The sequence below is a fragment of the Sus scrofa genome, chromosome 2, assembly GCF_000003025.6.
Source record: "Sus scrofa isolate TJ Tabasco breed Duroc chromosome 2, Sscrofa11.1, whole genome shotgun sequence".
In the NCBI taxonomy this organism is placed as follows: Eukaryota; Metazoa; Chordata; class Mammalia; order Artiodactyla; family Suidae; genus Sus; species Sus scrofa.
In genome coordinates, this window is record NC_010444.4 from 13,747,420 (window position 1) to 13,891,598 (window position 144,179).

Sequence of the window (144,179 nt, forward strand, 5' to 3'; positions counted from 1 at the left end):
CTCCGTTCCACTTTTTTCCACTCTACCTGGAATGCTTCTGAGATGCTGTCATGTTTACTCCCCTTTCACTGTGGTGGTGGGTGACTTTTATCTTCCCGGCTCCAATATTCTTGGCAACAGTCTGACCTTTTCCTTGACCTCATTAATCAGTTATCTGTGTAAACAGTCATATCAATATTGATGGTTAACTGATGAAACGTGTGGTCTGTCTGGTGGGGACTGATGGCAATACCACTCATGCATCCACTGCAAGGATTGCTCACCCTCCTCTGGGTTAAACGGCAACTCTCTGCTCTTACTCTCCTTAGTGCTCATGATTGTCCTATGCTCTTAGCTGTATGTGTCTTCTGTCTCTCTCTCTCTCTCTCTCTCACACACACACTCCTGACCTCAAAATCCTAGGAGAAAATAACATTAGCAATAACAACAACAACAATTCCTAGATAGCCATAGTAACAAAAAGAGACAAACGTTTTCCATAAAGACATCCCTGGTAGTTTGCTTCATTTACTGAGTTGGTTTCACGGATTTATTCCATAAAATGTGTATTAAGAAACCGATCAGGTCAAGAAACTAAGGATCCAAGGGAGCGGATCTGCTCACCACTCATGTCCTTCCCACCTGCCCACCCCATACATGCAAATACCATGACAGAGACTTACTTTAGAATTTCATTCTGGGAGTTCCCGTCATGGCTCAGTGGTTATTGAATCCGACTAGGAACCATGAGGTTGTAGGTTCAATCCCTAGCCTCGCTCAGTGGATTACGGAGTTGGCGTTGCCATGAGCTGTGGTGTAGGTCGCAGACACGGCTTGGATCTGGCGTTGCTGTGACTCTGGCGTAGGCTGGTGGCTACAACTCTGATTAGACTCCTAGCCCGGGAACCTCCACATGCCATGGGTGCGGTACTAAAAAAGACAGAAAGACACACACACACACACACGCACAAAAAAAAAAAAAAAAAAAAGAAAATACAATTTCATTCTGTGTGTTTATTTCCAATAGTGCTATTTTGATGTTGTTATAGGCAACTGTTCCTGTTGGTAAGCTTGGTAAAATCATGGATGCTGCTTTACTCTTCTTCCCTTTCCGTTAAGACTTTTTTTCTACAGCAGTTTTAGGTTCACAGAAAAATTGAGAGGCAGCCGCAGAGATTTCCCATATTCCCCCCTGCCCCAAAGCTCACACCTACATAGCTTCTCCTCATGTCAATATCATCCAAAAGAGTGGTACATGTGTTACAACTGATAAACCTACATTGCCTCATCATAGTTACCCAAAGTCCATGGTTTATGTCACTGTTCACTCTTGGTGTTGTACACGCTATGAGTTTAGACAAATGTGTAATGATGTGTATCCATCGTTATGGTATCATACACATATGTTCTAAAAACCCTCTGCGCCCCACCTATTCACCCCTCCTACGACCTCAAACTATAGCAACCACTGATCTAAAAAGATGTTTTCACAGTTTGTCCTTCAGAGAATACCACATAGAAGTAATTATACAGTGCCAGCTTTTACAACTGTCTTCTTTCACTTAGTAATATGCATTTAAGGTTCCCCAATGTCTTTTCATGGCATGATAGCTTATCTCTTTGTAGCACTGAAAGTATTCCACTCTCTGGTTGTACCCACGGTTTACTGACCCATTCACCTATGGAAGGACATTTTTGTTAACTTCCAAGTTTGGGCAGTTATAAATTAAGATGCTATAAATGTTTGGTGTAGGTTTTTGTGGACATAAGTTTTCAACTCCTTTGGGTAAATACCAAGGGTATTGCTGGATTATATGGTAAGAATATGTTTAATTTTGTAAGAAACCTCCAGACTTACTTGCAAAGTGGCTCTAGCCGTTTGCATTCCCACAGCAATGAATGAGAGTTCTCGCTGTTTCCACATCTTCATCAGCATTAGGCACTATCAGCTTTCTGGATTTTGGTCATTCTAATAGGAGTGTAGTGGTATCTCGTTTTCATTTGCATTTGCCCTGATGACACATGTGTAACATCTTTCCATATGCTTATTTTCCATCTGTATATCTCATTCAATGACTGCTTTACTTTTCGACCAGGAACAGCAGAGCTGGATTGCAGTTTTTTACTTTCAACTAATGTGAGAGTGCTGTGTTTAGACTTCTCGTCTGTTTTTCCACCTTTTCCATTTGTCAATCTATTTATCCAACAAATACTTATTGAACCACTACAATATTTTAAGAATAAGCTAGATGTTGGGAATCCAGTTTTGAGAAGATTACTTTCCTCACCTTCATGCTTCTGCACTGGTGGGGATATGCATCTCTCCTGGTGGAGAGATGAATCACACCATAAGTAGGGAGAAAGCAAAGAGGGAAATTAGCCGTCAGCCCGAAACAAGGATGTTACAGTGCTTCCTGTGTGGTTAGACATCTCTCTGACTATTCTTAGGCAGGGCGTGTTCTTTAATTCCTTTGTGCCTGACGTGGTAACATCAGTGGACTTACAAACAAGTCTCAGAAGCAAGCACCATCGGAATCTCCTGGCAAGTTTATTTTTCAGTCCCACGAGGTGTTTTCACTATATTGCCCACATTTGAGAACTTACCTATTGAAAGAAGTAGCATTGGTTTATGATGTGAACAGGATCCCTATTTCAGAAATACTAAATCCAGGTAAAACATCTCTCCAGAATGCTTTGATGTGCTGAATTTTAAGAATTCGAGCCTAATCTAGAAGATTTTTTTTTTCCACATCACCTTTAGAGCTTCTTTTACCTCCTTATTTCTCAAACTATAGATCAGGGGGTTTAACATGGGAATCACAACGCCATAAAATACGGAGGCCACCTTCATATTCTCCTGGGAATTATGCGAATGAGACTGTAAGTACATGTAAGAAAGGGGCCCATAGAAAACGGTGACTGCTGTCAGGTGGGAGGCACACGTGGAGAAGGCTTTTTTCCTCCCTGCAGCAGAAGAGATCTTCAGGATGGCAGGGATGATATTCACGTAGGAAAAGATGACAACCAACACAGTGAACAGTAAATTAAATCCCACAAAGACAACAAGTAGCATGACGTTGATGTCAATGCTGGAGCATGAAAGGGCGAGAATTGGAGGAACATCACAGAAAAAGTGATTGATGGTATTACCCTTGCAGAAGAACAGCGAAAAGGTAAAACCCGTGTGCACAGACGCATTCATTGAGCCCATGACATACGAACCAGCTACCAACCAGAGGCAGGCTCTTCGAGACATGACTATGGGATAGTGAAGTGGGCTACAGATGGCCACATAGCGGTCCACGGCCATCGCAGCCAGGAGGTAACAGTCACTGGTGGCAAATGTTACATAAACCAGTAACTGCATGACACAACCCTTGAAGGATATTGCTTTGTTTTCTACTATGAAGTTCTGTAGCATCTTGGGAGTGATAGCCGTGGTATAACAGAGATCAACAAAGGCCAAATGTTGTAGGAAAAAGTACATGGGTGTCTGAAGTCTGGAGTCTGTCTTGATGAGTAGGATGACTCCAATATTACCCACCAGGGAGGTCACATAGATGAGTAGAAATACAGGGAAGAGGACATAGCGAAACTTGTGTTGGGCCCCAAATCCCAGAAGAAAGAATTCCGTTATTTCACTGCTATTCCCTTGTGTCATAAGTACGTGGAGTCTAGAAGGAACCAGGAGGAGGACTAGGAAAAAAGGGAAATCTATGTGACTTGGTGAATAAAAAAGGCTCTTACATTTCATGTCCCTTTTTCAAAAAGTGGGTTTTCATGGCAAACACTCACAAAAAGGTTTATTTCTTTCCAAATAGTTCTTTGCATTTCCTTGATAAGAAACCACCACATCGACAGAGGTAAGGGAGCCACAGATTCATTAGCAAAATAAAGAAAATTTCATGGAAGGGGATTGACTTCTAATATGTCTGATTCTAAAAAATATATTAACCCATTTCCACCACCATAAACAGATATCTGTGCTTTTATAAAGTAATATACACAAATAATTAGGTACCTTTTCAGCAACCTATAGTTTTTGCGTCAGCCATTTATTATTTTCATCCTAGTTCGGTCTTGAAATTAGTAGCATAAATTAGGAAAAGAAACTTTCTGAGATATGTTTATCGTCTACATATGTTTGAAGGCTTCAGAAAATTTGTACTACTATCCTGAGCATGGAATTGCCATCTAGTTGACATTCGTCACAACACATACAGCGACATTCGTTACACACACACACACTCACTACCTATATGTGGTGTCATTTGTATTCTGAATTGGTTGATTTGTGAGAGTTATATTCTTCTTCATTGGCACATGTTAGAAACGATGTAATGAAAGAAACTTACTCATAGCAGAAGAATCCACATACTCAGTGCATCATCAGAGGATTCTTTATCCTGATATAGGTAACTCTAAGCAGAGCGATGTACATGCAAACACGAGATGGTCAGTGAGAATGTGCCTTTCGTGGTAGGAATGTAGCAGACTAGGCTTGTCGTTGACTGGACTTCTCTGGTTCTCTAAAACACCTTGAGAAGTAAGCAGAGTCAAATACCTTTGTTGTAAGGGAATATGAAGCTGTTCCCTTTAATTTAACATTTGGTGAGGGCGTGGGGACCTAAGTTTAAGCGCAAGTTCCTTCCTCAGGTTAATTTGTGATTAAAATAGCTGAAATGCAGCCCTTTGAGGGAGGCTGGATGCAAGCATCCACTGGGTATTATAAGCACTTCCAAGAGGAAGCTAGACTTGGTCCAGGGTCCACATAATGTAGAATGATGGGTAATTATTATTATCCCAGTTACCATATCAACTTGACCTTAATCCTTCTGAATTCAAATGAAGTGATAGGACACCATGGGGGCTCTTTTCAAGAGTAGAAGAAATGAGTACAAACCTCACCACCCACCTGGGACCCAGAAAACGAACGTTAAGGGTGGGTTGTTTCAGTATGAAATTTCTTGCTTCGTTTATGATGAAGGTATTTGCGAATCAAATGAAAACTCTGAAGAAAATGGCCAGCTCCCAAGCCACTTGAACACATTTAACTCATGTTGAGTCTCAGAGCTTCTGAAGCCTCTTTTAGGCTCAGCATTGGACAGTGGAAAGGAGAGTGGCAGGTCTGCATTGACTTCTTGTCCTACCAGACATTAGAGACAAAGGATGTAACTACCTTCAGCCTGAGTTCCTTCCTTTGTAACTTGGGTCCCAAAACTACTTAGAAGTTAGTGGTGTTCTGAAACACTGTTTCTAATAGCAAAATTTGGAAATACCATTAAGGAGATCATAGCACATTCATCTCATGGATCAATACACAGTCTAGAAAGAATTTTAAAGTTTTTAAGCTTATGCATTTCTGCACTTGCTTTTTCATTTTAAAAGTGGGAATTGACGATGTTTGTTGTTTTCAAAATAGAGCACCATTTACATTTTATGGAATCATTGGTCAGTTAAGGCTTATGTTTGGCTTTTTTTGGGGGGTGGGTTGTTTCCTGTCTTCCTTTTCTGTTTCTCCATTTTTTTTTTTTTGCCTGCCTTTCTGTACACTACTTGAGATTTTTTTTAACATTCCCATTTTGATTTATTTATAGTGTTTTCACTGCATATCTCTGAATAGCTTTCCCAGTGGCTACTCGAGGTTTACATCATATATGCACAGCTAGTGTTACATTTGACCAGTTTGAGTGAAATGTGGGTACACTGAGAACCACATTAGATGGGTTAAACTCTTTGCTTGTACGGTCAAACAACTTAGAAAGCTCAAGGGGAAGAAAGTCATTGTATTTATCCGTATTTTTTCTCTTGCTCCCTCTTCTTTCTTAATGTTTTAAAAATGTTAATTACAAGTAAGAATGTGGCAGAGTGGAGAGAAAGACATGATGAAATTATTTATTCTGTGGAGCAGTAATGGATGTCAATGCAATGATATATGTATGTTTCAAGTACAACAATGAAGATACATACTATGCAGACATTAACCCACAGAATGAACGAGTGGCCGTATATATATATTTGTTGCTTTTTAGGGCTGCACCCGAGGCATATGGTGGTTCTAAGGCTAGGGGTCCAATTGGAGCTCTAACCACCGGCCTGCACCACAGCAATAGCTATGCTGGATCCCAGCCGCATCTGCGACCTATACCACAGCTCATGGCAAAGCTGCATCCTTAACCCACTGAGCGAGGCCAGGGATCAAACCCACGTTCTCCTGGATGTTAGTCGGGTTCATTAAACACTGAGCCACGATGCGAACTCCAAGAGTGGCTATATTAATATATCGAGTGGATTTCACAGCAAGGAAAAGTACCAAGGACAACGAGAGATACCATGGAATGATGAAAGGGTTAAACTACCAAGAAGAAATTTCAGTCCTTAAGGTGTGAGCACCACACAGGAGAGCTACAACTCATACACGAAGCAAAAACTGTTAGAGCTGAAGGGAGAAACAGACAAATACGTAATAATAACTGGCGTCTTCAACACTCCTCTCTGAAGGCGTGATAGAACAATTAGGCAGGAAATCACAAGGATAGAGAAAAACTCAACAACATCCTCAGCCAACATGATCCAACAGACATCAGGTGAACAGTCTCTCTAAGAAGAAAAGAATATGTATATATATTTCCAGCTCCAGTAAAGTATTTATCAAATTAGACCATATATTAAGACATGAAAATTCTTTTATCAAATTCAAAGAATTGAAATCATATAGTGTGTTTTCCCCAAAGACAATGGAATCAAACTAGAGATCAATAACCAAAATAGAGATCAATAGGAGAGGGAAAATAGAAAACTCTCTAAAACTGGGTATAAGAACAACACATCTCCAAATAATCCATGGGTCAGAGAGGAAGTCTCGAGGGAAATAGAAAAAACATTAAGCTGAGTGAAAATGCAAATACACCAAAATTTATGGAATGCAATCAAAGTGGTGTTGAGAATACCACCCTAAAATTCTTACCATAGAAATAGAAAAAACTCGAACCAAATATCGAGCCCCTACGTGAAAGCAGAAAGAGACCAAATCAAACCCTGAGCATGTAGAAGGAAGACACTAATAAAGCTTAGAGCAGAAATCAATCAAATTGAAAAGAGGAAAACAACAGAAAGGCTGTGAAAGGCTTTGAAAGACCAATATAGTGGATGCATTTTTAGGAGGTCTGACACTGAAAAAAAAGAGAGGATACAAATTATAAAATAAGGAATGAATGAAACAGAGGTATCACTTCAGACCCAGTAGACATCCAGAAGATAACAACAGATCACCAGGAACACTGCCCACAGAAATTGGGCGGCTTAGACAAAATGAGTACATTCCTAGAAAAGTACAAACCCACATAACTTATCTAACATGAAATGGATGCTCTACACCCATTAGGATTGAATTAATAATTAAAAGTTTCCTTCAAAAATCACTGGAGAACTTACCAAGTATTTAAAGAAGAATTAACACTAAATCCACACATTTTCTTCTGGAACACAGATTTGGAACGAATACTTCCTGACTTGCTTTATGAATCTAGTATTACTTGATAACATAACTAGATAAAGACGTACAAAGAAAGAAAAGTACAAACGCAGAATCTTTCATGAACATAGTTTGAAAAATGTTCAACAAAATATTAGCAAATATAATTAATACACACAAACATGTAGAATTTATATAATACCATTACATATGATTTATAGTCATATGTATACACACACACACATGTATGTATGTTACCTATGTCCAAATGGCATTTATTATAGGGATGACAGGCTGGTTTGAAAGCAAGTTATATAATGTATCACATTTATAGTCTAAAGGAGAAAAATCACAGTATCACATAAATTGATAACCAAAGGTGTCTGACCAAATCCAACACCTATTTATGATAACAAATCTCAGAAATCTAGAAATAGGCAGGAACATTCTCCACTTGATGAAAAACATCCACAACAACTTACAGCTTACATCACGCTTAAAGGTCAGAGAATGCCCACCCCGTAAGTGTTGAGTACAAGGCAAAGATCCACTCACCAACAATTCCATTTAGCAGTGTTCTGCAAGTTCTAGTTAGGGAAATAAGGGGAGAAAAGGAATCAAAGTTATGCAGATCACAGAGGAAGAAACGAAACTGTTCTACTTGCAGATGACATGACAGCCTGTGCAGAAGATACGTAGGAATCTATCAAAATATTCCTCAATTAGTAAGGAGTTCATCGGGAAAGTTGCAGAATATTAAATGGTCACATGAAAATGAATTGCATTTCTGCACCAGCAATGGGCACGTGGTTACTGAACTGAAAACACAGTATCATTTGCAATCACTCCAAAAATGAAACACTTGAGGGCATGTCTAACATGACTTGTATACGATTTGCATGCTGCAAAGTTACAAAACGATGACGAACGAAATCAAAGAAAAGTGAAACAGACAGACATACCATGTTAATGGATTAGAAGACTCAATACAATGTAATGTTAGTTCTCGAATTGATGTAAAGGTTTAAGGCAGTTTCTATCAAAATTCTACACGATGTTTTAAAGACACAGATATGATTATTCTAAAGTTTATAGGGAAAGACAAAGTAGTTAGTCCAAGGAACTCTGAAAAAGAAGAAAATGGGATGCACCACTTCACCTAATGCCAAGATGTGTCCTGTAGTTAGAGTAATCCACACTGTTATATTGTGGAGAGAGACACAAAGATGGATCATAACAGAGAACTGAGAAATAGATCCACACCAGCAAAGCCCCCGGGATTTTGATAAAGATGGAAAAGCAGTTCAGTGGAAGACGGGGAGTCTTTTCGATAAATGGCACCAGAGCAATTGGATATCCAATGAGGAAGACATGAAGCTCAACCTGAGTATACCACGCCTTAGACAAAAATTGAAAAACAAGGTAGAAATTGGTTAAAGGATATGGACAGACAATTCCCCAAAGAGGGCTCTATGCTTGGGAAACAAACACATGACAAGACGTCCAACTTCATGAGGCATTAGGGAAATGCACATGAAGGATACAATGAGAGAAAGAGAACACTACATAGCCATCAGAACGGATGAAATTCAAAAACACTCAGCGACAATATCAAACGCCTGTAAGGATGCAAAGTGTGTGAGTCTCTCACAGTGTGGCTGGTGGGAAGGGAAGATGGTCCAGTCATTCTGGAGAACAGATTGGCAGTTTCCCTAGAAAACTAAACATACACTTAGCATACCACTCAGGACTTAGCATAGCGCTCAGCAGTGAAGAATAACAGACTACTGATACTCTTAACAATTTTGATGGAACTCAAGGGCATTATGTTGGGTGAAAAAGAGCCAAGCTTGAAAGGTCACATACGTTTGTTTCCTTTTATCTAACATCCTCAAAATGACCAAGTAACAGAGATGGAGAACAGATTGGTGAATGCCGGGGATCAGGGTGGTAGGGGGAGGGAGTGGTGTGACTACAAGGGGCAGTACAAGGAAGATCTGTGTGGACTCTGACATCTGCGACAGAGTAGGTCTGTACCGTGATCACAGTGGTGTTTATATGGATCTACACATGTGATAAAATGACACACAGGAGTTCCCATTGCGGCTCAGTGGGAATGAACCCTACTAGGATCTACAGGATGGGGTTTGATCCCTGGCCTGCCTCAGTGGGTTAAGGATCCAGCGTTGCCATGAGCTGTGGTGTAGGTCACAGATGTGGCTCAGATCTGGTGTTGCCGTGGCTGGCAGCTACAGCTCTGATTTGACCTCTAGCCTGGGAACTTCTGTTTGCAGAAGTGCGGCCCTAAAAAGAGAAGCAAACAACCAAGCAAAGAACACATACAGAGTCACACACACCAACATACAAATCCTGCTTTGATGTCATAATATATTCATGCAAGATATATTCATTAAGGGAAAACGGAGTGAAAGATACAGGGGTCTCTCTGTAGTGCCTTGCAACTTCCTGGGAATGTATATATTTTAAAAAGGAAGCTAAAAACAAGAGGAATAGGAAAATATAAAGCCTGCTTTGCAGTGATGTGAGGCTCAAGCGAGCTAATTTATGTCCCTCTGCCTGCGGAAGACCGGGTATTGAATTAGCGCTTCTCAAAAGTCCATAATAACACATGGGAGCAACACATTAAAGGCACAAAATATTGATTGATCGATGAACTCATTCAATTATTTGTCCATGCATGTCTTTTCCCTGCACACACACAGCCCCACCGAGTTCCCTCACTCCACTTCCATTACATCACCACTGATGAACGGATTCCTCCCGGTCTTGGGGCAAAGGGCCGCAGAATTCCAACCCTTTCAGCTGCCACTCCCTGTACACACTGCAGGGACACATGGCTGATGCTGAAAAACGGGATTTACTTTGTTTTACTTACACCAGTGCTGCCTCCAGATCCTCTTTCTGCAACAAGTCGAGGCTGACTGCTCCCCAGGACTCTCTGTGTGGTTCCTCCCAGTCAGGGAGTCTGTAGCTGGGGCCTGAGGGATCAGTAATGGATCCCTTGAGAAACTGGGTTCCCAGGGCCTGTGATGGAACTGGAAAAACATAACACTCATTAGTTACTCCCTGTTGAATAAAATTCAGGTTTGCAGAGGGGACAAAATGTATTTTTGTTTTACTGCCTTTAGGGACTTCTTGGTTTCTCTGTTAAGGACAGCCCTGGTATTGACAAATTTCCTTCCTTCCCTCCCTTCCTCTCTGTTTTTCTGTCTTCCCTGTCTTCCCTCTTTCCTCCCTACCTCCCTTCCTTCCTCTCTTCATCCATCCTGACTCCTTGCCTTCCTTCTTGTCTTTCTTTTTTTTTTTCTCTTTTTATTGCTCCTCCTGTGGCATATGGACAGCATATGCTAGGGGTTGAATCAGAGTTGCAGCTGCCAGCCTGTGCCACAGCCACAGCCACACCAGTGACTGTGGTCACTAGTCTGTGACCTACACCGCAGCTACAGCGACACTGGATCCTTAACCCGCTGAGCGAGGCCAGGGATGGAACCTGAGTCCTCATGGGTTTTAGTCAGGTTCTTAACCCACTGAGTCACAGTGGATACTCTCTGCCTCCCTTTTTGCAGGGCAGGTGTCTAACAAACCATCCGTGTGGTTAAAAACTCAGAAGTATCAACATCTCCCCCTCTATCCCTTGCTTCCCAATTTCTAGTTTCCTTCCCCGGGGAATTTCACTGTTACAAGTCCTATCCCCTAGAGTAGCCTGGCATTGCATCTACAAACACTCTAATGTTATAGTCTTTCTTCCTCACCCATATAAATGACAGTGTATCACACACATTTTTTTTTTCTGGAGCTTCCATTTACCTTATTCTTTCTGGGTGATCTACATGGAAAGAGAAATCTTATGCTTTATGGGTTGCATGGTATTTTATTGAACAGCTGCATTGCCTCTTATGTGTAAGGAAAGTGTCTTCCGTTTTGGTGGACATTTATACGGTTTTGATCATTATTACTGAAAATAATCTTATGATAAATAGACTAGTGTGCATAAGTGTGAAGACATCTATAGGATTAAAAGATATTTAGGAGAGAAACCTCCTGGTCAAAGGGTGCAAACACAGTAGACATTGCCCAACTGTCCTTTGGAACAAGGCTCTGTCAATTTCAGTTGTTTCTGGCAAATCCAGAGTGATTATTCTGCAAATACTCTCTAACACACTGTGAAGAAAATACTTTTAAATTTTTGTCATTGCGATAGGAAAAAGACATATATTTTAGTTTTATTTGCTTTCTCCTATAAACCAGATTGAGCATCTTTTCCTATGTCCAAGAGCCACTCATATTTCTTTTTCTGAGATTTCCCTGTTTACATATGTTGCCCTCTGAAAAATATTTTGTTTGCTTTTATATTAAAATCTTGTGTCAAAAACTCTCCCTTCCTTATAAAATTTGCAAATATTTATTTCTCAATGTTAATTATTTACCTTGTTAACTGTGTATTTTGACAGGCAAACACTTTTCATTTTCGTGCTAGAAATTTGTTTTGTACTTTGTGTTATACTTATAAAGACCTTCTTTACCTCAAAGATTTAAAAATAATTATCTACTTTTTATTTTTTTGTCTTTCTACGGTCACACCTAGGGCATATGGTCGCTCCCAGGCTAGGGGTCAAATCTGAGCCGTAGCCTCTGGCCTACTCTACAGCCACTGAAACGAGGGATCTGAGCTGTCTCTAACCTACACCACAGTTCAGGGCAATGCTGGATCCTTAACCCACTGAGTGAGGCCAGGGATAGAACCTGAGTCCTCATGGGTATTAGTCGGTTTCTTTACCACTGAGCCACAACAGGAACTCCATCTATTTTTGTAAAAAATGGAACCTCAGGTTTAACATTTACTTATTTATTGGTTACACTGTAGAGTTATTTTAGACATCAGCTTTAAATATACATGCATATTTTAACCCAGGTGGAATTTTTATTCTTTAGTCTACTCCTGAATAAGACAAGTTACTGATAGATTTTTCACTTCCATCTGAAGAGCTTTTTCCTAAATTTCCAGGTATTCTATCCAGAAGTTTAATAATAGTGCATTTAGAGACATATAAAAATTCCTGCTGCTACCTTATCACAAACATATTTTGGGGGTGAATCCAAATGTCCTATTGATATTTTTAGTGAGGTGTAATTGATATATAACCTTATTTTAGTTTCAGGTCTGCAACACAATCGTTTGATTTGTGTATATTGCAAAAGGATGACCATCGTAATTCGAAATAACATCTGTCACCATATACATAGTCGTAACTGTTTTTCCTGGAATAAGAACTTTAGGATTTACTCTCCTAGCAGATTTTGTCTATGCAATACAGTATTATTAACTATAGATGCCATGCTGTCCATTATATGCCCATTATTTATTTATTTTCTGACTGTCAGTTTGTACTTTGTCCTTTTTGGCTCCCTTCACCCATTTCACCCTCCCTCCACCCCTTGCCTCTGGCAACCAAGAACCTGTTGCCTCTGCCTATGAGTTTGGCGGGTTTTGTTTGTTTGTTTATTTCAGATTTCACATATAAGTGAGATCATGTGGTATCTGTCTTTATCTGACTTCTTTTACTTGGGCATACTGCCCCCCACACCCCAAATCTACCCATGTTGTTGCAATCGGCAAGGTTTCATTCTCTTTTAGGGCTGAATAATGTTCACATTTTCTTTATCCCTTCATCCCTTGATGGACACTTGGTTTGTTTCCACATCTTAGCTATTGTAAATAATGCTGCGATGAATATGGGGGTGCAGAGATCCTTTTGAGTTAGTGTTTTCATTTTCTTCAGATCAATACCCATATGTGGAATGCTGGGTCACATGGTAATTCTATTTTTAATGTTGAAAATCCCTATACTGTTTTTCACTATGGCGATACCATTTTACATTCCCACCAACAACGCAGAAAGAGTCTCAATTTTTCTACATTCTCATTGAAACTTAGCTTTTTTTTAATAATAGGTATACTAAATAGTACAATATCTTATTGTCGTTTTGATTTTTCTTTCCCTGATGATTCGTGACATTTAGCATCTTTTTATGTACATTTTAGCCAACTGTCTCTCTTTGGAAAAATGTCTTTTCAAATCTTTGGCCCATTTTTAATTTGGTTTGTTAGTTTTTTGCCATTGAGCACAGGAGTTTCTTGAATATTCTGGACATTAGCATTTTATGAAATGTGAAACACACACATTCTTTTGCTCATACCATCTCTCATCAGGTTCTACTACAAGAGACTGCACATAGTTCCCTGTGCTGTACAGTAGGACCCCAGGCTTATCCATGCAAAATGCAATAATTTGCATCTACCAACCCCAAGCTCCCCGCCCATCCCACTTCCTTCCTCCTTCCTCAGTCATCCTCATGTCAGCTCTCCCTGTCTGTGATTTGTTTCTGTTTTATAGATAGGTTCATCTGTGCATACTTTAGATTCCACACATAAATGACATCAAGTGGTATTTGTCTTTCTCCTTCTGACTTCACTCAGTATGGGAATCTCTAGTTGCATTCATGTAGCTGCAAGTGGCCCTGTTTCATTCTTTTTTATGACTGAGTAGTATTCCACTGCGTATAGGTAGCACATCTTCTTAATCCGTTCATCTTCCAATGGTTGTTTCCATGTCTTGGCTATTGTGAATAGCGCTGCTCTGAACACAGGGGTGCATGTATCTTTTTGAATTGTAGTTCTGTCTGAAGACATGCCCAGGAGTGGGATGGCTGAATCATACGGTAGTTCTATATTCAGTTTTCTGAGGAAGCTCTATACTGTTTTCCATAGTGGTTGTATCAATTTACATGCCCACCAACAGTATGGGAGAGTTCTCTTTTCTCCACACGCTCTCCAGCATTCGTTCTCTGTAGACTTATTCATGATGGCCATTCTGACCCGTGTGAGGGGTTACCTCACTGCTATTTTGATATGCATTTCTCTGCTTATAATAGGATGTATTAACGATTCTCAGAAATGCTTATAGGTTTCACCATAGAGAGGTTATGCCTATTTTGTTCTGTTGCCCACAGAATATTTTATGCTTTTGGATGCTATTTTAGTGGTATTAAAACTCATTTCTATTTTTTATAATGTTATAGACATAAGAATGATTTTTTCTACTTATGGCAGTTTGTTGCTTTTCTAATTTCTCATTTATTTCTAGCCACATGATTGGCCCTATTGTTTATAGCAGTTAATTCTCCTGGGTATGTCCTGAAAAAAGTCATCTTCTCTTCAAATAATTAGTTTTACTTCCTTTTGCCTCGTTCCTTTTTTTTTTTTTTTTTTTGGACTGCCTTCTGTAATGTAAGTGCTTTCGATCAGTAGCTCCAGAATAATTTTAAGAACAATTTTGACCGAGGCCATCTTTTACTTGTTTCTGAGATTAAATGGATGCTGTCAGTGTTTTCGTATAAATAGGATCAAGTCTTTGGGCTGAAATATTTTAAATTTTGTTTAAACACTGGAATTAAGAATAAATGTTTAACCTGAGGAATAGTTTTTAAGTATCTTTGGATATGATTTAATGATTTATCTTTTAACAATTAAAACATACATCATTATATGAATAGATTTTTCTATTATCAAACTATTCTGTGCTCCTATAATACAACTAACCTGATTATGGTGTATTATTCTTCACTATGCTGCTGAGGTTTTTTTTCTTTGTGTGTGTTTATATTTTTACCACGTATTTATATATTAATCTTTGCGTGTGGCAGTGGAGTATAGTTTTTGAGCTGTCTTTGATGCTTAGTTTATAAAACTTATGTTGAAACATTTGTTTTTTTCCCATGGTCACCAACAGGTCAAGCTTTATTGATATTGTCTATTTCTTAATATTTGTTTAGAACTCTAGGGCTTGGTGCTTTTTGGCAAAACCGTTGCACTTTCACAACTTTATTTCTCCTATATTACCTGTTGTTTAACTTTTCCTGTGGTAACTTCTTGCAGTCAGTATTCCCTTAGGAAAACCAGTCATTCCATCAGACTTGCTAATACATTTGGATATTGTTATTGTTTAGTATTCTCTCATTTACAAATTTTTTTGTTCCCCAGTATTATTTTTCTTGATCAATCAGCAAGTGATTTATCCATTTTATTGTGATGTTACCTTTCGCCCCAGAAAATGAGTTCTTGATTTTACTATTTCTGTTACTTAATAGATTTTAAATATTAATTTAAAAAATAATGATTACTCTCTTATCCTTACCTCATATTATTTTCTCATGCCTTAAAATGTATGCTTACATAATTTGTTATAATTATTCCCTATTTACTAACACTAGTATTAATAGAGCTATAAAATTTTATTTGAAAACCCTCTGTAGTTTATAGAGGATTATGTAATGGTTTGCAAATTATTGTTTTATAGATATGTAGCAATATTGTTTTTATTTCGTCTTCACCCTAGGCTTTGTTTCAATGAGAATTTTCAGTTTTAAGTGGACGAATTTAGTGTTTACGTTCAAGCTTTATTATTAAATTCCAGCTCTACGATTTTGAAGCAGAGAATATGTTACGTACTCTTCCTGACTTTTGCATTAATTGCATTTTTATAATAATCCCATGGACACATGAATAGGAAAGAAGAAAGGATGGAAGGAAGAAAAGGAAAAAAAGAAAGAAAGGAAAAATGGAAGAAAGAGAAAAGGAAGTTAGTTTCCTGGTTCCAAGTTAATATGAAGATAAAATTCAGTTCCCCCAATATATCAGCCTGTCATGTGTCTAACACAATGTCAACAGTCACAAAACGCCAGTAAGAAACATGTTTCTCCCTGGACCTCCCATGCCCAAAAGGCGATGGGAAGAAGGCTAACAGCTCCCTCTTGTAAGGGACGGAGACTTTTTCTTGCCAATGACATAGCTTTCCTACCTTTTTCCTTCCCCCTCTTGAGCATTGCTTACTGAAACATCTCTGCTTTGTGACAGAGATATTCTAGAGGGAGTACCTGGGTCCCTGGTCCATACCTGGAAACCTTCAGCAAAACCCAAAGCCCATACCCCGTAAAAAGACCCACCCCAGGCCTTCTTCCTGAGCTGTCCACAGCTTCTGTGGCGTGTGTTGCAGAAGCCCAATTTTGACTCCTAAGCTTTGCCTCCAGGTGTGTTTGGTTGGTGGGCCTTAAGAATATAGAGTTTCTCAACACAAATTTGTTCTCATTGACCATGTCAAGTAGCTCTTCTGCAATCACGTTTTAAACATTTGTTCTTAACTGGGTCTATCATGGACAGGAAGAAATAAATTTGTGACAATTATGTGTTTTCTTTGTCCCCCTACCTTCTATTTTTCTACTTTATGAATATTAAGTTGCTCTTATTTAACACATGATTTTCCCAAGAACATTTCTGCCCCTGTCCAATTCCTCTGTGTAAGGCATTTATAGGCACTGCATTTAAGAACGTGTCTGTAAGGAGACACATGAAGATAGTGAAACTTAAGATCTGTCCTCAGAACCGTATGGTATTGGCACAGAAACAGAACTACAGATCAGTGGAACAGGAGAGAAAGCCCAGAATTAAACCCACACGTCTATAGCCAACTCTTCTATGGCAAAGGAGGCAAGAATATACAATGGAGAAAAGCCAGCCCCTTCAACAAGTGGTGCTGGGAAAACTGGACAGCCACATGGAAAAGAAGGAAATTAGAACACTCCCTAACACCATACACAAAAATAAACTCCAAATAGATTAAAGACCTAGATATAAGACCAGACACTAGCAAACTCTTAGAGGAAAACACAGGCCAAACACTCTCCGACATAAATGACAGCAACCTCTTCTCAGATCCACATCTTAGAATAAGGACAGTAAAAACAAAAATAAACAAATGGGACTCAATGAAACTTCAAAGTTTCTGCACAGCAAAGGAAACCCTAAACAAAATGAAAAGACAACACACAGAATGGGAGAAAATATTTGCAAATAAATCAACTGACAAGAAATTCATCTCCAAAATTTACAAACATGTCTTACAGCTCAATATCAAAACACCAAACAACCCCATCCAAAAATGGGCAGAAGATCTAAACAGACAATTCTCCAAAGAAGACATAGGGATGGCCAAAAACACATGAAAAGATAGTCAACATCACTCATCATCAGAGAAATGCAAATCAAAACCCCTCTGAGGTACCAGCTTACACCAGCCAGAAGGGCCATCATCCAAAAGTCTACAAACAATAAGTGCTGGAGAGGCTGTGGAGAAAAAGGAACCCTAGTACACTGTTGGTGGGATTGCAAATTGGTGCAACCACTGTGGAAATCAGTATGGAGATGCCTCAGAAAACTAAACATAGAACAACGATTTGATCCAGCAATCCCACTCCTGGGCATCTATCCAGAGAATACCACGACTCGAAAAGACACATGTACTCCAATGTTCACTGCAGCACCATTTGCCATAACCAAGACATGGAAACAACCTAAATGTCCATCGAGAGAGGAGTGGATCAAGAAGATGTGGTACATATGCACAATGGAATATTACTCAGCCATTAAAAAGAATGAAATACTGGCATTTTTAGCAACATGGATGGACCTTGAAAATTTCATGGTAAGTGAAGTCAGCCATACAATGAGACACCAACATCAAATGCTATCACTTACATGTGGAATCTGAAAAAGGACACAATGAACTTCTTTGCAGAGCAGATACTGACTCATAGACTTTGAAAAACTTATGGTTTCCAAATGAGACAGGCTGGGGGCTTGCAGGGGATCCACTGGGGGTTTGGGAAGAAAATGCTATAAAATTGGGTCGTGATGATCATTGTACAACTATAAATGTAATATATATATATATATATATATATGTATATATATATAAAGATTTGTCTCTGTCTCCTGAGACAGTTCAGCTAAAGATAAAAGTAAAGATTTCTTCCCCTGCAGGAAAGGACTTTATGACCTACCAGATTGAAAACAGGATTTCTCTCTGCAGAGGGTAGTATGGACATGTCGCCAGGAGTCCTAAAAAAAAATTAGAGTTTCCTAATTTGGGGATTCATCTCCTGTAATGCATTCCTGTAATGGGCTGGTACTATCTGAATTTTCTTGGTATTTTTCAGGTTATGTTTGGCTCTAAATCATAGTATTTCTGCCTCAGTCCACAGTTTGGAACTTCTGGAAATGTTGAGAAAGCCTGGAAACTTCCATCCTGTCAGTCATCTCATTCACAGCTTCTTATGGTTCAACTGAAGAATGAGATTGAGAGAAGAAAGACCACATGGGATCTCAGCCTTTTTGTTAACATGTCTGTCGACAGAACAGGCATACGCTTTAATTTTATTTTCTCCCAAGTGGACAGAACACTCGTGTTCAAGTCCAGGCAGGACTTCTTGTGTTTGGCCTGGTTTCTTCCATCTTTCTCCACTCTTGGAGATTGAGGGAAATAAAGCATCAATTCTGGATTAGTGAGGCTGCTCTGAAGCACCACATTCGGCATTGAATTTGACCCTTCAAGAAGGCACAGGTGGAGAGTCAAGTTATATTTAAAATACAACTTTACCAATGGTACACTGATATGCTCGCTATCTGCCAGATGCCTGTGTCAGGTTCCTAGTTGGTTAGAGCTCGTGTACGGAGGGGAGAGGTATTGATCCGTAATGCCTGAATGTACATGTATGAGGATTCATTCAACTGTTCCTTTCTTCCTCTTGCTTTGGGCACATTTTCTCCAAAGATATGGAGAATTTCTGTAACTCATTCTTCATAACACGAAAATAGCTTAGCTATAGAGTAAAAGCAAGAGTAATGATATCTCTCAAGGGAAAACAGAAAAGATTTTTGCCCTGGTGAGTCTTTATGCTATGGTTGTTGGAGGTACTTTCCAACGCTGACCATCCATTTTTCTTTATTTTTATTTTCTATTTTAAAGGCAAGTATATTTGGGAAATACTCATGCCTCAGAATGGACAAAAGAAATATCAAAGCTCTTTTAAGATGCTTTCTCTCCAAGAAATATGTGAATTAGAAAGTTATGTATTTCATCCTTTCAGATGTTTTTATTACCTTTCACGAGGTTTTCATATAGCTAAGAAATTACACTTTACATCGTTTTCGTTGTTTGTATCTCACATGTATTTGACACACCTTCTGCTGTTGAGAAATGAGAGAGAAATTTTGGCTTGCTTGTTGAACATGCTGAGTTAGTAGTTGGTATCCAAGCTAGAAACACTTCTTTCCAACCCCTTTCAGAGCTTCTCTCACATCTTGGTTTCTCAGGCTGTAGATGAGGGGGTTGAACATGGGGATCACAATCCCATAAAACACGGAAGCCAGTTTTTCTTGCTCTTGAGACTCTAGGGTGCGGTGGTGCAGATACATGTAGGACAGAGTCCCATAGAAAAGGGTGACTGCTGTCAGGTGGGAGGCACACGTGGAGAAGGCTTTTCTCCTCCCTGCAGCAGAAGAGATCTTCAGGATGGCAGCCAGGATAAATACGTAGGAAAAGATGACGACCGACACAGTGCACGTCAAGTTAAACCCCACAAAGGCTGCTAGAAGCATGATGTTGAAGTAAATACTGGAGCACGAGAGGGCAAGAATTGGGGGTGCATCACAGAAAACGTGGTTAATTTCATTGGATTTGCAAAAGTTCAGTTGGAAAGTAAAACTTGTGTTTACAGAAGCATTTAGGAAGCCCATGAAGTATGAACCAATTAAGAGTTGAATGCAGACTCTCTGGGACATGACTGTTGGATAGCGGAGTGGGTTACAGATGGCCACATAGCGGTCCACCGCCATTGCGGCCAGGATGTAGCAATCACTTGTTGCAAAAGCACCGTAGGTTAGCAACTGCACCATGCAGCCTATGAATGAGATAGAGTGTTCTGTCCCCACAAAGTTTTGCAACATCTTGGGAGTGATAGCAGTAGCATAGCAGAGATCAACAAAAGCCAAGTTTTGGAGGAAAAAGTACATGGGGGTGTGAAGGGAAGCTTCAGTCTTGATGAGCAGGATCATGCCAATGTTACCCACCAGGATGACCACATAGATCACCAGAAACACTATGAAGAGGACAAGCCAAGACTTGTGTTGACCAGCAAATCCCAGGAGAATGAATTCCTTCACTTCGGTGCCATTGTTTTGTTCCATGGGTGGCAAAGATGAAGTATCAGCTGAAAAGCTGCCGAAAAAGAGAAGCAGAGAAAGCTAAGACCACTGGGAGCATCCACCTAATTGTGCAGTTGGAAATGGTATATTTAAGTCCATAGTTAATTTTGAGAATATTTTCCATGACATATCTTGCTTGGACTTTAAAGGCTGACCCTCCACCTGGCTGAGATTATTTCTTCTATAGTTTGGGGAAGTTGCCATGGCCCAGTAGCTGTGTTCTCAGCATGCAAACTGATGGTACAGTTAAGAAAGGTATCAATTTGGGGATTATATAAGTACATTTTGGGGGGCCACACCTGTGGCACATTGATGTTTCTGGGTCAGTGATCCAATCTGCGTCCTTGCAGTGACCTGAACTCCTGCAGTGACAAGGCCAGATTCTTAACCTTCTGGGCCCAAAGGGAACCCCTATAAGAACATTCTTTTCGTTAAGTATGCTTTCCTTGGTCCTGCCTACATTTTAATTGGAAATCCCAGTGTGCCTGAATACTCATCATTCTGTTTGAAATTCTGACATGGCCACGGGGTCCTGTATGATCTCGTTCCCACCTATGTCCGTATTTTCCCTTTATTTTTTCCCCTTCCTAGGCCCTTCTTCTCTGCCATGATGGTTTCTTGCATGGAATCGTAGAGCTGCTTATGGAAGTGTTTATCAAAGTATTTATGGTAAAAGATGATTTTCTTTATAAATGTTCTCATCTGCTGTGGCCCAGTATTTTTGTATAAGCAAAGAAAAGGTCTTGGTAGGGTAAAATGTGTGATAATTCAAATGCTCAATCTCGCTTTAAGTAGTTATCTCATCATGGACGAGAAACAGAGAATCCAAGGACTGATGCTGGTCCATGGGCCACACACTGAGTAGCACTGCTCTCTGGTGTCCATGCATCGTAATTTACTGATGAGCCTTCCTGGTGATGGACAGCCGATTGCCTACAACTTGCCTCCACTACAAACAACTCAGTGTGAAATCTTTCTAGGGTCTATTGCTAGGAACAGAATTTTTCAGTCTGAGGCTCTGCACATATTTAATTTGACCAAGTTCTTCCAGATCACTTTCCACAATGGATACCTCAGCCCAAACTCCTCGTATTTGCGCGTGTGGATTTCCACGTCTGCACCTCCTACTAAAGACTGGTATTTTGCTAATGTTTTTTTGGTCAGGAAAATGTGTAAAAGCGATGTCTTATTTTTATTTGTTTTCTCCCATTTAAGTACGAGTAACTTTGATCATTACTTAATGTTCTCCTGAGAATTTGGGGATTTTATTGTTTTGCAAATTGCTTGCTAAATTTTTTTGTGAATGTTTCTTTTTTCTTTTTTACTTTTTTTCTTTTTAGGAACACACCTGCAGCATATGGAAGTTCCCATGTTACGGGTCGAATCAGAGCTACAGCTGCCAGATTATGCCATAGCCACAATAATCCAGGATCTGAGCCATCCGAACCACAAGTCATGACAACATTGGATCCTTAACCCGCTGTGTGTGGCCAGGGATTGAACCCGCAACCTCATGGTTACTAGTCGGATTCATTTCCACTGCACCACAACAGGAATTTCGTTTCTATTGAGTTGAGTTTACATGTTCATTATTTATCCAAGATTTGAATCTGTGGTCATTTGACAAAGATTTTCTTTCATTCTGTCATTTATTATTTTGTCTATAATATCCTCCATGGGAGAGAAATCCTTAAATGTAAAATAATAATTTATCATTTTCTTGCCTTATGGTTTGTTCTTTTGAAAAATTAAATGAATGAAGGCCATCTCTTTCCTAGTTGATGTCCTCAGGAGAGTAAAGAACAATAATCATAATTTTTTTCAATTTTTTATATATAATGATTTAAAAAATTTTTTCATTATAGCTGGTTTACAGTGTTATGCCAGTTTTATACTGTAGAGCCATCTTTAATAAGTCCACAAATAACAAATGCTGGAGGGGGTGTGGAGAAAAGGGAACCCTCCTGCACTGTTGGTGGGAATGGAAGCTGGTACAACCACTCTGGAGAACAGTATGGAGGTACCTTAGAGAACTAAGGTACAACTACCATGTGACCCAGCAATCCCACTCTTGGGCATATATCCGAACAAAACTTTCCTTGAAAAAGACACATGAACCCGCATGTTCACTGCAGCACTATTCACAATAGCCAAGACATGGAAACAACCCAAATGGCCATCTACAGGATGACTGGATTATAAGATGTGGTGCATATACACAATGGAATACAACTCAGCCATAAAAAAGAACAAAATAATGCCATTTGCAGCAACATGGAAGGAACCTGAGACTCTTGTGCTGAGTGAAGTAAGTCAGAAAGAGAAAGACAAATACCTTATGATATCGCTTATACCTGGAATCTAATATATGGCACAAGGGAACATGTCCACAGACAAGAAGATCATGGACTAGGAGAACAATTCTTTTCAATTTGAAATGTGCTATTGGCATATGGTAGCTGCTGCATTATGATATATTATATCACACAAATAATTTTGTTTTGGCTGTGCCCATGTCAATGTGGGGTTCCCAGGCCACAGATCAAATACGTGCCATTGAAGTGACCCTGAGCCACAGCAGTGGCAACACTGGATCTTTTACTGTGAGGCCACCAGGGGACTCCTCATACAGAATTTAATATACATTATTTGTGTTTTCCCAATATTTACTTTTTTAAAAAGAAAGCAGAACTAGGACCTACGGTATAGCACAGGGTAGGCTACTCAGCCCTTTGTAATAATCTACATGGGAAAAGAATCTGAGAAGGAATGCATGTAGGTATATGTATAACTGATTCACTTTGCTCTAAACCTGGAACTAGGACAACTTTCTAAGTCAACTCTACTCCAACAAACTTTATTTTTAACGAAGATCAGCCTGCTTTAGACAAACAAACAAACAAGCAAAGAAGCAAAGAAGAAAGCAGACTAACAGAACAGAAAGTGATTGCAGTCTCTGTGCCTGGCTTCCGTGTTTGGGTGGGGTCTGCAAAACACTTAAATCTTGTAAAGAACTGTGTGCTTTGACTCGTTATTTAAACATTTACACACAAAACTAGACCCAATTATGTTACAGGAAAGTTCTACCAAACTTTTGTGAAACTGATAATTCTAATACAGCACAATATGTTCCTGCAAGTTAGGGAAAGTTTGAGAAAAGAAAATTTGAATCAATTTCACTTCTGGATGTATGTGTAAAGAATAAATATTCACGAGTCAGATCCACCTATACCTTAAACAAATGATTGCCAGAGGTCTCAGAAAAGGCTCCAGTGAATAGCTATTTCCTCCTTCCCCAGGACGTGAACGAGTTGAGAAATAAAAGAAATGTATATAGGAGCCCATTATGTCACCTCCAGACACCTGGGAGAAGACTTTCTTGGTCAGGTTACTTGTGCCCAGTCAACAACCTGAGGAGACAGGCTTATCCACCCAGTGTTGGTGGCAGTGACTGGGTCATGCCTGTTGCAAGTTGTGGTGAAGCACCTCTGAGATGCAGGGGGGACAAGGGCCCAGCAGCCTGGCTGCTCCTGAGGGGGTGGAGCAGGGCATGCCAGGTGGTTCCTAGATTTACTGATCAGATATGCTGCTGCACCCTTCTGGGAAGACTGAGTGGCTAGAAAGGGAACAGGATGGCCATGATTCCACAAAATGAGCCCCTTTTGCACGAAAGAAATATCAGAAGTAGGGAAAGAAGTATTTTCCATCAGCCATCAAGGCCATCAGCATATCAACATGATAGGCCCCCCATATTAACTTATAAGCACAATGTAATTTCAGTGAAATGCTTGGGAGGATTTTATGTCCATCTGTACCAACGTGCAAAATTTATATAGAAGAAAAAAGAACTAAAGACTGCTAAGAGAATTTCAATGGACAAAAAGGGAGAACGTGTCCTATCAGCTATCAGAACTTACTCTAAAGCAATAATAATAAGGCCAGTGTGGTACTAGTGTGAGGGCAGACAAACAGATCAATGGAGATAAAAGATATCATAAACAGGCCCACAAGTCTTCAGAAGCGTGAGGTATGAAAACAGTAGTGTGTGCATCAGTACAAAAGACCCAATAAACGGTGGTGCTATAATGTTTATACATATAAAAAATTGTACGGTATTCCTACATTACATTTTACTATTCCAAATGGATTAAGGATTAAACTGTAAAGGTGTGAGAATAAAACAGCAGAATATCTATGACCTAGCTATGCACTGAAAAATTTAATAAAGATAGAAGTGTACAGAAAGCGAAACACTGAAAATTCAACTATATCTAAATTAAAAACACCAGCGTTATGTAAAAGAAAAGACAGATGAAAACTACTATATTTAGAATGGATAAACAAGGAGGTATTTATACCACAGGGATCTATTTCCAATCTCCTGGGATGGACCATCATGGAAAAGAATTTTAAAAAGTACACACACACACACACACACAAACACACATATAACTGAGTTATTTTGCTATACAGGAGAAATTGGGACAACACTGTAAATCAACTGTACTTTAATAGAAAAATAAAAGACTAGAAACGGACCTGAAATTTACTCAGGTCAATCGGTTTCTGACACATATAAACAATTAGTACCCAGTACATTTAAGTAATTTCCAAAAACGGCTCCAAGTGGAAAATTCGCAAAAGATATAATCAGGATAGTTAGAGGAGGAAAAACGCAGTCAATAGAAATATGGATATACATGTAGAGCATGAGGAATGCAGTCTATTAATGATGCATTGAAAGATAATTTTATACTTCTCAGTATAAAAATACATATTTTAAGTGGGAATGTGGATTCATACATTCCTGATGCAAAGGTAAATTAGAACAGTCATGGAGATAAATTTGGAAATGTTGATAAACTTTGGTCCAAAGTTTTTGTTAAAGGAATATATTCAAGATAAATTTTTGTCCATGTAAAAAAGGATATATATATATCCACATATATACACATGTCAGTATATGTATGAATATGTGTACCTATAATATACACACAGAAGAAGGGCCACAGCAGCATCTTTGAACGTAGGAAAAAAGAAACTATTACATAAGTAAGTATGAATTCAGTCAACTGGTGCTACATTCCCTATGTAGGTAACTTTCTGAAATCGAATGCTGAGTAATAGAAAGCAATGGAGGAAGTTAGATAGTGGCTGCACGGGCGGTTGTTACATAATTTGGACATTTTTATGCCCCTTAAATATTGTGCAAGGAGAGAATTTCTCACCCCCGCACATCAGCAGAGGTCCTTACTATGATGTCAGCAACACCAGGAAGAACTGCAGAGCCACGGACGTGATGGTCACGGTGGGATAAGACGTGCTTTAGTGGTGGGGAGCATAGCAAAGCAAACCCGTGGCTGACATGGACCATCCGGCTCTTGCAAATTTCTTCAGAAATAAACCGAGTGGGATGAGTTTGTGGTGCAAGAACAAGGACCACTTCTCTTCTTCCGACATTTAGTCGGGCCTAAAGGCCAATGAGAATGTGTATGTGGCCTCCTCAGGTACAATTACAGTGCAACATATTAGAAAAGGAGGTTTCTGTCCAGTGGGTGAAAGCACTGGTCAGAGGAACCTAGCACTGCTCATGAGTCCATTTAAACTAGAATCTGGATGAGTTAATGACATTTGCTGTGTTAATTTAATCATTCTGAATGCAAATAAAATGCATGATGTGGTAGTTTTCATGACGTATGTAAAAACTAGTACAAAGGACTCATGACACACATACAACGACCAATACACAAACACAAGACAAGAACCCATGTATTTTGAACGTGCTTAATCTAGCCTGAATCCTGGAGCTTCTGAAGTTTCATTTATATTGAGCACAATGCATCTGATAGGACCTGGGTGACAAATGCTGTCAGCCCCAGCCCTTGCCTCAGTTCTACCTTATATAAAATGGGGATTGCAGAATCACTTGGAACGTAATAATGCTCCTTGTGACACTGTGTATAATAGCAAAAGTGTGGAAATGGAGTTAAATAAGTCGGAATAGTTTCATATTATGCGTCAATACACAGTCCAAAGAGAATGAGAAAACTGTATACTCCTATGGAAAGGTGGTGCTATCACAGTGTCAAATGAACAAAGCAAATTGCTGAATAATATCTACAGTGTAGATCCTCTTAATATAAAGTTTTTTTTCCCTTTAAAACTCTCTATTTCTCATTGTCTTTATTTATCCATGAAAAAGCCTTGAAAGGGTTCACACCAAAAGTTTAATGGTTATCCTTGTGCATGGGAATTAGGAGAGAAACTTTATTTAAAAAATTATTTTGAACTTAACTTCTTGCATACAGGTGATATCTGCACATAGTTAAATGAAACTAGTTAAGCTCACAATGCAAAAATTTAGCAATCCTTTCCCTCTCACCAATTCCACTCCTAAGGAGAAGGTTTGCAACCCTTTCAGCTTAATGTTTGTTATTGTTGTTGTTATTATTATTATTATTTATGGCTGCACCCACTGCATATGGAAGTTCCTGGGCCAGAGATTGAGTCCAAGCCACAATTGTGACTTAGGGCACAGCTGTGGCAATGCCAGATCCTTTAACCCACTGCCCTGGGCAGGGATTGAACCCTCACCTTCCCAGAGACATGAGGCATTGTAGTCACATGCTCAACACACTGTGCCACAGTGCGAACTCCTAGAGAGAAAGTTCTTGGAAATTTTAAACTTCATCACCTTTTCATTGTAAAAGAACTTTAACTGTTTTAAGAAGGAAGAGGAAGGGCAAGAAGTCACATCTGCCTTGTAATGATGTGACTTAAAGTGACATGATTGATGTAAACACCCCAGCACAGAGGCAGCACTGAAAGGGCACTCAAATCGGGTCATGAGGACACATGCACATACCACACTAAAGCCTTCTGCTGCTCACTGCTCCCCACTCCTTCAGTTAATCATTCAATCGTGTGCTCATTCATATCCTCCTCAGACAACACGCAGCCCAGTTCGGTTCCTCACTCCATTTCCATTGCGTCACCAGGGATGAAGGGATTACTCCTGGTCTCGGGGCGAAACTTTCGTTCTGACCCCTGTGCTCCACTGTTACCAGCACACACTGGGATGATAACATGGCTGCTTTGGGAAACAGGCTTTGCTTTCTCTTACTTACACCCGAGCTGCTCCCAGATTTTCTTTCTGCACCTGGCACAGGATGATTGGCCACCAGGCTCTCTGTGTGTTTCCTCCTACCTGGGGAGTTTAAAGCTGGAGCCTAAGGGATAGATCCCTGCTCCCTTGAGAACCTGAGCTTTCAGGGGCTGTGATGGAGTCGGAATAAGCAAGGTTCAGTAGGTATTTTCAGCTAAAGAGCATTTAAGCCTTCTCTAGAGAAGGTGCGTTTCATCATGCTATTGTCATTAGGGACGTTTTGCGTGTGTGTGTGTTGCTTTGCTGTAGAACAATGTCTTTAGAAATTTTTCTTGTTAAAAATCAGGTTGAATAACTTTTACAATGTCTCAGAATTTGTGTTCGGTTCTAGAAAACTGACCTTTTCACCACAACAAGCAAAAATCAGGGACATCTGGAAAAAAGAATTTCAAAGCGAATCAAATTTAAATCCATAGTCCTTAATATGTCAAATAGATTTACTACTATTTGAATAAGTTTATATTACCACTTTGAATTTTTTTTTAATTTGCAGAAAAAAAATGACTCTTGATCCCTCTTTCTTTCTTTTCTAATAATGTTTCTACTTCAAAAATCAGCCCTGGATACAGCCACCCTTTCTTCCAGTGGCACTTTACACCTTCACAATATTTCAGATAACAAATTGTGGTAGGAGAGATTCTGAGTAGTGTTTGGCTGTGAAGCTGCTCGCATTAAACCTTTAGTTAATGAGGAGAAAGCTAGAGCCAGTGAGTTTGTAGTTTCTGGCCTGAAGGAGGGTTACTGCCCAAGTCCAGTGAACTGACATTCATTGGCAGCCTGCAACCCAGAATGGGGCTCCCACCAGACTCCAGCCATGTCTCAGACTTCTAACTTCCAAAACTGTGAGAAAGAGACGTCTGCAGTTTAGAAGCCACTCAGTCTGTGTACACTCTAACAGAGCTTCACTGACTAACACATCTGGAAAGCACTATACATACACTTACATGTTTACATTGGCCAAAGGAGACACATTATAACCCGCCAAAGGAAGATAACACAGCCACAGAAATGCAGATCTGAGCCACATCTGGGACCTGTGCCACAACTTCTGGCAAAGGCGGGTCCTTAACCCACTGAGTGAGGCCAGAGATTGAACCCCCATTCCCATGGGTACTAGTTGGGTTCTTAACCGATTGAGCCTCCACAGGAACTCTTTGTCTCCCTTTTTGGAGGAGAGGTGTCTGACAAACCATCCATGGGGTTAAAAACCAGATGTACCAGCGTGCATAGAGTAAAAAAAATCTCTCTCTATCTATCCCTTGTTTCCAAGTTTCTAGTTTCCTTCCCCCCAGAATTTCACTGCTACAACTTCCGTATTTCCCTAGATTAGCCTGGCATTGCATGGATACATTCTGATGTTAATGTCTTTCTTCCTCACCCATATAAGTGACAGTGTATCACTCTCATTTTTTCCCTGCAGCTTGGATTTATTTATCTTAATATTTCTGGGTGATCTATAGGAATCATCTCACTCTTTATTGGTTCTATGGTATTTTATTGAACAGCTGCATTGCTTCATGTGTTTAATCAAACTCTCTTCCCTATTGGACAGTCATATGGTTTTCGATCTTTATTAATAAAAAGACTCGTATAATAAATAGACTAGTGTGCTTACGTGTGACTATATCTCTAGGATTAAAAGATATTTAGAAGAACCTATAGGTCAAAGGGTACAAACACAGTTGACACTGTCCAAGTGTCCTTTGGAACAAGGCTCTGTAAATTTAAATTTCTTCTAGCAGATCTAGAGTGATTATTTCCTCTCTAACACAATGTGAAGAAAATTGTTTAAAATTTTGTCATTGTGATAAGGAAAAAACTATTCTAGTTTTATTTGCTTCTTCCTATAAAGGAAATTGAACATCTTTTCCTATGTCCAAGAACCACTGGTATTTCTTTTTCTGTGAATTGCCTGTTTAAATATGTTGTCCTCTGAAAAATATTTTGTTTGCTTTGATAGTAATATCTTGAGTGAAAAACCTTTTCTTATAAAATTTGCACATATTTATTTCTCAATATTAATTATTTACATTGTTACTTGTATTTTTAACTCAATGAAGTTTATTACATTTACGGTTGTACAATGATCACCACAACCCATTTCATAGCATTTCCATCTCAAATCCCCTTCTCACCCTCCCACCCCCAACCTGTCTCCTTTGGAAACCATAAGTTTTTCAAACTCGGTGAATCAGTATGTGTTCTGCAAAGAAATTCACTGTGTCCTTTTTTTAGATTCCACACGTAAGTGATAGATAGCATATGATGTTGGTGTCTGTCTGACTAACTTCACTTAGCATGATAATTTCTAGGTCCATCCATGTTGCTGCAAATGCCATTCCTTCTTTCCTTTTATTGGCTGAGTAATATTCCATTGTGTACATGTACCACCTCTTCTTTATCCACTCCTCTGTCAATGGGCATACAGGTTGTTTCCATGTCTTGCCTGTTGCATGTAATACTGCAATGAAACATAGGAGTACATGTATCTTTTCGAGTCATGGATTTCTCTGGATAAATGTCCAGGAGTGGGACTGCTGGATCAAATGGTAGTTCTATGTTTTGCTTTCTGAGGAATCTCCACACTGTTTTCCACAGTGGTTGCACCAATGTATATTCCCACTAACAGTGCAATAGGGTTCCCTTTTCTCCACACCTGCTCCAGCATTTAAGGTTTATAGACATTTTGATGATGGCCATTGTGGCAGGTGGAAGGTGGAAGCTCATAGTAGTTTTGATTTGCATTTCTCTAATAATGAGTAATGTTGAACAGATATAAATTGTCTGTTTATATCTTCTGCCCATTTTTTTTTTGATGGGGTTGTTTGTTTTTTTGGTATTGAGCTGCAGGAGGTGTTTATAAATTTTGGAGATGAATCCCTTGTCAGTCACTTCATTTGCAAATATCTTCTCCCATTGTGTGGGCTCTCTTTTCATTTTTTTTAGGTTTTCCTTTGCTGTTCAAAGTCTTTTAAGTTTAATGAGGTCCCATTTGTTTATTTTTGTTTTTAACATCATTTCTCTAGGTGGTAGATCTGAGAAGATATTGCTGTAGTTTTATGTTGAAGAGTGTTTGGCCTATGTTTTCCTCCAAGAGGTTTATAGTATCCAGTTATATATTTAGGTCTTCAATCCATTTGGAGTCTATTTCTGTGTAGGGGTGTTAGGAAGTGTGGTAATTTCATTCTTTTACATGGCAGCTGTCTAGTTTTCCCAGCACCACTTATTGAAGGGGCTGTTTTCTCTCCTTTGTATATTCTTGCCTCCTTTGTCATAGATTAGTTGACTGTAGGTGCATGGCTTTAATTCTGGGCTCTCTATCCTGTTCCACTGATCTATATTTCTGTTCCTGTGTGAGTACCATACAGTTTTGACGACTGTAGCTTTGTAGGATAATCTGAAGACAGGGAGACTGATTCCTCCAGCTCCATTTTTCGTTCTCAGAATAGCTTTGGCTATTCGGGGTCTTTTGGGCTTCCATACAAACTTTAACATATTTTGTTCTAGTTCAGTGAAAAATGTCCTTGGTAATTTGATAGCGATCATACTGAATCTGCAGATTGCTTTGGGTAGTACAGCCATTTTGATAATTCTGATTATTACAATCAAAGAGCATGGATAGTACTGATTATTCCAACCAAAGATCATGGTGTGTCATCTTTGATTTCTTTCATCAGCATCTTATAGTTTTCAGAAATTAGGTCTTTTGTCTCCTAGGGTCGGTTTATTCCTGAGTATTTTATTTTTTTCGATGTGATGGTAAATGGATTTGTTCCCCTAATTTCTCTGAGTATGTTTATTTTACATTCAAGTTTATGCAATAATTGGAGAAGAACATATGGGGAACCTCTTCGTAGGCAATTTAGAGAACTTGCTTAAATGCACAGAAAATAACATCAATTTTAACATTTACTATATACAAAAATGGGGTTTTCTAGTCTTTAAGAATGTATGTGAAATGTATCTGAAATAACACTACACTCAGTTAAGTCAATAAATACTTCTTAATGTTCTACATAATCTCAATAAAGCCCTTTTCATGGGTAGTATGGGATGTATTTCTCAAACTAAATTCTAGGGAATATCAGTTCTATGAGATGTGACTATGTTTACTGCATTCTAAGAAATTAAATGTAGAAGGAAGTAGCATTGGGTTAAAGACTGCATGTGTTCCTTCTTTCAAAAATACTAAATAGTGGTCAAACATCTCTACTGCATTATTTGGTGTGCTGAATTTTAACAATTTGGGTCCAATCTAGAAGAATTTCTTTTCCATATCACTTTTAGAGCTTCTTTTACCTCCTTATTTCTCAAACTATAGATCAGGGGGTTTAACATGGGAATCACAACGCCATAAAATACGGAGGCCACCTTCATATTCTCCTGGGAATTATGAGAATGAGACTGTAAGTACATGTAAGAAAGGGGCCCATAGAAAATGGTGACTGTGGTCAGATGGGAGCCACACGTGGAGAAGGCTTTTCTCCTCCCTGTGCAGAAGAGATCTTCAGGATGGCAGGGATGATATTCACGTAGGAAAAGATGACAACCAACACAGTGAACAGTAAATTAAATCCCACAAAGACAACAAGTAGCATGACGTTGATGTCAATGCTGGAGCATGAAAGGGCGAGAACTGGAGGAACATCACAGAAAAAGTGATTGATGGTATTACCCTTGCAGAAGAACAGCGAAAAGGTAAAACCCGTGTGCACAGAAGCATTCACTGAGCCCATGACATACGAACCAGCTACCAACCAGAGGCAGGCTCTTCGAGACATGACTATGGGATAGTGAAGTGGGTTACAGATGGCCACATAGCGGTCCACGGCCATCGCAGCCAGGAGGTAACAGTCACTGGTGGCAAATGTTGCATAAACCAGTAACTGCATGACACAACCCTTGAAGGATATTGCTTTGTTTTCTACTATGAAGTTCTGTAGCATCTTGGGAGTGATAGCCGTGGTATAACAGAGATCAACAAAGGCCAAATGTTGTAGGAAAAAGTACATGGGTGTCTGAAGTCTGGAGTCTGTCTTGATGAGTAGGATGACTCCAATATTACCCACCAGGGAGGTCACATAGATGACTAGAAATACAGGGAAGAGGACATAGCGAAACTTGTGTTGGGCCCCAAATCCCAGAAGAAAGAATTCCGTTATCTCAGTGCTATTCCCTTGTGTCATGAGTACTTGGAGTCTAGAAGGAACCAGGAGGGGGACTAGGAAAAAAGGGAAATCTATGTGACCTGGTGAATAAAAAAGGCTCTTACATTTCATGTCCCTTTTTCAAAAAGTGGGTTTTCATGGCAAACACTCATAAAAAGGTTTATTTCTTTCCAAATAGTTCTTTGCATTTCCTTGATAAGAAACCACCACATGGACAGAGGTAAGGGAGCCATAGAGTCATTCGCAAAATAAAGAAGATTTCATGGAAGGGGACTGACTTCTAATATGTCTGATTCTAAAAAATATATTAACCCATTTCCACCACCATAAACAGATATCTGTGCTTTTATAAAGTAATATACACAAATAATTAAGTACCTTTTCAGCAACCTATAGTTTTTGCGTCAGCCATTTATTACTTTCATCCTAGTTCGGTCTTGAAATTAGTAGCATAAAGTAGGAAAAGAAACTTTCTGAGATATCTTTATGGTCTACATATGTTTGAAGGCTTCAGAATGTTTGTACTACTATCCTGAGCATGGAATTGCCATCTAGTTGACATTCGTCACAACACATACAGCGACATTCGTTACCCACACACACACACACACACACACACTCACTACCTATATGTGGTGTCATTTGTATTCTGAATTGGTTGATTTGTGAGAGTTATATTCTTCTTCATTGGCACATGTTAGAAACGATGTAATGAAAGAAACTTACTCATAGCAGAAGAATCCACATACTCAGTGCATCATCAGAGGATTCTTTATCCTGATATAGGTAACTCTAAGCAGAGCGATGTACATGCAAACACGAGATGGTCAGTGAGAATGTGCCTTTCGTGGTAGGAATGTAGCAGACTAGGCTTGTCGTTGACTGGACTTCTCTGGTTCTCTAAAACACCTTGAGAAGTAAGCAGAGTCAAATACCTTTGTTGTAAGGGAATATGAAGCTGTTCCCTTTAATTTAACATTTGGTGAGGGCGTGGGGACCTAAGTTTAAGTGCAAGTTCCTTCCTCAGGTTAATTTGTGATTAAAATAGCTGAAATGCAGCCCTTTGAGGGAGGCTGGATGCAAGCATCCACTGGGTATTATAAGCACTTCCAAGAGGAAGCTAGACTTGGTCCAGGGTCCACATAATGTAGAATGATGGGTAATTATTATTATCCCAGTTACCATATCAACTTGACCTTAATCCTTCTGAATTCAAATGAAGTGATAGGACACCATGGGGGCTCTTTTCAAGAGTGGAAGAAATGAGTACAAACCTCACCACCCACCTGGGACCCAGAAAACGAACGTTAAGGGTGGGTTGTCTCAGTATGAAATTTCTTGCTTCGTTTATGATGAAGGTATTTGCAAATCAAATGAAAACTCTGAAGAAAATGGCCAGCTCCCAAGCCACTTGAACACATTTAACTCATGTTGAGTCTCAGAGCTTCTGAAGCCTCTTTTAGGCTCAGCATTGGACAGTGGAAAGGAGAGTGGCAGGTCTGCACTGACTTCTTGTCCTACCAGACATTAGAGACAAAGGATGTAACTACCTTCAGCCTGAGTTCCTTCCTTTGTAACTTGGGTCCTGAAACTACTTAGAAGTTAGTGGTGTTCTGAAACACTGTTTATAATAGCAAAATTTGGAAATACCATTAAGGAGATCATAGCACATTCATCTCATGGATCAATACACAGTCTAGAAAGAATTTTAAAGGTTTTAAGCTTATGCATTTCTGCACTTCCTTTTTCATTTTAAAAGTGGGAATTGATGATGTTTGTTGTTTTCAAAATAGAGCACCATTTACATTTTATGGAATCATTGGTCAGTTAAGGCTTATGTTTGGCTTTTTTGGGGGGTGGGTTGTTTCCTGTCTTCCTTTTCTCTTTCTCCATTTTTTTTTTTTGCCTGCCTTTCTGTACACTACTTGAGATTTTTTTTAACATTCCCATTTTGATTTATTTATAGTGTTTTCACTGCATATCTCTGAATAGCTTTCCCAGTGGCTACTCGAGGTTTACATCATATATGCACAGCTGGTGTTACATTTGACCAGTTTGAGTGAAATGTGGGTACACTGAGAACCACATTAGTTGGGTTAAACTCTTTGCTTGTACGGTCAAACAACTTAGAAAGCTCAAGGGGAAGAAAGTCATTGTATTTTTCCGTATTTTTTTCTTTTCTTGCTCCCTCTTTCTCAATGTTTTAAAAATGTTAATTACAAGTAAGAATGTGGCAGAGTGGAGAGAAAGATGTGATGAAATTATTTATTCTGTGGAGCAGCAATGCATGTCAATGCAATGATATATGTATGTTTCAAGTACAACAATGAAGATACATACTATGCAGACATTAACCCACAGAATGAACGAGGGGCTATAATATATTTTTGTTCCTTTTTCGGGCTGCACCCGAGGCATATGGTGGTTCCAAGGCTAGAGGTCCAATTGGAGCTCTAACCACCGGCCTGCACCACAGCAATAGCTATGCTGGATCCCAGCCACATCTGCGACCTATACCACAGCTCATGGCAATGCTGCATCCTTAACCCACTGAGTGAGGCCAGGGATCAAACCCACATTCTCCTGGATGTTAGTCGGGTTCATTAAACACTGAGCCATGATGTGAACTCCAAGAGTGGCTATATTAATATATCGAGTGGATTTCACAGCAAGGAACAGTACCAAGGACAATGAGAGATACCATGGAATGATGAAAGGGTTAACCTACCAAGCAGAAATTTCAGTCCTTAAGGTGTGAGCACCACACAGGAGAGCTACAACTCATACACGAAGCAAAAACTGTTAGAGCTGAAGGGAGAAACAGACAAATATGTAATAATAACTGGCGTCTTCAACACTCCTCTCTGAAGGCGTGATAGAACAATTAGGCGGGAAATCACAAGGATAGAGAAAAACTCAACAACATCCTCAGCCAACACGATCCAACAGACATCAGGTGAACAGTCTCTCTAAGAAGAAAAGAATATGTATATATAGTTCCAGCTCCAGTAAAGTATTTATCAAATTAGACCATATATTAAGACATGAAAATTCTTTTATCAAATTCAAAGAATTGAAATCATATAGTGTGTTTTCCCCAAAGACAATGGAATCAAACTAGAGATCAATAACCAAAATAGAGATCAACAGGAGAGGGAAAATAGAAAACCCTCTAAAACTGGGTATAAGAACAATACATCTCCAAATAATCCATGGGTCAGAGAGGAAGTCTCGAGGGAAATAGAAAAAACATTAAGCTGAGTGAAAATGCAAATACACCAAAATTTATGGAATGCAATCAAAGCGGTGTTGAGAATACCACCCTAAAATTCTTACCGTAGAAATAGAAAAAACTCGAACCAAATATCGAGCCCCTACGTTAAAACAGAAAGAGACCAAATCAAACCCTGAGCATGTAGAAGGAAGACACTAATAAAGCTTAGAGCAGAAATCAATCAAATTGAAAAGAGGAAAACAACAGAAAGGCTGTGAAACAAAAACACTGTTTCTTTGAAAGACCAATATAGTGGATGCATTTTTAGGAGGTCTGACACTGAAAAAGAAAGAGAGGATACAAATTATAAAATAAGGAATGAATGAAACAGAGGTATCACTTCAGACCCAGTAGACATCCAGAAGAAAATTAAGAGACCACCAGGAACACTGCCCACAGAAATTGGACGGCTTAGACAAAATGAGTACATTCCTAGAAAAGTACAAACCCACATAACTTATCTAACATGAAATGGATAATTTGAACAGCTCTACACCCATTAGGATTGAATTAATAATTAAAAGTTTCCTTCAAAAATCACTGGAGAACTTACCAAGTATTTAAAGAAGAATTAACACTAAATCCACACATTTTCTTCTGGAACACAGATTTGGAACGAATACTTCCTGACTTGCTTTATGAATCTAGTATTACTTGATAACATAACTAGATAAAGATGTACAAAGAAAGAAAAGTACAAACGCAGAATCTTTCATGAACATAGTTTGAAAAATGTTCAACAAAATACTAGCGAATATAATTAATACACACAAACATGCAGAATGTATATAATACCATTACATATGATTTATAGTCATATGTATACACACACACATATGTATGTATGTTAACCATGTCCAAATGGCATTTATTATAGGGATGACAGGCTGGTTTGAAAGCAAGTTATATAATGTATCACATTTATAGTCTAAAGGAGAAAAATCACAGTATCACATAAATTGACAACCAAAGGTGTCTGACCAAATCCAACACCTATTTATGATAACAAATATCAGAAATCTAGAAATAGGCAGGAACATTCTCCACTTGATGAAAAACATCCACAACAACTTACAGCTTACATCAGGCTTAAAGGTCAGAGAATGCCCACCCCCTAAGTGTTGAGTACAAGGCAAAGATCCACTCACCAACAATTCCATTTAGCAGTGTTCTGCAAGTTCTAGTTAGGGAAATAAGGCGAGAAAAGGAATCAAAGTTATGCAGATCACAGAGGAAGAAACGAAACTGTCTACTTGCAGATGACATGACAGCCTGTGCAGAAGATACGTGGGAATCTATCAAAATATTCCTCAATTAGTAAGGAGTTCATCAGGAATGTTGCAGAACATAAAATGGTCACACGAAAATGAATTGCGTTTATGTACCAGTAATGGGCACGTGGTTACTGAACTGAAAACACATTTATCATTTACAATCACTCCAAAAATGAAACACTTGAGTGCATGTCTAACATGACTTGTATACGATTTGCATGCTGCAAAGTTACAAAACAATGATGAACGAAATCAAAGAAAAGTGAAACAGACAGACATACCATGTTAGTGGATTAGAAGACTCAATACAATATAATGTTAGTTCTCAAATTGATGTAAAGGTTTAAGGAAGTTTCTATCAAAATTCTACACGATTTTTTAAAGATACAGATATGGTTATTCTAAAGTTTATAGGGAAAGACAAAGTAGTTAGTCCAAGGAAATCTGAAAAAGAAGAAAATGGGATGCACCACTTCACCTAATGCCAAGATGTGTCCTGTAGTTAGAGTAACCCACACTGTTCTATTGTGGAGAGAGACACAAAGATGGATCATAACAGAGAACTGAGAAATAGATCCACACCAGCAGAGCCACCGGGATTTTGATAAAGATGGAAAAGCAATGCAGTGGAAGACGGGGAGTCTTCTCGATAAATGGCGCCAGAGCAATTGGATATCCAATGAGGAAGAAATGAAACTCAACCTGAGTATACCACGCCTTAGACAAAAATTGAAAAACAAGGTAGAAGTTGGTTAAAGGATATGGACAGACAATTCCCCAAAGAGGGCTCTATGCTTGGGAAACAAAAACATGACAAGATGTCCAACTTCATTAGGCATTAGGGAAATGCACATGAAGGATACAATGAGAGAAAGAGAACACTACATAGCCATCAGAACGGATGAAATTCAAAAACACTCAGCGACAATATCAAACGCCTGTAAGGATGCAAAGTGTGTGAGTCTCTCACAGTGTGGCTGGTGGGAAGGGAAGATGGTCCAGTCATTCTGGAGAACAGATTGGCAGTTTCCCTAGAAAACTAAACATACACTTAGCATACCACTCAGGACTTAGCATAGCGCTCAGCAGTGAAGAATAACAGACTACTGATACTCTTAACAATTTTGATGGAACTCAAGGGCATTATGTTGGGTGAAAAAGAGCCAAGCTTGAAAGGTCACATACGTTTGTTTCCTTTTATCTAACATCCTCAAAATGACCAAGTAACAGAGATGGAGAACAGATTGGTGAATGCCGGGGATCAGGGTGGTAGGGGGAGGGAGTGGTGTGACTACAAGGGGCAGTACAAGGAAGATCTGTGTGGACTCTGACATCTGCGACAGAATAGGTCTGTACCGTGATCACAGTGGCGTTTATATGGATCTACACATGTGATAAAATGACACACAGGAGTTCCCATTGCGGCTCAGTGGGAATGAACCCTACTAGGATCTACAGGATGGGGTTTGATCCCTGGCCTGCCTCAGTGGGTTAAGGATCCAGCGTTGCCATGAGCTGTGGTGTAGGTCACAGATGTGGCTCAGATCTGGTGTTGCCGTGGCCGGCAGCTACAGCTCTGATTTGACCTCTAGCCTGGGAACTTCTGTTTGCAGAAGTGCGGCCCTAAAAAGAGAAGCAAACAACCAAGCAAAGAACACATACAGAGTCACACACACCAACATACAAATCCTGCTTTGATGTCATAATATATTCATGCAAGATATATTCATTAAGGGAAAACGGAGTGAAAGATACAGGGGTCTCTCTGTAGTGCCCTTGCAACTTCCTGGGAATGTATATATTTTAAAAAGGAAGCTAAAAGCAAGAGGAATAGGAAAATATAAAGCCTGCTTTGCAGTGATGTGAGGCTCAAGCGAGCTAATTTATGTCCCTCTGCCTGCGGAAGACCGGGTATTGAATTAGCGCTTCTCAAAAGTCCATAATAACACATGGGAGCAACACATTAAAGGCACAAAATATTGATTGATCGATGAACTCATTCAATTATTTGTCCATGCATGTCTTTTCCCTGCACACACACAGCCCCACCGAGTTCCCTCACTCCACTTCCATTACATCACCACTGATGAACGGATTCCTCCCGGTCTTGGGGCAAAGGGCCGCAGAATTCCAACCCTTTCAGCTGCCACTCCCTGTACACACTGCAGGGACACATGGCTGATGCTGAAAAACGGGATTTACTTTGTTTTACTTACACCAGTGCTGCCTCCAGATTCTCTTTCTGCAACAGGTCGAGGCTGACTGCTCCCCAGGCCTCTCTGTGTGGTTCCTCCCAGTCAGGGAGTCTGTAGCTGGGGCCTGAGGGATCAGTAATGGATCCCTTGAGAAACTGGGTTCCCAGGGCCTGTGATGGAACTGGAAAAACATAACACTCATTAGTTACTCCCTGTTGAATAAAATTCAGGTTTGCAGAGGGGACAAAATGTATTTTTGTTTTACTGCCTTTAGGGACTTCTTGGTTTCTCTGTTAAGGACAGCCCTGGTATTGACAAATTTCCTTCCTTCCCTCCCTTCCTCTCTGTTTTTCTGTCTTCCCTCTTTCCTCCCTACCTCCCTTCCTTCCTCTCTTCATCCATCCTGACTCCTTGCCTTCCTTCTTGTCTTTCTTTTTTTTTTTTCTCTTTTTATTGCTCCTCCTGTGGCATATGGACAGCATATGCTAGGGGTTGAATCAGAGTTGCAGCTGCCAGCCTGTGCCACAGCCACAGCCACACCAGTGACTGTGGTCACTAGTCTGTGACCTACACCGCAGCTACAGCGACACTGGATCCTTAACCCGCTGAGCGAGGCCAGGGATGGAACCTGAGTCCTCATGGGTTTTAGTCAGGTTCTTAACCCACTGAGTCACAGTGGATACTCTCTGCCTCCCTTTTTGCAGGGCAGGTGTCTAACAAACCATCCATGTGGTTAAAAACTCAGAAGTATCAACATCTCCCCCTCTATCCCTTGCTTCCCAATTTCTAGTTTCCTTCCCCGGGGAATTTCACTGTTACAAGTCCTATCCCCTAGAGTAGCCTGGCATTGCATCTACAAACACTCTAATGTTATAGTCTTTCTTCCTCACCCATATAAATGACAGTGTATCACACACATTTTTTTTTTTCTGGAGCTTGCATTTAACTTATTCTTTCTGGGTGATCTACATGGAAAGAGAAATCTTATGCTTTATGGGTTGCATGGTATTTTATTGAACAGCTGCATTGCCTCTTATGTGTAAGGAAAGTGTCTTCCGTTTTGGTGGACATTTATACGGTTTTGATCATTATTACTGAAAATAATCTTATAATAAATAGACTAGTGTGCATAAGTGTGAAGACATCTATAGGATTAAAAGATATTTAGGAGAGAAACCTCCTGGTCAAAGGGTGCAAACACAGTAGACATTGCCCAACTGTCCTTTGGAACAAGGCTCTGTCAATTTCAATTGTTTCTGGCAAATCCAGAGTGATTATTCTGCAAATACTCTCTAACACACTGTGAAGAAAATACTATTACATTTTTGTCATTGCGATAGGAAAAAAAACATATATTTTAGTTTTATTTGTTTTCTCCTATAAACCTGATTGAGCATCTTTTCCTATGTCCAAGAGCCACTCATATTTCTTTTTCTGAGATTTCCCTGTTTACATATGTTGCCCTCTGAAAAATATTTTGTTTGCTTTTATAATAAAATCTTGTGTCAAAAACTCTCCCTTCCTTATAAAATTTGCAAATATTTATTTCTCAATGTTAATTATTTACCTTGTTAACTGTGTATTTTGACAGGCAAACACTTTTCATTTTCGTGCTAGAAATTTGTTTTGTACTTTGTGTTATACTTATAAAGACCTTCTTTACCTCAAAGATTTAAAAATAATTATCTACTTTTTATTTTTTTGTCTTTCTACGGTCACACCTAGGGCATATGGTCGCTCCCAGGCTAGGGGTCAAATCTGAGCCGTAGCCTCTGGCCTACTCTACAGCCACTGAAACGAGGGATCTGAGCTGTCTCTAACCTATACCACAGTTCAGGGCAATGCTGGATCCTTAACCCACTGAGTGAGGCCAGAGATAGAACCTGAGTCCTCATGGGTATTAGTCGGTTTCCTTACCACTGAGCCACAACAGGAACTCCATCTATTTTTTAAAAAATGGAACTTCAGGTTTAACATTTACTTATTTATTGGTTACACTGTAGAGTTATTTTAGACATCAGCTTTAAATATACATGCATATTTTAACCCAGGTTGATTTTTTATTCTTAATCTACTCCTGAATAAGACAAGTTACTGATAGATTTTTCACTTCCATCTGAAGAGCTTTTTCCTAAATTTCCAGGTATTCTATCTAGAAGTTTAATAATAGTGCATTTAGAGACATATAAAAATTCCTGCTGCTACCTTATCACAAACATATTTTGGGGGTGAATCCAAATGTCCTATTGATATTTTTAGTGAGGTGTAATTGATATATAACCTTATTTTAGTTTCAGGTCTGCAACAATCATTTGATTTGCGTATATTGCAAAAGGATGACCATCGTAATTCGAAATAACATCTGTCACCATATACATAGTCGTAACTGTTTTTCCTGGAATAAGAACTTTAGGATTTACTCTCCTAGCAGATTTTGTCTATGCAATACAGTATTATTAACTATAGATGCCATGCTGTCCATTACGTTCCCATTATTTATTTAGTTTCTGACTGTCAGTTTGTACTTTGTCCTTTTTGACTCCCTTCACCCATTTCACCCTCCCTCCACCCCTTGCCTCTGGCAACCAAGAACCTGTTGCCTCTGCCTATGAGTTTGGCGGGTTTTGTTTGTTTGTTTATTTCAGATTTCACATATAAGTGAGATCATGTAGTATCTGTCTTTATCTGACTTCTTTTACTTGGGCATACTGCCCCCCACACCCCAAATCTACCCATGTTGTTGCAATCGGCAAGGTTTCATTCTCTTTTAGGGCTGAATAATGTTCACATTTTCTTTATCCCTTCATCCCTTGATGGACACTTGGTTTGTTTCCACATCTTAGTTATTGTAAATAATGCTGCGATGAATATGGGGGTGCAGAGATCTTTTGAGTTAGTGTTTTCATTTTCTTCAGATCAATACCCATATGTGGAATTGCTGGGTCATATGGTAATTCTATTTTTAATGTTGGAAATCCCTATACTGTTTTTCACTATGGCGATACCATTTTGCATTTCCACCAACAACGCAGAAAGAGTCTCAATTTTTCTACATTCTCATTGAAACTTAGCTTTTTTTTTAATAATAGGTATACTAAATAGTACAATATCTTATTGTCATTTTGATTTTTCTTTCCCTGATGATTCGTGACATTTAGCATCTTTTTATGTACATTTTAGCCAACTGTCTCTCTTTGGAAAAATGTCTTTTCAAATCTTTTGCCCATTTTTAATTTGGTTTGTTAGTTTTTTGCCATTGAGCACAGGAGTTTCTTGAATATTCTGGACATTAGCATCTTATGAAATGTGAAACACACACATTCTTTTTCTCATACCATCTCTCATCAGGTTCTACTACAAGAGACTGCACATAGTTCCCTGTGCTGCACAGTAGGACCCCAGGCTTATCCATGCAAAATGCAATAATTTGCATCTACCAACCCCAAGCTCCCCGCCCATCCCACTTCCTTCCTCCTTCCCTCAGGCAACCACAGGTCTGCTCTCCCTGTGTGTGATTTGTTTCTGTTTTTTAGATAGGTTCATCTGTGCATACTTTAGATTCCACACATAAATGACATCAAGTGGTATTTGTCTTTCTCCTTCTGACTTCACTCAGTATGGGAATCTCTAGTTGCCTTCATGTAGCTGCAAGTGGTCCTGTTTCATTCTTTCTTATGACTGAGTAGTATTCCACTGCGTATAGGTACCACATCTTCTTAATCCGTTCATCTTCCAATGGTTGTTTCCATGTCTTGGCTATTGTGAATAGCGCTGCTCTGAACACAGGGGTGCATGTATCTTTTTGAATTGTAGTTCTGTCTGAAGACATGCCCAGGAGTGGGATGGCTGAATCATACGGTAGTTCTATATTCAGTTTTCTGGGGAAGCTCTATACTGTTTTCCATAGTGGTTGTATCAATTTACATGCCCACCAACAGTATGGGAGAGTTCCCTTTTCTCCACACGCTCTCCAGCATTTGTTCTCTGTAGACTTATTCATGATGGCCATTCTGACCCGTGTGAGGGGTTACCTCACTGCTATTTTGATATGCATTTCTCTGCTTATAATAGGATGTATTAACGATTCTCAGAAATGCTTATAGGTTTCACCATACAGAGGTTATGCCTATTTTGTTCTGTTGCCCACAGAATATTTTATGCTTTTGGATGCTATTTTAGTGGTATTAAAACTCATTTCTATTTTTTATAATGTTATAGACATAAGAATGATTTTTTCTACTTATGGTAGTTTGTTGCTTTTCTAATTAATTTAATGATTTACGTGCACTCATTTATTTCTAGCCACATGATTGGCCCTATTGTGTATAACAGTTAATTCTCCTGGGTATGTCCTGAAAAAAAATCATGTTCTCTTCAAATAATTAGTTTTACTTCCTTTTGCCTCGTTCCTTTTTTTTTTTTGGACTGCCTTCTGTAATGTAAGTGCTTTCGATCAGTAGCTCCAGAATAATTTTAAGAACAATTTTGACCGAGGCCATCTTTTACTTGTTTCTGAGATTAAATGGATGCTGTCAGTGTTTTCGTATAAATAGGATCAAGTCTTTGGGCTGAAATATTTTAAATTTTGTTTAAACACTGGAATTAAGAATAAATGTTTAACCTGAGGAATAGTTTTTAAGTATCTTTGGATATGATTTAATGATTTATCTTTTAACAATTAATACATACATCATTACATGAATAGATTTTTCTATTATCAAACTATTCTGTGCTCCTATAATATAACTAACCTGATTATGGTGTATTATTCTTCACTATGCTGCTGAGGTTTTTTTCTTTGTGAGTGTTTATATTTTTACCACGTATTTATATATTAATCTTTGCGTGTGGCAGTGGAGTATAGTTTTTGAGCTGTCTTTGATGCTTAGTTTATAAAACTTATGTTGAAACATTTGGTTTTTTCCCATGGTCACCAACAGGTCAAGCTTTATTGATATTGTCTATTTCTTAATATTTGTTTAGAACTCTAGGGCTTGGTGCTTTTTGGCAAAAATGTTGCACTTTCACAACTTTATTTCTCCTATATTACCTGTTGTTTAACTTTTCCTGTGGTAACTTCTTGCAATCAGTATTCCCTTAGGAAAACCAGTCATTCCATCAGACTTGCTAATACATTTGGATATTGTTATTGTTTAGTATTCTCTCATTTACAAATTTTTTTGTTCCCCAGTATGATTTTTCTTGATCAATCAGCAAGTGATTTATCCATTTTATTGTGATGTTACCTTTCGCCCCAGAAAATGAGTTCTTGATTTTACTATTTCTGTTACTTAATAGATTTTAAATATTAATTTAAAAAATAATGATTACTCTCTTATCCTTACCTCACATTATTTTCTCATGCCTTAAAATGTATGCTTACATAATTTGTTATAATTATTCCCTATTTACTAACACTAGTATTTATAGAGCTATAAAATTTTATTTGAAAACCCTCTGTAGTTTACAGAGGATTATGTAATGGTTTGCAAATTATTGTTTTATAGATATGTAGCAATATTGTTTTTATTTCGTCTTCACCCTAGGCTTTGTTTCAATGAGAATTTTCAGTTTTAAGTGGACGAATTTAGTGTTTACGTTCAAGCTTCATTAATAATTCCAGCTCTACGATTTTGAAGCAGAGAATATTTTATGTATTCGTACTAATTTTTGCATTAATTGCATTTTTATAATAATCCCATGGTCACATGAATAGGAAAGAAGAAAGGATGGAAGGAAGAAAAGGAAAAAAAGAAAGAAAGGAAAAATGGAAGAAAGAGAAAAGGAAGTTAGTTTCCTGGTTCCAAGTTACTATGAAGATAAAATTCAGTTCCCCCAATACATCAGCCTGTCATGTATCTAACACAATGTCAACAGTCACAAAACGCCAGTAAGAAACATGTTTCTCCCTGGACCTCCCATGCCCACAAGGCGATGGGAAAAAGGCTAGCAGCTCCCTCTTGTAAGGGATGGAGACCTTTTCTTGCCAATGACATAGCTTTCCTACCTTATTCCTTCCCCCTCTTGAGCATTGCTTACTGAAATATCTCTGCTTTGTGACAGTATCCAAATCTAGAGGGAGTACCTGGGTCCCTGGTCCATACCTGGAAACCTTCAGCAAAAGCCAAAGCCTATACCCCGTAAAAAGACCCGCCCCAGGCCTTCTTCCTGAGCTGTCCACAGCTTCTGTGGCGTGTGTTGCAGAAGTCAAATTTTGACTCCTAAACTTTGCCTCCAGGTGTGTTTGGTTGGTGGGCCTTAAGAATATAGAGTTTCTCAACACAAATTTGTTCTCATTGACTATGTCAAGTAGCTCTTCTGCAATCACGTTTTAAAATTTGTGCTTAACTGGGTCTATCATGGACAGGAAGAAATAAATTTGTGACAATTATGTGTTTTCTTTGTCCCCATACTTTCTATTTTTCTACTTTATGAATATTAAGTTGCTCTTATTTAACACATGATTTTCCCAAGAACATTTCTGCCCCTGTCCAATTCCTCTGTGTAAGGCATTTATAGGCACTGCATTTAAGAATGTGTCTGTAAGGAGACATATGAAGATAGTGAAACTTAAGTTCTGTCATCAGAACCGTATGGTACTGGCACAGAAACAGAACTACAGATCAGTGGAACAGGAGAGAAAGCTCAGAATTAAACCCACACGTCTACAGCCAACTCTTCTATGACAAAGGAGGCAAGAATATACAATGGAGAAAAGCCAGCCCCTTCAACAAGCGGTGCTGGGAAAACTGGACAGCCACATGGAAAAGAAGGAAATTAGAACACTCCCTAACACCATACACAAAAATAAACTCAAGATGGATTCAAGACCTAGATATAAGACCAGACACTACCAAACTCTTAGAGGAAAACACAGGCCAAACACTCTCCGACATAAATGACAGCAACCTCTTCTCAGATCCACATCTTAGAATAATGACAGTAAAAAGAAAAATAAACAAATGGGACTCAATGAAACTTCAAAGTTTCTGCACAGCAAAGGAAACCCTAAACAAAATGAAAAGACAACCCACAGAATGGGAGAAAATATTTGCAAATAAATCAACTGACAAGAAATTCATCTCCAAAATTTACAAACATGTCTTACAGCTCAATATCAAAACAACAAATAACCCCATCCAAAAATGGGCAGAAGATCTAAACAGACAATTCTCCAAAGAAGACATAGGGACGGCCAAAAAACCCATGAAAAGATAATCAACATCACTCATCATTAGAGAGATGCAAATCAAAACCCCTCTGAGGTACCACCTTACACCAGCCAGAAGGGCCATCATCCAAAAGTCTACAAACAATAAGTGCTGGAGAGGCTGTGGAGAAAAAGGAACCCTAGTACACTGTTGGTGGGATTGCAAATTGGTGCAACCACTTTCTGAGACATCAGTATGGAGATGCCTCAGAAAACTAAACATAGAACAACCATTTGATCCAGCAACCCCACTCCTAGGCATCTATCCAGAGAATAGCACGACTCGAAAAGACACATGTACTCCAATGTTCACTGCAGCACTCTTTGCCATAACCAAGACATGGAAACAACCTAAACGTCCATCGAGAGAGGAGTGGATCAAGAAGATGTGGTACATATGCACAATGGAATATTACTCAGCCATTAAAAAGAGTGAAATACTGGCATTTTTAGCAACATGGATGGACCTTGAAACTTTCATGGTAAGTGAAGTCAGTCAGACAATGAGACACCAACATCAAATGCTATCACTTACATGTGGAATCTGAAAACAGGACACAATGAACTTCTTTGCAGAGCAGATACTGACTCATAGACTTTGAAAAACTTTTGGTTTCCAAATGGGACAGGTTGGGGGCTTGCAGGGCATCCACTGGGGGTTTGGGAAGAAATGCTATAAAATTGGGTCGTGATGATCATTGTAGAACTATAAATGTAATATATATACATATATATATATATATAAAGATTTCTCTCTGTATCCTGAGACAGTTCAGCTAAATATAAAGGTAAAGATTTCTTCCCCCTCAGGAAAGGACTTTATGACCTACCAGATTGAAAACAGGATTTCTCTCTGCAGAGGGTAATATGGACATGTCGCCAGGAGTCCTAAAAAAAAATTAGAGTTTCCTAATTTGGGGATTCATCTCCTGTAATGCATTCCTGTAATGGGCTGGTACTATCTGAATTTTCTTGGTATTTTTCAGGTTATGTTTGGCTCTAAATCATAGTATTTCTGCCTCAGTCCACAGTTTGGAACTTCTGGAAATGTTGAGAAAGCCTGGAAACTTCCATCCTGTCAGTCATCTCATTCACAGCTTCTTATGGTTCAACTGAAGAATGAGATTGAGAGAAGAAAGACCACATGGGATCTCAGCCTTTTTGTTAACATGTCTGTCGACAGAACGGGCATACGCTTTAATTTTATTTTCTCCCAAGTGGACAGAACACTCGTGTTCAAGTCCAGGCAGGACTTCTTGTGTTTGGCCTGGTTTCTTCCATCTTTCTCCACTCTTGGAGATTGAGGGAAATAAAGCATCAATTCTGGATTAGTGAGGCTGCTCTGAAGCACCACATTCGGCATTGAATTTGACCCTTCAAGAAGGCACAGGTGAAGAGTCAAGTTATATTTAAAATACAACTTTACCAATGGTACACTGATATGCTCCCTATCTGCCAGATGCCTGTGTCAGGTTCCTAGTTGGTTAGAGCTCGTGTACGGAGGGGAGAGGTATTGATCCGTAATGCCTGAATGTACATGTATGAGGATTCATTCAACTGTTCCTTTCTTCCTCTTGCTTTGGGCACATTTTCTCCAAAGATATGGAGAATTTCTGTAACTCATTCTTCATAACACGAAAATAGCTTAGCTATAGAGTAAAAGCAAGAGTAATGATATCTCTCAAGGGAAAACAGAAAAGATTTTTGCCCTGGTGAGTCTTTATGCTATGGTTGTTGGAGGTACTTTCCATCGCTGACCATCCATTTTTCTTTATTTTTATTTTCTATTTTAAAGGCAAGTATATTTGGGAAATACTCATGCCTCAGAATGGACAAAAGGAATATCAAAGCTCTTTTAAGATGCTTTCTCTCCAAGAAATATGTGAATTAGAAAGTTATGTATTTCATCCTTTCAGATGTTTTTATTACCTTTCACGAGGTTTTCATATAGCTAAGAAATTACACTTTATATCGTTTTCGTTGTTTGTATCTCACATGTATTTGACACACCTTCTGCTGTTGAGAAATGAGAGAGAAATTTTGGCTTGCTTGTTGAACATGCTGAGTTAGTAGTTGGTGTCCAAGCTAGAAACACTGCTTTCCAACCCCTTTCAGAGCTTCTCTCACATCTTGGTTTCTCAGGCTGTAGATGAGGGGGTTGAACATGGGGATCACAATCCCATAAAACACGGAAGCCAGTTTTTCTTGCTCTTGAGACTCTAGGGTGCGGTGGTGCAGATACATGTAGGACAGAGTCCCATAGAAAAGGGTGACTGCTGTCAGGTGGGAGGCACACGTGGAGAAGGCTTTTTTCCTCCCTGCAGCAGAAGAGATCTTCAGGATGGCAGTCAGGATAAATATGTAGGAAAAGATGACGACCGACACAGTGCACGTCAGGTTAAACCCCACAAAGGCTGCTAGAAGCATGATGTTGAAGTAAATACTGGAGCACGAGAGGGCAAGAATTGGGGGTGCATCACAGAAAAAGTGGTTAATTTTATTGGATTTGCAAAAGTTCAGTTGGAAAGTAAAACTGTGTTTACCGAAGCATTTAGGAAGCCATGAAGTATGAACCAATTAAAGTTGAATGCAGACTCTCTGGGACATGACTGTTGGATAGCGGAGTGGGTTACAGATGGCCACATAGCAGTCCACTGGCATTGCGGCCAGGATGTAGCCGTCACTTGTTGCAAAAGCACCATAGGTTAGCAACTGCACCATGCAGCCTATGAATGAGATAGAGTGTTCTGTCCCCACAAAGTTTTGCAACATCTTGGGAGTGATAGCAGTAGCATAGCAGAGATCAACAAAAGCCAAGTTTTGGAGGAAAAAGTACATGGGGGTGTGAAGGGAAGCTTCAATCTTGATGAGCAGGATCATGCCAATGTTACCCACCAGGGTGACCACATAGATCCCAGAAACACTATGAAGAGGACAAGCCAAGACTTGTGTTGACCAGCAAATCCCAGGAGAATGAATTCTTCACTTTGGTGCCATTGTTTTGTTCCATGGGTGGAAAGATGAAGTATCAGCTGAAAAGCTGCGAAAAAGAGAGCAGAGAAAGCTAAGACCACTGGAGCATCCACCTAATTGTGCAGTTGGAAATGGTATATTTAAGTCCATTGTACTTTTGAGAATATTTTCCATGACATATCTTGCTTGGACTTTAAAGGCTGACCCTCCACCTGGCTGAGATTATTTCTTCTATAGTTTGGGGAAGTTGCCATGGCCCAGTAGCTGTGTTCTCAGCATGCAAACTGATGATACAGTTAATAAAGGTATCAATTTGGGATTATATAAGTACATTTTGGGGGGCCACACCTGTGGCATATTGATGTTTCTGGGTCAGTGATCCAATCTGCGTCCTTGCAGTGACCTGAACTGCAGTGACAAGGCCAGATTCTTAACCTTCTGGGCCCAAAGGGAACCCCTACAAGAACATTCTTTTAGTTAAGTATGCTTTCCTTGGTCCCGCCTACATTTTAATTGGAAATCCCAGTGTGCCTGAATACTCATCATTCTGTTTGAAATTCTGACATGGCCACGGGGTCCTGTATGATCTCGTTCCACCTATGTCCATATTTTCCCTTTATTTTTTCCCCTTCCTAGGCCCTTCTTCTCTGCCATGATGGTTTCTTGCATGGAATCGTAGAGCTGCTTATGGAAGTGTTTATCAAAGTATTTATGGTAAAAGATGATTTTCTTCAGAAATGTTCTCATCTGCTGTGGCCCAGTATTTTTGTATAAGCAAAGAAAAGGTTTTGGTAGGGTAAAATTGTGTGATAATTCAAATGCTCGATCTCGCTTTAAGTAGTTATCTCATCATGGACGAGAAACAGAGAATCCAAGGACTGATGCTGGTCCATGGGCCACACACTGAGTAGCACTGCTCTCTGGTGTCCATGCATCGTAATTTACTGATGAGCCTCCCTGGTGATGGACAGCCGATTGCCTACAACTTGCCTCCACTACAAACAACTCAGTGTGAAATCTTTCTAGGGTCTGTTGCTAGGAACAGAATTTTTCAGTCTGAGGCTCTGCACATATTTAATTTGACCAAGTTCTTCCAGATCACTTTCCACAATGGATACCTCAGCCCAAACTCCTCGTATTTGCGCCTGCGGATTTCCACGACTGCACCTCCTACTGAAGACTGGTATTTTGCTAATGTTTTTTTGGTCAGGAGAATGAGTATAAACGATGTCTTATTTTTATTTGTTTACTCCCATTTAAGTACGAGTAACTTTGATCATTACTTAATGTTCTCCTGAGAATTTGGGGATTTTATTGTTTTGCAAATTGCTTGCTAAATTTTTTTGTGAATGTTTCTTTTTTCTTTTTTACTTTTTTTCTTTTTAGGAACACACCTGCAGCATATGGAAGTTCCCATGTTACGGGTCGAATCAGAGCTACAGCTGCCAGCTTATGCCATAGCCACAATAATCCAGGATCTGAGCCATCCGAACCACAACTCATGACAACATTGGATCCTTAACCCGCTGTGTGCGGCCAGGGATTGAACCTGCAACCTCATGGTTACTAGTCGGCTTCGTTTCCACTGCACCACAACAGGAATTCCTTGTGAATGTTTCTATTGAGTTGAGTTTACATGTTCTTTATTTATCCAAGATTTGAATCTGTGGTCATTTGACAAAGATTTTCTTTCATTCTGTCATTTATTATTTTGTCTATAATATCCTCCATGGGAGAGAAATCCTTAAATGTAAAATAATAATTTATCATTTTCTTGCCTTATGGTTTGTTCTTTTGAAAAATTAAATGAATGAAGGCCATCTCTTTCCTAGTTGATGTCCTCAGGAGAGTAAAGAACAATAATCATAATTTTTTTCAATTTTTTATATATAATGATTTAAAAATTTTTTTCATTATAGCTGGTTTACAGTGTTATGTCAATTTTATATTGTAGAGCCATCTTTAATAAGTCCACAAATAACAAATGCTGGAGGGGGAACCCTCCTGCACTGTTGGTGGGAATGTAAGCTGGTACGACCACTCTGGAGAACAGTATGGAGGTACCTTAGAGAACTAGACATACAACTACCATGTGACCCAGCAATCCCACTCTTGGGCATATGTCCGAACAAAACTTTCCTTGAAAGAGACACATGCACCCGCATGTTCATTGCAGCACTATTCACAATAGCCAAGACATGGAAACAACCCAAATGTCCATCTACAGGATGACTGGATTATAAGATGTGGTGCATATACACAATGGAATACTACTCAGCCATAAAAAGAACAAAATAATGCCATTTGCTGCAACAGGGAAGGAACCTGAGACTCTTGTGCTGAGTGAAGTAAGTCAGAAAGAGAAAGACAAATACCTTATGATATCGCTTATACCTGGAATCTAATATATGGCACAAAGGAACATGTCCACAGACAAGAAGATCATGGACTGGGAGAACAGTTTTTTTCAATCTGAAATGAACTGTTGGCATGTGGTAGCTGCTGCATTATGATATTTTATATCACACAAATAATTTTGTTTTGGCTGTGCCCATGTCAATGTGGGGTTCCCAGGCCACAGATCAAATACGTGCCATTGAAGTGACCCTGAGCCACAGCAGTGGCAACACTGGATCTTTTACTGTGAGGCCACCAGGGGACTCCTCATACAGAATTTAATATACATTATTTGTGTTTTCCCAATATTTACTTTTTTAAAAAGAAAGCAGAACTAGGACCTACGGTATAGCACAGGGTAGGCCACTCAGCCCTTTGTAATAATCTACATGGGAAAAGAATCTGAGAAGGAATGCATGTAGGTATATGTATAACTGATTCACTTTGCTCTAAACCTGGAACTAGGACAACTTTCTAAGTCAACTCTACTCCAACAAACTTTATTTTTAACGAAGATCAGCCTGCTTTAGACAAACAAACAAGCAAAGAAGCAAAGAAGAAAGCAGACTAACAGAACAGAAAGTGATTGCAGTCTCTGTGCCTGGTTTCTGTGTTAGGGTGGGGTCTGCAAAACACTTAAATCTTGTAAAGAACTGTGCGCTTTGACTCGTTATTTAAAATTTACCCACAAAACTAGACCCAATTATGTTACAGGAAAGTTCTACCAAACTTTTGTGAAACTGATAATTCTAATACAGCACAATATGTTCCTGCAAGTTAGGGAAAGTTTGAGAAAAGAAAATTTGAATCAATTTCACTTCCGGATGTATGTGTAAAGAATAAATATTCACGAGTCAGATCCACCTATACCTTAAACAAATGATTGCCAGAGGTCTCAGAAAAGGCTCCAGTGAATAGCTATTTCCTCCTTCCCCAGGACGTGAACGAGTGGAGAAATAAAAGAAATGTATATAGGGAGCCCATTATGTCACCTCCAGACACCTGGGGGAAGACTTTCTTGGTCAAGTTACTTGTGCCCAGTCAACAACCTGAGTAGACAGGCTTATCCACCCAGTGTTGGTGGCAGTGACTGAGTCATGCCTCTTGCAAGTTGTGGTGAAGCACCTCTGAGATGCAGGGGGGACAAGGGCCCAGCAGCCTGGCTGCTCCTGAGGGGGTGGAGCAGGGCATGCCAGGTGGTTCCTAGATTTACTGATCAGATATGCTGCTGCACCCTTCTACGAAAACTGAGTGGCTGGAAAGGGAACAGGATGGCCATGATTCCACAAAATGAGCCCCTTTTGCAGGAAAGAAATATCAGAAGTAGGGAAAGAAGTATTTTCCATCAGCCATCAAGGCCATCAGCCATATCAACATGATAGGCCCCCCATATTAACGTATAAGCACAATGTAATTTCAGTGAAATGCTTGGGAGGATTTTATGTCCATCTGTACCAACGTACAAAATTTATATAGAAGAAAAAAGAACTAAAGACTGCTAAGACAATTTCAATGGACAAAAAGGGTGAACGTGTCCCATCAGCTATCGGAACTTACTCTAAAGCAATAATAATAAGGCCAGTGTGGTACTAGTGTGAGGGCAGACAAACAGATCAATGGAGATAAAAGATATCATAAACAGGCCCACAAGTCTTTAGAAGCGTGAGGTACGAAAACAGTAGTGTGTGCATCAGTACAAAAGACCCAATAAACGGTGGTGCTATAAATGCTTATACATATAAAAAATTGTACTGTATTCCTACATTACATTTTATTATTCCAAATGGATTAAGGATTAAATTGTAAAGGTGTGAGAATAAACAGCAGAATATCTATGACCTAGCTATGCACTGAAAAATTTAATAAAGATAGAAGTGCACAGAAAGCGAAACACTGAAAATTCAACTACATCTAAATTAAAAACACCAATGTTATGTAAAAGAAAAGACAGATGAAAACTACTATATTTAGAATGGATAAACAAGGAGGTATTTATAGCACAGGGATCTATTTCCAATCTCCTGGGATAGACCATCATGGAAAAGAATTTTAAAAAGTACATGTACACACACACACACACACACACACACACACACACACACACAGAGACACATAACTGAGTTATTTTGCTATACAGCAGAAATTGGGACAACACTGTAAATCAACTGTACTTTAATAGAAAAATAAAGACTAGAAACTGACCTGAAATTTACTCAGGTCAATCGGTTTCTGACACATATAAATGATAAACAATTAGTACCCAGTACATTTAAGTAATTTCCAAAAACTGCTCCAAGTCAAAAGATATAATCAGGATAGTTAGAGGAGGAAAAACGCAGTCAACAGAAGTATGGATATACATGGATATACATGTAGAGCATGAGGAATGCAGTGTATTAATAATGCATTGAAAGATAATTTTATACTTCTCAGTATAAAAATACCTATTTTAAGTGAGAATGTGGATTCATACATTCCCGATGCAAAGGTAAATTAGAACAGTCATGGAGATAAATTTGGAAATGTTTATAAAATTAAATACATGCCTCCCTTTGGTCCAAAGTTTTTGTTAAAGGAATATATTCAAGATAAATTTTTGTCCATGTAAAAAAGGATATATATATATATATATATATCCACATATTACACATGTCAGTATATGTATGAATATGTGTACCTATAATATACACACAGAAGAAGGGCCACAGCAGCATCTTTGAACGTAGGAAAAAAGGAACCATTAAAGAAATAAGTATGAATTCAGTCAACTGGTGCTACATTCCCTATGTAGGTAACTTTCTGAAGTCGAATGCTGAGTAATAGAAAGCAATGGAGGAAGTTAGATAGTGGCTACATGGGTGGTTGTTACATAATTTGGACATTTTTATGCCCCTTAAATATTGTGCAAGGACAGAATTTCTCACCCCCGCACATCAGCAGAGGTCCTTACTCTGATGTCAGTAACACCAGGAAGAACTGCAGAGCCACGGACGTGATGGTCACGGTGGGATAAGACGTGCTTTAGTGGTGGGGAGCATAGCAAAGCAAACCTGTGGCTGACATGGACCATCCGGCTCTTGCAAATTTCTTCAGAAATAGACCGAGTGGGATGAGTTTGTGGTGCAAGAACAAGGACCACTTCTCTTCTTCCGACATTTAGTCAGGCCTAAAGGCCAATGAGAATGTGTATGTGGCCTCCTCAGGTACAATTACAGTGCAACATATTAGAAAGGAGGTTTCTGTCCAGTGGGTGAAAGCACTGGTCAGAGGAACCTAGCACTGCTCATGAGTCCATTTAAACTAGAATCTGGATGAGTTAATGACATTTGCTGTGTTAATTTAATCATTCTGAATGCAAATAAAATGCATGATGTGGTAGTTTTCATGACGTATGTAAAAACCAGTACAAAGGACTCATGACACACATACAACGGCCAATACACAAACACAAGACAAGAACTCATGTATTTTGAACGTGCGTAATCTAGCCTGAATCCTGGAGCTTCTGAAGTTTCATTTATATTGAGCACAATGCATCTGATAGGACCTGGGTGACAAATGATGTCAGCCCCAGCCCTTGCCTCAGTTCTACCTTATATAAAATGGGGATCGCAGAATCACTTGGAACGTAATAATGCTCCTTGTGACACTGTGTATAACAGCAAAAGTGTGGAAATGGAGTTAAATACGTCGGAATCATTTCATATTATGCATCAATACACAGTCCAAAGAGAATGAGAAAACTGTATACTCCTATGGAAAGGTGGTGCTATCACAGTGTCGAATGAACAAAGCAAATTGCGGATTAATGTCTATAGTGTGGATCCTCTTAATATAAAGTTTTTTTTCCCCTTTAAAACTCTCTCTCTATTTCTCATTGTCTTTATTTATCCATGAAAAAGCCTGAAAGGGTTCACACCAAAGTTTAATGGTTATCCTTGGGCATGGGAATGAGGAGAGAAACTTTTTTAAAAAATTAATTTGAACTTAACTTCTTGCATACAGGTGATATCTGCACATAGTTAAATGAAACTAGTTAAGCTCACAATGCAAAAATTTAGCAATCCTTTCCCTCTCACCAATTCCACTCCTAAGGAGACGGTTTGCAGCCCTTTCAGCTTAATTTTTGTTATTGTTGTTGTTATTATTATTATTATTATTTATGGCTGCACCCACTGCATATGGAAGTTCCTGGGCCAGAGATTGAGTCCAAGCCACAATTGTGACTTAGGGCACAGCTGTGGCAATGCCAGATCCTTTAACCCACTGCGCTGGGCAGGGATTGAACCCTCACCTTCCCAGAGACATGAGGCATTGTAGTCACATGCTCAACACACTGTGCCACAGTGCGAACTCCTAGAGAGAAAGTTCTTTGAAATTTTAAACTTCATCACCTTTTCATTGTAAAAGAACTTTAACTGTTTTAAGAAGGAAGAGGAAGGGCAAGAAGTCACATCTGCCTTGTAATGATGTGACTTAAAGTGACATGATTGATGTAAACACCCCAGCACAGAGGCAGCACTGAAAGGGCACTCAAATCGGGTCATGAGGACACATGCACATACCACACTAAAGCCTTCTGCTGCTCACTGCTCCCCACTCCTTCAGTTAATCATTCAATCGTGTGCTCATTCATATCCTCCTCAGACAACACGCAGCCCAGTTCGGTTCCTCACTCCATTTCCATTGCGTCACCAGGGATGAAGGGATTACTCCTGGTCTCGGGGCGAAACTTTCGTTCTGACCCCTGTGCTCCACTGTTACCAGCACACACTGGGATGATAACATGGCTGCTTTGGGAAACAGGCTTTGCTTTCTCTTACTTACACCCGAGCTGCTCCCAGATTTTCTTTCGGCACCTGGCACAGGATGATTGGCCACCAGGCTCTCTGTGTGTTTCCTCCTAACTGGGGAGTTTAAAGCTGGAGCCTAAGGGATAGATCCCTGCTCCCTTGAGAACCTGAGCTTTCAGGGGCTGTGATGGAGTCGGAATAAGCAAGGTTCAGTAGTTATTTTCAGCTAAAGAGCATTTAAGCTTTCTCTAGAGATGGTGCGTTTCATCATGCTATTGTCTTTAGGGACGTTTTGCGGGTGTGTGTGTGTTGCTTTGCTGTAGAACAATGTCTTTAGAAATTTTTCTTGTTAAAAATCAGGTTGAATAACTTTTACAATGTCTCAGAATTTGTGTTCCGTTCTAGAAAGCTGACCTTGTCATCATAATCAGCAAAAAGCAGGAGCACCTGGAAAAAAAAAATCCAAAATCCAAAGCTAATCTAAATTTAAATCCACAGTCCGAATATGACAAATAGAGTTACCACTGTTCGAATAATTTTGTATGTTACCACTTTGACTATTTTTTTATTTGAAGAAAAAAGACTTGATCACTTCTTTCTTTTTTCTAGCAATGTTTATATTTTCAAAATCAGCCATGGATAAAGACACCCTTATTCCTATGAGCACTTTACACCTTCACCATATTTCAGGTAAGCATTGTGATGTGAGAGATTTTGAGTGCTTGGCCATGAGGCTTCTAGTATTAAACCTTTCGTTAATGAGAAGAAAAGCTAGAGTCAGTGAGCCTGTCGCTTCTTGTCTGAAGGAGGGTTATTGCCAAAGTCTGGGAACTGACATTCCATATTCCTCACTGCATGATCAAGTGGAATGTGTGTGGAATGCGGTCTCCTGAGAGTAGAAGAAAATCCAACTTCCCTTCGGCTGGGACTTTCACAAAACCAGAGCCTTCGTTTTCCTTTACAGCAGCAGTTTGGAAGTCAAGGCTCACATTTTGTGACTTGCTTAGTCTCCCCCATATGCTGGTTGTCTCTCAGTCTAGCGTGTCAGCCATAGTGCTAGGCATCGCGTTCCCTTTCAGAGGAGAAAAGGCATCCTGGACGGTAGGTAGGGTGATAGCCACACACACACTCCTGGTCACAACGACAAAAGCTCCCCTGGGTCCAGCAGACTTCTACTTAGATCCCGCTGGCTAGACCTGTGTTACGTGGAGTAGTAGCAACCTGTGTGTCCTGCACCACATCTTGGCTACTTGATTTCAGCACAGCTGTGGTGGACAGCTCCGCCTGTGCCACTAGTGGCAGGTTTCCCACAGTATCTCTCTGCTCACTGACTTAGGAATATCTCGTAAACTGACTCCACCAGACTCTAGCCATGTCCCAGACTTCTAACTTCCAGAACCGTGAGAAATACATGTTTGTTGTTTAGAAATCATCAGTCTGTGTATACTGTTAACAGAGCCTTCATGGACTAACACATCTGGAAAGTACTACACATACAATTACATGTTTATTATGGCCAAAGGATACAAATCATCACCGGCCAAAGGAAAATAACAGCCACAGCAATGCCAGTCCCGTATCTGGGAGCCATGCCACAACTTCTGGCCATGCCAGATCCTTAACCCACTGAGGCCAGGGATCGAACGGGCATCCCCATGGATACTAGTCAGGCTCTTAACAGCCGAGCCACAACCGGAACTCCTTGCCTTCCTTTTTGGAGGGAAGGTGTATACAAACCAGCAGTGTGGTTAAAAGTTTAGATGTACCAACGTGCATAGAGTAAAAAACATCGCCCCCTTTATCCCTTGTTTCCCAATTTCTGATTTCCCTCCCTGGAGAATTTCACTGTTACAATTCTGTATTCTTCTAGATTAGCCTTTAATTGCATGTGCAAACATTCTAATATTATATTATTTCTTCCTCACCCATATAAATGACAGTGTATCACTCACATTTTTCTGCAGCCTGAATATAACAATATTTCTGGGTGATGTACATGGAAAGAGAAATCTCAGTCTTTATTGGTTGTTTGTTATTTTATTGACAGCTGCATTGCTTACCATGTCTAATGAAACTCTCTTCCCTACTGGTGGACATTTAGATGGTTTCAGATCTTTATTAATAAAAACAATAATAAATAGACTAGTGTGTGTAGGTGTGAATATATCCGTAGGATTAAAAGATGTTTAGGAGAAGATCCTCTGGGTCAAAGGGTATCAACATTGTACATTTTGAGAGACGTTGCCCAACTGTCCTTTGGAGCAAACTCTGTCAATTTAAATTGCTTCTAGCAAATCTAGAGTGACCGTTTTTTGCAAATCCTTTCTAACACAAGGCTTAGACAATTTTATTACACTTTGTCATTATGATAGGTTTAAAAAAACAGTGTATTTTTGTTTTATTTGCTGTTTTCTCCTACAAACCAGATTGAGCATCTTTTCCCATGTCCAAGAACAGTTAGTATTTTTTTTCTGTGAATTACTGTTTATATATGTTGCCCTCTTAAAAATAGTTTGTTTGCTTCTTATTGATAGTCTCAGTCAAGAAGCCTTCCTTCCTTATAAAATTTGCATATATGTATTTCTTAATATTTTATATTGCTAATTTTACATTTTGCATGTAAAAAATTTCGACTTTTATGCCCCCATAAATTTCCCAGTCTTTGCCAAATATCTGAATATAGGTTAGATTATGCATTTAACCCTCAGTATAGGTATTTTATAATGCCACACTAGCCTTTACTTCCTGCTTGAGTATAGCCTTAGGGTAAGCTAGAGGGTGTGTTTGAAATCTCCTGAGGTCTTTCCTAAAAATGAACCCAGCCTGGTCAAGCTCACAGTCGTAATTACAGATAATCAGGAGTATACTGCAAGTTTTCCATACCACTGTGAAAGTTTCATGCTATAGCTTTTGCTTTTAAGCATTTTGCTTTGACTATTGTTTGCCTTGATACTTACCTACATCTTTCAGCAGCTGCAATGTTAAAGCATGGTCTCTCTCTCTCTCTTTTTTTTTTTTTTTTTTTTTTAACAAAGGCTCTCCGGAAAAAAGGTGCTTGGCATTGAATGAGTTTTCAGTTAGGACAAATAGTAATAGGCTTGCTAGTGTGGTCTTCCAGGGAAGCACTATACAGGTGAAATAATATTTTTGATCCGTGGTTGGCTGAATCTGCTAATTCAGAAACTGTGGATATGGTGGGGAGGCTGTAGAGTTGTTTTCAACACTATTGTTTTAAAAATTATTTTATGGTCGCACCCATGGCATATGGAAGTTCCTGGGCAGGAACTGAATCCAAGCTGCCACTGTGTCCTACGCCACAGCTGCAGCAATGCCAGATCCTTTAAGATCCTTTAACCCACTGCACCAGGCTGGGGATGAAATCTGCACCTCCACAGTGACCTGATAGCTGCTGCAGTCGACTCTTAACCCACTGAGTCACTGAGGAACTCTGTCTTCGTGGTCTTCTTTTTTTTTGCACAACCATGGCTCAAGCTGTTGCAGTGACAGATCCTTAACCCACTGTGACACAAGAGAACTCCTATTTTCTTTTCAAGACAATAATTTCATCATGGAATTGGCTTAGCACTTTTGTTGAAATTCAGCTTATTGCATGTTTGTTGTTGCATTTTTTAACTTTATATTTGTCCCACTGGTCAATATATCTTTGTTTTATTACAAAAACTGGTTTATTTACAGTATCTTTAAGTTAAATGTGAAAACAGGCAGCATAGGCCCTCAAACGTTAAAACATTAAAAAAAGTTTTTGGACCTTTTTAAGATTTTCGCTCTTCCAAGAGGGCTTGATGCTATTTTTGGGGAGAAGGCTGCAATTTCACCACTTTATTTCCTCTGTGTTAATTGCTCTTTAATCTCTTCTGTGGTAATTTTTGGCAACCAGTATTCTCTCAGTCAAAAAGCATCCATTCCAACAGTTTCTCTAATACATCTGGATACTGCTGGTCTAAGCATTTTCTTATTAAAAAATTTTTCTTTGTGCCCTTGTATTATTTTTCTTGGTAAATAAGCCACTGACTTACCCATTTTACTGTTATTTTTAGCTTCAGAGAATGAGTTCTTATTTATTATTTCTGTTATTTCTTTAGCTTTAGCATCAATTAAAATTAATTACTACTTTTTTTTTGTCTTTTCAGGGCCGCACCTGGGGTTTATGGAGGTTCCCAGGCTAGGGGTCTAATCAGGGCTACAGCTGCCGGCCTACGCCACAGCCACAGCAATGCCAGATCTGAGCTGCATCTGTGACCTACACCACAGCTCAGGGCAACACTGTATCCTTAACCCACTGAGCGAGGCCAGGGATCGAACCTGCAATCTCATGGTTCCTAGTTGGATTCGTTTCCACTGTGCCATGACAGGAACTCCTTCTCTCTTCTTTTTAAAATATTATCTCATGTCTTGAAATTTACATATTTTAAATTTCCTATGTACTAACACAAGTATTTGTAGAGTAAAAAACTTTTATTTGAACACCCTTTGTAGTTTATAGATATTTATAGTGGTTTGTAAACATAATTTTATAGATACTTGTCAATTCTGTTTTTATTTCACCTTCAACTAAAGATTTGTTTGAAAGAGAATTTCATATTAAGTGGTAGATTTTAGGTGTTTTTAACCCGAAGCTGTATTATTAAATTCTAGATCTAGCCCACTGGATCAGGGAATATTTTCCACACTATTTCTGGTTTTTGGAGCTTATCATATTTCTTTAATTCTTCCATGGGCACATTAAAAAAAAGAAAGGAGGAATGAAAAAAGGAAGGGAAGAAGGAAAGGGAAACAAGGAGGAAGGAAAAACAGAAAAAGAAAAGAAGAAACAAATAAAAAGGTTTTTCTAGTTTCGAGTTAATATGAAGATGAAAATCAGTTCTGTCAATAAATTGAACTGTGATATATCTAACACATTATTGATGGTCAGAGAAAACCAATAAAAAATAGCATTTATAACTAGAACTTGCAGCAGAACTACTGACAACTCTATCTTCTAAGTGACTCCTACTTTTTCACCAATGACATAACTATTCCTACTGAATTCCGTCCACCTCTTGAGTAAAGATTATTGAGATATCCAGTTGCTGGTCTTCACCCTTTTGACAGTATTCAAATCTAGAGAGAGTACCTGCTTTCCTATTCCATACTAGGATTCAGTCAGCAAAGCCCAGATGATATAAAAAGCTCTTTCCAGAATTTATTATTTGCAGGCTTGTTGATGATAACCTGAGGTGGTACCTCATTGTAGTTTTGACTTGCTTTTCTCTGATAACTAGTGATGCTGAGCATTTTTTCACGTGCTTGTTGGCCCTGTGTATGGCTTCTTTGCAGAAATGTCTATTCATGTCTTCTGCCCATTTTTCAACTGGGTTGTTTGTTTTTTTGCTGTTGAGATGTATAAATTGTCTGTATATTTTAGAGATTAAGCCCTTGCTGGTTGCATCATTTGAAACTATTTTTTCCTATTCCATGGGTTGTCTTTTTGTTTTATTTTTATGGTTTCCATTGCTGTGCAAAAGCTTGTAAATTTGATTAGGTCCCATTGGCTGGCTTAATTTTGTTTTTATGTCTATTGCCTTGGGAGGGTGACCTGAGAAAACAATTTGGTTTTTTTTTTTTTTTTTTTTTTTTTTTGTCTTTTCTAGGGTTGCACCCACAGCATATGGAGGATCCCAGGCTAGAGGTCGAATCGGAGCTGTAGCCGCCGGCCTACGTCAGAGCCACAGCAACGCCGGATCCGAGCTGCATGTGCAACCTACACCACAGCTCACAGCATCGCTGGATCCTTAACCCACTGCGCAAGGCCAGGGACCGAACCCACAACCTCATGGTTCCTAGTTGGATTCGTTAACCACTGTGCCATGACGGGAACTCCTGAGAAAACAATTTGTATGGCTGATGCCAGAGGATGTTTTGCCTTTGTTCTCTTCTAGGAGTTGTATTGGGTCTTGACTTATGTTTAAGTTTTTAAGCCATTTTGAGTTTATTTTTGTGCATAGTGTGAGGGTGTATTTTAGTTTCACTGATTTACATGCAGTGTTCAGTTTTCTCAGCACCACTTGCCAGAGAGATTGTCTTTTCCCCATTTTATATTCTTGCCTCCTTCGTCAAAGATTAATTGACCAAAGGTGTCTGGGTTTATTTCTGCATTCTCTATTCTGTTCCATTGGTCTGTATATCTGTTTTGGTACCATACCACACCGTCTTGATTACTGTAGCTTTGTAATACTGTCTGAAGTCTGGGAGAGTTATGCCTCTTGCTTGTTTTTTCTTTTTCCCCTCAGGATTGCTTTGGCAATTCTGAGTCTTTATAGTTCATTAATAACAAATAATGAATAACAAATGCTGGAGGGGGTGAGGAGAAGAGATACCCTATGTTCACTGCAGCACTATTCACAATAGCCAAGACATGGAAACAACCTAAATATCCATTGATGGATGAATGGATTAAGAAGATGTGGTACATATACACAGTGGAATATTACTCAGCCATAAAAGGAACAAAATAATGCCATTTGCAGCAACATGGATGGAACTAGAGACTCTCATACTAAGTGAAGTAAGTCAGAAGAAGAAAGACAAATACTATACTATAGCACTTGTACATGGCCCAAATGAACCTATCTACAGAAAAGAAACAAACTTATGCATATGGTGAACAGACTTGTGGTTGCCAAGGGGGAGGGGTGGGAGAGGGAGTGGGATGGACTGGAAGTTCGGGGTTGATAGATGCAAACTGTTGCATTTAGAATGGATAAGCAATGAGATCCTGCTGTATAGCACAGGGAACTGTATCCAATCACTTGTGATGGAACATGATGGAGGATAATGTGAGAAAAAGAACGTATATATGTGTACAATAGGGTCACTTTGCTGTAGAGCAGAAATTGACAGAACATGTAAAGCAATTATGATAAAAATTAAAAAAAAAGCTCTTTCCCACTTCCTCTTACTGAGAGGGCTACAGCTTCTATAGAGTGAGTTGCAGAAGCAAAATAAGCCTAAATTTTAATTATAAGTGTATTTGATTGGTAAGCTTCAATAATACAGAGTTTCTGTAATATGTACTTATTGTCATTAATGATATCAAATAGCTCTTCCATATTTAAAATTCTTTTCTCAACTTGACCTGTCATGAACTAGAAGACGTAAATTAACATTTACTATGACAGTATCATTGCATTCCTTTCGTCTATATATTTCCTGGTTTTTTTCACTTTATGAATATCAAGGAAATATTATTTAATATACAGATATTTCCATGAATATTTAGGCACAGTCCAATTCCTCTACTCAAGGTATTTACAGCCATTACTTTTAAGAATGCTTGTAAAAGGAGACCTATGAGAATAGCAAAACTTAGGCGTTGTCTGTCTCCAGATACAGTTCAGGGTAGTAAAGGTAAATACCTTTCCTTCCCTCTCAGGAGAGGAGTTGCTAACGATCCAAGTGAAAGTAAAATTTCCCTCTGCAGAGGAAAATATGGGCAGGTCACCAGCAGCCTTCATAAGATCAGAGTTTCCTAATGTTGAGATTTCTCTCCAGAAAAATGCACTCTGCTGTATGGGCTGGTGCCATTTGGATTCTTTGTTTGTGTTACAACCGGATCCATATCACAATGTTTCTGTGCTCATCATTCAGCCCCAAATTTAAAACTTCTGGAAATGTTGAAAAAGGCAGTAATTCTCATCTTGTCTATCTTCTCACTCACAACATCCTATGGTTTAACTGATGAATGAGATTTAAAGAACTAAACACTTGATCTCAGCCTTTTCAAAATAATGTTTTTTAATTTTTAAACATTTTTTTCATTTTTTCTGCTGCCCCACAGCATATGGAGTTCTGGACGGGGATCGAACCTGTGACCCAGAGCTCCCAAGATGCTACTGATCCCATTGCACCAAAGTGGGAACTCTAGCCTTTTTGTTAACATGCCTTTCAATAGGATGGGTCTGTGCTTGATTCTATTTTTTCCTAAGTGAAGCGAACACTCATGTCCAAACCAAGTATGACTTCTCACGTTTAACCTGGATTCCTCCATCTCTCCACACTATTTGAGACTGGGGGAAATAAGCCATCAATTCTGGGTAAATGAGTCTGCTCTGGAGACAGGATTTTGCACATCTGAAAGAGGGTATCTAGAGGGAGATTCAAATTATATTTAACATACAATTTTACCAAAATAAATTGACATGACCTATATCTGCCTGATTCCTGTGTCAGCTTCCTTGTTGGTTAGAAACCCTGTATAGAAAGGAGGGATATTGTTCCATAACGTCTGAATATGTATGTGGATTCATAAAAGTGTTTTTTCCTCTTTGTTTTCTCTGCATTTCCCCCCAAAAATGGCTCTCTCAACTATTCTCTACAAAATTAAAAGAGCTTAACTATAGAGTCACAGTAAGAGTAATAGCACTTCTTTAGGGAAAACAGAAAAGATTTTTGTCTTTGTGAGTTTTTAATATTACAGTTGTTGCAAGTACTTCACAAAATTTTTTACACATTTCTTTTTTCAGGGCATGTATTTGAGAACGGATTTCCTCAAAATGTACAAAGGCAGTATCAAAGACCTTTACAGATGCTTTCTTTTAAGAAGCACATGAATTAGAAACTTATTTAAAAATGTAGTATGTGTTCATTACATTTCAGATCTATTGTTATAATTAAGGAATGTTGTTGTAACTCCCAAATATTTGCCACACCTGTTGTTGAGAAATGAGAGAGAAATTTTGGCTTGCTTGTTGAACATGCTGAGTTAGTAGTTGGTGTCCAAGCTAGAAACACTGCTTTCCAACCCCTTTCAGAGCTTCTCTCACATCTTGGTTTCTCAGGCTATAGATGAGGGGGTTTAACATGGGGATCACAATCCCATAAAACACGGAAGCCAGTTTTTCTTGCTCTTGAGACTCTAGGGTGCGGTGGTGCAGATACATGTAAGACAGAGTCCCATAGAAAAGGGTGACGGCTGTCAGGTGGGAGGCACATGTGGAGAAGGCTTTTTTCCTCCCTGCAGCAGAAGAGATCTTCAGGATGGCAGCCAGGATAAATATGTAGGAAAAGATGACGACCGACACAGTGCACGTCAGGTTAAACCCCACAAAGGCTGCTAGAAGCATGATGTTGAAGTAAATACTGGAGCATGAGAGGGCAAGAATTGGGGGTGCATCACAGAAAAAGTGGTTAATTTTATTGGATTTGCAAAAGTTCAGTTGGAAAGTAAAACTTGTGTTTACAGAAGCATTTAGGAAGCCCATGAAGTATGAACCAATTAAGAGTTGAATGCAGACTCTCTGGGACATGACTGTTGGGTAGCGGAGTGGGTTACAGATGGCCACATAGCGGTCCACCGCCATAGCAGCCAGGACGTAGCAATCACTTGTTACAAAAGTACCATAGACAAGTAATTGCACCATGCATCCTATGAATGAGATGGATCTTTTCGTGCTCAACAAGTTTTGCAGCATCTTGGGAGTGATAGCAGTAGCATAGCAGAGATCAACAAAAGCCAAGTTTTGGAGGAAAAAGTACATGGGGGTGTGAAGGGAAGCTTCAATCTTGATGAGCAGGATCATGCCAATGTTACCCACCAGGGTGACCACATAGGTCACCAGAAACACTATGAAGAGGACAAGCCAAGACTTGTGTTGACCAGCAAATGCCAGGAGAATGAATTCCGTCACTTTGGTGCCATTGTTTTGTTCCATGGCTGGTAAAGATTAACTATCAGCTGAAAAGATGCAAAGAAAAAAGAGCAGAGAAATCTAAGACCACTGTGATCCTTTAATTCTGGCGTTGGAAATGGTATCATCTTTAATTTCATAGCGGGGTAAGAGAATAATTTCCATGACATAATTAACTTAGATTTTTGAAGTCTAAACCTTGATACCTGACTTAGATATTTTCATCTAGGAGTTTGGAGCATTGTTTTCGTCGGTGGTACCATATATTGGTATTTCTCATACCGGTCGTTCCATAGAAGTGATTCTGATATTTTCTTCTCATTTCCTTCTTCCTTAGTAATAACTCTTTTCTGCCATGATGTTCTCATGAAATTGTAGCATTCTTTGTGGAAGCGTTTATCAAAGTATTGATAGTAAAGTATCATTCTCTTTTAAAAATTTCAGTTTTGTCTCTTTTTGGAAAAGCAATAAAGAAATTCTCAGCATTGTCAAAATTTTGTGATCGTTTAAAAGCTCAATCTCACTTTTGGTAGTTAAGCGCATCATAGAGTGGAAACAGAGAGTCCAAGGACTAATGCTGGTCCCTGGGCCACACACTGAGTAGCACTGCTCTATGGTGTCCATTCGTCATAATTTATTCATGTGCTTTCCTAGTGATGGATAGTAGGTTATCTACAACTTGTCTCCACTACAAATAACTCAGGGTGAAATTTTCTAGGGAGTAGTCCTACGAACAAAATTGTTGAGTCTGGAGGTATGCACACATTTAACTTGAAAGAGTTTTTCTAGATCACTTTCCGTAATGGATTAGCTAGTATACGCTCCTAGCATTTGTGCATGGGGGCTCCTGTGTCCTCACCTCCTAGTGAACATTGGTATTTTCCTAATATTTTTTTGTCCAGGAAAATAGATGCAAAGTGTAGTCTTGATTTCTTTCATTTTCCCCCCTTTAATTACAAGTAAATTTGATCACAGTCTAATGTTCTTTTTAGAATTTTGGGTTTCTATTATTCTGTAAATTGCCTTTTTATGTTTTTTTGCAAATTTCCTATTGAGTTGATTTTAGATGTTCAAGTGAGACTTGAATTTCTGGTCGGTTTTTGACTTAAAATTTTTCCTTACATTCTATCTATCATCTATTAATTTTGCCTGTGCTATCCTTTATGGAACAGAAATCTTTAAATGTAAAATAATAGTTCTTATTTTGTGCCTTGTTTTTTATTCTTTTGAAAAATAAATTTCATCCCCTATTTAATTTCCTTAATATAGTAAAAAGTAATAAGAAAACTTTTTTTTTTCACTTTAGGTTGCTGGCACATGGTATTTGTGGCACCATAATATTTTGTATCATATACATAATTTGATAAATATCATTTGTGTTTTCTCATTTTTTTTTAAAAAAAAGTAGGCAAGGAGGATAGAGTGATAGTAGTCACTGTGCGTCTCTCTGTGTGTACGCAAAAAATTTAAATACTTTAAAAATCATTAAGTGATTTTACTTTTTATTCTAAATTTACACACAGACACTAGACCCAGTTATGTTACAGGAAATTTCTACCTAACATTTTTGGAACAACTAATTCTAATATTAAACAATTTTTTCCTGTAAATTTCAAAAGAAAACATTCCACAACTCATTTTGTACAGCTAATGCAACCCTGACACCCAATTAAAGATAGTTTGAGAAAAGAATATCAGAGCAATTTAATGTGTGAAAACAGATGCAACAGTATTTAATAAATACACACTCAATAATCAAACCCATCCATTCATGAACAAATGACTGCTATGGTTTTAAAGAGGCTTTAGTAAATAGCTATTCTCTTCTTTTCTCTGTGTATGGACAAGTTGAAAAATAAAAGAAGTGTATAGATGGAGACCATTGTGTCACCTTCAGACACCTGTAGGAAGACTTTCTTAGTCAGGTTACTTGTGCCCAGTGAACACCCTGAGTAGACAAGCTTATCCACCCAGTGTTGGTGGCAGTGACTGGGGCACGCCTTTTGCACGTTGTGGGGAAGCACCTCTGAGATGCAGGGAGACAAGGGCTTCAGGAGGCTGGCTGCTCCTGAGGATAAGGGCGGAGCAGAGCATGCTAGGTGGTTCCTAGATCTACCAATCAGATATGTCACTGCACCCTCCTAGGAAGTGAGTGAATAGAATGGGAACAGGATGGCCATGATTCCACAACATGAGCTCCTTTTGCAGGACAGAAACATTAGAGGCAGGGAAAAAGTATTTTCCCATCAGCGGTCAAGAGAGAGTTGACTCAAGATGGTATTTCCTCTCATTCTAATTTATAAGTTCAATGTAATTTCAATGAAATGCTTGAGGAAACGGCACAGGTACTTGCACAAACTTACAAAATTTATATGGAAAAGAGCTAAAAATAGCTAGGAGAATTTGAAAGGGAAAAATGTTGGGAGCTTGTCCTATCAGATATCAGAACTTATTATAAAGCAGTAATAATAAAGACAGGTGGTACCAGTCTGAGGGCAGACAAATCAATGGAACTGACAAGAAGATATCATAAGCAGGCCCACAAGTCTTTATAAGCTTGATGTATGAAAACAGAAGTATGTGAATCGGTACAAAAGGCCCCATGAACCGTGGTGCTATAAATGCTTACGCATATGAATAAAGTATACTGTAATTCTACTTTTCATTTTATCAGTTCCAAATGGGATAAAGATTTACACTGAAAACCTGTGAGGGTAAAATACAGCAAAGTATCTATGACTTAGATATGCAGTAAGAAATTTACATAAGACATATAAAACATAAAACTTGTGTTTATGTGTTTCATGTAAACATAAAACACTGAAAATTTGCCTATATCTAAAGTAAAAATACCAACATCATAAAAAAGAAAATCCCAGATACTGACTAAAAATTTACTTAGGTAACCTTGTTTGAAACACATATAAGTGTCAAAGGATTAGTATCCAGTATATTTAAGTAATTTTTATAAATTGCCCCATGGGAAACATTCACAAAAGGTATAATCAGGATAATTATAGAAGGAGAGACTTAAATGGTTAATAGAAATATGGATATACAAATAACTCATTAGTATTCAGATAACTGTATGTTGATATTGCATTGAATATAATTTTACACTCCTCAGGCTAAAATGAAGTTTATGTGACAATGTGGACTCGTATTTCTGGTCAGAAGGTAAATTAGAATAGTAACACTGGGGACCAGTTTGGGAACATTAATAAATTAAATATATGCCTCTCTTTGGTCCAGCATTTCCATTATAGGTATGTATTCTAGATAAACTTAGGACCACATAAAGAAGGATGCACAGACACACACATACAGAAGAATGTTCATCATAATCCTGAATGTTGAAAATAAGTATTAATAAATCAATGAGAATTCAGTATACTGATGCTACACATTCATGTGGACCAACTTCTCAAATGGAATGCTGAGTAACAAGCAAGTCGCAGAACTCAGATGACAAGTACATGAAAGGTTGCCACCTTATTTTATTTTGAATTTTTTATTACAGTACAGTTGATTTACAGGGTTGTGTCAATTTCTGCTGTACAGCACAATGACCCAAATATATATATATATATATATTATAATTTTTCTCATATTATCTTACATCATGGTCTATCCCAAGAGATTGGATATAGTTCCCTGTGCTATACAGCAGGACCTCATTGCTTATCCATTCTCAATGTAACAGTTTGCATCTACTAACCCCAAACTCCCAGTCCACCTGACCCCCCGCCCCCCTCGGCAACCACAATCTGAGTCTCCATGTCTGTGTCTGTTTCTGTTTTGTAGATGGGTTTCTTTGTACCGTATGTTAGATTCCACATATAAGTGCTATCAAAGATACCTTATCTTAAATATATTTTAATACACTTTAAATGTTTCCTCACAAAGTAAAAAACCACGTGCCCACACATCAGCAGAGGGCTCCTTACTCTGATGTCAGTAACACCAGGAAGAGCTGCAGAGCCATAGGTGGTCACTGTGGGATAAGAAGGTGCTTTACTGGTGGGGAGCATAGCAAAGCAAACCCGTGGTTGATATGGACCATCTGGGTCTTTCAACTATCTTGAGAAATAAACAGAGTGGGATAGCTTTTGTAGTGCAAGAATAAGGGCCAATTCTCTTCTTTCAACATTTAGTCAGGGCTAAAGGTGAATAAGTATGTGGAAGTTGCCTCCTCAGGTAAATTTACCTTGAAAAAGATTAAATGCAACCCTTTCAGGGAGACTTCTTTCCAATGGGTGAAGGCATTTGTCAGAGGAACTTAGCACTGGTTCTGAGTTCATTTAAACTAGAATCTTGATGAGTTAATGACATTTGCTGTGTTAATTTCAGCATTTTGAATTCAAATAAAATGTCTCATGTGATATTTTTTAGGAGCTATGTAAAAACCAGCACAAGGCTGAAACACACACAAACACAAGACAAGAACCTGAGGGTTTTTTTTTTTATTATTATTTTTAGTGTCTCACCTGCAGCATATAGAGGTTCCCAGGCTAGGGGTCAAATCAGAGCTGTAGCTGCCAGCCTACACCACAACCAGAGCAATGCCAGATCCGAGCTGCGCCTGCGACCTACACCACAGCCAGAGCAATGCCAGATCCGAGCTGCGCCTGCGACCTACACCACACCTCACAGCAACACTGGATCCTTAACCCACTGAGTGAGGCCAGGGAAGGAAACTGCATCCTCATGGATATTAGTCAGGTTGGTAATAAGCCGCTGAGTCACTAGTGGACTCCCAAAGCCAGATACTTTAATCCACTGAGCTGGCCAGGGATCAAACCCTCCACTACACAGTGATACAAGCTGCTGTAGTTGGATTCTTAACCCACTGCAGGAACTTCCAGAGAGAAAGTCTTTGAACTTTTAAACTTTATCACCTTTTCATTGTAAAAGAACTTTAACTTTTAAGTTTTTTAAGAACTTAAGGATGAAGGAAGGAAGAAGAAAGGAAAGAAGGAAGAGGAAGGGAAAAGTTTTAAGAAGGAACAGGAAGGGAAAGCAGTCACGTCTGCCTTGTAATGATGTGACTTAAAGTGACATGATTGATGTAAACTCCCCAGCACAGAGGCAGCACTGAAAAAGGGCACTCAAATCGGGTCATGAGGACACATGCACATACCACACTAAAGCCTTCTGCTGCTCACTGCTCCCCACTCCTTCAGTTAATCATTCAATCGTGTGCTCATTCATATCCTCCTCAGACAACACGCAGCCCAGTTCGGTTCCTCACTCCATTTCCATTGCGTCACCAGGGATGAAGGGATTACTCCTGGTCTCGGGGCGAAACTTTCGTTCTGACCCCTGTGCTCCACTGTTACCAGCACACACTGGGATGATAACATGGCTGCTTTGGGAAACAGGCTTTGCTTTCTCTTACTTACACCCGAGCTGCTCCCAGATTTTCTTTCGGCACCTGGCACAGGATGATTGGCCACCAGGCCCTCTGTGTGTTTCCTCCTAACTGGGGAGTTTAAAGCTGGAGCCTAAGGGATAGATCCCTGCTCCCTTGAGAACCTGAGCTTTCAGGGGCTGTGATGGAGTCGGAATAAGCAAGGTTCAGTAGTTATTTTCAGCTAAAGAGCATTTAAGCTTTCTCTAGAGAAGGTGTGTTTCATCATGCTATTGTCATTAGGGACGTTTTGCACGTGTGTGTGTGCTGCCTTGCTGTAGAACAATGCCTTTAGAAATTTTTATTGTTATGCATCAGGTTGAATATAAAATTTGTGTTCGGTTCTAGAAAACTGACCTTTCACCACAACAAGCAAAACATAGGGCTATCTGGAAAAAAGAAATCCAAAGCTAATCTAAATTTAAGTCCATAATCCCTGATATGAGAAATTGAGTTACTATTATTTGATTAACTTTTTATATTACCACTTTGACTATTCTGATTTGAAGGAAAAATTGACTCTCGATCCCTTCTTTCTTTTTTTCTAACAATGTTTATATTTTAAAAATATAAATGTTTACATTTTAAAAATCAGCCCTTGAGAGTTCCTGTTATGGCACAGCAGAAAAGAATCCAACTAGTATCCATGAGGATACAGGTTCAATCACTGGCCTTGCTCAATGGGTGTGGGGCCCATTATTGCTGTGAGCTGTGGCATAGGTTGCAGAGGTCGCTCATATCCCATGTTGCTGCGGCTATGGCATAGGCCAGCAGCTGTAGCTCTGCTTTGACTCCTAGCCTGGGAACCTCCATATGCCACTGGTGTGGCCCTAAAAAGCAAAGCAAAAAAAAAAAAATCAGCCCTGGTTAAAGACACCCTGTCTCCTATTGGTACTTTACACCTTCACAATATTTCAGGTAAGCATTGTGATGTGAGAGATTTTGAATAGTGTTTGGCCATGAGGCTTCTAGTATTAAACCTTTCGTTAATGAGAGGAAAAAGCTAGAGTCAGTGAGCCTGTCGCTTCTTGTCTGAAGGAGGGTTATTGCCAAAGTCTGGGGAACTGACATTCCATATTCCTCACTGCATGATCAAGTGGAATGTGTGTGGAATGTGGTCTCCTGAGAGTAGAAGAAAATCCAACTTCCCTTCAGCTGGGACTTTCACAAAACCAGAGCCTTCGTTTTCCTTTACAGCAGCAGTTTGGAAGTCAAGGCTCACATTTTGTGACTTGCTTAGTCTCCCCCACATGCTGGTTGTCTCTCAGTCTAGCGTGTCAGCCATAATGCTAGGCATCGCGTTCCCTTTCAGAGCAGAAAAGGCATCCTGGACAGTAGGTAGGGTGATAGCCACACACACACTCCTGGTCACAACGACAAAAGCTCCCCCGGGGCCAGCAGACTTCTACTTCGATCCCGCTGGCTAGACCTGTGTTACGTGGAGTAGCAGCAACCTGTGTGTCCTGCACCACATCTCGGCTACTTGATTTCAGCACAGCTGTGGTGGACAGCTCCGCCTGTGCCACTAGTGGCAGGTTTCCCACAGTATCTCTCTGCTTCACTGACTTAGGAATATCTCGTAAACTGTGGAAGACCATCAAGCAATGGGAGGGGGAACTGAATAGATGTCCTAAGCTCTTGTCCTTCACAGGGACAGCTGTGTAGGACATTCTATACAGTTTACCACAGTGCCCTGTGGGGAGCCAATTCCAGTTCCCAGCCTGTCAGCCTGATAACTTATTCCCTCTTGCTCGCTTTTGTCTTCTATAGCTCATTCTTCCTGCCTTCTCTAGGCTGCCTGGAATAATTCTCTTCCAAAAGTTTGGGTAAACTGAATAGGATGAGGGGACTGTTCCCCTAGGCTGATGTCAGTTCAGGCAGCAGTCAATAGCTCCAGGGTCCTCGGAGCCATTTTCAGCTGTAGCTGGCTACAAATGAGGCATTTTCCACAATCACCTTCAGGTCTGATAATTCACCAGAATCACTCTAGGTTATGGACTGAATGTTTGTGTCCTCCCCAAGTTCATCTCTTGAAAGCCTAACACCAACCCCCACCCTCCTCACATGATGGTATTAGGAGCTGGGGCCTTAGGGTTGTAATTAAGTCACAAGGGTACAACCCTCAGGAATGGGAGTCCTGCCCTAAAAGAGACCCCAGAGACCCATTTTTTTAGCCCTATGAGGGCACAAGGAGAGGCTTGCTACTTGCAACCCAGAATGGGGCTCCCACCAGACTCCAACCATGCTGGCACCCTGTCCCAGACTTCTAGTCTTCAGAACTGTGAAAAATACATTTCTATTGTTTAGTATACTATAATAGAGCCTTCACTGACTAACACATCTGGAAAGCACTATTTGTACAATTACATGTTTATTATAGCCAAAGGATACACATTACAATCAGCCAAAGGGAGATACATAAAGGGACAGCCCTGTGAAGGTTCCAAACTTGAGTTTCTCTCATCTTCAGGGGTTCATCACCCTCCTCGGTATCAATGTGTGGCCATATGCACGGAGTGTGGCCATCCTGGGAAGCTCACCTGAGCCTCTGGTGCCCAATGTTTCTCTGGCGCCCTGTGTCATGGCTCAGGTGGATAATCTTTAGTTATCAACCACTCTTGGAGGCTCAGGGTTATACCTTTAGCCCCCAGTTCCTCTGGAGGTTGGAAATTTAGGTTCATACCCTAAATTCCCAATCATAAAACATGCTGTTAGACTGTTTAGTGGCCAAAGCCTCCAGGCAAAGACACTGCTATTAGGAAGGGCATTGTAGGGGCTTAGAGATCAACTCTCAGCGGGTGAAGGCAAAGGCCAGATCTTCATTTAGGTAGGTGAATTCTTCAATACATCCCCCTCCCACACACATACATCACCCTACCCAAGGCCCTATCTCAGGAATGTAGACTAAGATACATCATTCCAGCTACAGTGGACACCGAGAAGTCGAGTCCCGATTTATCTGACAGCATCACCTTCCACATAACATTGGGTTCCTTTTAGGAAGAAATAAGAGGATAACGGACAGGGGACAGAAAAACAAGTATACTTTGCCGCAGCTAATGAATACACATAAGGGATGGTGAATAGATTCTTTGTCTTAAGATTCTGTAGGTGTTCTCTTTCCATGCCCTTCTTGTTCAGAACTTTTATGTGTGAAACCATATTTTCTTCCACCTTGGCCTAGACTAACACAATTTTTAAATATTCCTTGGCTTACAATTTTGGTTGGAGAATCGATACTGTATCATAATGTCTTATGGACAATTGCCAGACCCTTAAAGCCCTCATAATATGGGATGCTACAAGAACAGTCAGCTGTGTGGTGCTGTAGACAGCACGTAGAGACTATAATGCACATTCTGTCTCACGGCATTGACCACGGTTGGGTTCTTTGTGCATTCTCTGCTTATTCTTTTAGGAAGCATTTCATGAGTACCTAACATATTCCTGAATTATTAGGTACTAGGTTACAGTAATGATCAAACTACATATTAACACTATGTTTGGAGATTAAATTTGTGTTTCTCATGGATACACATTTGGCAGTATAAATAATATCCAGGCAGGAATATGGTGCATAGGTTACAAAAACGGCCACAAATTCTTTCCAGGTGATGTTGCAGATCCTTTCATTAAGTGGTGGAATCAGTTACTCCACCTCTTTGAATCTGGGCTGGCCATATGATTTGCTATGGCCAATGTGATATCAGCAAATGCAGTAGAACACTCGCCATGGTTACTTCTGGCACTCAGCATCAGTAATTTACGCCCAAGCAGGAAGGACTTAATCCTTACTGATTTTAAAGCTTCTTTTACTTTCTCATTGGCAGTAGATAAGGAAGTCTGACATGGAATCGTAATGGCACAAAATACAAATGCTTCTCCCTACTCTTGAGAGTTGGTAAACCTGGGCTGTAAGTTCATGTGAGTCAGATACCCAAAGAACACAATGAAAGCTGTCAGGAGCAAGACATCTGTGGAGGAAGGCAAGGTCTTTTTCTTCTCTGCTAGCAGAGTGCAAGGTGAGGCTGATGAAAGACAGGTATGTACAGGAAATGATGATCAACACAGTTTAAAATGAAATTAACTACAGGATAGATTAAAGGATATTTTCCTTGAGTGTATTTTTTAACTGAGTTTTTATGGCGATGATAATAGATTCTTGTGCCGTTTTAAAACAAATATGGACAGATCCTTTTTACAGTCTGCCCAGAGTCCTCCTGTGATAGAGTAAAATTTCTGAAGGAATTTCATATCCTAATACCTGGAAAATATGAATCTGTTAGGCTATGTGGCAAAAAGGAAAGAAGGTTGCAGATGGAATTAAGGTTGCTAAGCAGGTCATCTTGAGATGGAGAGACCATTCTGGATTTTTCAGAAGTCCTTAAAATTGGAAGAGGGATGCAGAAAATTGAGAGTCAGAGAGAATTTTGAAGATACTGTGATGCAGGTTTTGAAGATGGAGACAATAGGCTGTAAGTAAAGGAATAAGGTGGCTTCTACAAGCTGAAATAATCAAGGAGGTAGACTTTTCTATAACTTTCAAAAATGAACACAGCCCTGCTGATACCTTCATTTAGAGACTCATTTTGAACTGGTAACATCCAGAACTGGAAGATAATATACGTGTGTTGTTTTAAGCCACTAAATTTGTGGTAATTCCATAGAGCAGCAATGGAAAGCTAACACACTCCTAATGGCATCATTGTGCAAATCAAAGTATAATCCCACAACTAGGATACTGACATTGATGCAGTCTGCTGATTGTACTCAGATTTCCCATGTGTGTGAAGGTGTGTGTGTGTGTGTGTGCCCTTGTATTAAATTCTGTAACATTTTATCACCTGGGTAGCTTCCCTTGTTCACGGCCACAGTCAAGATACTGAACAGTTTGCAAACTAAAAGTTCTCCTTGTATTCTTTTTTAAACCACCACCTCCTCCTCCCCATCCCTACTCACTCTATCTCTAACCCTGGTAATCATTTAGTCTATTTATCCTCCATTTCTAAGATTTTGTCTTTTCAAGTATAATGAGAACCATGCAATATTTAACTTTGGGGTTTAGCTTTTCTCACTCAGCATAATTCCCTGGACACTCATCGAAGCTGTTGTGTGTTATCAATAGTTCATGGATTGTCATGAGACATGTTTCTACAATATTTTCTTAGCCTCTTTGCTTCTGTTTTCTCTGCTGAAAACTCCATCTTGCCCTGCCTTACTTTACCCCATATTCCTGCTTGAAAAACAGTCGCAGTGCTGGTAAATGACTTAAGCTTAAGAACAAAGACCTAAAGGCATAAGTTATTCATGTGGTCAGCTGAATGAGGACATAATGCATTGGTCTAGGCACACTGGACCTGCTCAGATCTGCACACCGTTTGCACAGCATGATATGCCCTCTAAAGAATAAGAGGAAGATGAACCTCATGGCCCCAAGTGGTTTATGAGTGGTCGTTAGCAGGATATGCTTTAGCAAGGAGAACCGAGGTGCAAACATAGGCGTGCTGGGTTGCTGCAGATAGGCACCCCACAGAAGCATAATGGTGATTCTCTAGATGCTATGCATAGATAGCTGAAGCCAAGCTTCCTCAATGCTAATGATTGCTAAATGCCTAAAGGTCAGAATAAAAGCTTAACCAGCTACGATTTAGCTGGTTAGGGCACACAGCTATGTGACTTTCAAAATAATAAAAAACTATATCCTGCACCTACAGCCCCCTCCTCACTTGACGTCATCCTCAAGAGCACAATAAAAGAAAAGCAGTGTGGTTTCTGGAGGCGGTGCTCTTGGTCCCTGAGACCTTGAGAGCCCCTGGTTCCCACCTTTAATTAAGACAAATGTCTCTGTATCTTGTTTTATGTTGACTTTTTCCTTAAGTTTCACAGTACCGGTTCTTCAGCCCCATCCTGCTGAGCTGGTCTCGGCAATGGATTTTTCTTTTTGAGGGATTTCATTTGTTACATGGGTGTCCTCTTGATGGTTGAGCTTTGGGCTTCTGTTTGATGGATACATGCTTAGTTTTCATCCTGTCTTAGACACCGTTCCAGTTGGTTCTCTCAGACCCTGGGGCTGCTATTCTAGACTGGGAAGGAGTCCTATATCTCTATTCCTCTCTTTCCTTGGGAAACAGGGTCTACAGGTTTTTTTTTTTTTTTTTTTTTGTCTTTTAAGTCATGCAATTACTTCCCAATCTCTTGCTAGAGACTGTCTCTGATTCAATTAGAGCCGTCCAGTGATTCTACACTAGGCCATCAGTAAATGTTTGAAATTGCAAATAAATACACAAATGGATACACAAAATGTTGATTTGGTCAAGACTGGAGTCTATATTTTCTGCTCCTCGGTCTAGTTTGGGCCCAAACAACTGATGACTTATGAATCAGTGTGGGATTATGCAACATCAGACTATTCCTACTATACATAGTCTTAGAAAGGAAGGTTCTTTCTTGAAGTGCCAATAATTGCTAATCATTCCCTGGTCAGAGCTGAGATCAACTACTTCCTCCTTCACATAAGCCTCAGGGATTTTGCTGCTTTTGTCTATTTGAGCTTTACAAATATTTTCTTTGGGATTTCTTTGGCCTCAGTATTGAATGCAGAGTGCTATGTGAGCCTCTATTTTGTGCTCCATGTCCACTGTGGACACCTGGACTTCTTAACTTGTACTACGTTTTTCTTTATCATTTTCCTCCAAGCCTTACTGGGGTATAACTGATAAAACGTGTGTGTGTGTGTGTGTGTGTGTGTGTGTGTGTGTGTGTACATGTACAACTTGGTACTTTATATAGATATACATGGTGAAATGATCACCACAAAAGGTTCACATCCATCACCTCACATAGTTAACATCTATTTCCTTGCCCCCCCATCTTCCTTTCCATCCTTCCTTTCTTTCTGATAACAATGCTTAAATTCTACCTGCTTAGCAAATTTCCAGTATACAATACAGTATTTTAACTTTAGCCACGATGCTATACATTAGCTTCCAATTTTCCCTTCAGGGTCTCAGGACATCCTCTGTCTACTTCGTGATGACTGTCCAGCTACCGTCCTGGTTCCCGGTCTTTGAAAATATTGGACCTGCCCTGGACAGATGATCTCTTCCTTGATAAGCAGGGTCTTTGCTGGTGAGATTCTGTTTACTACACTGACTTCACGTTCTATTTTCTTTTCTCTTAGAATGTAGGACACTGTAGTTGAAAAATACATCTTTTTCTTTTTTGCCCAATGCTCCTTGGGTTGTTACTTAATAGTACATTTTTGGACCAGTTCATTAGGTTGGTTAGTGTCATTTTAATGTGAGACTCCCTCTTTTACCTAATTAGCATGGTATATGGAGATTCATGTGCAGGATTCCATCACTTACCCTGAATCTATCCATTAAAACTTTTTTGTAAACAGTTTACTTTCCTGGTTGAAAGGGCCCTTGGCCTCCCTTCGGTTTCTCTGTGAAACTCTATAAAGCTATCTGTCTGGACTAAAATGACTGGAATTATCTTTCATAAATGAATGACCATGTTTTAGGCTTTTATTTATTTATTTATTTATTTATTTATTTATTTATTTATCTTTCTTTGCCATTTCTTGGGCTGCTCCCGCGGCATATGGAGGTTCCCAGGCTAGGGGTCTAATCAGTGCTGTAGCTGCCAGCTATGCCACAGCCACAGCAACGTGGGATCTGAGCCGCGTCTGCGACCTACACCACAGCTCAAGGCAATGCCGGATCCTTAACCCACTGAGCAAGGGCAGGGATCGAACCCGCAACCTCATGGCTCCTAGTTGGATTTGTTAACCACTGTGCCACGACTGGGACACCTGTTTTAGGCTTTTAGATCCATTCATATTCTAGGTTTTCTATCTCTACCGGAGAGAGAGATAGAAAATATTTCCAAGAATTTCCTTACCTTATGAAAGAGAGATGGATTCAGAATAAAGAGGGTAACTAATAACAAAATGAAGTCACACTATCCCATAATGAATACGTGTTTTCAAGTTTTAGAGAATGTAACTAATATAAAAATATTATGAGCTGCATTTTTTTTTAAAGCAGTATGTTTATTTTACATTCAGGTTTATGCAATAATTGGAAAAGAACATAGGAGCCTCTTTGTAGACAATTTAGGAAACATTTAAATGCACAAGAAATAATGAACTTCAATTTTAACACTTACTACATACAAAATTGGGTTTTTCTAGTCTTTAAGAATGTATGTGAAATGTAACTGAAATAACTATAGACTCTGTTAAGTCTATACATACTTCTTAGCATTTTAAATAATAAAGCCCTTTTTCTTTATTGAGTAGTATCAATATCTGGGTAGTATGGGATATGTTTCTCAAACTAAATTCAAGGGAATATCAGTTCTATGAGATGTGACTACATTTACTGCATTCTAAGAAATTAACTATAGAAGGAGGTAGCACTGGTTAAGGACTGGATGTGTTCCTTCTTTCAAAAATACTAAATAGTGGTCAAACACCTCTACTGGAATATTTGGTGTGCTGAATTTTAACAATTTGGGTCTAATCCAGAAGAGTATTTTTTCCACATCACTTTTAGAGCTTCTTTTACCTCTTTATTTCTCAAACTATAGATCAGGGGGTTTAACATGGGAATCACAACGCCATAAAATACGGAGGCCACCTTCATATTCTCCTGGGAATTATGAGAATGAGACTGTAAGTACATGTAAGAAAGGGGCCCATAGAAAATGGTGACTGTGGTCAGATGGGAGCCACACGTGGAGAAGGCTTTTCTCCTCCCTGCATCAGAAGAGATCTTCAGGATGGCAGGGATGATATTCACGTAGGAAAAGATGACAACCAACACAGTGAAGAGTAAATTAAATCCCACAAAGACAACAAGTAGCATGATGTTGATGTCAATGCTGGAGCATGAAAGGGCGAGAATTGGAGGAACATCACAGAAAAAGTGATTGATGGTATTACCCTTGCAGAAGAACAGCGAAAAGGTAAAACCCGTGTGCACAGAAGCATTCATTGAGCCCATGACATACGAACCAGCTACCAACCAGAAGCAGGCTCTTCGAGACATGACTATGGGATAGTGAAGTGGGTTACAGATGGCCACATAGCGGTCCACGGCCATCGCAGCCAGGAGGTAACAGTCACTGGTGGCAAATGTTGCATAAACCAGTAACTGCATGACACAACCCTTGAAGGATATTGCTTTGTTTTCTACTATGAAGTTCTGTAGCATCTTGGGAGTGATAGCCGTGGTATAACAGAGATCAACAAAGGCCAAATGTTGTAGGAAAAAGTACATGGGTGTCTGAAGTCTGGAGTCTGTCTTGATGAGTAGGATGACTCCAATATTACCCACCAGGGAGGTCACATAGATGAGTAGAAATACAGGGAAGAGGACATAGCGAAACTTGTGTTGGGCCCCAAATCCCAGAAGAAAGAATTCCGTTATCTCAGTGCTATTCCTTTGTGTCATAAGAACTTGGAGTCTACAAAGGCCAAGAGGCAGACCAAGAAAAGAATAAAATCTTAAACTTCTTGAATATAAAAGTTACATTCCAGTCACTTTTTTAAAATAAGATTTTCATGGCAAGCACTTACAACAGGGTTTATTGCTTTCAAAGTATTCCCTTTATTGTCTTGATAAAAGAACCCACCATATAAACAGTGATAGGTGACCCATAGACTCATTTCTACAATAAGGAAGATTTCATAGAAGAAGACTGATTTTTAATACATGAGATTCTAAGAAACACAGATTAACACACATTTCCAATATAGTATACAGGTATCCATATTTGCTTAAATCAGTATTCAAACATGATTTTGTACCTTTTTAACAACCTAGGTTTTTCTCAGCCACTTATCATTTTAATCCTACTCAGGTTTCTGAAGTTAGTGGCATTCAGAGGAATTTTCTGATACTTGTTTATGATCCACTTATGTATGAAGGCTTTAGAGCATCTTTATACTATTTTCCTTAGTATGAAACTCCTTTTTCTCATAAGATAAATATATACATGTATATATGTACACACATGTATACAAATATATATATATATATTTGTGGATTTTTGAGGGAGTCTTGCATTTCCCACTCCATTGTTTTTCTTTTTAGCTATACCCTAGCTACAGAACAAATCATCTTGTAATAATTTGATTAATATATAATGATAGCTTTCTGTTTCTCACTTTGAGTTATGCTACCCCTGTACCTGCTTAGGTATATAGCTGAGGTGTTTTCATCCATAATCTATCAAGCCCTCAAACTCCCCTATTCCATTCTGCATTGCTGAGCACTGAGGAATGCAACATGGACTTTTGCTATGGCAGAAATTGACCTACCGCTCATCAGTAGCTCTGTCTTTTCTTCTGGGTATGAAGTTAGAGCGCACTTCCAATTCAACTTTCTTCTTTTTTTTTTTTTTTTTTTGGCTGTGCCCATGGCACGTGGAAGTTCCTGGGCCAGGGAGAGATCCTGTGCCACAGCAGTGACCAGAGCTGCTGTGGTAAGAATGCCAGATACTCAACCCACTGTGCCACAAGAGAACTCTCAACCAAACTTTCTTAAGTGTGGGTATGATGCCATGTTCTGCAATAGAACACAGGCCAAAGGAATGAAGACTACTTATAGCCTGAACCAGCTCTTTCCTCCTCCTCTCAAACTGGAAACATCTGACTTTCCACTCCTTTTATTTCTCATCTGCTGCCTGAGTGGTGACATTCAGGGAAATTTTGGAAGCCATCTGTTAGGGTTTCCAGATAAAATATAGGATACCCAATTAAATTTGAACAGCAGATAAACAACAGATAATTTTTTAGTATAAGTATCATCTAAATATTGCATGGGAAATACTTACATTAAAAATTACTCACTGTTTATTTGAAACTTGCATTTACCTGAGACTCCTATATTGTTATTTGCTAAGTCTGGCAAGCCTACCTGAGTTGCTTACGGTGGTCCCCTTTAAGCGGTGCTCTTGAATGACCATGAGGAGCAGAGACCCCTGCCAGCAGCCTGTTCCCTTCACTGGATTTTGTGTGATTGAGACCTTCTCTTGGATGAGTCACTGAGATATGGGAATTTATTTATTATAATAGTTACTGTTATTTTGATCAACGCTCATGGCAGTCACACTTTTGATTATTCATGAGTGACCTCTCCTTCTGACACATAATATTTTGGAGTGCTATGAAGGTCAGACTGAGTCTTGTGAACTGAGTCTTTGTAGAATGCATTGTTTTACCAAAAAGAAAACATAATTGATATATTTTAATGTCCTTTTTTCTTCTCTATGCTTTGCCTTATGAGGCATTAAAAGAAATTATGAATTTAAAGAAGTTCTCTAAATGTAACCATCATGAATGTAAATGACAACTCTTTGTGAGGATGTGGCTGCAAAACAACAGGATCCATTATATGCAGTATTCTAGCAAGATATTAAGATCAATAATTCTACCAGAAAGAATTTCAATGAATATTGTCATATTCAATGTGCTTCAGATGCTGAATATTTAATACTACTTTGTTTGCCTTTAACAAAGTAGTTTTAGAGAATTATTTTTTGGTAACTGCTTTCAGAATCTGGAATCCATCTTCGTGGACATAAATCAATGGTTGGAATTATTGTCCCTTGGCGGGGGGTGTAATTCAAAACAAGTGAGGAAGGGGGAAGAATTATTTTTGAAAATCCCATTCATTCCTCTGCTCCTAGCTGTATAATATAAAGGATAATGAAAATTAATTAACTACACTTCAACTAAAAAAAAAAAAAAAAAAAGATAATGAGAAAACCAATCTGTACAGAACACCTGCAAATGCTGGATAAAATATAACAAAGATCATTGTAAAGTCGTACAGAGCTCAGAAGCAAGTAAGAAAAATGCCTAGGACCAAGACTGAAAAGGAGCCTACAAACCAGAGTGGTGGTCCTGAGAAGATGCTGAGGCTGCCTCAAGGACTTTTGACATTACATGAAACATAGCTCTTTGGTTTAAAGACCTAAGTGGGGGGATGGGAAACTATGTCTTGCATATGCAGAATGTAAATGGACCAAATATACAACTTTAGTAAATAATGGCTTAGTAAAAAAATCACCATAATGGAAAAAGAGCTTCTGCTTTGGCAACAACAAAAAAAGTCCTACATGAGTATTTGTAACTACTTCCCTGAATTCTTATGGGTCTGGAGTTTAAATCTGTATTACTAGTTAAGAAACCAACAGAAGATTGTGCTGGGTTGTGCATGCCTTAGCTCTCTGGCAGAAGCAAAGTAAAATCATGAGGCAGAGTATACCAATAATCCAGATTACCTGCAGGTAAAATCAGTAAAAACAATATTATAGTTTTAAAAACTAAAAAATACAAAGAAAAAAGTTATCCTGAACAAAACTTAGCAGAAACAACAAAGAGCAGAATCGGGTTTGGGATACTGGAATTACAAGGTATGAAATATGGAAGAATAGATTTTTTTATTATTTAAAGAAATTAAAAAATGAAAATAAGAGCAAGGAAAGAAAGACTGATCAAAGATTACCAAAAGGATTTATTAATGAGTATTTACCGGTTTCCTTTAAAAAAAAAAAAAGTCACCGAAGACTTGGTGAGTTAAACTAACAAATTAGAAATATTTGCAGAGAGCACTGGTGAGCTGGAAGACATATATGAAGAAATTCCCTAGAATAAGGACACAACGACAAGGTGACAGAAACTATGAAAGTGAGGTTAAGAAACGTGGAAGTTAGCTTAGAATGCATAAAACTGGCATATAAGAATGAAAGACCATTTAGGAAATGAAGGTGGAGAAATTTTGAGAACTGCCAAAAGATTAAAAAAAAATTGAAATGTCTGAAGACTCTCAAGCAGAAGAAATAAAAATTGTCCACATCTAGAAATATCATTGAATAAAAAGTCAAACTGCAAAAGAAAACAGATCATAAAAGCCATCAGAGAGAAGAGAATGACACAGTCTTTCCGAGGGTTACAGTAAAACCCAGAAGAGAGCAGAGTTTAGATCCTCAAAGTGCTGGGAGAAAGTCGTGCCAGTGCGGAACTGCAGGGCTACATACCCATTATGCAATTGTACACCTGCACACTGATCGGATAACTGTACACCTACCTATCAATTATACAAGGTGGGAAGGGCAAAAGCATCACCTGCGTTGTTTTATTGAAAGAAATGTTTATCCTGATCGCGACAAAGCAACCTGAAGACCTCCTGATGATGGGACCTTCTACAAATCAACTGGCCTGGACACCTAAAAAAAATGTCAATTTCATGTAAGACAAACCAACAACAAAGCTGGGAACTGTTCTGGATTTTAAAAGGCTAGAAAGATATCATAACTAAATGTAATACACAAACCTTGGACTGAATGCTCACTCTGAGAAGAAAATATCTACAAAGGATATTGTTGGGCAGGTAGGGGAATTTAAATAATGAATATATAACAGATAATGTTTTATCAATATCAATTACCAATATTACATTCCTTTGGCTTGAAAGCTTGGTTGTAACAGAGATTTTCTTTGTAGGAGATATTTACTGAATAGCACTTATCTATTTGTCAATGCACAGATAAAGCTAAATGGAAAGAAAAAGAATTGGTTAATCTAGATGACGTATATACTAATATTTCTTGTACTGTCATTGTAACTGTTATGAAGGTTTTGTGTTTAAAAATAAGAAGTCAATGAAAAACTTGGATTAAATAAAACATCTTCACGCAAGAACAAATGGAGAGAGTTTAATAGTTGTGCAGTAAAGATGCTCCTACAGACGTTCAGAAGAAAGGTCTATGCTCTCTGAAAGTCTCAGAAGCAAGAAGAAATGGTGATCTTAGAAACTGGTAAACATGTAAGAGATAACATACTGGGATAAACAGAGGCAGTATTAAATATTAATAATACTTCTATGGGGAAATGATAAATTAAAAACATCAACTAACATTAATATAACATATTGGAGTATTCATTAAATTTAGGGAGCTCGAAAATTTTTGTACTTTACGCTATTAGATGTGCGTATTTTCAAAAATTACAAAAGTTAAAAATGAAGTTTTTTTTTTAAAGTTTAGGGGGATAAATGGACTTTTAAAACCAATCAATCTAAATAAACATAATAAAGGAGCTAAAAGGAATAGTAGGAAAATAAATCAAGACAAATTAGAGATTATTTCAGAAGCCATTAATAAATCCAAATGAATTGGTAAGAAAGATAAATATAAATAGACTAAATTCATCTTTAAAATTCAAAGACTGTGAAACTGGATTTTATAAATATAAATGAAGCCATAGGATATAACAGACAAAGATTAAAAAGCAACTAAACAACTAATAATTAAATCATGGTATAGAGAAGAATATTGTGCATTAGTGAAAATGAATTCACAAGAGCTATATTTCTCAACACAAATCTTAAAAACATATCATGGAGAGAAAGAGTTTATTAATTAATTGTACTAATTGTAGTACAGTATAATACTAGGTCTTCACTGGTATTGGTGATATTTTATATCCACAGCTATCTGGTGGTTACATGTGTTTATTATATGTGCTACATGCCTTTTTGTAATTAGTAAATTTTTTTGTATATATTTATACCCTCAAATTGCCTTTAAAGCAAAGCGTACGTATATACCATCCCTCAGCAGGTCAAAATACTGCCAGTTTTATGAAATCAAAGCCACACCTCCTTTATAAGACATTAGAGAAACAAGAGTATTACCATTTTACAGGTTAAAAGACATCAATTCAATCCAAAGGAAAAACAGAGCATCTCAGTTGTTAAAAACAATGTCTAGACTTCTAACATGGAAATAAGTTACATCCACAGTCCTCAGGTTCAATTGCTATGGTGATTCTCTGTGACAAAAATTAGGGTTAATCATGTAAATCTAAGGTGTGTAATGTGTGCTCTGATGCACGCACCCGTTGCTAAATATTTACCACAATCAGGCTAGTTATGTTAGCACATCCTTCACTTCATATACGTGTTTATGTTGTGATAAGAATGTTTAAAAAACCACTCTTAAAGTAACTTTGAAGAAGACAATCCAGAATTGCTAACTATAGTCACTACGCTGTATATTAGATGTTCAGAACTCATTCATCTTATAACTGGAAGTTTGTGTCTCTGAATGTCTCATTTCTTCCACCCTCTAGCCACTGGCAACTACTGTTTTTTTTATTCAAAGATATTTTTAAGGAAGGTAAATTTTGAGTCTAGACCTGACTTCTTCTCATAAGTGTTAAGTGGTAACTAAGACGAATTATTTCAGTTGCAACACTCACCAAGCACTGACAATATCTGAGGTGTTGTTTTAAGTGCTAATGATCAAAAGTGCCCCCAACTTACCCCATCAGCATGTCCTGCTATTCTGTTCCCACTGCTGATTTTCTGGAGGAAGATTTTTCTGGAGACTGCCAACAAGCAGAGATGAAATTCCTGGTGTATTTCTCTGACTCATAAGCTTGGATTTTCTTTCAGACACTACAGCAAATGTCTGCTGAGAAAAACACAAGATTTACTTTTTTAGAAAGTCCTATTTATGTCAGGATATTCCTTTCTACACTTGTAGCAATTGCCACCAATTGGGGGGGGAGGTATTTTTGAGGGCTGTGGGGATGAAGAACTATTCTCATGGGAGTCTCAGACACAAGGGGCTGAGTTGAGTGTACAATATTGAGCTTCCCAGTTGAGGCCTTTGGAAATTGTGTTTTCAAGTTTCTGTCCTTAGGGACTTTGCACTTGTTTACTTTCATGAGTTTGGGGACCATCTGTTCCAACCTGAAACAGATCTTGGATTCTGAAAACCTGACTCTGTATCCTGGATCTTCCACTGACTCTAAATCTCAGTTTCTCCCTTTGTACAATAGGGCTAATGACACCAGAGGTGGCTGCCTGGGTGGTGTTGGCAATGCAAGCGAGGAACGCACATGCATAGGCCTTATGAACTGTGAAGGGCATTGCTATGAAAGGGATTCTCAGGATTATTCCTATTAGCAGACTTCTCCAAATCTGGGTGTCCCTCTTTCTTCTGTCTTGCTGCAGCTATCCCCGTTGTCCTAGAGGGCTCTCTGGGGCTTTCCTCAACTGAAGCTCTGACCCCACCATCCGCAAAGACATTTACATGCCTCACTTTATTAACGATATTAACTCCACGCCTCCCTTTATTAACCCTGTGGTGGTCATTAGAAGAAAGCTCACAGGCACTGCTCTACAGTTCTGGACCCTCATGTTCCAGGGCTCTTTACAAGCCTTCTAGGAGCTCAGTCCCTGAGTGATTCTACAGAAAATGTAGCACGTTCCACTTTCCTGACCATCTGCAGCACCCCAACCTCCCTGCTGCTAATGTAACACAAGCCGACGTCCCCAAGTGGGGCCAAGGGACTGTGCTGAAGGGTGGGGTGCAACAGAGTTTCTCCCCACTGCAGGCCCACCAGGACCTCCCCTGGGAGAAGGGCTCACTGGGTATGTGGCAGCCTGCAGCCCTCGGTGGGCAGTGGACTTCTTCGGATGGGGAAGGTGGCCTGCCCAAAGGCCCGGCACTAACCTGGGCAAAAGACGGAAGCGGAGGTAGCCGTGGTAGAGGCCCCTTCTCTTCTAGATCAGCCAGCAGCAGCAGCAACAGCAGGTTCTGGGCCCCGGGGACGGGGCTGGCAGGGAGGCCGTTCTCCAGCAAGGCCCCATCCATCTCCCTGCACCGCAGGTGGAAAGCCCCGCCATCACCTGGGAAGGCCTTGTCCCTGAGAGCTGCTCAAGGGAAGCCGAAAGGGCCACGGTGCTAGCTGCATGGCCTGGTTTTCCTCCGCTTTTCCTTTCTCCTTATCAGGAGGCGCCGTGCGAGGGGTTCTCCATCAGCTTGTCAGGGACCAATGGAGCCCGTCAGGCCTCTTCCCCTAGCGACATACCTCGGCCTTGGGCCCGACCAGGCCTGCAGTTCCTCAGGTGCCTGCCTTCCGACGCACGCGCATTGCGCGGATGCGCGGGAGCCCTGCGCCCCAGCGGCTCTGGGGCTTCTGGCCACTACTGAGCAGGCGCCCAGCACCCCGCCGCAGGCGAGAGCGCCACCCCCGCCCCGCGCGGGCGCCCCCTTTTCCCCGCTGCTTTGGATACAGCCTGGGCGTCTTAATTTTGTCTTTCTTTTAAATTTTATTAGTCTTGTTTTCTTCATAAAATTGCCAACTCTCTGAGGGTGGAACAATGGCATGCCCATATTCCACGTGCCTGCAATGCATCTTAGCCCCGCCGTTACTTGGATTCTCTGAAGCCGGACCTCAGACGTTCTCCAAATCTTACTCCGCTGGACAGTGCTGGTGGCTTTGCCCTAGGGTGTTTCAACCAGGCCTGGACCTTGCACCCGCTGCAAGACCTCTCTGAGATGTGATTGACAGCTTGAAGGTGGAAAAAGCAGTCCTTGAAGAACAGGTATTTATTGAAGTCACCCTCTGGGCAGCTTCGCTGCTGGCGAGCTAACAAATAGTCTGAAACCACTGCTCTCAAGGAGTTGATGTTATTTTCCCATTCTCCCTGTAAGGATATACTTACATGCATTCATTGATTTGCCAAGCACTCTTCCAGGTTTCTGTGTTAAAACTTACATTCCAGTGAAATGAGGTAATAAATAAATGTGGTGATTTTGGATGATGTGAAATATTGTGAAGGAAATAAAACAGATGAATGGTTAGGGAATGATATGCCATCATGGGGGGCAGGGAAGGGCACAGACATTCTGTGCATAAATTGCATTGTATGGAAGGTGACCAGATTATTAAATAGGTACCCCTCATGTAAATATTTGGGAGATGCCATGAAGCTGGGACATCAAATTCAAAGATGCTGATGAAGGGAGAAGAGGGGAAACAATGAGAACAGTTAGGAAACTGACGCAGTAGCCGGCAAAATCCTGACATTTAACATACAGTGCATTTTTAAAACCCCAGATAATTGCTTGTTTCATTCATTATTTGTGAGTAAAGGAAGTAATTTTTAGAAAGCAAGAAGCAAGCCCACGATCAGAGAATTTGGAGTGGATGTGTAACTTTTAAAAGAAGCCAAGTTCAGGGCTCTGATCACTGCACCCCCACATCTAGAAACTCCTCATCTGGCTTTAGGGCTGCCTGGTTCTCATCTTGTCAGCTCTGCCTGGTCCTTCCCCCAGTAAGTCATGTGTCAGAATGCAAACTCTCTTGGTGTGAGTCATTGTTTGGGTTTGTCCCAATGCGAAGACCCAAGTTACTCTGATGCAAAGTGTTCAATTGACTGAGCAGAGTGTTCCTAATTATAGGCTTTAGCAATTCTGTCTCCTTAAGCACTTTTTTTTTCCCCTCTGTTTTTGGTCTCCATATGGAACAGAGAGCATCAGAGTGACAACTGGATTTTTAAGTAGCAATTACCAGTAATTTTTGGAATGCTTGTCATGAGAAGATTAATTATTTATTAAAACATTTATTGAACACCCCAGCTGATGCCAAACAATGAACTGGGGCTGGCGATAAAATGATGAGTAATAGCATATGGGTCACTATCCTCATGGAGTTTTCAGTCTAGTGAGTGTACAGGGAGAATACGTTGTATTAGTGAGGTGTACAAGACACAAGACCTTGTAAGGGGAGAACTAACCTGGGTAGATTTCCTAGAGAAAGCTATGCTTGTGCAAATAATAGAGAACTATTGTTATTATTATGTTATTGAAGTGTAGTTGATTCACAGAGTTATACTAGTTTCAAGTATACATTATAGTGCTTCAGTTTTTTTATAGTTTATACTCCATTAAAAGTTATTATAAGATAATGGCTATAATTTCCTGTACTTTACAGTTTATTCTTAGTTAGCTAGAAAATTATTATTATTATTATTATTTGTCTTTTTAGGGCTGTACCTGTGGCACATGGAGGTTCCCAGACTAGGGGTTGAATCTGAGCTGTAGACTTGGGCCTGCGCCAGAGCCACAGCATTGTCAGATTCGAGCTGCGTCTTCGACCTACACCACAGCTCACAGCAACGCTGGATCCTTAACCCACTGAGTGAGGCCAGGGATCGAACCCACAACCTCATGGTTTCTAGTCGGATTTGTTTCCACTGTGCCACAAAGGGAACTCCAGAAATTATTTTTGAACGCCTCTGAAAAGCCAAGGTAGAACACACTTATGCAGAAATGAAGTTGAAGTGACTGAGAGACAACCTGGCATGATCTTCTGTAGTCATACAGGCCTCCTGCTATGGTCTTTGAACAGAAGCTTCTTCGTGCCTCAGGGCCTTTGCACTTGCTTCTGATGCTGCTGCTCATCAGAATCTCCTGGCAGGCTCCTTCATATTCTTCTGTGACTCCCTTATTAAACTATCCTTATTGCTTATCACTCTCTCACAACACCCTTTTATTTTCTTCATATGTAATCATGGTTTTTCTTCCATTTATTTGTTTATTGACTTTTTTTTTTTCCTCACTAGATTGTAAACTCCAAGAGCCTGAGCTCCTGCATACATTGTTTACATCACCTGGCCCGAGCCTGACTCATGGTAGGTGCTCCATAGATGTTGCCAAATGAATGACAATGATGAAGATAAAGATATAGCAATGATTGAAAAATAGCAAGAGATAAATATATGCACAAGAAGATTTGTTCTGAGTTAAAAATTGATTTTGTAGAAAGTTAACCATGTTCTATTCCCTTAATACATCACAATTCCCTTAAAGATGAAGCTGCTCCACAACTCTTTTTTTTTTTTTTTTTTTTTTAACCAAGGTGTGCAGCTGCTTGATGTGGGATTTCAGTTCCCAGGCCAGGGATTGAACCCGGGCCATATCTGTGAAAGTGCTAAATCCTAACCACTAGGCAACCAGGGAATTCTCTATACCAATCTTTTTTTAATTGAAGTATAGCTGATTTGCAATGTTGTGTTAGTTTCTGATGTACTACAAAGTGATCGTTATATAAATATATATGTATATATATGTGTATATATATATGTGTATATATATATATATATATTGTTTTTCATATTCTTTTCCATCATGGTTTATTATAGGATATTTAATATAGTTTCCTGTGCTATATAGTAGGGCCTTGTTTCTCTGGTTTGTATATGGTAGTTTGTATCTGCTAATCCCAAACTTTTAATTTATACTCCCCAAACCCTACTACATCTTTCCCCTTTGGTAACCATAAGTTTGTATTGTATGACTGTGGGTCTGCTCTGTTTTATAAATAAGGGACTTTGTAAAATTTTTTAGAGTTCATCTATAAGTGATAGCATGTTACACTTGCCTTTCTCAGTCTTATTTACTTCACTTGGTATGATAATCTCTAGGTCCATCCATGTTACTGCAGATGGCTTTATTTCACTATTTTTTATGACTGAGTAATATTCCATTGTGTGTGTGTGTGTATCACTTATTTTTTTATCCATGTATCTATCGATGGACACTTAGGTTGCCTCCATGTCTTGGCTTTTGTAAATAGTGCTGCTGTGAACATTGGGGTACACATATCTTGTTGAATTAGAGTTTCCTCTGGATATATGCCCAGGAGTGGGATTGCTGTATCATATGGTAGCTCTGTGCTTAATTTTTGAAGGCACTTCCATACTGTTTTCCATAGTAGCTGCACCAGTTTGCATTCCCATCAATGTACACAACTCATTATTAAAGAGGAGAAATGCACTTTGTTGCTTGCATAGTCTGAGGTTTGTTTTTAAAAATAAGCCCCTGGAAATTTATTTTGGAGTACATGAACAAAGAAGATGGATTAATGGATAGGGAAATATGTGATAGATAGATATAAAAGAAAAAAAATTTAGTAAAGTTTTAATGGTGCATTTTTGATCATGGCTCAGTGGATGTTCAGTGTAAAATTCTTTCAACGCTGCTGTCCATTGGCAAACTCTCATAAATGAAGTTGGGAAAGAAAAAGTAATTGAGTACATTCCTCCCCTCAATAGAGTTTAAATTCAATCTCTTATCCTTTTAGGTTGACGATTAGCAGGGCAATAGTCAAGGAAGTCCTTTATAATATACTGATTAAGCAACAAGTGATGTATTTGGTATGATTTCCAACAGGGAATGGTGCACTTACATGGTTAACTGGAAATTTGGATCACTAGAACCTCTTTCTTGAGATCTGGATGCTGGTCCCAGGGGATTTAGTACAGGCAGAAGTGCAAGGTGACTCCTGGGCAGTACCTGTTGCAATAAAATAATTTTCTCACTGGTGCTTCTTAAGCTTCTCATCTAAGGAAATGAGCCTTTATCATTGTGAAAATGATTTAGTATCTTTCCATCATGTGGGTCTGTATGATGTTATGGCTTCTCTTGCTTTTGGTGGGTCTAGGATGGGTGGAACCCTGATTATATTAATAAAATGCATTGGAATGGGTGTTTCTGGCTTATTCGCTTTATTTCATTTGGTTGTCCCAACCATGCTCTGATGCATATAGGCCAGGTAGTATTATGCACCATACCTATTTCACAGATAGTGTGGAAGAGACCTGGCCAGTTTCACTGTAGGGTATTTAGTTAAGGAACTGAAGTTAGGATGGAGGTTCTTGATTCCTAATCCAGTCAGTCACCTTTACTTAATGCCAAGCGGAAAATGCGGGCACGTTCTCACCACCCAGTTTTATCAGTGAGGCTTTGGAGGAAATAGAGCATTAGGGAAAGTCCCGTGAAGATAGCCACAGGGAAGGTGAATTTTCCCTGGGTTGAATTTATGCTTTGTCACTGCAAAAACTCACATCCATTTCTCCATCCTGTTCTTCCATGTTTAATGCAGTGTCTGTTCCTCCTGAAAGATTAAGTTTCAGCTTGATTCCTCCCAAGTGAATTTGTCTGAGCTGGATACTCTCTTAGGATTGGTGAGTAGACATTAGCCAACAGGGGCCCTTTCTAAGTTGCTGCTATACCTGTGGCATGTTCCCTGCACCCTCCTCTTCCCAGGAGCCTGTTCTTGCTGAGGTGAAAAGATAATTCCCTTAATGCTTATTCCATCAGCTCCTGGGAAGTTGTTAGAAATAGTACAGAAATGCCCACTGCCCATGTCTTCTAATACCACTTAATTCCCTTTTACTTTGGGTTTCTTGGCGTGGAAATGAATGAGTGGAGACTGTGGAGTCAGACATTCCTGGGTCTGCCTCTCTGCTCGACCACTTCCCACCTGTGACGTCAGGCAAGTTGCTAGCCCTCTCTGTCTTACGTTTTTTTACCAATAAAATGAGATTGACTATAGGATTTGTCCCATGGAGCTGTTATGAGGCTTAAATTGAATCATACCCTTGAAGGGTGCGACTCAGTCCTTCTTGTTTGGTAGATGCTCATACGTATTGGTCACAATTTTAAAAATTCATAGTTAGAAGTGCTCCTCATATATATGACAATGTTCATTTACTAATTAGAAGGAATTACCTTTATACAATCCTTTCCTTCCTACCTTCCTTTTTTCTCCTTTCCTTCATCCCTTCCTTCCCTCTTTCCTTCCTTCTCCCCTTCCTTCCCTTTCTCCTTCCTTACCTTCTTCTTTCCTTCTCCCCTTCCTTCCCTTACTTCCTTCCTTCTCTCCTTCCTTCCTCCGTTTCTTCCTCCCTCCCTCCCTTCCTTCTTCTCCCCTCCCTTCCTTCCTTCCTTCCTTCCTTCCTCCCTCCTTCTTTCCTCCCTCCTTCCCTCTCTTCCTTCCTTCCTCCCTCCCTCCTTCTTTTCCTTTTTCTCCCCTTCCCTCCTCCCTTTTCCCCTTCCTTCCTTCCTTCCCTTCCTCCTCCCTTCATTCAGTACATCTTTGTTGAGGGTCTCTATCATATCAGGCAGTCTTGTGGATATTGCAGGTTACAGTGGGAGACAAATTAATGAAGAAACCACACAAGTGGATGTAAAATTATACTTGTAGTGATTAACACAGAGTGTGTAAAGAGAAGCCTTGACTTAAGGGGGAGCTTCCCTGGAATTGTCACCAAGCAGAGGGTTTGCTGTCCGATGTGCATACAGGACAGTACTATGGCACCAGCTTAACAATGGAATACTACTCATCCATAAGAAAGAACAAAATAATGCCATTTGTGGCAACATGGATGGAACTGGAGACGCTCACTCTAACGGAAGTAAGTCAGAAGGGTAAAGACAAATACCATATGATATCACTTATATCTGGAATCTGATATATGGCAAAAATGAACCTATCTACAGAAAAGAAACAAACTCGTGGACATGGAGAACAGACTTATGGTTGCCAAGAGGGAGGGGGAGGGAAGAGGAGGAGTGGGAAGGACTAGGAGTTTGGGCTTAGTAGAGGCAAACTATTGCATTTGGAATGGATAAGCAATGAGATTCTGTTGTTATAGCCTAAGGAACTATATTTGATCACTTGTGATGGAACATAATGGAGGATAATGGGAGAAAAAGAATGTGTATATGTGTAGAACTGAGTCACGTTGCTGTACAGCAGAAATTGACAGATATTGTAAATTAACTATAATAAAAAATTTAAGAAAAAAAGAGAATAAAAGAGAGTGGGCATCCTTGTCTTCTTCCAGATTTTAGCGGGAAGGCTTTCAGTTTTTCTCCATTGTGTGTTATAGTGGCTGTGGGTTTGTTATAAATGGCTTTGATTATGTTAAGGTATATTCCCTCTATACTCACTTGGCTAAGAGTTTTTATGATGAATGGATGTTGGACTTTGTCAGATGCTTTTTCTGCGTCTATTGATGTGGTCATGTGGTTTGACTTTTCTTTTGATAGTGGGGTGTGTGATGTTGATTGATTTGCATATGTTGAATCATCCTTGTGAACCTGGGATGAATCCCAGGTGGCCTCTGAGCACCACCCCCCGCCCCCCACGCCACCTGTAGACCACACAGGAAGCACACCATCCTGCTTAGCCTGAACAGGAGTTGCCGCCACCTGTAGCCAGTGCAAGAGGGGCCTTCGTTGGCCCAAGAGGAGCCTCGCTGTCTGTAGCCCTGCCCTCCAAGAGTCCACACATGTGTAAAGAAAGAAATTCCTATGGTGGTTCTTGCCCTCCCCAACAGTGGCACCTTGCTTCTCCTGCTGGCCCAGACCTCCTCCTGGGTTCCCTTGGCTGTGGCATTCCACTCCCTGCCCTTGACACACTGCTCCCTAACTCCCTTAGGCTATCTCTGTACTGCCAACCCTAATCCTCTCCCCTGAATGGACCTCTGGAGCCTGAGTCTCAGTGCCCAGCCCCCGACTGAGCATCTCCGGGTGTGGTGTCTGGGGGCAGTGGTGCTGATGGTCTTTTTGGCTTTCTCTTGGCTTTGCCCTCCTCAGTCCATCTGCTGCCCTTTTCTCTGAGGCTTCGAGGTCCCTCTGTCTCAGCTGATCTCCCTGTCAGTTAGATGGCTTCTCAGGGTGTGGGTCACTTTCCTTTCTTTCTCAGCTCCCTCTCAGGAGTGCTGGTCCTGTCCTGATTCCTTTCTCTCTCCCTCTCTCTCTTCCTTTTGTCCTACTCAGTTATGTGGAGGGTTTCTTGCTCTTTTTGGAGGCTTCAGGTCTTCTGCTGATGTTCAGTAGGTGTTCTGTGTGAATCATTATACATGTAGATTTTTTTCTTATCTTTTTGTGGGAGAAAGTGAGTGCCATCTTGATCCTGCCTCCACTTCTAATGTTTTTTAAATTGGTATCAGTCTTATTCAGCTACCCTACTTTCTCTCAAGTCTAGACCCCCATGTAGAACTATTTTATTTGTAAAATTTATGTGTCTCTGTCCACTAAAGTATCTTTTACAGCTGTATGTAACTATAGGAATAGGCAGCTTTCTTCCACACAGAAGCACTATAGGTGACTTTTATTCATGAGTCTCTACTTTTTATGGCACATCATATTGTCAATGTTTCAGCATTCTCTTCCTGGATCTCTCTCTCCTCCCTACCCAAAGACCACTATCCTTTTCTTCCTTGGCCAGGAAGAAAAGGAACCAGGAGGAGGACTAGGAAAAAAGGGAAATCTATGTGACTTGGTGAATAAAAAAGGCTCTTACATTTCATGTCCCTTTTTCCAAAAGTGGATTTTCATGGCAAACACTCATAAAAAGGTTTATTTCTTTCCAAATAGTTCTTTGCATTTCCTTGATAAGAAACCACCACATCGACAGAGGTAAGGGAGCCATAGAGTTATTCGCAAAATAAAGAAGATTTCATGGAAGGGGACTGACTTCTAATATGTCTGATTCTAAAAAAATATATTAACCCATTTCCACCACCATAAACAGATATCTATGCTTTTATAAAGTAATATACACAAATAATTAAGTACCTTTTCAGCAACCTATAGTTTTTGCGTCAGCCATTTATTATTTTCATCCGAGTTCGTTCTTGAAATTAGTAGCATAAATTAGGAAAAGAAACTTTCTGAGATATGTTTATGGTCTACATATGTTTGAAGGCTTCAGAAAGTTTGTACTACTATCCTGAGCATGGAATTGCCATCTAGTTGACATTCGTCACAACACATACAGTGACATTCGTTACACACACACACACACACACACAGACACACACACACACTACCTATATGTGGTGCCATTTGTATTCTGAATTGGTTGATTTGTGAGAGTTATATTCTTCTTCATTGGCACATGTTAGAAACGATGTAATGAAAGAAACTTACTCATAGCAGAAGAATCCACATACTCAGTGCATCATCAGAGGATTCTTTATCCTGATATAGGTAACTCTAAGCAGAGCGATGTACATGCAAACACGAGATGGTCAGTGAGAATGTGCCTTTCGTGGTAGGAATGTAGCAAACTAGGCTTGTTGTTGACTGGACTTCTCTGGTTCTCTAAAACACCTTGAGAAGTAAGCAGAGTCAAATACCTTTGTTGTAAGGGAATATGAAGCTGTTCCCTTTAATTTAACATTTGGTGAGGGCGTGGGGACCTAAGTTTAAGCGCAAGTTCCTTCCTCAGGTTAATTTGTGATTAAAATAGCTGAAATGCAGCCCTTTGAGGGAGGCTGGATGCAAGCATCCACTGGGTATTATAAGCACTTCCAAGAGGAAGCTAGACTTGGTCCAGGGTCCACATAATGTAGAATGATGGGTAATTATTATTATCCCAGTTACCATATCAACTTGACCTTAATCCTTCTGAATTCAAATGAAGTGATAGGACACCATGGGGGCTCTTTTCAAGAGTGGAAGAAATGAGTACAAACCTCACCACCCACCTGGGACCCAGAAAACGAACGTTAAGGGTGGGTTGTCTCAGTATGAAATTTCTTGCTTCGTTTATGATGAAGGTATTTGCAAATCAAATGAAAACTCTGAAGAAAATGGCCAGCTCCCAAGCCACTTGAACACATTTAACTCATGTTGAGTCTCAGAGCTTCTGAAGCCTCTTTTAGGCTCAGCATTGGACAGTGGAAAGGAGAGTGGCAGGTCTGCACTGACTTCTTGTCCTACCAGACATTAGAGACAAAGGATGTAACTACCTTCAGCCTGAGTTCCTTCCTTTGTAACTTGGGTCCTGAAACTACTTAGAAGTTAGTGGTGTTCTGAAACACTGTTTATAATAGCAAAATTTGGAAATACCATTAAGGAGATCACAGCACATTCATCTCATGGATCAATACACAGTCTAGAAAGAATTTTAAAGGTTTTAAACTTATGCATTTCTGCACTTCCTTTTTCATTTTAAAAGTGGGAATTGACGATGTTTGTTGTTTTCAAAATAGAGCACCATTTACATTTTATGGAATCATTGGTCAGTTAAGGCTTATGTTTGGCTTTTTTTGGGGGTGGGTTGTTTCCTGTCTTCCTTTTCTGTTTCTCCATTTTTTTTTTTTTTTGCCTGCCTTTCTGTACACTACTTGAGATTTTTTTTAACATTCCCATTTTGATTTATTTATAGTGTTTTCACTGCATATCTCTGAATAGCTTTCCCAGTGGCTACTCGAGGTTTACATCATATATGCACAGCTGGTGTTACATTTGACCAGTTTGAGTGAAATGTGGGTACACTGAGAACCACATTAGTTGGGTTAAACTCTTTGCTTGTACAGTCAAACAACTTAGAAAGCTCAAGGGGAAGAAAGTCATTGTATTTTTCTGTATTTTTTTCTTTTCTTGCTCCCTCTTTCTCAATGTTTTAAAAATGTTAATTACAAGTAAGAATGTGGCAGAGTGGAGAGAAAGACATGATGAAATTATTTATTCTGTGGAGCAGCAATGCATGTCAATGCAATGATATATGTATGTTTCAAGTACAACAATGAAGATACATACTATGCAGACATTAACCCACAGAATGAACGAGGGGCTATAATATATTTTTGTTCCTTTTTCGGGCTGCACCCGAGGCATATGGTGGTTCCAAGGCTAGAGGTCCAATTGGAGCTCTAACCACAGGCCTGCACCACAGCAATAGCTATGCTGGATCCCAGCCACATCTGCGACCTATACCACAGCTCATGGCAATGCTGCATCCTTAACCCACTGAGTGAGGCCAGGGATCAAACCCACATTCTCCTGGATGTTAGTCGGGTTCATTAAACACTGAGCCATGATGTGAACTCCAAGAGTGGCTATATTAATATATCGAGTGGATTTCACAGCAAGGAACAGTACCAAGGACAATGAGAGATACCATGGAATGATGAAAGGGTTAACCTACCAAGCAGAAATTTCAGTCCTTAAGGTGTGAGCACCACACAGGAGAGCTACAACTCATACACAAAGCAAAAACTGTTAGAGCTGAAGGGAGAAACAGACAAATACGTAATAATAACTGGCGTCTTCAACACTCCTCTCTGAAGGCGTGATAGAACAATTAGGTGGGAAATCACAAGGATAGAGAAAAACTCAACAACATCCTCAGCCAACATGATGCAACAGACATCAGGTGAACAGTCTCTCTAAGAAGAAAAGAATAGGTATATATAGTTCCAGCTCCAGTAAAGTATTTATCAAATTAGACCATATATTAAGACATGAAAATTCTTTTATCAAATTCAAAGAATTGAAATCATATAGTGTGTTTTCCCCAAAGACAGTGGAATCAAACTAGAGATCAATAACCCAAAATAGAGATCAATAGGAGAGGGAAAATAGAAAACTCTCTAAAACTGGGTATAAGAACAACACATCTCCAAATAATCCATGGGTCAGAGAGGAAGTCTCGAGGGAAATAGAAAAAACATTAAGCTGAGTGAAAATGCAAATACACCAAAATTTATGGAATGCAATCAAAGTGGTGTTGAGAATACCACACTAAAATTCTTACCATAGAAATAGAAAAAACTCGAACCAAATATCGAGCCCCTACGTTAAAGCAGAAAGAGACCAAATCAAACCCTAAGCATGTAGAAGGAAGACACTAATAAAGCTTAGAGCAGAAATCAATCAAATTGAAAAGAGGAAAACAACAGAAAGGCTGTGAAAGGCTTTGAAAGACCAATATAGTGGATGCATTTTTAGGAGGTCTGACACTGAAAAAAAACAGAGAGGATACAAATTATAAAATAAGGAATGAATGAAACAGAGGAATCACTTCAGACCCAGAAGACGTCCAGAAGATAACAACAGATCACCAGGAACACTGCCCACAGAAATTGGACGGCTTAGACAAAATGAGTACATTCCTAGAAAAGTACAAACCCACATAACTTATCTAACATGAAATGGATAATTTGAACAGCTCTACACCCATTAGGATTGAATTAATAATTAAAAGTTTCCTTCAAAAATCACTGGAGAACTTACCAAGTATTTAAAGAAGAATTAACACTAAATCCACACATTTTCTTCTGGAACACAGATTTGGAACGAATACTTCCTGACTTGCTTTATGAATCTAGTATTACTTGATAACATAACTAGATAAAGACGTACAAAGAAAGAAAAGTACAAACGCAGAATCTTTCATGAACATAGTTTGAAAAATGTTCAACAAAATATTAGCAAATATAATTAATACACACAAACATGTAGAATTTATATAATACCATTACATATGATTTATAGTCATATGTATACACACACACACATGTATGTATGTTACCTATGTCCAAATGGCATCTATTATAGAGATGACAGGCTGGTTTGAAAGCAAGTTATATAATGTATCACATTTATAGTCTAAAGGAGAAAAATCACAGTATCACATAAATTGATAACCAAAGGTGTCTGACCAAATCCAACACCTATTTATGATAACAAATCTCAGAAATCTAGAAATAGGCAGGAACATTCTCCACTTGATGAAAAACATCCACAACAACTTACAGCTTACATCAGACTTAAAGGTCAGAGAATGCCCACCCGTAAGTGTTGAGTACAAGGCGAAGATCCACTCACCAACAATTCCATTTAGCAGTGTTCTGCAAGTTCTAGTTAGGGAAATAAGGGGAGAAAAGGAATCAAAGTTATGCAGATCACAGAGGAAGAAACGAAACTGTTCTACTTGCAGATGACATGACAGCCTGTGCAGAAGATACGTAGGAATCTATCAAAATATTCCTCAATTAGTAAGGAGTTCATCGGGAAAGTTGCAGAATATTAAATGGTCACATGAAAATGAATTGCATTTCTGCACCAGCAATGGGCACGTGGTTACTGAACTGAAAACACAGTATCATTTACAATCACTCCAAAAATGAAACACTTGAGGGCATGTCTAACATGACTTGTATACGATTTGCATGCTGCAAAGTTACAAAACGATGACGAACGAAATCAAAGAAAAGTGAAACAGACAGACATACCATGTTAATGGATTAGAAGACTCAATACAATGTAATGTGAGTTCTCGAATTGATGTAAAGGTTTAAGGCAGTTTCTATCAAAATTCTACACGATGTTTTAAAGACACAGATATGATTATTCTAAAGTTTATAGGGAAAGACAAAGTAGTTAGTCCAAGGAACTCTGAAAAAGAAGAAAATGGGATGCACCTCTTCACCTAATGCCAAGATGTGTCCTGTAGTTAGAGTAATCCACACTGTTATATTGTGGAGAGAGACACAAAGATGGATCATAACAGAGAACTGAGAAATAGATCCACATCAGGAGAGCCACCGGGATTTTGATAAAGATGGAAAAGCAGTTCAGTGGAAGACGGGGAGTCTTTTCGATAAATGGCACCAGAGCAATTGGATATCCAATGAGGAAGACATGAAGCTCAACCTGAGTATACCACGCCTTAGACAAAAATTGAAAAACAAGGTAGAAGTTGGTTAAAGGATATGGACAGACAATTCCCCAAAGAGGGCTCTATGCTTGGGAAACAAACACATGACAAGACGTCCAACTTCATGAGGCATTAGGGAAATGCACATGAAGGATACAGTGAGAGAAAGAGAACACTACATAGCCATCAGAACGGATGAAATTCAAAAACACTCAGCGACAATATCAAACGCCAGTAAGGATGCAAAGTGTGTGAGTCTCTCACAGTGTGGCTGGTGGGAAGGGAAGATGGTCCAGTCATTCTGGAGAACAGATTGGCAGTTTCCCTAGAAAACTAAACATACACTTAGGATACCACTCAGGACTTAGCATACCACTCAGGACTTAGCATAGCGCTCAGCAGTGAAGAATAACAGACTATTGATACTCTTAACAATTTTGATGGAACTCAAGGGCATTATGTTGGGTGAAAAAGAGCCAAGCTTGAAAGGTCACATACGTTTGTTTCCTTTTATCTAACATCCTCAAAATGACCAAGTAACAGAGATGGATAACAGATTGGTGAATGCCGGGGATCAGGGTGGTAGGGGGAGGGGGCGGTGTGACTATAAGGGGCAGTACAAGGAAGATCTGTGTGGACTCTGACATCTGCGACAGAATAGCTCTGTACCGTGATCACAGTGGTGTTTATATGGATCTACACATGTGATAAAATGACACACAGGAGTTCCCATTGCGGCTCAGTGGGAATGAACCCTACTAGGATCTACAGGATGGGGTTTGATCCCTGGCCTGCCTCAGTGGGTTAAGGATCCAGTGTTGCCATGAGCTATGGTGTAGGTCACAGATGTGGCTCAGATCTGGTGTTGCCGTGGCCGGCAGCTACAGCTCTGATTTGACCTCTAGCCTGGGAACTTCTGTTTGCAGAAGTGCGGCCCTAAAAAGAGAAGCAAACAACCAAACAAAGAACACATACAGAGTCACACACACCAACATACAAATCCTGCTTTGATGTCATAATATATTCATGCAAGATATATTCATTAAAGGAAAACGGAGTGAAAGATACAGGGGTCTCTCTGTAGTGCCCTTGCAACTTCCTGGGAATGTATATATTTTAAAAAGGAAGCTAAAAACAAGAGGAATAGGAAAATATAAAGCCTGCTTTGCAGTGATGTGAGGCTCAAGCGAGCTAATTTATGTCCCTCTGCCTGCGGAAGACCGGGTATTGAATTAGCGCTTCTCAAAAGTCCATAATAACACATGGGAGCAACACATTAAAGGCACAAAATATTGATTGATCGATGAACTCATTCAATTATTTGTCCATGCATGTCTTTTCCCTGCACACACACAGCCCCACCGAGTTCCCTCACTCCACTTCCATTACATCACCACTGATGAACGGATTCCTCCCGGTCTTGGGGCAAAGGGCCGCAGAATTCCAACCCTTTCAGCTGCCACTCCCTGTACACGCTGCAGGGACACATGGCTGATGCTGAAAAACGGGATTTACTTTGTTTTACTTACACCAGTGCTGCCTCCAGATTCTCTTTCTGCAACAGGTCGAGGCTGACTGCTCCCCAGGACTCTCTGTGTGGTTCCTCCCAGTCAGGGAGTCTGTAGCTGGGGCCTGAGGGATCAGTAATGGATCCCTTGAGAAACTGGGTTCCCAGGGCCTGTGATGGAACTGGAAAAACATAACACTCATTAGTTACTCCCTGCTGAATAAAATTCAGGTTTGCAGAGGGGACAAAATGTATTTTTGTTTTACTGCCTTTAGGGACTTCTTGGTTTCTCTGTTAAGGACGGCCCTGGTATTGACAAATTTCCTTCCTTCCCTCCCTTCCTCTCTGTTTTTCTGTCTTCCCTGTCTTCCCTCTTTCCTCCCTACCTCGCTTCCTTCCTCTCTTCATCCATCCTGACTCCTTGCCTTCCTTCTTGTCTTTCTTTTTTTTTTTCTCTTTTTATGGCTGCTCCTGTGGCATATGGACAGCATAAGCTAGGGGTTGAATCAGAGTTGCAGCTGCCAGCCTGTGCCACAGCCACAGCCACACCAGTGACTGTGGTCACTAGTCTGTGACCTACACCGCAGCTACAGCGACACTGGATCCTTAACCCGCTGAGCGAGGCCAGGGATGGAACCTGAGTCCTCATGGGTTTTAGTCAGGTTCTTAACCCACTGAGTCACAGTGGATACTCCCTGGCTCCCTTTCTGCAGGGCAGGTGTCTAACAAACCATCCGTGTGGTTAAAAACTCAGAAGTATCAACATCTCCCCCTCTATCCCTTGCTTCCCAATTTCTAGTTTCCTTCCCCGGGGAATTTCACTGTTACAAGTCCTATCCCCTGGAGTAGCCTGGCATTGCATCTACAAACACTCTAATGTTATATTCTTTCTTCCTTACCCATATAAATGACAGTGTATCACACACATTTTTTTTTTTCTGGAGCTTGCATTTAATTTAATCTTTCTGGGTGATCTACATGGGAAGAGAAATCTTATGCTTTATGGGTTGCATGGTATTTTATTGAACAGCTGCATTGCTTCATATGTTTAAGGAAAGTGTCTTTCGTTTTGGTGGACATTTATATGGTTTTGATCATTATTACTAAAAATAATCTTATAATAAATAGACTAGTGTGCATAAGTGTGAAGACATCTATAGGATTAAAAGATGTTTAGGAGAGGAACCTCCGGGTCAAAGGGTGCAAACACAGTAGATAGGCATTGCCCAACTGTCCTTTGGAACAAGGCTCTGTCAATTTCAATTGCTTCTGGCAAATCCAGAGTGATTATTCTGCAAATACTCTCTAACACACTGTGAAGAAAATACTATTAAATTTTTGTCATTGTGATAGGAAAAAAACATATATTTTAGTTTTATTTGCTTTCTCCTATAAACCAGATTGAGCATCTTTTCCTATGTCCAAGAACCACTCATATTTCTTTTTCTGAGATTTCCCTGTTTACATATGTTGCCCTCTGAAAAATATTTTGTTTGCTTTTATATTAAAATCTTGTGTCACAAACTCTCCCTTCCTTATAAAATTTGCAAATATTTATTTCTCAATGTTAATTATTTACCTTGTTAACTGTGTATTTTGACAGGCAAACACTTTTCATTTTCGTGCTAGAAATTTGTTTTGTACTTTGTGTTATACTTATAAAGACCTTCTTTACCTCAAAGATTTAAAAATAATTATCTACTTTTTATTTTTTTTTGTCCTTCTACGGTCACACCTAGGGCATATGGTCGCTCCCAGGCTAGGGGTCAAATCTGAGCTGTAGCCTCTGGCCTACTCTACAGCCACTGAAACGAGGGATCTGAGCTGTCTCTAACCTATACCACAGTTCAGGGCAATGCTGGATCCTTAACCCACTGAGTGAGGCCAGGGATAGAACCTGAGTCCTCATGGGTATTAGTCGGTTTCGTTACCACTGAGCCACAACAGGAACTCCATCTATTTTTGTAAAAAATGGAACTTCACGTTTAATATTTATTGGTTACACTGTAGAGTTATTTTAGACATCAGCTTTAAATATACATGCATATTTTAACCCAGGTTGAATTTTTATTCTTTAGTCTACTCCTGAATAAGACAAGTTACTAATAGATTTTTCACTTCCATCTGAAGAGCTTTGTCCTAAATTTCCAGGTATTCTATCTAGAAGTTTAATAATAGTGCATTTACAGACATATAAAAATTCCTGCTGCTACCTTATCAGAAACATATTTTGGGGGTGAATCCAAATGTCCTATTGATATTTTTAGTGAGGCGTAATTGATATATAACCTTATTTTAGTTTCAGGTCTGCAACACAATCGTTTGATTTGCGTATATTGCAAAAGGATGACCATCGTAATTCGAAATAACATCTGTCACCATATACATAGTCGTAACTGTTTTTCCTGGAATAAGAACTTTAGGATTTACTCTCCTAGCAGAGTTTGTCTATGCAATACAGTATTATTAACTATAGATGCCATGCTGTCCATTACGTTCCCATTATTTATTTATTTTCTGACTGTCAGTTTGTACTTTGTCCTTTTTGACTCCCTTCACCCATTTCACCCTCCCTCCACCCCTTGCCTCTGGCAACCAAGAACCTGTTGCCTCTGCCTATGAGTTTGGCGGGTTTTGTTTGTTTGTTTATTTCACATTTCACATATAAGTGAGATCCTGTGGTATCTGTCTTTATCTGACTTCTTTTACTTGGGCATGCTGCCCCCCACACCCCAAATCTACCCATGTTGTTGCAATTGGCAAGGTTCATTCTCTTTTAGGGCTGAATAATGTTCACATTTTCTTTATCCCTTCATCCCTTGATGGACACTTGGTTTGTTTCCACATCTTAGCTATTGTAAATTATGCTGCGATGAATATGGGGGTGCAGAGATCCTTTTGAGTTAGTGTTTTCATTTTCTTCAGATCAATACCCATATGTGGAAATGCTGGGTCACATGGTAATTCTATTTTTAATGTTGGAAATCCCTATACTGTTTTTCACTATGGCGATACCATTTTACATTCCCACCAACAATGCAGAAAGTGTCTCAATTTTTCTACACTCTCATTGAAACTTAGCTTTTTTTTTTAATAGGTATATGAAGTAGTACAATATCTTATTGTCGTTTTGATTTTTCTTTCCCTGATGATTCGTGACATTTAGCATCTTTTTATGTACATTTTAGCCAACTGTCTCTCTTTGGAAAAATGTCTTTTCAAATCTTTTGCCCATTTTTAATTTGGTTTGTTAGTTTTTTGCCATTGAGCACAGGAGTTTCTTGAATATTCTGGACATTAGCATTTTATGAAATGTGAAACACACACATTCTTTTTCTCATACCATCTCTCATCAGGTTCTACTACAAGAGACTGCACATAGTTCCCTGTGCTGTACAGTAGGACCCCAGGCTTATCCATGCAAAATGCAATAATTTGCATCTACCAACCCCAAGCTCCCCGCCCATCCCACTTCCTTCCTCCTTCCCTCAGGCAACCACAGGTCTGCTCTCCCTGTGTGTGATTTGTTTCTGTTTTACAGATAGGTTCATCTGTGCATACTTTAGATTCCACACATAAATGACATCAAGGGGTATTTGTCTTTCTCCTTCTGACTTCACTCAGTATGGGAATCTCTAGTTGCATTCATGTAGCTGCGAGTGGCCCTGTTTCATTTTTTTATGACTGAGTAGTATTCCACTGCGTATAGGTACCACATCTTCTTAATCTGTTCATCTTCCAGTGGTTGTTTCCATGTCTTGGCCATTGTGAATAGCGCTGCTCTGAACACAGGGGTGCATGTATCTTTTTGAATTGTAGTTCTGTCTGAAGACATGCCCAGGAGTGGGATGGCTGAATCATACGGTAGTTCTATATTCAGTTTTCTGGGGAAGCTCTATACTGTTTTCCATAGTGGTTGTATCAATTTACATGCCCACCAACAGTATGGGAGAGTTCCCTTTTCTCCACACGCTCTCGAGCATTCGTTCTCTGTAGACTTATTCATGATGGCCATTCTGACCCGTGTGAGGGGTTACCTCACTGCTATTTTGATATGCATTTCTCTGCTTATAATAGGATGTATTAACGATTCTCAGAAATGCTTATAGGTTTCACCATACAGAGGTTATGCCTATTTTGTTCTGTTGCCCACAGAATATTTTATGCTTTTGGATGCTATTTTAGTGGTATTAAAACTCATTTCTATTTTTTATAATGTTATAGACATAAGAATGATTTTTTCTACTTATGGTAGTTTGTTGCTTTTCTAATTAATTTAATGATTTATGTGCACTCATTTATTTCTAGCCACATGATTGGCCCTATTGTTTATAACAGTTAATTCTCCTGGGTATGTCCTGAAAAAAGTCATGTTCTCTTCAAATAATTAGTTTTACTTCCTTTTGCCTCGTTCCTTTTTTTTTTTTTTTTTTGGACTGCCTTCTGTAATGTAAGTGCTTTCGATCAGTAGCTCCAGAATAATTTTAAGAACAATTTTGACTGAGGCCATCTTTTACTTGTTTCTGAGATTAAATGGATGCTGTTAGTGTTTTCGTATAAATAGGATCAAGTCTTTGGGCTGAAATATTTTAAATTTTGTTTAAACACTGGAATTAAGAATAAATGTTTAACCCGAGGAATAGTTTTTAAGTATCTTTGGATATGATTTAATGATTTATCTTTTAACAATTAATACATACATCATTATATTAAGAGATTTTTCTATTATCAAACTATTCTGTGCTCCTATAATACAACTAACCTGATTATGGTGTATTATTCTTCACTATGCTGCTGAGGTTTTTTGTATTTGTGAGTGTTTATATTTTTACCACGTATTTATATATTAATTTTTGCGTGTGGCAGTGGAGTATAGATTTTGAGCTGTCTTTGATGCTTAGTTTATAAAACTTATGTTGAAACATTTGTTTTTTTCCCATGGTCACCAACAGGTCAAGCTTTATTGATATTGTCTATTTCTTAATATTTGTTTAGAACTCTAGGGCTTGGTGCTTTTTGGCAAAACCGTTGCACTTTCACAACTTTATTTCTCCTATATTACCTGTTGTTTAACTTTTCCTGTGGTAACTTCTTGCAATCAGTATTCCCTTAGGAAAACCAGTCATTCCATCAGACTTGCTAATACATTTGGATATTGTTATTGTTTAGTATTCTCTCATTTACAAATTTTTTTGTTCCCCAGTATGATTTTTCTTGATCAATCAGCAAGTGATTTATCCATTTTATTGTGATGTTACCTTTCACACCAGAAAATGAGTTCTAGATTTTACTATTTCTGTTACTTAATAGATTTTAAATATTAATTTAAAAAATAATGATTACTCTCTTATCCTTACCTCATATTATTTTCTCATGCCTTAAAACGTATGCTTACATAATTTGTTATAATTATTCCCTATTCACTAACACTAGTATTTATAGAGCTATAAAATTTTATTTGAAAACCCTCTGTAGTTTATAGAGGATTATGTAATGGTTTGCAAATTATTGTTTTATAGATATGTAGCAATATTGTTTTTATTTCGTCTTCACCCTAAGCTTTGTTTCAATGAGAATTTTCAGTTTTAAGTGGACGAATTTAGTTTTTACATTCAAGCTTTATTATTAAATTCCAGCTCTACGATTTGGAAGCAGAGAATATGTTACGTACTCTTCCTGACTTTTGCATTAATTGCATTTTTATAATAATCCCATGGACACCTGAATAGGAAAGAAGAAAGGATGGAAGGAAGAAAAGGAAAAAAAGAAAGAAAGGAAAAATGGAAGAAAGAGAAAAGGAAGTTAGTTTCCTGGTTCCAAGTTACTATGAAGATAAAATTCAGTTCCCCCAATACATCAGCCTGTCATGTGTCTAACACAATGTCGACAGTCACAAAACGCCAGTAAGAAACATGTTTCTCCCTGGACCTCCCATGCCCACAAGGCGATGGGAAGAAGGCTAGCAGCTCCCTCTTGTAAGGGACGGAGAGTTTTTCTTGCCAGTGACATAGCTTTCCTACCTTTTTCCTTCCCCCTCTTGAGCATCGCTTACTGAAATATCTCTGCGTTGTGACAGCATCCAAATCTAGAGGGAGTACCTGGGTCCCTGGTCCATACCTGGAAACCTTCAGCAAAACCCAAAGCCCATACCCCGTGAAAAGACCCGCCCCGGGCCTTCTTCCTGAGCTGTCCACAGCTTCTGTGGTGTGTGTTGCAGAAGCCCAATTTTGACTCCTAGGCTTTGCCTCCAGGTGTGTTTGGTTGGTGGGCCTTAAGAATATAGAGTTTCTCAGTACAATTTTGTTCTCATTGACTATGTCAAGTAGCTCTTCTGCAATCGCGTTTTAAAATTTGTTCTTAACTGGGTCTATCATGGACAGGAAGAAATAAATTTGTGACAATTATGTGTTTTCTTTGTCCACGTATTTTCTATTTTTCTACTTTATGAATATTAAGTTGCTCTTATTTAACACATGATTTTCCCAAGAACATTTCTGCCCCTGTCCAGTTCCTCTGTGTATGGCATTTACAGGCAGTGCATTTAAGAACGTGTCTGTAAGGAGACATATGAAGATAGTGAAACTTAAGCTCTGTCCTCAGAACCGTATGGTACTGGCACAGAAACAGAACTACAGATCAGTGGAACAGGAGAGAAAGCCCAGAATTAAACCCACATGTCTACAGCCAACTCTTCTATGGCAAAGGAGGCAAGAATATACAATGGTGAAAAGCCAGCCCCTTCAACAAGTGGTGCTGGGAAAACTGGACAGCCACATGGAAAAGAAGGAAATTAGAACACTCCCTAACACCATACACAAAAAGAAACTCACGATGGATTCAAGACCTAGATATAAGACCAGACACTAGCAAACTCTTAGAGGAAAACACAGGCCAAACACTCTCCGACATAAATGACAGCAACCTCTTCTCAGATCCACATCTTAGAATAAGGACAGTAAAAAGAAAAATAGACAAATGGGACTCAATGAAACTTCAAAGGTTCTGCACAGCAAAGGAAACTCTAAACAAAATGAAAAGACAACCCACAGAATGGGAGAAAATATTTGCAAATAAATCAACTGACAAGAAATTCATCTCCAAAATTTACAAACATGTCTTACAGCTCAAGATCAAAACACCAAACAACCCCATCCAAAAATGGCCAGAAGATCTAAACAGACAATTCTCCAAAGAAGACATAGGGATGGCCAAAAAACACATGAAAAGATATTCAACATCACTCATCATTAGAGAGATGCAAGTCAAAACCCCTCTGAGGTACCAGCTTACACCAGCCAGAAGGGCCATCATCCAAAAGTCTACAAACAATAAGTGCTGGAGAGGCTGTGGAGAAAAAGGAACCCTAGCACACTGTTGGTGGGATTGCAAATTGGTGCAACCACTGTTGGTGGGATTGCAAATTGGTGCAACCACTTTCTGAGACATCAGTATGGAGATGCTTCAGAAAACTAAACATAGAACAACCATTTGATCCAGCAATCCCACTCCTGGGCATCTATCCAGAGAATACCACGACTCGAAAAGACACATGTACTCCAATGTTCACTGCAGCACTCTTTGCCATAACCAAGACATGGAAACAACCTAAATGTCCATCAAGAGAGGAGTAGATCAAGAAGATGTGGTACATATGCACAATGGAATAATACTCAGCCATTAAAAAGAATGAAATACTGGCATTTTTAGCAACATGGATGGACCTTGAAAATTTCATGGTAAGTGAAGTCAGTCAGACATGAGACACCAACATCAAATGCTATCACTTACATGTGGAATCTGAAAAAAGGACACAATGAACTTCTTTGCAGAGCAGATACTGACTCATAGACTTTGAAAAACTTTTGGTTTCCAAATGGGACAGGTTGGGGGCTTGCAGGGGATCCACTGGAGGTTTGGGAAGGAAATGCTATAAAATTGGGTCGTGGTGATCATTGTACAACTATAAATGTAATAAATGTAATATATATATATAAAGATTTGTAAATGTAATAAATATAATATATATATATATAAAGATTTGTCTCTGTCTCCTGAGACATTTCAGCTAAAGATAAAAGTAAAGATTTCTTCCCGGAGTTCCCGTCGTGGCGCAGTGTTTGACGAATCCCACTAGGAACCATGAGGTTGCAGGTTCAGTCCCTGCCCTTGCTCAGTGGGTTAACGATCCGGCGTTGCCGTGAGCTGTGGTGTAGGTTGCAGACGCGGCTTCGATCCTGTGTTGCTGTGGCTCTGACGTAGGCTGGTGGCTACAGCTCCAATTGGACCCCTAGACTGGGAACCTCCTATATAGAATCAACTGGAACACGAGGTTCAAATGGCAATAAATAATCATCTATCAATTATCACCTTAAATGTCAATGGACTGAATGCCCCAATCAAAAGACACAGAGTGGCTGAGTGGATAAAAAGGCAAAAACCTTCAATATGCTGCCTACAAGAAATTCACCTTAGGACAAAAGATACATATAGATTGAAAGGGAAAGGGTGGGGAAAAATATTTCACGCCAATAGACAAGACAGAAAAGCAGGAGTTGCAACACTCATATCAGACAAAATAGACTTTAAAACAAAAGACATAAAGAAAGACAAAGAAGGGCACTATTTAATGATTAAGGGATCCATCCAAGGAGAGGATGTTACTATCATCAACATATATTCCCCAAATACAGGTGCACCCAGATACATACAACAAATATTAACAGACATAAAGGGAGATATTGATGAGAATACAATCATAGTAGGAGACCTTAATACCCCCTTCACATCAATGGACAGATCCTCTAGACAGAAAACCAATAAAGCAACAGAGATCCTAAAGGAAACCATAGAAAAGTTAGACTTCATTGATATCTTCAGGACACTACATCCAAAAAAAGCAGAATACACATTCTTCTCAAATGCTCATGGAACATTCTCAAGAATCGACCACATAGTGGGACACAAAGTGAATCTCAATAAATTTAGGAGCATAGAAATTATCTCAAGTATCTTCTCTGACCACAATGCCATGAAATTAGAAATCAACCACGGGAAAAGCAAAGAGAAAAAACTACTACATGGAGACTAAACAACATGCTACTAAAAAACCAATGGGTCAATGAGGAAATCAAGAAGGAAATTAAAAACTACCTTGAAACAAATGATAATGAAGACACAACCTCTCAATATCTATGGGATGCTGCGAAAGCAGTGCTCAGAGGGAAATTTATAGCAATACAGGCCTTTCTCAAAAAAGAAGAAAGATCCCAAATTGACAACTTAACCCTCCACCTAAACGAATTAGAAAAAGAACAAAGAAGTCCTAAAGTCAGCAGAAGGAAGGAAATTATAAAGATCAAAGAAGAAATCAATAAAATAGAGACTCAAAAAACAATAGAGAAAATTAATAAAACCAAGAGCTGGTTCTTTGAAAAGGTGAACAAAATTGACAAACCCCTGGCCAGACTCACTAAAAAGAGGAGAGAAAGAACCCAAATAACCAAAATTATAAATGAAAAAGGAGAAATCACAACGGATACAGCAGAAATACAAAAAACCATAAGAGAATACTATGAACAACTATATGGCAACAAGTTTGACAATCTGGAAGAAATGGACAATTTTCTAGAATCTTACAGCCTGCCAAAACTGAATCAAGCAGAAACAGACCAACTGAACACACCGATCACTAGAAATGAAATTGAAGAGGTCATAAAATCACTCCCGGAGTTCCCATCGTGGCGCAGTGGTTAACGAATCCGACTAGGAACCATGAGGTTGCGGGTTCGGTCCCTGCCCTTGCTCAGTGGGTCAACGATCTGGCGTTGCCGTGAGCTGTGGTGTAGGTTGCAGACGTGGCTCGGATCCAGCGTTGCTGTGGCTCTGGCGTAGGCCGGTGGCTGCAGCTCCAATTGGACCCTTAGCCTGGGAACCTCCATATGCCGCGGGAGCGGCCCAAAAAATAGCTAAAAAAAAAAAAAAAAAAAAAAGAAAAAAAAAAAAATTCACTCCCTACAAATAAAAGTCCAGGACCAGATGGCTTCACAGGTGAATTCTATCAAACATATAAAGAGGAATTGGTGCCCATCCTCCTTAAACTCTTTCAAAAGGTTGAAGAAGAAGGAATACTCCCAAAGACATTCTATGAGGCCACCATCACCCTCATTCCAAAACCAGACAGAGATACCACCAAAAAAGAAAACTATCGCCCAATATCATTGATGAATATAGATGCAAAAATTCACAACAAAATCTTAGCCAACCGAATCCAGCAACATACCAAAAAAATTATACACCATGACCAGGTTGGGTTCATCCCAGGTTCACAAGGATGGTTCAACATACGCAAATCAATCAGCATCATACAACACATTAACAAAAAGAAAGTCAAAAATCATATGATCATCTCAATAGACGCAGAAAAAGCATTTGACAAAGTCCAACATCCATTCATGATCAAGACCCTCGCCAAAGTGGGTATAGAGGGAACATTCCTGAATATAATCAAAGCCATTTATGAGAAACCCACAGCAAATATAATCCTCAATGGGGAAAAACTGAAAGCCTTCTCACTCAAATCTGGAACAAGACAGGGATGCCCACTCTCACCACTGCTCTTCAACATAGTTTTGGAAGTCTTAGCCACAGCAATTAGACAAACAAAAGAAATAAAAGGCATCCATATAGGAAGAGAAGAGATCAAACCGTCACTGTATGCAGATGATATGATACTATACCTAGAAAACCCTAAGGACTCAACCCCAAAACTCCTTGAACTGATTAATAAATTCAGCAAAGTGGCAGGATATAAGATTAACATTCAGAAGTCAGTTGCATTTCTGTATACCAGCAATGAAACATTAGAAAAGGAATACAAAAAAATGATACCTTTTAAAATTGCACCTCACAAAATCAAATACCTCGGAATACACCTGACCAAAGAGGTAAAGGACCTATATGCCGAGAACTATAAAACTTTAATCAAAGAAATCAAAGAAGATGTAAAGAAATGGAAAGATATTCCATGTTCCTGGATTGGAAAAATCAATATTGTGAAAATGGCCATCCTACCCAAAGCAATCTACAGATTCAATGCAATCCCTATCAAATTACCCATGACATTGTTTACAGAACTAGAACAAACAATCCAAACATTTATATGGAACCACAAAAGACCCAGAATCGCCAAAGCAATCCTGAGAAACAAAAACCAAGCAGGAGGCATAACTCTCCCAGACTTCAAGAAATACTACAAAGCCACAGTCATCAAAACAGTGTGGTACTGGTATCAAAACAGACAGACAGACCAATGGAACAGAATAGAGAATCCGGAAATAAACCCTGACACCTATGGTCAATTAATCTTTGACAAGGGAGGCAAGAACATAAAATGGGAAAAAGAAAGTCTATTCAGCAAGCATTGCTGGGAAACCTGGACAGCAACATGCAAAGCAATGAAACCAGAACACACCCTCACACCGTGCACAAAAATAAACTCCAAATGGCTGAAAGACTTAAATATACGACAGGACACCATCAAACTCCTAGAAGAAAACATAGGCAAAACACTCTCGGACATCAACATCATGAATATTTTCTCAGGTCAGTCTCCCAAAGCAATAGAAACTAGAGCAAAAATAAACCCATGGGACCTCATCAAACTGAAAAGCTTTGGCACAGCAAAGGAAACCAAAAAGAAAACAAAAAGACAACTTACAGAATGGGAGAAAATAGTTTCAAATGATGCAACAGACAAGGGCTTAATCTCTAGAATATATAAGCAACTTATACAACCCAACAGCAAAAAAACCAATCAATCAATGGAAAAATGGGCAAAAGACCTGAATAGACATTTCTCCAAAGAAGATACACAGATGGCCAACAAACACATGAAAAAATGCTCAACATCGCTGATTATAAGAGAAATGCAAATCAAAACTACCATGAGATACCACCTCACACCAGTCAGAATGGCCATCATTCAGAAGTCCACAAATAGCAAGTGCTGGAGGGGCTGTGGAGAAAAGGGAACCCTCCTGCACTGCTGGTGGGAATGTAAACTGGTACAGCCACTATGGAGAACAGTTTGGAGATACCTTAGAAATCTATACATTGAACTTCCATATGACCCGCAATCCCACTCTTGGGCATCTATCCGGACAAAGCTCTACTTAAAAGAGACACATGCACCCGCATGTTCATTGCAGCACTATTCACAATAGCCAAGACATGGAAACAACCCAAATGTCCATCGACAGATGATTGGATTCGGAAGATGTGGTGTATATACACAATGGAATACTACTCCGCCATAAAAAAGAATGACATAATGCCATTTGTAGCAACATGGATGGAACTAGAGAATCTCATCCTGAGTGAAATGAGCCAGAAAGACAAAGACAAATACCATATGATATCACTTATAACTGGAATCTAATATCCAGCACAAATGAACATCTCCTCAGAAAAGAAAATCATGGACTTGGAGAAGAGACTTGTGGCTGCCTGATGGGAGGGGGAGGGAGTGGGAGGGATCGGGAGCTTGGGCTTATCAGACACAACCTAGAATAGATTTCCAAGGAGATCCTGCTGAATAGCATTGAGAACTATGTCTAGATACTCATGTTGCAACAAAACAAAGGGTGGAGGAAAAACTGTAATTGCAATGTATACATGTAAGGATAACCTGACTCCCTTGCTGTACAGTGGGAAAAAAAAAAAAAAAAAAAAAGATGCTTTCTCTCCAAGAAATATGTGAATTAGAAAGTTATGTATTTCATCCTTTCAGATGTTTTTATTACCTTTCACAAGGTTTTCATATAGCTAAGAAATTACACTTTATATCGTTTTCGTTGTTTGTATCTCACATGTATTTGACACACCTTCTGCTGTTGAGAAATGAGAGAGAAATTTTGGCTTGCTTGTTGAACGTGCTGAGTTAGTAGTTGGTGTCCAAGCTAGAAACACTGCTTTCCAACCCCTTTCAGAGCTTCTCTCACATCTTGGTTTCTCAGGCTGTAGATGAGGGGGTTGAACATGGGGATCACAATCCCATAAAACACGGAAGCCAGTTTTTCTTGCTCTTGAGACTCTAGGGTGCGGTGGTGCAGATACATGTAGGACAGAGTCCCATAGAAAAGGGTGACTGCTGTCAGGTGGGAGGCACACGTGGAGAAGGCTTTTTTCCTCCCTGCAGCAGAAGAGATCTTCAGGATGGCAGCCAGGATAAATACGTAGGAAAAGATGACGACCGACACAGTGCACGTCAAGTTAAACCCCACAAAGGCTGCTAGCAGCATGATGCTGAAGTAAATACTGGAGCACGAGAGGGCAAGAATTGGGGGTGCATCACAGAAAAAGTGGTTAATTTTATTGGATTTGCAAAAGTTCAGTTGGAAAGTAAAACTTGTGTTTACAGAAGCATTTAGGAAGCCCATGAAGTATGAACCAATTACAAGCTGAATGCAGACTCTCTGGGACATGACTGTTGGATAGCGGAGTGGGTTACAGATGGCCACATAGCGGTCCACCGCCATTGCGGCCAAGATGTAGCAATCACTTGTTGCAAAAGCACCATAGGTTAGCAACTGCACCATGCAGCCTATGAATGAGATAGAGTGTTCTGTCCACACAAAGTTTTGCAACATCTTGGGAGTGATAGCAGTAGCATAGCAGAGATCAACTTTTTCCTCCAAGTTTTGGAGGAAAAAGTACATGGGGGTGTGAAGGGAAGCTTCAATCTTGATGAGCAGGATCATGCCAATGTTACCCACCAGGGTGACCACATAGGTCACCAGAAACACTATGAAGAGGACAGGCCAAGACTTGTGTTGACCAGCAAATCCCAGGAGAATGAATTCCGTCCCTTTGGTGCCATTGTTTTGTTCCATGGCTGGTAAAGATTAACTATCAGCTGAAAAGATGCAAAGAAAAAAGAGCAGAGAAATCTAAGACCACTGTGATCCTTTAATTCTGGCGTTGGAAATGGTATCATCTTTAATTTCATAGCGGGGTAAGAGAATAATTTCCATGACATAATTAACTTAGATTTTTGAAGTCTAAACCTTGATACCTGACTTAGATATTTTCATCTATAGTTTGAGGATGTTGTCGTGGTCCAGTATTGGTTTCTCACGGTGCAGAGTGATTGATATTTCTTAATTATATCAATTCAGGAACAAATCACTTATACTTTTACTTAATCTTTCTTTTATGCACTCCATATTTTAATTATAAATCCATATTTGCTTAAATACTAATCATCATATTTGAAATCTTCAAATATCCATAGAATTCTGTATGATCTTGCTTACACTTAACTCTATATTCTCATTTCCTTCTTCCTTAGTAATAACTCTTTTCTGCCATGATGTTCTCATGAAATTGTAGCATTCTTTGTGGAAGTGTTTATCAAAGTATTGATAGTAAAGTATCATTCTCTTTTAAAAATTTCAGTTTTGTCTCTTTTTGTAAAAAGCAATAAAGAAATTCTCAGCATTGTCAACATTTTGTGATCGTTTAAAAGCTCAATCTCACTTTTGGTAGTTAAGCGCATCATAGAGTGGAAACAGAGAGTCCAAGGACTAATGCTGGTCCCTGGGCCACACACTGAGTAGCACTGCTCTATGGTGTCCATTCGTCATAATTTATTCATGTGCTTTCCTAGTGATGGATAGTAGGTTATCTACAACTTGTCTCCACTACAAATAACTCAGGGTGAAATTTTCTAGGGAGTAGTCCTAGGAACAAAATTGTTGAGTCTGGAGGTATGCACACATTTAACTTGAAAGAGTTTTTCTAGATCACTTTCCGTAATGGATTAGCTAGTATACGCTCCTAGCATTTGTGCATGGGGGCTCCCGTGTCCTCTCCTCCTAGTGAACATTGGTATTTTCCTAATATTTTTTGTCCAGGAAAATAGATGCAAAGTGTAGTCTTGATTTCTTTCATTTCCCCCCTTTAATTACAAGTAAATTTGATCACAGTCTAATGTTCTTTTTAGAATTTTGGGTTTCTATTATTCTGTAAATTGCCTATTTATGTTTTTTTGCAAATTTCCTATTGAGTTGATTTTAAATGTTCAAGTGAGACTTGAATTTCTGGTCGGTTTTTGACTTAAAATTTTTCCTTACATTCTATCTATCATCTATTAATTTTGCCTGTGCTATCCTTTATGGAACAGAAATCCTTAAATGTAAAATAATAGTTCTTATTTTGTGCCTTGTTTTTTATTCTTTTGAAAAATAAATTTCATCCCCTATTTAATTTCCTTAATATAGTAAAAAGTAATAAGAAAACTTTTTTTTTTCACTTTAGGTTGCTGGCACATGGTATTTGTGGCACCATAATATTTTGCATCATATATATAATTTGATAAATGTCATTTGTGTTTTCTCAATTTTTTAAAAAAAGTAGGCAAGGAGGATAGAGTGATAGTAGTCACTGTGTGTCTCTCTGTGTGTACGCAAAAAATTTAAATACTTTAAAAATCATTAAGTGATTTTACTTTTTATTCTAAATTTACACACAGACACTAGACCCAGTTATGTTACAGGAAATTTCTACCTAACATTTTTGGAACAACTAATTCTAATATTAAACAATTTTTTTCCTGTAAATCGCAAAAGAAAACATTCCACAACTCATTTTGTACAGCTAATGCAACCCTGACACCCAATTAAGGATAGTTTGAGAAAAGAATATCAGAGCAATTTAATGTGTGAAAACAGATGCAACAGCATTTAATAAATACACACTCAATAATCAAACCCATCCATTCATGAACAAATGACTGCTATGGTTTTAAAGAGGCTTTAGTAAATAGCTATTCTCTTCTTTTCTCTGTGTATGGACAAGTTGAAAAATAAAAGAAGTGTATAGATGGAGACCATTGTGTCACCTTCAGACACCTGTAGGAAGACTTTCTTAGTCAGGTTACTTGTGCCCAGTGAACACCCTGAGTAGACAAGCTTATCCACCCAGTGTTGGTGGCAGTGACTGGGGCACGCCTTTTGCATGTTGTGAGGAAGCACCTCTGAGATGCAGGGAGACAAGGGCTTCAGCATGCTGGCTGCTTCTGAGGATAAGGGCGGAGCAGAGCATGCTAGGTGGTTCCTAGTACCAATCAGATATGTCACTGCACCCTCCTAGGAAGTGAGTGAATAGAATGGGAACAGGATGGCCATGATTCCACAACATGAGCTCCTTTTGCAGGACAGAAACATTAGAGGCAGGGAAAAAGTATTTTCCCATCAGCGGTCAAGAGAGAGTTGACTCAAGATGGTATTTCCTCTCATTCTAATTTATAAGTTCAATGTAATTTCAATGAAATGCTTGAGGAAACGGCACAGGTACTTGCACAAACTTACAAAATTTATATGGAAAAGAGCTAAAAAAAGCTAGGAGAATTTGAAGGGAAAAATGTTGGGAGCTTGTCCTATCAGATATCAGAACTTATTATAAAGCAGTAATAATAAAGACAGGTGGTACCAGTCTGAGGGCAGACAAATCAATGGAACTGACAAGAAGATATCATAAGCAGGCCCACAAGTCTTTATAAGCTTGATGTATGAAAACAGAAGTATGTGAATCGGTACAAAAGGCCCCATGAACCGTGGTGCTATAAATGCTTACGCATATGAATAAAGTATACTGTAATTCTACTTTTCATTTTATCAGTTCCAAATGGGATAAAGATTTACACTGAAAACCTGTGAGGGTAAAATACAGCAAAGTATCTATGACTTAGATATGCAGTAAGAAATTTACATAAGACATATAAAACATAAAACTTGTGTTTATGTGTTTCATGTAAACATAAAACACTGAAAATTTGCCTATATCTAAAGTAAAAATACCAACATCATAAAAAAGAAAATCCCAGATACTGACTAAAAATTTACTTAGGTAACCTTGTTTGAAACACATATAAGTGTCAAAGGATTAGTATCCAGTATATTTAAGTAATTTTTATAAATTGCCCCATGGGAAACATTCACAAAAGGTATAATCAGGATAATTATAGAAGGAGAGACTTAAATGGTTAATAGAAATATGGATATACAAATAACTCATTAGTATTCAGATAACTGTATGTTGATATTGCATTGAATATAATTTTACACTCCTCAGGCTAAAATGAAGTTTATGTGACAATGTGGACTCGTATTTCTGGTCAGAAGGTAAATTAGAATAGTAACACTGGGGACCAGTTTGGGAACATTAATAAATTAAATATATGCCTCTCTTTGGTCCAGCATTTCCATTATAGGTATGTATTCTAGATAAACTTAGGACCACATAAAGAAGGATGCACAGACACACACATACAGAAGAATGTTCATCATAATCCTGAATGTTGAAAATAAGTATTAATAAATCAATGAGAATTCAGTATACTGATGCTACACATTCATGTGGACCAACTTCTCAAATGGAATGCTGAGTAACAAGCAAGTCGCAGAACTCAGATGACAAGTACATGAAAGGTTGCCACCTTATTTTATTTTGAATTTTTTATTACAGTACAGTTGATTTACAGGGTTGTGTCAATTTCTGCTGTACAGCACAATGACCCAAATATATATATATATATATATATATATATTATAATTTTTCTCATATTATCTTACATCATGGTCTATCCCAAGAGATTGGATATAGTTCCCTGTGCTATACAGCAGGACCTCATTGCTTATCCATTCTCAATGTAACAGTTTGCATCTACTAACCCCAAACTCCCAGTCCACCTGACCTCCCGCCCCCCTCGGCAACCACAATCTGAGTCTCCATGTCTGTGTCTGTTTCTGTTTTGTAGATGGGTTTCTTTGTACCGTATGTTAGATTCCACATATAAGTGCTATCAAAGATACCTTATTTTAAATATATTTTAATACACTTTAAATGTTTCCTCACAAAGTAAAAAACCACGTGCCCACACATCAGCAGAGGGCTCCTTACTCTGATGTCAGTAACACCAGGAAGAGCTGCAGAGCCATAGGTGGTCACTGTGGGATAAGAAGGTGCTTTACTGGTGGGGAGCATAGCAAAGCAAACCCGTGGTTGATATGGACCATCTGGGTCTTTCAACTATCTTGAGAAATAAACAGAGTGGGATAGCTTTTGTAGTGCAAGAATAAGGGCCAATTCTCTTCTTTCAACATTTAGTCAGGGCTAAAGGTGAATAAGTATGTGGAAGTTGCCTCCTCAGGTAAATTTACCTTGAAAAAGATTAAATGCAACCCTTTCAGGGAGACTTCTTTCCAATGGGTGAAGGCATTTGTCAGAGGAACTTAGCACTGGTTCTGAGTCCATTTAAACTAGAATCTTGATGAGTTAATGACATTTGCTGTGTTAATTTAAGCATTTTGAATTCAAATAAAATGTCTCATGTGATATTTTTTAGGAGCTATGTAAAAACCAGCACAAGGCTGAAACACACACAAACACAAGACAAGAACCTGAGGGTTTTTTTTTATTATTATTTTTAGTGTCTCACCTGCAGCATATAGAGGTTCCCAGGCTAGGGGTCAAATCAGAGCTGTAGCTGCCAGCCTACACCACAACCAGAGCAATGCCAGATCCGAGCTGCGCCTGCGACCTACACCACAGCCAGAGCAATGCCAGATCCGAGCTGCGCCTGCGACCTACACCACACCTCACAGCAACACTGGATCCTTAACCCACTGAGTGAGGCCAGGGAAGGAAACTGCATCCTCATGGATATTAGTCAGGTTGGTAATAAGCCGCTGAGTCACTAGTGGACTCCCAAAGCCAGATACTTTAATCCACTGAGCTGGCCAGGGATCAAACCCTCCACTACACAGTGATACAAGCTGCTGTAGTTGGATTCTTAACCCACTGCAGGAACTTCCAGAGAGAAAGTCTTTGAACTTTTAAACGTTATCACCTTTTCATTGTAAAAGAACTTTAACTTTTAAGTTTTTTAAGAACTTAAGGATGAAGGAAGGAAGAAGAAAGGAAAGAAGGAAGAGGAGGGGAAAAAGTTTTAAGAAGGAACAGGAAGGGAAAGCAGTCACGTCTGCCTTGTAATGATGTGACTTAAAGTGACATGATTGATGTAAACACCCCAGCACAGAGGCAGCACTGAAAAAGGGCACTCAAATCGGGTCATGAGGACACATGCACATACCACACTAAAGCCTTCTGCTGCTCACTGCTCCTCACTCCTTCAGTTAATCATTCAATCGTGTGCTCATTCATATCCTCCTCAGACAACACGCAGCCCAGTTCGGTTCCTCACTCCATTTCCATTGCGTCACCAGGGATGAAGGGATTACTCCTGGTCTCGGGGTGAAACTTTCGTTCTGACCCCTGTGCTCCACTGTTACCAGCACACACTGGGATGATAACATGGCTGCTTTGGGAAACAGGCTTTGCTTTCTCTTACTTACACCCGAGCTGCTCCCAGATTTTCTTTCTGCACCTGGCACAGGATGATTGGCCACCAGGCTCTCTGTGTGTTTCCTCCTAACTGGGGAGTTTAAAGCTGGAGCCTAAGGGATAGATCCCTGCTCCCTTGAGAACCTGAGCTTTCAGGGGCTGTGATGGAGTCGGAATAAGCAAGGTTCAGTAGGTATTTTCAGCTAAAGAGCATTTAAGCTTTCTCTAGAGAAGGTGTGTTTCATCATGCTATTGTCATTAGGGACGTTTTGCACGTGTGTGTGTGCTGCCTTGCTGTAGAACAATGCCTTTAGAAATTTTTATTGTTATGCATCAGGTTGAATATAAAATTTGTGTTCAGTTCTAGAAAACTGACCTTTTCACCACAACAAGCAAAACACAGGGCTATCTGGAAAAAAGAAATCCAAAGCTAATCTAAATTTAAGTCCATAATCCCTGATATGAGAAATTGAGTTACTATTATTTGATTAACTTTTTATATTACCACTTTGACTATTCTGATTTGAAGGAAAAATTGACTCTCGATCCCTTCTTTCTTTTTTTCTAACAATGTTTATATTTTAAAAATATAAATGTTTACATTTTAAAAATCAGCCCTTGAGAGTTCCTGTTATGGCACAGCAGAAAAGAATCCAACTAGTATCCATGAGGATACAGGTTCAATCACTGGCCTTGCTCAATGGGTGTGGGGCCCATTATTGCTGTGAGCTGTGGCATAGGTTGCAGAGGTCGCTCATATCCCATGTTGCTGCGGCTATGGCATAGGCCAGTAGCTGTAGCTCTGCTTTGACTCCTAGCCTGGGAACCTCCATATGCCACTGGTGTGGCCCTAAAAAGCAAAGCAAAAAAAAAAAATCAGCCCTGGTTAAAGACACCCTGTCTCCTATTGGTACTTTACACCTTCACAATATTTCAGGTAAGCATTGTGATGTGAGAGATTTTGAATAGTGTTTGGCCATGAGGTTTCTAGTATTAAACCTTTCGTTAATGAGAGGAAAAAGCTAGAGTCAGTGAGCCTGTCGCTTCTTGTCTGAAGGAGGGTTATTGCCAAAGTCTGGGCAACTGACATTCCATATTCCTCACTGCATGATCAAGTGGAATGTGTGTGGAATGTGGTCTCCTGAGAGTAGAAGAAAATCCAACTTCCCTTCAGCTGGGACTTTCACAAAACCAGAGCCTTCGTTTTCCTTTACAGCAGCAGTTTGGAAGTCAAGGCTCACATTTTGTGACTTGCTTAGTCTCCCCCACATGCTGGTTGTCTCTCAGTCTAGCGTGTCAGCCATAATGCTAGGCATCGCGTTCCCTATCAGAGGAGAAAAGGCATCCTGGACAGTAGGTAGGGTGATAGCCACACACACACTCCTGGTCACAACGACAAAAGCTCCCCCGGGGCCAGCAGACTTCTACTTCGATCCCGCTGGCTAGACCTGTGTTACGTGGAGTAGCAGCAACCTGTGTGTCCTGCACCACATCTCGGCTACTTGATTTCAGCACAGCTGTGGTGGACAGCTCCGCCTGTGCCACTAGTGGCAGGTTTCCCACAGTATCTCTCTGCTTCACTGACTTAGGAATATCTCGTAAACTGTGGAAGACCATCAAGCAATGGGAGGGGGAACTGAATAGATGTCCTAAACTCTTGTCTTTCACAGGGACAGCTGTGTAGGACATTCTATACAGTTTACCACAGTGCCCTGTGGGGAGCCAATTCCAGTTCCCAGCCTGTCAGCCTGATAACTTATTCCCTCTTGCTCGCTTTTGTCTTTCTATAGCTCATTCTTCCTGCCTTCTCTAGGCTGCCGGGAATAATTCTCTTCCAAAAGTTTGGGTAAACTGAATAGGATGAGGGGACTGTTCCCCTAGGCTGATGTCAGTTCAGGCAGCAGTCAAAAGCTCCGGGGTCCTCGGAGCCATTTTCAGCTGTAGCTGGCTACAAATGAGGCATTTTCCACAATCACCTTCAGGTCTGATAATTCACCAGAATCACTCTAGGTTATGGACTGAATGTTTGTGTCCTCCCCAAATTCATCTCTTGAAAGCCTAACACCTCCCCCCACCCTCCTCACATGATGGTATTAGGAGTTGGGGCCTTAGGGATGTAATTAAGTCACAAGGGTACAACCCTCAGGAATGGGAGTCCTGCCCTAAAAGAGACCCCAGAGACCCATTTTTTTAGCCCTATGAGGGCACAAGGAGAGGCTTGCTACTTGCAACCCAGAATGGGGCTCCCACCAGACTCCAACCATGCTGGCACCCTGTCCCAGACTTCTAGTCTTCAGAACTGTGAAAAATACATTTCTATTGTTTAGTATACTGTAATAGAGCCTTCACTGACTAACACATCTGGAAAGCACTATTTGTACAATTACATGTTTATTATCGCCAAAGGATACAAATTATAATCAGCCAAAGGGAGATACATAAAGGGACAGGCCTGTGAAGGTTCCAAACTTGAGTTTCTCTCATCTTCAGGGGTTCATCACCCTCCTCGGTATCAATGTGTGGCCATATGCACGGAGTGTGGCCATCCTGGGAAGCTCACCTGAGCCTCTGGTGCCCACTGTTTCTCTGGGGCCCTGTGTCATGGCTCAGGTGGATAATCTTTAGTTATCAACCACTCTTGGAGGCTCAGGGTTATACCTTTAGCCCCCAGTTCCTCTGGAGGTTGGAAATGAAAGACCATACCCTAAATTCCCAATGATAAAAACATGCTGGTAGACTGTTTAGTGGCCAAAGCCTCCAGGCAAAGACACTGCTATTAGGGAGGGCATTGTAGGGGCTTAGAGATCAACTCTCAGCGGGTGAAGGCAAAGGCCAGATCTTCATTTAGGTAGGTGAATTCTTCAATACATCCCCCTCCCACACACATACATCACCCTACCCAAGGCCCTATCTCAGGAATGTAGACTAAGATACATCATTCCAGCTACAGTGGACACCGAGAAGTCGAGTCCCAATTTATCTGACAGCATCACCTTCCACATAACATTGGGTTCCTTTTAGGAAGAAATAAGAGGATAACGGACAGGGGACAGAAAAACAAGTATACTTTGCCGCAGCTAATGAATACACATAAGAGATGGTGAATAGATTCTTTGTCTTAAGATTCTGTAGGTGTTCTCCATGCCCTTCTTGTTCAGAACTTTTATGTGTGAAACCATATTTTCTTCCACCTTGGCCTAGACTAACACAATTTTTAAATATTCCTTGGCTTACAATTTTGGTTGGAGAATTGATACTGTATCATAATGTCTTATGGACAATTGCCAGACCCTTAAAGCCCTCATAATATGGGATGCTACAAGAACAGTCAGCTGTGTGGTGCTGTAGACAGCACGTAGAGACTATAATGCACATTCTGTCTCACGGCATTGACCACGGTTGGGTTCTTTGTGCATTCTCTGCTTATTCTTTTAGGAAGCATTTCATGAGTACCTAACATATTCCTGAATTATTAGGTACTAGGGTTACAGTAATGATCAAACTACATATTAACACTATGTTTGGAGATTAAATTTGTGTTTCTCATGGATACACATTTGGCAGTATAAATAATATCCAGGCAGGAATATGGTGCATAGGTTACAAAAATGGCCACAAATTCTTTCCAGGTGATGTTGCAGAGCCTTTCATTAAGTGGTGGAATCAGTTACTTCACCTCTTTGAATCTGGGCTGGCCATATGATTTGCTGTGGTTACTTCTGGCACTCAGCATCAGTAATTTATGCCCAAGCAGGAAGGACTTAATCCTTACTGATTTTAAAGCTTCTTTTACTTTCTCATTGGCAGTAGATAAGGAAGTCTGACATGGAATCGTAATGGCACAAAATACAAATGCTTCTCCCTACTCTTGAGAGTTGGTAAACCTGGGCTGTAAGTTCATGTGAGTCAGATACCCAAAGAACACAATGAAAGCTGTCAGGAGCAAGACATCTGTGGAGGAAGGCAAGGTCTTTTTCTTCTCTGCTAGCAGAGTGCAAGGTGAGGTTGATGAAAGACAGGTATGTACAGGAAATGATGATCAACACAGTTTAAAATGAAATTAACTACAGGATAGATTAAAGGATATTTTCCTTGAGTGTATTTTTTAACTGAGTTTTTATGGCGATGATAATAGATTCTTGTGCCGTTTTAAAACAAATATGGACAGATCCTTTTTACAGTTTGCCCAGAGTCCTCCTGTGATAGAGTAAAATTTCTGAAGGAATTTCATATCCTAATACCTGGAAAATATGAATCTGTTAGGCTATGTGGCAAAAAGGAAAGAAGGTTGCAGATGGAATTAAGGTTGCTAAGCAGGTCATCTTGAGATGGAGAGACCATTCTGGATTTTTCAGAAGTCCTTAAAATTGGAAGAGGGATGCAGAAAATTGAGAGTCAGAGAGAATTTTGAAGATACTGTGATGCAGGTTTTGAAGATGGAGACAATAGGCTGTAAGTAAAGGAATAAGGTGGCTTCTACAAGCTGAAATAACCAAGGAGGTAGACTTTTCTATAACTTTCAAAAATGAACACAGCCCTGCTGATACCTTCATTTAGAGACTCATTTTGAACTGGTAACATCCAGAACTGGAAGATAATATACGTGTGTTGTTTTAAGCCACTAAATTTGTGGTAATTCCATAGAGCAGCAATGGAAAGCTAACACACTCCTAATGGCATCATTGTGCAAATCAAAGTATAATCCCACAACTAGGATACTGACATTGATGCAGTCTGCTGATTGTACTCAGATTTCCCATGTGTGTGAAGGTGTGTGTGTGTGTGTGTGTGCCCTTGTATTAAATTCTGTAACATTTTATCACCTGGGTAGCTTCCCTTGTTCACGGCCACAGTCAAGATACTGAACAGTTTGCAAACTAAAAGTTCTCCTTGTATTCTTTTTTAAACCACCACCTCCTCCTCCCCTATCCCTACTCACTCTATCTCTAACCCTGGTAATCATTTAGTCTATTTATCCTCCATTTCTAAGATTTTGTCTTTTCAAGTATAATGAGAACCATGCAATATTTAACTTTGGGGTTTAGCTTTTCTCACTCAGCATAATTCCCTGGACACTCATCGAAGCTGTTGTGTGTTATCAATAGTTCATGGATTGTCACGAGACATGTTTCTACAATATTTTCTTAGCCTCTTTGCTTCTGTTTTCTCTGCTGAAAACTCCATCTTGCCCTGCCTTACTTTACCCCATATTCCTGCTTGAAAAACAGCCGCAGTGCTGGTAAATGACAAAAGCTTAAGAACAAAGACCTAAAGGCGCAAGTTATTCATGTGGTCAGCTGAATGAGGACATAATGCATTGGTCTATGCACGCTGGACCTGTGCAGATAGGCACTCCGTTTGCACAGCATGATATGCCCTCTAAAGAATAAGAGGAAGATGAACCTCATGGCCCCAAGTGGTTTATGAGTGGTCGTTAGCAGGATATGCTTTAGCAAGGAGAACCGAGGTGCAAACATAGGCGTGCTGGGTTGCTGCAGATAGGCACCCCACAGAAGCATAATGGTGATTCTCTAGATGCTATGCATAGATAGCTGAAGCCAAGCTTCCTCAATGCTAATGATTGCTAAATGCCTAAAGGTCAGAATAAAAGCTTAACCAGCTACGATTTAGCTGGTTAGGGCACACAGCTATGTGACTTTCAAAATAATAAAAAACTATATCCTGCACCTACAGCCCCCTCCTCACATGACGTCATCCTCAAGAGCACAATAAAAGCAGTGTGGTTTCTGGAGGCGGTGCTCTTGGTCCCTGAGACCTTGAGAGCCCCCGGTTCCCACCTTTAATTAAGACAAATGTCTCTGTGTCTTGTTTTATGTTGACTTTTTCCTTAAGTTTCACAGTACCGGTTCTTCAGCCCCATCCTGCTGAGCTGGTCTCGGCAATGGATTTTTCTTTTTGAGGGATTTCATTTGTTACATGGGTGTCCTCTTGATGGTTGAGCTTTGGGCTTCTGTTTGATGGATACATGCTTAGTTTTCATCCTGTCTTAGACACCGTTCCAGTTGGTTCTCTCAGACCCTGGGGCTGCTATTCTAGACTGGGAAGGAGTCCTATATCTCTATTCCTCTCTTTCCTTGGGAAACAGGGTCTACAGGTTTTTTGGGTTTTTTTTTTTGTCTTTTAAGTCATGCAATTACTTCCCAATCTCTTGCTAGAGACTGTCTCTGATTCAATTAGAGCCGTCCAGTGATTCTACACTAGGCCATCAGTAAATGTTTGAAATTGCAAATAAATACACAAATGGATACACAAAATGTTGATTTGGTCAAGACTGGAGTCTATATTTTCTGCTCCTCGGTCTAGTTTGGGCCCAAACAACTGATGACTTATGAATCAGTGTGGGATTATGCAACATCAGACTATTCCTACTATACATAGTCTTAGAAAGGAAGGTTCTTTCTTGAAGTGCCAATAATTGCTAATCATTCCCTGGTCAGAGCTGAGATCAACTACTTCCTCCTTCACATAAGCCTCAGGGATTTTGCTGCTTTTGTCTATTTGAGCTTTACAAATATTTTCTTTGGGGATTTCTTTGGCCTCAGTATTGAATGCAGAGTGCTATGTGAGCCTCTATTTTGTGCTCCATGTCCACTGTGGACACCTGGACTTCTTAACTTGTACTACGTTTTTCTTTATCATTTTCCTCCAAGCCTTACTGGGGTATAACTGATAAAACGTGTGTGTGTGTGTGTGTGTGTGTGTGTGTGTGTGTATACATGTACAACTTGGTACTTTATATAGATATACATGGTGAAATGATCACCACAAAAGGTTCACATCCATCACCTCACATAGTTAACATCTATTTCCTTGCCCCCCATCTTCCTTTCCATCCTTCCTTTCTTTCTGATAACAATGCTTAAATTCTACCTGCTTAGCAAATTTCCAGTATACAATACAGTATTTTAACTTTAGCCACGATGCTATACATTAGCTTCCAATTTTCCCTTCAGGGTCTCAGGACATCCTCTGTCTACTTCGTGATGACTGTCCGGCTACCGTCCTGGTTCCCGGTCTTTGAAAATATTTGGACCTGCCCTGGACAGATGATCTCTTCCTTGATAAGCAGGGTCTTTGCTGGTGAGATTCTGTTTACTACACTGACTTCACGTTCTATTTTCTTTTCTCTTAGAATGTAGGACACTGTAGTTGAAAAATACATCTTTTTCTTTTTTGCCCAATGCTCCTTGGGTTGTTACTTAATAGTACATTTTTGGACCAGTTCATTAGGTTGGTTAGTGTCATTTTAATGTGAGACTCCCTCTTTTACCTAATTAGCATGGTATATGGAGATTCATGTGCAGGATTCCATCACTTACCCTGAATCTATCCATTAAAACGTTTTTGTAAACAGTTTACTTTCCTGGTTGAAAGGGCCCTTGGCCTCCCTTCGGTTTCTCTGTGAAACTCTATAAAGCTATCTGTCTGGACTAAAATGACTGGAATTATATTTCATAAATGAATGACCATGTTTTAGGCTTTTATTTATTTATTTATTTATTTGTCTTTCTTTGCCATTTCTTGGGCCTCTCCCGCGGCATATGGAGGTTCCCAGGCTAGGGGTCTAATTGGAGCTGTAGCTGCCAGCTATGCCACAGCCACAGCAACGTGGGATCTGAGCCGCGTCTGCGACCTACACCACAGCTCAAGGCAATGCCGGATCCTTAACCCACTGAGCAAGGGCAGGGATCGAACCCGCAACCTCATGGCTCCTAGTTGGATTTGTTAACCACTGTGCCACGACTGGGACACCTGTTTTAGGCTTTTAGATCCATTCATATTCTAGGTTTTCTATCTCTACCGGAGAGAGATATAGAAAATATTTCCAAGAATTTCGTTACCTTATGAAAGAGAGATGGATTCAGAATAAAGAGGGTAACTAATAACAAAATGAAGTCACACTATCCCATAATGAATACGTGTTTTCAAGTTTTAGAGAATGTAACTAATATAAAAATATTATGAGCTGCATTTTTTTTAAAGCAGTATGTTTATTTTACATTCAGGTTTATGCAATAATTGGAAAAGAACATAGGAGCCTCTTTGTAAACAATTTAGGAAACATTTAAATGCACAAGAAATAATGAACTTCAATTTTAACACTTACTACATACAAATTGGGTTTTTCTAGTCTTTAAGAATGTATGTGAAATGTAACTGAAATAACTATAGACTCTGCTAAGTCTATACATACTTCTTAGCATTTTGAATAATCTCAATAAAGCCCTTTTTCTTTATTGAGTAGTATCAATAGTAGTATCAATATCTGGGTAGTATGGGATATGTTTCTCAAACTAAATTCAAGGGAATATCAGTTCTATGAGATGTGACTATGTTTACTGCATTCTAAGAAATTAACTATAGAAGGAGGTAGCAATGGTTAAGGACTGGATGTGTTCCTTCTTTCAAAAATACTAAATAGTGGTCAAACATCTCTCCTGAATGCTTTGATGTGCTGAATTTTAAGAATTCGAGTCTAATCTAGAAGAATATTTTTTCCATAGCACTTTTAGAGCTTCTTTTACCTCCTTATTTCTCAAACTATAGATCATGGGGTTTAACATGGGAATCATAATGCCATAAAATACGGAGGCCACCTTCATATTCTCCTGGGAATTATGAGAATGAGGCTGTAAGTACATGTAAGAAAGGGTCCCATAGAAAACGGTGACTGTGGTCAGGTGGGAGCCACACGTGGAGAAGGCTTTTCTCCTCCCTGCATCAGAAGAGATCTTCAGGACGGCAGGGATGATATTCACGTAGGAAAAGATGACAACCAACACAGTGAACAGTAAATTAAATCCCACAAAGACAACAAGTAGCATGACGTTGATGTCAATGCTGGAGCATGAAAGGGCGAGAATTGGAGGAACATCACAGAAAAAGTGATTGATGGTATTACCCTTGCAGAAGAACACCGAAAAGGTAAAACCCGTGTGCACAGAAGCATTCATTGAGCCCATGACATACGAACCAGCTACCAACCAGAAGCAGACTCTTCGAGACATGACTATGGGATAGTGAAGTGGGTTACAGATGGCCACATAGCGGTCCACGGCCATCGCAGCCAGGAGGTAAGCGTCACTGGTGGCAAATGTTGCATAAACCAGTAACTGCATGACACAACCCTTGAAGGATATTGCTTTGTTTTCTACTATGAAGTTCTGTAGCATCTTGGGAGTGATAGCCGTGGTATAACAGAGATCAACAAAGGCCAAATGTTGTAGGAAAAAGTACATGGGTGTCTGAAGTCTGGAGTCTGTCTTGATGAGTAGGATCATTCCAATATTACCCACCAGGGAGGTCACATAGATGAGGAGAAATACAGGGAAGAGGACATAGCGAAACTTGTGTTGGGCCCCAAATCCCAGAAGAAAGAATTCCGTTATTTCAGTGCTATTCCCTTGTGTCATAAGTACTTGGAGTCTAGAAGGGCCAAGAGGCAGACCAAGAAAAGAATAAAATCTTAAACTTCTTGAATATAAAAGTTACATTCCAGTCACTTTTTTAAAATAAGATTTTCATGGCAAGCACTTACAACAGGGTTTATTGCTTTCAAAGTATTCCCTTTATTGTCTTGATAAAAGAACCCACCATATAAACAGTGATAGGTGAGCCATAGACTCATTTCTACAATAAGGAAGATTTCATAGAAGAAGACTGATTTTTAATACGTGAGATTCTAAGAAACACAGATTAACACACATTTCCAATATAGTATACAGGTATCCATATTTGCTTAAATCAGTATTCAACCATGATTTTGTACCTTTTTAACAACCTAGGTTTTTCTCAACCACTTATCATTTTAATCCTACTCAGGTTTCTGAAGTTAGTGGCATTCAGAGGAATTTTCTGATACTTGTTTATGATCCACTTATGTATGAAGGCTTTAGAGCATCTTTATACTATTTTCCTTAGTATGAAACTCCTTTTTCTCATAAGATAAATATATATATATGTATATATGTACACACATGTATACAAATATATATATATTTGTGGATTTTTGAGAGAGTCTTGCATTTCCCACTCCATTGTTTTTCTTTTTAGCTATACCCTAGCTACAGAACAAATCATCTTGTAATAATTTGATTAATATATAACGATAGCTTTCTGTTTCTCACTTTGAGTTATGCTACCCCTGTACCTGCTTAGGTATATAGCTAAGGTGTTTTCATCCATAATCTATCAAGCCCTCAAACTCCCCTATTCCAGTATTTTTACTCTTAAACACCATTCTGCATTGCTGAGCACTGAGGAATGCAACATGGACTTTTGCTATGGCAGAAATTGACCTACCGCTCATCAGTAGTTCTGTCTTTTCTTCTGGGTATGAAGTTAGAGCGCACTTCCAATTCAACTTTCTTTTTTTTTTTTTTTTTTGGCTGTGCCCATGGCACATGGAAGTTCCTGGGCCAGGGAGAGATCCTGTGCCACAGCAGTGACCAGAGCTGCTGTGGTAAGAATGCCAGATACTCAACCCACTGTGCCACAAGAGAACTCTCAACCAAACTTTCTTAAGTGTGGGTATGATGCCATGTTCTGCAATAGAACACAGGCCAAAGGAATGAAGACTACTTATAGCCTGAACCAGCTCTTTCCTCCTCCTCTCAAACTGGAAACATCTGACTTTCCACTCCTTTTATTTCTCATCTGCTGCCTGAGTGGTGACATTCAGGGAAATTTTGGAAGCCATCTGTTAGGGTTGCCAGATAAAATATAGGACACCCAATTAAATTTGAACAGCAGATAAACAACAGATAATTTTTTAGTATAAGTATCATCTAAATATTGCATGGGAAATACTTACATTAAAAATTACTCACTGTTTATTTGAAACTTGCATTTACCTGAGACTCCTATATTTTTATTTGCTAAGTCTGGCAAGCCTACCTGGGTTGCTTATGGTGGTCCCCTTTAAGTGGTGCTCTTGAATGACCATGAGGAGCAGAGACCCCTGCCAGCAGCCTGTTCCCTTCACTGGATTTTGTGTGATTGAGACCTTCTCTTGGATGAGTCACTGAGATATGGGAATTTATTTATTATAATAGTTACTGTTATTCTGATCAACGCTCATGGCAGTCACACTTTTGATTATTCATGAGTGACCTCTCCTTCTGACACATAATATTTTGGAGTGCTATGAAGGTCAGACTGAGTCTTGTGAACTGAGTCTTTGTAGAATGCATTGTTTTGAAAACATAATTGATCTATTTTGATGTCCTTTTTTCTTCTCTATGCTTTGCCTTATGAGGCATTAAAAGAAATTATGAATTTAAAGAAGTTCTCTAAATGTAACCATCATGAATGCAAATGACAACTCTTTGTGAGGATGTGGCTGCAAAACAACAGGATCCATTATATGCAGTATTCTAGCAAGATATTAAGATTAAAAATTCTACCAGAAAGAATTTCAATGAATATTGGCATATTCAATGTGCTTCAGATGCTGAATATTTAATACTACTTTGTTTGCCTTTAACAAAGTAGTTTTAGAGAATTATTTTTTGGTAACTGCTTTCAGAATCTGGAATCCATCTTCGTGGACATAAATCAATGGTTGGAATTATTGTCCCTTGGCGGGGGGTGTAATTCAAAACAAGTGAGGAAGGGGGAAGAATTATTTTTGAAAATCCCATTCATTCCTCTGCTCCTAGCTGTATAATATAAAGGATAATGAAAATTAATTAACTACACTTCAACTAAAAAAAAAAAAAAAAAAAAAGATAATGAGAAAACCAATCTGTACAGAACACCTGCAAATGCTGGATAAAATATAACAAAGATCATTGTAAAGTCGTACAGAGCTCAGAAGCAAGTAAGAAAAATGCCTAGGACCGAAGACTGAAAAGGAGCCTACAAACCAGAGTGGTGGTCCTGAGAAGATGCTGAGGCTGCCTCAAGGACTTTTGACATTACATGAAACATAGCTCTTTGGTTTAAAGACCTAAGTGGGGGGATGGGAAACTATGTCTTGCATATGCAGAATGTAAATGGACCAAATATACAACTTTAGTAAATAATGGCTTAGTAAAAAAATCACCATAATGGAAAAAGAGCTTCTGCTTTGGCAACAACAAAAAAAGTCCTACATGAGTATTTGTAACTACTTCCCTGAATTCTTATGGGTCTGGAGTTTAAATCTGTATTACTAGTTAAGAAACCAACAGAAGATTGTGCTGGGTTGTGCATGCCTTAGCTCTCTGGCAGAAGCAAAGTAAAATCATGAGGCAGAGTATACCAATAATCCAGATTACCTGCAGGTAAAATCAGTAAAAACAATATTATAGTTTTAAAAACTAAAAAATACAAAGAAAAAAGTTATCCTGAACAAAACTTAGCAGAAACAACAAAGAGCAGAATCGGGTTTGGGATACTGGAATTACAAGGTATGAAATATGGAAGAATAGATTTTTTTATTATTTAAAGAAATTAAAAAATGAAAATAAGAGCAAGGAAAGAAAGACTGATCAAAGATTACCAAAAGGATTTATTAATGAGTATTTACCGGTTTCCTTTAAAAAAAAAAAATCACCGAAGACTTGGTGAGTTAAACTAACAAATTAGAAATATTTGCAGAGAGCACTGGTGAGCTGGAAGACATATATGAAGAAATTCCCTAGAATAAGGACACAACGACAAGGTGACAGAAACTATGAAAGTGAGGTTAAGAAACGTGGAAGTTAGCTTAGAATGCATAAAACTGGCATATAAGAATGAAAGACCATTTAGGAAATGAAGGTGGAGAAATTTTGAGAACTGCCAAAAGATTAAAAAAAAATTGAAATGTCTGAAGACTCTCAAGCAGAAGAAATAAAAATTGTCCACATCTAGAAATATCATTGAATAAAAAGTCAAACTGCAAAAGAAAACAGATCATAAAAGCCATCAGAGAGAAGAGAATGACACAGTCTTTCCGAGGGTTACAGTAAAACCCAGAAGAGAGCAGAATTTAGATCCTCAAAGTGCTGGGAGAAAGTCGTGCCGGTGCGGAACTGCAGGGCTACATACCCATTATGCAATTGTACACCTGCACACTGATCGGATAACTGTACACCTACCTATCAATTATACAAGGTGGGAAGGGCAAAAGCATCACCTGCGTTGTTTTATTGAAAGAAATGTTTATCCTGATCGCGACAAAGCAACCTGAAGACCTCCTGATGATGGGACCTTCTACAAATCAACTGGCCTGGACACCTAAAAAAAATGTCAATTTCATGTAAGACAAACCAACAACAAAGCTGGGAACTGTTCTGGATTTTAAAAGGCTAGAAAGATATCATAACTAAATGTAATACACAAACCTTGGACTGAATGCTCACTCTGAGAAGAAAATATCTACAAAGGATATTGTTGGGCAGGTAGGGGAATTTAAATAATGAATATATAACAGATAATGTTTTATCAATATCAATTACCAATATTACATTCCTTTGGCTTGAAAGCTTGGTTGTAACAGAGATTTTCTTTGTAGGAGATATTTACTGAATAGCACTTATCTATTTGTCAATGCACAGATAAAGCTAAATGGAAAGAAAAAGAATTGGTTAATCTAGATGACGTATATACTAATATTTCTTGTATTATCATTGTAACTGTTATGAAGGTTTTGTGTTTAAAAATAAGAAGTCAATGAAAAACTTGGATTAAATAAAACATCTTCACGCAAGAACAAATGGAGAGAGTTTAATAGTTGTGCAGTAAAGATGCTCCTACAGACGTTCAGAAGAAAGGTCTATGCTCTCTGAAAGTCTCAGAAGCAAGAAGAAATGGTGATCTTAGAAACTGGTAAACATGTAAGAAATAACATACTGGGATAAACAGAGGCAGTATTAAATATTAATAATACTTCTATGGGGAAATGATAAATTAAAAACATCAACTAACATTAATATAACATATTGGAGTATTCATTAAATTTAGGGAGCTCGAAAATTTTTGTACTTTACGCTATTAGATGTGCGTATTTTCAAAAATTACAAAAGTTAAAAATGAAGTTTTTTTTTTAAAGTTTAGGGGGATAAATGGACTTTTAAAACCAATCAATCTAAATAAACATAATAAAGGAGCTAAAAGGAATAGTAGGAAAATAAATCAAGACAAATTAGAGATTATTTCAGAAGCCATTAATAAATCCAAATGAATTGGTAAGAAAGATAAATATAAATAGACTAAATTCATCTTTAAAATTCAAAGACTGTGAAACTGGATTTTATAAATATAAATGAAGCCATAGGATATAACAGACAAAGATTAAAAAGCAACTAAACAACTAATAATTAAATCATGGTATAGAGAAGAATATTGTGCATTAGTGAAAATGAATTCACAAGAGCTATATTTCTCAACACAAATCTTAAAAACATATCATGGAGAGAAAGAGTTTATTAATTAATTGTACTAATTGTAGTACAGTATAATACTAGGTCTTCACTGGTATTGGTGATATTTTATATCCACAGCTATCTGGTGGTTACATGTGTTTATTATATGTGCTACATGCCTTTTTGTAATTAGTAAATTTTTTTGTATATATTTATACCCTCAAATTGCCTTTAAAGCAAAGCGTACGTATATACCATCCCTCAGCAGGTCAAAATACTGCCAGTTTTATGAAATCAAAGCCACACCTCCTTTATAAGACATTAGAGAAACAAGAGTATTACCATTTTACAGGTTAAAAGACATCAATTCAATCCAAAGGAAAAACAGAGCATCTCAGTTGTTAAAAACAATGTCTAGACTTCTAACATGGAAATAAGTTACATCCACAGTCCTCAGGTTCAATTGCTATGGCGATTCTCTGTGACAAAAATTAGGGTTAATCATGTAAATCTAAGGTGTGTAATGTGTGCTCTGATGCACGCACCCGTTGCTAAATATTTACCACAATCAGGCTAGTTATGTTAGCACATCCTTCACTTCATATACGTGTTTATGTTGTGATAAGAATGTTTAAAACACCACTCTTAAAGTAACTTTGAAGAAGACAATCCAGAATTGCTAACTATAGTCACTATGCTGTATATTAGATGTTCAGAACTCATTCATCTTATAACTGGAAGTTTGTGTCTCTGAATGTCTCATTTCTTCCACCCTCTAGCCACTGGCAACTACTGTTTTTTTTATTCAAAGATATTTTTAAGGAAGGTAAATTTTGAGTCTAGACCTGACTTCTTTTCCTAAGTGTTAAGTGGTAACTAAGACGAATTATTTCAGTTGCAACATTCACCAAGCACTGACAATAGCTGAGGTGTTGTTTTAAGTGCTAATGACCAAAAGTGCCCCCAACTTACCCCATCAGCATGTCCTGCTATTCTGTTCCCACTTCTGATTTTCTGGAGGAAGAGTTTTCTGGAGCCTGCCAACAAGCAGAGATGAAATTCTGGTGTATTTCCCTGACTCATAAGCTTGGATTTTCTTTCAGACACTACAGCAAATGTCTGCTGAGAAAAACACAAGATTTACTTTTTTAGAAAGTCCTATTTATGTCAGGATATTCCTTTCTACACTTGTAGCAATTGCCACCAATTGGGGGGGGGGAGGTATTCTTGAGGGCTGTGGGGATGAAGAACTATTCTCACGGGAGTCTCAGACACGAGGGGCTGAGTTGAGTGTACAATATTGAGCTTCCCAGTTGAGGCCTTTGGAAATTGTGTTTTCAAGTTTCTGTCCTTAGGGACTTTGCACTTGTTTACTTTCATGAGTTTGGGGACCATCTGTTCCAACCTGAAACAGATCTTGGATTCTGAAAACCTGACTCTGTATCCTGGATCTTCCACTGACTCTAAATCTCAGTTTCTCCCTTTGTACAATAGGGCTAATGACACCAGAGGTGGCTGCCTGGGTGGTGTTGGCAATGCAAGCGAGGAACGCACATGCATAGGCCTTATGAACTGTGAAGGGCATTGCTATGAAAGGGATTCTCAGGATTATTCCTATTAGCAGACTTCTCCAAATCTGGGTGTCCCTCTTTCTTCTGTCTTGCTGCAGCTATCCCCGTTGTCCTAGAGGGCTCTCTGGGGCTTTCCTCAACTGAAGCTCTGACCCCACCATCCGCAAAGACATTTACATGCCTCACTTTATTAACGATATTAACTCCTCGCCTCGCTTTATTAACCCTGTGGTGGTCATCAGAAGAAAGCTCACAGGCACTGCCCTACAGTTCTGGACCCTCATGTTCCAGGGCTCTTTACAAGCCTTCTAGGAGCTCAGTCCCTGAGTGATTCTACAGAAAATGTAGCACGTTCCACTTTCCTGACCATCTGCAGCACCCCAACCTCCCTGCTGCTAATGTAATACAAGCCGACGTCCCCAAGTGGGGCCAAGGGGCTGTGCTGAAGGGTGGGGTGCAACAGAGTTTCTCCCCACTGCAGGCCCACCAGGACCTCCCCTGGGAGAAGGGCTCACTGGGTATGTGGCAGCCTGCAGCCCTCGGTGGGCAGTGGACTTCTTCGGATGGGGAAGGTGGCCTGCCCAAAGGCCCGGCACTAACCTGGGCAAAAGACGGAAGCGGAGGAGCGGCTCGGTAGCCGTGGTAGAGACCCCTTCTCTTCTAGGTCGGCCACCAGCAGCAGCAGCAGGTTCTGGGCCCCGGGGACGGGGCTGGCAGGGAGGCCGTTCTCCAGCAAGGCCCCATCCATCTCCCTGCACCGCAGGTGGAAAGCCCCGCCATCACCTGGGAAGGCCTTGTCCCTGAGAGCTGCTCAAGGGAAGCCGAAAGGGCCACGGTGCTAGCTGCATGGGCTGGTTTTCCTCCGCTTTTCCTTTCTCCTTATCAGGAGGCGCCGTGCGAGGGGTTCTCCATCAGCTTCTCAGGGACCAATGGAGCCCGTCAGGCCTCTTCCCCTAGCGACATACCTTGGCCTTGGGCCCGACCAGGCCTGCAGTTCCTCAGGTGCCTTCCTTCCCACGCACGCGCATTGCGCGGATGCGCGGGAGCCCTGCGCCCCAGCGGCTCTGGGGCTTCTGGCCACTACTGAGCAGGCGCCCAGCACCCCGCCGCAGGCGAGAGCGCCACCCCCGCCCCGCGCGGGGCCCCCTTTCCCCGCTGCTTTGGATACAGCCTGGGCGTCTTAATTTTGTCTCTTTTAAATTTATATTAGTCTTGTCTTCTTCATAAAATTGCCAACTCTCTGAGGGTGGAACAATGGCATGCCCATATTCCATGTGTCTGCAATGCATCTAGCCCCGCTTTACTTGGATTCTCTGAAGCCGGACCTCAGACGTTCTCCAAATCTTACTCTGCTGGACAGTGCTGGTGGCTTTGCCCTAGGGTGTTTCAACCAGGCCTGGACCTTGCACCCGCTGCAAGACCTCTCTGAGATGTGATTGACAGCTTGAAGGTGGAAAAAGCAGTCCTTGAAGAACAGGTATTTATTGAAGTCACCCTCTGGGCAGCTTCGCTGCTGGCGAGCTAACAAATAGTCTGAAACCACCGCTCTCAAGGAGTTGATGTTATTTTCCCATTCTCCCTGTAAGGATATACTTACAGGCATTCATTGATTTGCCAAGCACTCGTCCAGGTTTCTGTGTTAAAACTTACATTCCAGTGAAATGAGGTAATAAATAAATGTGGTGATTTCGGATGATGTGAAATACTGTGAAGGAAATAAAACAGATGAATGCTTAGGGAATGATATGCCATCATGGGGGGCAGGGAAGGGCACAGACATTCTGTGCATAAATTGCATTGTATGGAAGGTCACCAGATTATTAAATAGGTACCCCTCATGTAAATATTTGGGAGATGCCATGAAGCGGGGACATCAAGTTCAAAGATGCTGATGAGGGGAGAAGAGGGGAAACAATGAGAACAGTTAGGAAACTGACTCAGTAGCCGGCAAAATCCTGACATTTAACATACAGTGCATTTTTAAAACCCCAGATAATTGCTTGTTTCATTCACTATTTGTGAGTAAAGGAAGTAATTTTTAGAAAGCAAGAAGCAAGCCCACGATCAGAGAATTTGGAGTGGATGTGTAACTTTTAAAAGAAGCCAAGTTCAGGGCTCTGATCACTGCACCCCCACATCTAGAAACTCCTCATCTGGCTTTAGGGCTGCCTGGTTCTCATCTTGTCAGCTCTGCCTGGTCCTTCCCCCAGTAAATCATGTGTCAGAATGCAAACTCTCTTGGTGTGAGTCATTGTTTGGGTTTGTCCCAATGCGAAGACCCAAGTTACTCTGATGCAAAGTGTTCAATTGACTGAGCAGAGTGTTCCTAATTATAGGCTTTAGCAATTCTGTCTCCTTAAGCACTTTTTTTTTCCCCTCTGTTTTTGGTCTCCATATGGAACAGAGAGCATCAGAGTGACAACTGGATTTTTAAGTAGCAATTACCAGTAATTTTTGGAATGCTTGTCATGAGAAGATTAATTATTTATTAAAACATTTATTGAACACCCCAGCTGATGCCAAACAATGAACTGGGGCTGGCGATAAAATGATGAGTAATAGCATATGGGTCACTACCCTCATGGAGTTTTCAGTCTAGTGAGTGTACAGGGAGAATACGTTGTATTAGTGAGGTGTACAAGACACAAGACCTTGTAAGGGGAGAATTAACCTGGGTAGATTTCCTAGAGAAAGCTATGCTTGTGCAAATAATAGAGAACTATTGTTACTATTATGTTATTGAAGTGTAGTTGATTCACAGAGTTATACTAGTTTCAAGTATACATTATAGTGCTTCAGTTTTTTTATAGTTTATACTCCATTAAAAGTTATTATAAGATAATGGCTATAATTTCCTGTACTTTACAGTTTATTCTTAGTTAGCTAGAAAATTATTATTATTATTATTATTTGTCTTTTTAGGGCTGCACCTGCGGCACATGGAGGTTTCCAGGCTAGGGGTTGAATCTGAGCTGTAGACTTGGGCCTGCGCCAGAGCCACAGCATTGTCAGATTCGAGCTGCGTCTTCGACCTACACCACAGCTCACAGCAACGCTGGATCCTTAACCCACTGAGTGAGGCCAGGGATCGAACCCACAACCTCATGGTTTCTAGTCGGATTTGTTTCCATTGTGCCGCAAAGGGAACTCCAGAAATTATTTTTGAATGCCTCTGAAAAGCCAAGGTAGAACACACTTATGCAGAAATGAAGTTGAAGTGACTGAGAGACAACCTGGCATGATCTTCTGTAGTCATACAGGCCTCCTGCTATGGTCTTTGAACAGAAGCTTCTTGTGCCTCAGGGCCTTTGCACTTGCTTCTGATGCTGCTGCTCATCAGAATCTCCTGGCAGGCTCCTTCATATTCTTCTGTGACTCCCTTATTAAACTATCCTTATTGCTTATCACTCTCTCACAACACCCTTTTATTTTCTTCATATGTAATCATGGTTTTTCTTCCATTTATTTGTTTATTGACTTTTTTTTTTTTTCCTCACTAGATTGTAAACTCCAAGAGCCTGAGCTCCTGCATTATTGTTTACATCACCTGGCCCAAGCCTGACTCATGGTAGTGCTCCATAAATGTTGCCAAATGAATGACAATGGTGAAGATAAAGATATAGCAATGATTGAAAAATAGCAAGAGATAAATATATGCACAAGATTTGTTCTGAGTTAAAAATTGATTTTGTAGAAAGTTAACCATGTTCTATTCCCTTAATACATCACAATTCCCTTAAAGATGAAGCTGCTCCACAACTCTTTTTTTTTAACCAAGGTGTGCAGCTGCTTGATGTGGGATTTCAGTTCCCAGGCCAGGGATTGAACCCGGGCCATATCTGTGAAAGTGCTAAATCCTAACCACTAGGCAACCAGGGAATTTTCTATGCCAATCTTTTTTTATTGAAGTATAGCTGATTTGCAATGTTGTGTCAGTTTCTGATGTACTACAAAGTGATCGTTATATAAATATATATGTGTATGTGTATATATATATATATATTGTTTTTCATATTCTTTTCCATCATGGTTTATTATAGGATATTTAATATAGTTCCCTGTGCTATATAGTAGGCCTTGTTTCTCTGGTTTGTATATGGTAGTTTGTATCTGCTAATCCCAAACTTTTAATTTATACTCCCCAAACCCTACTGCGTCTTTCCCCTTTGGTAACCATAAGTTTGTATTCTATGACTGTGAATCTGTTCTGTTTTGTAAATAAGTGAATTTGTAAAATTTTTTAGAGTTCATCTATAAGTGATAGCATGTAACACTTGCCTTTCTCAGTCTTATTTACTTCACTTAGTATGATAATCTCTAGGTCCATCCATGTTACTGCAAATGGCTTTATTTCACTATTTTTTATGACTGAGTAATATTCCATTGTGTGTGTATGTGTGTATCACATATTTTTTATCCATGTATCTATCGATGGACACTTAGGTTGCCTCCATGTCTTGGCTTTTGTAAATAGTGCTGCTGTGAACATTGGGGTACGCATATCTTGTTGAATTAGAGTTTCCTCTGGATATATGCCCAGGAGTGGGATTACTGGATCATATGGTAGCTCTGTACTTAATTTTTGAAGGCACTTCCATACTGTTTTCCATAGTAGCTGCACCAGTTTGCATTCCCATCAACGTACACAACTCATTATTAGAGAGGAGAAATGCACTTTGTTGCTTGCATAGTCCTAGGTTTGTTTTTAAAAATAAGCCCCTGGAAATTTATTTTGGAGCACATGAACAAAGAAGATGGATTAATGGATATGGAGATATATGATGGATAGATATAAAATAAAAAAATTTTAGTAACGTTTTAATGGTGCAGTTTTGATCATGGCTCAGTGGATGTTCAGTGTAAAATTCTTTCAACGCTGCTGTCCATTGGCAAACTCTCATAAATGAAGTTGGGAAAGAAAAAGTAATTGAGTACATTCCTCCCCTCAATGGAGTTTAAATTCAATCTCTTATCCTTTTAGGTTGATGATTAGCAGGGCAATAGTCAAGGAAGTCCTTTATAATATACTGATTAAGCAACAAGTGATGTATTTGGTATGATTTCCAACAGGGAATGGTGCACTTACATGTTTAACTGGAAATTTGGATCACTAGAA

At 39.4% G+C, this 144,179-nt stretch overlaps 5 protein-coding genes and 1 pseudogene across 5 annotated transcripts; all 6 read right to left on the reverse strand.

Moving 5' to 3' along the window:
- Positions 2,708 to 3,640, reverse strand: LOC110259549 (olfactory receptor 5AK2-like). Its single transcript, XM_021085042.1, has one exon. The coding sequence runs from the start codon at positions 3,638 to 3,640 to the stop codon at positions 2,708 to 2,710; it is 933 nt and encodes a 310-aa protein (XP_020940701.1).
- LOC110259266 (olfactory receptor 5AK2-like) lies at positions 19,448 to 103,951 on the reverse strand. Its single transcript, XM_021083048.1, has 3 exons — positions 103,763 to 103,951; positions 39,671 to 39,830; positions 19,448 to 20,586 (listed from the first exon to the last, which is right to left on the reverse strand). The coding sequence occupies exons 1-3, from the start codon at positions 103,941 to 103,943 to the stop codon at positions 19,626 to 19,628; spliced, it is 1,302 nt and encodes a 433-aa protein (XP_020938707.1). The 5' UTR covers positions 103,944 to 103,951; the 3' UTR covers positions 19,448 to 19,625.
- On the reverse strand, positions 31,505 to 33,102 carry LOC110259267 (annotated as a pseudogene).
- LOC110259268 (olfactory receptor 5AK2-like) lies at positions 65,803 to 66,732 on the reverse strand. The gene has a single exon (XM_021083049.1). The coding sequence runs from the start codon at positions 66,730 to 66,732 to the stop codon at positions 65,803 to 65,805; it is 930 nt and encodes a 309-aa protein (XP_020938708.1).
- On the reverse strand, positions 116,697 to 117,629 carry LOC110259717 (putative olfactory receptor 5AK3). Its single transcript, XM_021085468.1, has one exon. The coding sequence runs from the start codon at positions 117,627 to 117,629 to the stop codon at positions 116,697 to 116,699; it is 933 nt and encodes a 310-aa protein (XP_020941127.1).
- LOC110259550 (putative olfactory receptor 5AK3) lies at positions 131,625 to 132,577 on the reverse strand. The gene has a single exon (XM_021085043.1). The coding sequence runs from the start codon at positions 132,573 to 132,575 to the stop codon at positions 131,625 to 131,627; it is 951 nt and encodes a 316-aa protein (XP_020940702.1). The 5' UTR covers positions 132,576 to 132,577.

Coding starts and splice junctions, on each gene's coding strand:
- LOC110259717 (XM_021085468.1), bottom strand. CDS start 117,629: ATGGAACAAAACAATGGCACCAAAGGGACGGAATTCATTCTCCTGGGA.
- LOC110259550 (XM_021085043.1), bottom strand. CDS start 132,575: ATGACACAAGGGAATAGCACTGAAATAACGGAATTCTTTCTTCTGGGA.
- LOC110259549 (XM_021085042.1), bottom strand. CDS start 3,640: ATGACACAAGGGAATAGCAGTGAAATAACGGAATTCTTTCTTCTGGGA.
- LOC110259268 (XM_021083049.1), bottom strand. CDS start 66,732: ATGGAACAAAACAATGGCACCAAAGTGACGGAATTCATTCTCCTGGCA.
- LOC110259266 (XM_021083048.1), bottom strand. CDS start 103,943: ATGAGTGTTATGTTTTTCCAGTTCCATCACAGGCCCTGGGAACCCAGT. Junction 39,831..103,762: donor AATCTGGAGGCAGCACTGGT/GTAAGTAAAACA, acceptor ATGTTTTTCCAG/TTCCATCACAGGCCCTGGGA. Junction 20,587..39,670: donor AATCTGGAGGCAGCACTGGT/GTAAGTAAAACA, acceptor CTTTTTCGGCAG/CTTTTCAGCTGATACTTCAT.